The 144,179-nt window shown below is 36.0% G+C and overlaps 2 protein-coding genes, 1 long non-coding RNA gene and 1 other non-coding gene across 8 annotated transcripts; 2 read left to right on the top strand and 2 right to left on the bottom strand.

Annotated features, from left to right (window-relative positions):
* Positions 1 to 26,826: 26,826 nt before the first annotated feature.
* Positions 26,827 to 42,173, bottom strand: LOC103563652 (TLR adapter interacting with SLC15A4 on the lysosome-like). Of its 3 annotated transcripts, none has more exons than XM_070604787.1 (3): positions 42,108 to 42,173; positions 30,322 to 30,497; positions 26,827 to 29,287 (listed from the first exon to the last, which is right to left on the bottom strand). In XM_070604787.1, exon 3 carries the CDS (start codon positions 29,243 to 29,245, stop codon positions 28,322 to 28,324), a length of 924 nt encoding a protein of 307 aa, XP_070460888.1. In that variant the 5' UTR covers positions 29,246 to 29,287; positions 30,322 to 30,497; positions 42,108 to 42,173; the 3' UTR covers positions 26,827 to 28,321. The 3 variants fall into 3 exon arrangements, with proteins under 3 accessions (XP_070460888.1, XP_070460887.1, XP_070460886.1); XM_070604786.1 differs by lacking the exon at positions 42,108 to 42,173 and adding an exon at positions 33,772 to 34,018; XM_070604785.1 differs by lacking the exon at positions 42,108 to 42,173 and adding an exon at positions 31,811 to 32,548.
* On the top strand, positions 33,543 to 37,523 carry LOC103563653 (uncharacterized). Of its 2 annotated transcripts, none has more exons than XR_547918.2 (3): positions 33,543 to 33,691; positions 36,775 to 36,942; positions 37,340 to 37,523. It is a non-coding gene; the product is annotated as an uncharacterized lncRNA (long non-coding RNA). The 2 variants fall into 2 exon arrangements; XR_011535994.1 differs by lacking the exon at positions 33,543 to 33,691 and adding an exon at positions 33,800 to 34,289.
* Positions 42,174 to 44,239: 2,066 nt separating the features above from the next.
* On the top strand, positions 44,240 to 44,343 carry LOC139081223 (U6 spliceosomal RNA). Its single transcript, XR_011536346.1, has one exon. It is a non-coding gene; the product is annotated as a U6 spliceosomal RNA (small nuclear RNA).
* Positions 44,344 to 54,567: 10,224 nt separating this feature from the next.
* On the bottom strand, positions 54,568 to 117,542 carry SH3BGRL (SH3 domain binding glutamate rich protein like). 2 transcript variants are annotated; one of them, XM_070604794.1, is made up of 4 exons: positions 117,065 to 117,542; positions 65,935 to 66,120; positions 62,148 to 62,228; positions 54,568 to 55,909 (listed from the first exon to the last, which is right to left on the bottom strand). In XM_070604794.1, exons 1-4 carry the CDS (start codon positions 117,107 to 117,109, stop codon positions 55,877 to 55,879), a joined length of 345 nt encoding a protein of 114 aa, XP_070460895.1. In that variant the 5' UTR covers positions 117,110 to 117,542; the 3' UTR covers positions 54,568 to 55,876. The 2 variants fall into 2 exon arrangements, with proteins under 2 accessions (XP_070460895.1, XP_070460896.1); XM_070604795.1 differs by lacking the exon at positions 117,065 to 117,542 and adding an exon at positions 75,238 to 75,382.
* Between the last annotated feature and the right edge of the window lie 26,637 nt (positions 117,543 to 144,179).

Here is a 144,179-nt window from a genome sequence, read left to right as displayed (position 1 = left end):
ACCAGACAAGCCATCTATCCCAACTAAAGTACTGGTTGAAAGTTAGGGGAAGATAGATTGCAGGTAAAGGAGTGAGACAATGAACGTCAATATGAACTTGAGATCAGTTGCAACAGCAGGGGCAGACTACTATTCTATTAATCTCCCCCATGTTTTGTCTTTTGTAGAGAATGCCATTTGTCACTGCATTAAAAACTTAATGGAAGGAATGAGAGACAGTGAGTGGTGCAAAGTGTGGACTCTACAGAACACATCTTGAGTGCTACCTCGCAGTGTCTCACCCTCAGGTCTGGCTCCACCCTTACAATAACAAAAAGTGGCACGTAAGCTTCAATCCCACTTCATGCTGACAGTATCTCATCTCCATCTGGTCCTGCATATTGCTCACTTCCTGCTCCACAGCTTCTCTGACACCACAACATGGAATGACTCTGGGACCTCACTCTGCATTCACACATACTTGATCTGAAAATTACTAAGATTTAACACCCAATAGCACAATCCTCAACTAAATGGGCACCAGGAGTCAGTGGGTCAAATATCCCTTAGGCAGGTCATTCCGAGGTGCATTCTATACATCTCCTCAGAATGGTCCAGCTAGATTGAATATCAGTTATTCACAGCTGTAGTCAACTTGATTCCAAATAACTGGATTTTTCTTTTTCCATTTCACTCTCCCTGATTCTTCATTCCCACTGTCTGTGATCACTCCTCAAATAAACTGTCTACACATAAACGTTTTGAATTAGGCTCAGTTTTCAAGGTAACCAAGGATAAGACATACATATTTCATTCTTGTATTTTTCCCTTTGTTTTTCCTTTTTGTCTCAGAGGAGGGTTGAAATTCAGTGCTAAAAGCAGAAGTTGCTTTCAGACAATATAACCTTCCTAGTTTTCATTTTACAGAAGCCTAAGAAATCAAAGGTGAGTAGGCTTGGAAACAAAAATTGAATATATGAATTTGAGGAGAGGGAAGTATGAGCAGTGAAAGAAAATGGAATTTCCCAAGACCAGAAAAGGATTATGATTTGGAGTTCCACAAGTAGCAGAGGACCCATGCCCTGAATCCGAGTGCCTAAAGAGATGCCATGATCTCCCGGGAGTGGAGGTGTGATACAGCAATCTAGGGCAGCTGGACCCTAGATAGGACAACTTCCAAACTTGGATGAGAATGTCATGCCAATGCTTGACACAAATGCAGCAAGTCTTTAAGATACCATATAGATTCAGATAATGAATGTCTCAGTAGCATACATGTTGTAGTAAAAACAATATTTCCAGGAACCATATACAACCTCCAAATTTTTGTGAGATTCTAAAGAAGGGAAAAGGTCCTCAAACATACACATACATGCACACACACAGACACAAACATGCATGCATGCATGCAACACACAGGGACAGAGATTGAAACACCAGTTGGTTAGCATGGGGCCTAAGAATCAACTTTAGTTTGATTTTTTAAAATAATTAGTGTGCTATTTATGGCATACCCAAGACTGTGTTTACAAATTCACATAACCATACACTTCTCCTAGCTCAATGCAGCACCTAGGCCCTCTTTATGTTCACTCTTTCTGTAGACATGTGAACATGCACACACACACACACACACACATATCATCTGTCCCAAGCTTTCTCATGGACCAAAAAGAAGTCTAAATGCACTCAAATATTTCCTAAAATAATATCAATACTGAAATGAAAATATTTATGGTCAGAGAGCTATATTATAAAAATAGATATAATTTATTTCTTAAAACATAAGACAATGTTTATAAACCCCACCCTCAAACTCAACCTGCCCAGAATTGGATACATTACTTCATATTTTATCACTCTAAGCCTGATTTTCTTCCTGTATTCCCTATATCAGCTAACAATACCACCATGTCACTCATGCTGGAAACCTGAGAGTTGTTCTTGACACTTCTCCTTTACTTTGTACATCTAATCTATCACCAAATCCTGGTAATTTCATTTCCTATACCTTTCTCATATCTATCTTCTCTATTTTCACTGCATCAGTTCATGTCCTCAACATTTCTCCCTGGGACCAGTTTAATAGCCTCCTAACAGCTCTTCCTGTATCTAGTCTTATCATAGTCCAAACCATTCAATATATTGTTTGCCAGAGTTATCTTTCCAAAATATCAAATTGATAATGTCAATACCTGCTTAAAACATTTCATTGACTCTCAAGAGTGAAGAGAATAAGACTCAAACGTGAAAAATGTTGGTGACTACTTCACCCATACCCACCTCTCCACCCTCATTTCCTATCACTTCCTTCCTCTAATTTTGTGTCTTTCTGACACAAAAATACTTGTGGTTGCTTTCATGCAATATGCTATTCCTCACCTCTGTACCGTGATCATATTGTTTTTTGTTTCCAGATAGCCATTCCTACCTTTCCTCTCCTGGATAATTTTTGCTCATCCTTCAAGATTTTATCCAGGAAATTAAATTGTATTAAGTCCTCTCCCTCAGTGTCACATATTGCACCATGCATTCCTCTATCACTGTATTTCATTTGCTATATTGAAATTATTTGTATTATTTATTCTCCCCTATACTATACTGTGAGCACCTTCAGGACAGTAACTTATTAATTTATAGATCCTTAGTTCCTAGCATATTGCCTGGCACATAGCAGTTTTTCTAAATATTTATTGAACTAAATAATTAAGTGACCTACCTCTCCTGACTTGTGTTCTACCACTGCTTTCAATATACACTGTACTCTAGTCTTGATAAGCTACTTGCCGTTTTCTAGACTTAGAATACAGAGTATCACAAGCTACTGCAGCAGAAATCCATAATCATAAACCTCCAGTGGGACAAGTACTAGAGTAGGAAAACTTAAACTGTAGTTCAAATATTAGTAGAGGGTCAGTGTAGACAAGTCTAAGAGTTAAAAACTCAATGGGGAACAGTTATAGAGGGGTTCTCATGCTTTTGTGAGTTTTAGCTTCGGGAGCTCTACCAGGTTCTCACAGTGACTATAAGAGAAGAGAAAAATCCCCTTGTGCTTCCTTCAGGGAGAGAAGAAAAGTCACCATTTTGAAATACATCACAGCATTCTGTTCTTCCTAACAAAACTTGTCCTCAAGAGAAATCATTTTACAAAAGCCTAAGATATTAGGAGGCTAACCTAACTGTGGGAACTCCAGGTCTCTGTAGCCTTCCACAAGGGGAAAGAAAAATACCCAAGTCTTCCCCATGCTGAACACCTTGTCCCATATAAAAGGGAGAAGAAACTGATAAGTACTTGTGAGCTGCACAGCCCAGAGACACACACTCACTAAAAGACTGAGACTTAATCATACAAGTATAAACTGCTTCCCTCCCCACGTACTTTACCATTATACCACCAAAGGCCTATTTATCACCATTTCTTTTATCTAGTATATCATGTCTGGCTTTCAAAAAAATTAAAAGGCATAGTAAAAGGCAAAAAACACAGTTTGAAGAGAGAGTAAACATCATAACCAGACTCAAATGTCACAGGGATGTTGGAATTACATTGAGAATTGAAAGCAATTATGCTTATTATACTAAGGAGTCTAAAGAAGAAAGTAGACAATGTGCAAGAACAGTTAGATACTGTAAGCGGAGAAATCAAAATTCTAAGACCCAATCAGAAAGAAATGCTAAGGATTAAAAACACTAACAGAAATGAAGAATGCCATTGATGAGCTAATTACTAGAAAGGGCACAGCTGAGGAAAGAATCGCTGAGATTGAAGATATGATAATAGAGACTTCCAAAACTCAAAAACAAGAGAAAAAAGACTGAAAAAAAAACCCCAGAACAGAATATCCAAGAACTGTGTGACAGCCACAAAAATGTAACATATGCATAATAGAATATGAGAAGGAGAATAGAGAACAGAACAGAAGAAGTTTTTGAAACAATAATGAAGAATAATGAAGGAGAGTTAATGTCACACATTAATTCAATAGATCCATGAAGTTCAGAGAACACCAAAAAGGATACATGACATAAAACTTACGTTTAGGCATAGAATATTCAAACTGCAGAAAATCAAAGATAAAGAAAAAAATGTTGAAAAAAAGCCAGAGGAATAAAGCATCTTACCTATAGAGGAGCAAAGAAAAGAGTTACATCTGACTTCTCCTCAGAAATCATGCAAGCAAGAAAAGGGTGAAGTGAAATATGTAAAGTGTTGAGAGAAAAAAACCACCAACCTAGAATTCTGTACTCTAAAACATCATCTCAAAAAGTGAAGTAGAAATAAAGACTTTCTCAGGCAATCAAAAATTGAGAGACTCTGTTGTCAGTGGACCTATCTTGCAAGAAATATTAAAAGATGTTCTTCAAAGAGAAGGAAAATGATATATGTTAGAAACTCAGATCTATGTAAAGAGAGGAAGAGCATTGGAGAAGGAATAAAATAAAACCTTTTATTTTTCTTGTTCCTAATTAATCTATTGGGTAACAGTATAGCAACAATATATTTAATTATGTATGTTTCTGTATATTTACATGTTTATGTATGTCTACATATATGTGAAATGAATGATAGCGATGATACAAAGAATGAAAGACAGCAATTAAGGAAATTTTTTTCAAGTAAAAATGGAAGTATAATTGATACGTTAGAAAAGTAAACAAAATCATAAAATTTTCAATTAAAACCACAAAAGGCAGATAAAAAGTGAATAATGAAAGACAAAAATAAGAACAAAGAACAAGGGCAATGAATAAAAAAGAATATTAAATATGGTAAATATTAATACAAGTATATCAATAATCACTTTAAATGTTAATGGTCTAAATACACCAGTTAGAAGATAGAGATTGTCAGATTGGATCAAAAAGCAGACCCAAATATATGCACCTAGCAACAGGACATCAAAATGCACAAGAAAAAAACCTGATAGAACTTCAAAGAGAAAAAAAATACACTATTATAGTTGGAGATTCTGACATCCCTCTATCAGAAATGGACTGATCCAGAAGGCTGAAAACCAGTAAGGGCATTGTTGAACTCCACAGCACCATCAATCAACTGAATATAATTGACATTTATAGACTACTTCATCCAATAACAGCAGAATACACATTCATCTCAAGCTCATATGAAACATTCACAAAGACAGACCTCATTCTGGGCCATAAAACACACCTTAAATAGTATAAAATAATAGAAATCATATAATGTCTGCTTTCAATCACAATGAAATTAAACTAGAAATTAATAACAGAAAGACAAGAGGAAAATCCCAAAATATCTGGAGTTTCAACAATACACTTTTAAATAATACGTGAGCCAAAGAAGAAATATCAAGAGAAATTTTTTTAAAAAATTGAAATAAGTGTATATGAAAATACAACTTACCAAAATTTGTGGGATGCAGTGAAAGCAGTGCTTAGAGGGAAATTTATAGCATCAAATGAATATATTAGAAAAGTAGAAAGATCTAAAATCAATAATCTGAGCTTCCACCTTAGGAAACTAGAAAAGGACAGGAAATTAAATCCAAAGTAAATACAAGAAAATTAATTATAGAAAATTAGAGTAGAAACCAAGGAAACTGAAAAAAGGAAATCGATAGAGTAAATGAACAGAACCAGAAGCTGGTTCTTTGAAACGATCTTTAAAATCAATAAGCCTCTAGCCAGGCTAACTAAGAAAAAAAGAAAGAAGACACAAATTACTAATATTAGAAATGAAACATGGGACATAACTACAGATCCTATGAACGTTAATAGGATAATAATAGAATATTATGAAAAACTGTATGCCCACAAATTTGATAACCGAGTTGAAATGGACAAATTCGTTGAAAGACACAATCTGCCAAAATTCACACAAGAAGAGGAAGACAATCTGAATAGGTCTATATTTATTAAAGACATTCAATCAATAATTAATAAGCTTCCAAAACAGAAAGCACCAGGCTTTCTGGTGGTAAATTGCTAGATGGGTTCTTTGGTAAATTTTGCCAAACTTTTAAGGTAGGAATTATATCAATTCTCTATAATCTCTTCCAGAGGATAGAAACAGAGGAACTACTTCCTAACTCACTCTATGAAGCCAGCGTTGCCCTGATACCAAAACCAGAAAAAGACATTACAACAGAAGAAAACTACTGATCAACATCTCTCATAAATATAGACGAAAAAATCTCCCACAAAATATTAACAAATTGAATCTACAATGTATGAAAAGAATTATGCACCACAACCAACTAGGATTTTTTCCAGGTATGCAAGGCTGGTTCAATATTGGCAAAACAATTAATGTAACCATCACATACTCTGAGTAAATATTGCTAACATTTTCCCTCCAAGGTTGCATAGTCTGAGAAGTTAAGCATTTCATGTGGTATAGTGGATAAGAGGAAAATCCTTTGAGGCAGATAGATCTAGATTGAAATATTAATTCTATCCTTTACTAGTTTTATGATTTTGGAGAAGTTAGCTAACCTCCAGAAGCCTCAGTTATCCCATCTACAAAATAAAGATAATAGTAATACCTACCCACCTAACGGGATTGTTGTAAAGAAAATGCATGGAAACAACTATATCAAGGAAATAGTAGGCATCGATAAATGATAGCTTAAATAATAGATTATTATTACTTACATAAAGTCAGATATCCTTTTATCATGGATAAAGTTGCCATCCAATAAAAACTCTAGTTTTAGAAAAACCTTGTACTAATAAGTAGCTTACTAATGGCTACAGTTATGAAGAATTCCAGTTTTGAGTTTTGTTCATGGTGAATATAGGAAATATAATCTTTACCATTTTTATTCTTGAAATACACTTTCCAGCATAAGACTAAAGACCATTTCAAAGATCTATTTTCCCTATGTAGATTAGCAAAAGTTCCAGTTGTGTCCTCACTGTATTTCTTGATAGGAATGAAGAAATATTTTGAAGTTACAAAAAGAATAGGTATAATAGAAAGAAAATGTTTTCTAATCTTTGAAAAATCATGTCTTCTTTTGCCAAACATAACAATCTCATACTATTTTATTATTACTCAACATTTCAAAATAAATTAACTGTCACTATTAAGACTAAATTAAATCAGTGAGTGGTATGCAAGGATGCTTAGACGATCTGACAGAAGCACAATGGGGACTTCATTGTCATTTTCCTTATGATAATGCTTCTTTTATCTATGAATATAAAGATTTGGAAAATTGACATTAGGGAGGCAAGATAAAGCAATTCTTAAGCATTTCTATTGTTATGACACAATTCAGATAAGCTATAACAAAGGAATAGATTGGAACATGGGTTCTCTTTATCTTTACATTTTACATTATGAGAATTCTTGCATGCTTGCCAAATATCTGGTAAAGAATAGAGAAAGCCCACCTTTCTGTTGCTCAATTTAAATAGAAAGAGCCATAATTAGATGTTATTAAATATTCTTGTGTATAACAAATGAAAGTGGATTAACAGATTGTGTCCAAGATCCTTGACTGTGGACCAACTTCTAATTGTCCATCACTCATAAGACAGAGTGGAGTCCACAGACCAATTCAGTAGTCAAGAGAAGAGACCTCAACATTCGAGAGCTAAGAAACCAGAGTGAAAAAAATATGATTACTTCAGGTTATCTTGAGCAGGAAATTAAGGAATTTTGCTAAAAATTCGATGACGTATGTCTGTCTGTTAGTGATGTGAATGTTTTACTTGCTATCCTGCAAAAAGAACACATTGATTAATTAGGTGCCTGGAAATGAGATTGAAAGTCTGTCTTGATTTTTGGCCAAATATTCCATGAAACAAATAACAATTTTGAATATAATTTTTTCAATCTACATTTCCACCCTCATAAAGATTGGTATTGCTTCCTATTCCGTCTCCCTAACCTCACACCATACCTAGAGGAATGAGCATAGCCCAGTGGTTAAGAGTATCTGCTTTGGAGCCAGGAAGATTGAGATTCAAAGGTTTGATCTGCAACTTCCTACTTTAGAGATGTTGGGAAATTCATTTAGGATCTATGAACTTTGGTTTCATGTATACAATAGAGATTAAAATAATATTACCTTATAGGATTAAATGAGATGATGCATTGTAAATACTCAATAAATTGTAGCTATTATTGCATAATTTAAAGTGTATAACCCTTCTCTACTCATAGAGACAAACAGAAAATTTCATTATGAAAAGCAGAAAACACTATAAATCACATGAAATACAGTTTTAACATGATGGGTGATGGAAACAAAACTATAGATGATATATTAATCTTCATAAAAATTCTTCAGTTTGTTTATTTCTCTCCATTTAAAAAGTAATAGATATTCATCATAGGTATTTTGGAAAGAAGACAAAAAGATTACTCAATAGCTTCTAAATGTTTTTGAGTATAAACCGACAATTTCTACTTTTTTCCACTAGGTGACACTAGTGGGTAAAATAGAATGGTGATTTTACCAATATTTCCTAAACTGCTGCATGCATCCAGATTATTTTTTGATATTGGGTCAAATCTCAGAAGCACATAGAGAGAGAGCATGCAAAGCTTTAAGGTACAATCAAATGAGTGAATCTACAAAACTTGAAGCAGCAATAAAGAAAATGCTTAATATAGATTAGGAAGGGAATACAAATATTTTGAGTAGCATGTTTGTGGATTTTCAATGAGCATACAGCAACAAAAATCATAACTTCAAAATTTCTTGAATATGTGTTTCAAATATATGTTTGAAAATAGATTACCAGATAACAAAAATTTAATAATCCAAGATGTTTCTCTTTATAATTTGCTTGCCAGAATGCTCAGAGCAAAATTTAATAGCAGTAACTATCCCCACTCCATTTTTCTATATTTTTTTTCATTTTAAGCCATTTACAATTATTGGAAGTGCTTAAAGTAGAAATTGCAGGTTTAATATAATATATTGCAATTATTCATAAAAATAAGAAAAAAAGATTACTATGTAAAATAAATCAAATTCAACATACCAGGAAGATACTCTTCTCAGATGTTGTGTTGCTTTGCATTTAAAAATATGCCTTGATATTTTATACTTATTAAACTGATTTAAGTTTTGCAATTCAGTAACACCCAGTACCTTTTATGAGTCTGAGGTAAAATGGTACATTACTGGTGGCACTATAAATATGTGCAGTTTTTATTTAAGCCAATATGATAATATGTATCAGGAGCCATTATTCATTACTGATGTACCTGGAGCAGATAAAGACTTGAGGAAGTTTGGAGCCAGATATACAATGTAGAGACAAAAACTGTAGTAGAGAAAGTGGAAATTGTGTGTAGCAAAAAACTTAGAAATTAATTTAGTTGCAAAGGCTGGTCCTATCAAGAGCAACTGAATAGTGTTGTATCAGAGGATCCAATCTGCTAAACAGGGTCCAGCCATGAGACATGGCAAGCGGCAGGCAATAACACAGTGGGGTAAGGATGTATCCTGGGTATGGAAGGATTCCCACAGTCCCTATAGGAAATCCTATCAACTAATAAATTACATGGGAGAAGAGGAATAGGATTCACTCCCTCAGTCAAGGAAAGCACTAGTACAGGCTAGACAGTGTGTCAAGAAACCCCAAAGAGATGGGATCCTAAGAAAGTTTCATGTCTTAGAAGGAAACTAGAATGCTCAACAAGGCAAACTACACAGCTAGGTTCACAACAAACCCCAATCACATGGACTGAAGAAACATTGGAGACAGGTTATGCTGTGATTTGGTTGCTGGTACAGTGCCTTGGACTCAGGCCTTACCAACTTAAGGCATGCACAGCATCATGACCACATTGAGCCCTACTAAATATTGGAGCTCAGGCTATTTAGATACTTTCGAACACTGTTATAATAAACTTAGATATTGTGATAAATCTGTCAGGCAAATGAGGTATTTCAGGAAAGCAAGACTTTGGAGTATTAGGTTACAGGAAGGGGAAATACTTCAAAGAAAGGCAATAATACTCTTTGATCATTTGATCTCACTTCTGTGAATATCCCCCAAGGAAATAATCCAAAGGTAGGAAAACAAGGAAAAGAACGAAGAGGAAGAGAAAGAATGGCAAAATGAGAAAGAGTCAAAACATAGATCAAAGGAGAACAGTTTGTACAAAGGAAATTGTTAGAGAATTGACTACAGTAGTGAAAATCAGAAACAAACTTAAATGACCAAGAAGAGAGAAATTGCTGCTAAGGGAACTATTTCACATCAACTCAACACACTATCATGGAACCATAAAAAATAAGTTTAAAAATAGTATAAATATAGAGAAATGTAGAATATGGTAAGTGGGAAAAATAGATCGTTAAATCATATCTTCACTAGGCCTACAGGAACATTAAAATGAATGGATATGGCCAAAGATTAAAAGAAAATGTACACTAAAGGTGTGTCCGAGTGAACCTTTGATAAGGAGATCAGTATGGATCAATCATCTCAAAAGAAGCCAGAAGCTATTTTTGAAGGCAATGGAGAAATGACCCTGAAGGAAATTCAGAAGTCATCAGGACTTCCACTCCCATTGCAGTCCCAGAATGGAAGAGAATTATTTCTGAATCTCAAAATTCTAGGTATTTGGAACATTCCAGAATGATAGAGTAAAGATCTCCTAAAACCCAATCCTCCAAATAAAGAAACAGGAACACTGGGGAAAATTGTCAAAATGAATTTTGTCAGAACTCTGGAAATTATTAAAGACTTACAATAATCTGGAGGATTATTTATTCAAGAAATTCAGCTGAATCTTGGTAAGAACAATGAGCTTCATGGCATTTTTATCTTGCTCTATTTTCATACCACTTTTCCCAGTTCCACAGTAGCGTTGAAATTTAACAACCTTGTAATTATGATAACTGCGAAAATAAGCAAACTTACAGCTACTAGAGAAGTCAAAGAGGGTTTAAAACCCCAAATGGCCTATTACAAGAGAATTGTCATTATTTGACCCAAATAAACAGCTCCTCTCACAGGGCTTTTCTTTATTTCATCTGACACAGAGCTCACGCAGTGGTAAAGGACCTATCCCCAGCATTTATAAAAACACAAAATTTATTGCTGGAAATTGTAGAAGATGACAGCTTTCTGAGGCAGCAGGAGTAGTTGGGGCAAAAAAAGTGACTGACCAAAAAGCTTAAAAGAAAAAGCTTGGAAATGAGATTTCCATAATGGTCTTTGAATAGCTCCAACATATCCTGGGACTCCAGAATGCCATGTACATGCCCCCAACTGTGTGCATGCTCATGATTGACATGAGAAGGCCTTAAGCTCTCACCACTGGATGATTAATAACTTTGAGGGTCTACAAAAGAAGGTAATAAGGCCTGAGGAAGAGTTGTCAACTTCCTGGCTAATTATTCAGGCATGCACTGATACAGACAAAGTGTTTTTGCAAAGACTGGGCTACCTATTATTTCCAGAAATTTAAGGAAATCTCTATCCAATCATTAGCCAAGCACTAAGAAGGCCTTGAAGAAACCTGAGTGTCTGTGCATGACAAAGAATAAAGACTTTACAGAACTAGTACAGGAAAGTCACTAAATAAACGAACAGCAACATCAACAGCAACCGCCACTAACAACAACAAATCATGGGGAAAAGAGGAAATTGGATTATCAGAGTTGCCACAATATATTATTTAAAATGTCCATTTTTCAATTAAAAATGAAATATACAAAGAACCAGGAAAGTAGGACCCATTCATGGGTGAAAAAAGCAATTAATAGAAATTATCTGCAAGGAAGCACAGACACTGGAATTATTAGACAAAGACTTTAAATCAGCTATTATATGTCCAAAGAACTAAAGGAAATTGTGTCTAAAAAACTATAAGAAAGTATAAGAATGATATCTCACCAAATAAAGAATATCAATAAGGAGACAGAAATTGTAAAAAAGAACCAAATAGAAATTGTAGAATAGAAAAGTACAATAACTGAAATGAAAAATTTACTAGAGGATCTCAACATCAGATTTGAGCAGATGGAATAAAGAATCAGTGAACTTGAAGATAGGTTAATCAATATTATCCAATTGAGGAACAGAAAGGAAAAAGAATGAAGAAAAATAAACAGAGCCTAAGAAACTTGTGAGATAGCATCAAGTATACTAACATATGCATAGTAGGAGTATCAAAAGGAGAAGACAGAGAAAGAAAAAGGTAAAAAGAATATTTGGGCTGGCCCAGTGGCTCAGCAGCTAACTTCGGACATTCTGCTTAAGCAGCCCAGGGTTCATTAGTTCAGATCCCAGGTGCATACCTATGCAGCACTTAGGAAGCTGTGCTGTGACAAGCGTTCCACACATAAAATAGGAGAAGATGGATATGAATGTTAGCTCAGGGCCAGTCTTCCTCAGCAAAAAGAGGAGGATTGTTGGCAGATGTTAGCTCAGGGCTAGTCTTCCTCAAAAAAAAATTATATTTGAAGTAATAATGACCAAAAACTATCCAAATTTGATGAAAACACTAATCTACCCATCCTATAAACTCAAAAAACTCTGAGAAGGATAAAATCAGAGACCCACACTGACACATATTATCATTAAACTGTCAGAAAACAAAAACAGAGAATCTTGAAAGCAGCAAGAGAACTGTGACTCCTCAAATACAAGGGATCTTAAAATAGGATTAACATCTGATTTCTTATAAGAAACCAAGGATGGAAGAAGGCAAATGAATGAAACATTTAAAGTACTAAAACTAAAATCTCTCAACCAAGAATACTATATCCAACAAAATTATTCTTCAAAAATAAAGAAGACCTTAAGATCTATCCAGAAAAAGAAACAGACCGAATTTGTCACTAGCAGAACTGCGCCTGCAATAAGTACTAAAAAAAGTCCTCTGGCTAAAATAAAAAGATACTAGACAGTAATTCAAATTCACTCAAAGATATAAAGAGCACTGATACAGGAAAATACACAGGTAAATAAAAATAACAGTACAAATTTGCTTTTTGTTTATGTCTTTTGTACTTCTATCTGATTAAAAAGAAAATTGCATAAGGCAAAAATTATAAATCTGTGCTGACCACCTTATAATTTTAAATGATGTAATTTGTATGAAATAATAGTATAAATAAGGAGAGTGAATAGAGCTATGTTAAAGCAAAATTTTTGTATACTATCAAAATTAACTTCATATTAACCTGCATCAGATTGTGATAAGTTAATATGTTAATTGTAATCTCCAGGATAACCACTAAGAAAATACCTTTAAAAATATAGTATGAAGAAATGGCAAAAGAATTACAATATTACATCAGAAAATATCTAATTAGCAGAAAAGAGGACAGTAATGTAGCCTTAGAGGAATAATTTAAGAAATAAGATGTAGAAAACAAAAAGAAAATGGTATATATAAATGCTGCCTTATAAGTAATTACATGAAATGTACATAAATTAACGTACAGTCAAAATGCACAGATTGGTCCAATGGATTAAAAATTATGACCCAACTATACTGTCTATAAGAGATACACCTTCAACTCAGAGAAGAAAATAGTTTGAAAATAAAAGGATAAAATAATATATACCATGAAAACAGTAACCAAAAAGGAACTGTAGTAACTATACTAATATCTGACAAAATAGTCTTTAAGACAAAAGTTGTTAGTAAAGAAATGAAGGACATTTTATAATGATAAAATGGTCAATCTACCAGGAAGATATAACAGTAAGTATACCTATACATAACAACAAAGTCTCAAAATACATGAAAGAAAAATAAATAAAAACACAAATAGACAATTCAACAATAATAGTTGGATACATCCATACTGTACTTTTAATAAAGATAAAACAAGTAGGCAGAATATCAACAAGTAAATAGAAGATGTGAACAAAACTATAAGCCAACTAAGTCTAACAGACTATTTGCTACTGCATCAAAAAGAATAAAATAGCTAGAAATAAATTTAACCAAGGAGGTGAAAGACCTCTACACCAAAAGCTATAAGATGTTACTGAAAGAAACTGAACAAGACACATATAAATGGAAAGATATTCCATGCTCATGGATTGAAAGAATTAATATTATTAAAAATTCCATATAATCCAAAGCAATCTACAGATTCAGTGCAATCCCTATCAAAATTTCAATGGCACTTTTGACAGAAATAGAAAAGACTAATCCTAAAATTTGTATGGAACCACAAAAGAAAAACAGAACATCCAAAGCAAAATTGAGAAAGAACAAAGCTGGAGGCATCCTGCTCTCTGATTTCAAACTATGTTAAAAAGCTATAGTAATCGGGGTCAGCCCTGTAGCGTAGTGACTGAGTTTGGTGCACTCTGCTTCAGCGACCTGGGTTCACATGTTCAGATCCCAGGCACCAACCTGTGCCACTCATCAGCCATGCTGTGGCAGCAACTCACATATAAAATAGAGGAAGATTGGCAGAGATGTTAGCTCAGGGCTAATCTTCCTCAGGAAAAAAAAAAAGCTATAGTAATCAAAGCTGTATGAAATTGGCATAAAAACCGATATATAGATCAATGGAACAAAACAGAGAGCCCAGAAATAAACTCACACACATATGGTCAATTATCTATGACAAAGTAGCCAAGAATATATAATGAAGAGAGGACAGTCTCTTCAACAAATGGTGCTGGGAAAACTGATAGCCACATGCAAAAGAATGAAATTGGATTGCTATCTTATCCCATATACAAAAATTAACTCAAAGCGGATTAAAGATGTCAATGTGATGTGAAACCATAAAACCCCTATCAGAAGACATAGAGGGTAAGCTCCTTGAAACTGGTCTTAGAGATGATTTTTTGGATTTGACACCCAAAGCAGAAGTAACAAAAGCAAAAATAAACAAGTGGGACGTCAAACTAAATAGCTTCTGCACAGCAAAGGAAACCATCAGCCAAAATGAAAAGGCAACCTATTGAATGAGAGAAAAAACTTGCAAATCATATATCTGATAAAAGGTTCATATCCAAAACATATAAAGAATGCAGTCAACTAAATAGCAAAACAAATTAAAAAACAAAAGAAACACAAAATCAAAACAAAAAGTGGGCATAAGATCTGAATAAACGTTTTTTCTAAAGAAGACATACAGGTGACCAACAGAGACGTGAAAAGATGCTCAACAACACTAATCATCAGGGAAATGCAAATCAAAACCACAATGAGATATCACCTCACACCTGTTACAATGGCTATTATCAAGAAGACAAGAAATAACATATGCTGGGGAGTATATAGAGAGAACAAAACCTTTCTGTACTGTTGGTGAGGTTGTAAATTGGTAAAGCCACTATGGGAAACAGTATAGAGTTTCCTCAAAAACTTAAAAATAGAACCACAATGTGAGCCAGCAATTCCACTTCTAGGTATTTGTCTGAAGGAAATGAAAACACTAACTCAAAAAGATATCTGCACCTCCACATTCATTGTAGCATTACTTACAATAGCCAAGACATGGAAACAACATAAGTGTCCATCTTTGGATGAATGGATAAAGAAGTTGTGGTGTGTGTGTGCATATATATATAATGGAATATTATTCTGCCATAAAAAAAGGGAAAATTGCTATTTGCAGCAACATGGACGTACCTTTAGAGCATTATGCCGAATGAAATAAGTCAGGCAGAGAAAGACACATACCCAAATACCATACAATCTTACTTATATGTGGAATCTAAAAAAAAAAAAACAAAAAAAAACCAAGCTCATGGAATAGATACAGAAAACAGATTGGTGGTTGCCAGAGGCAGGTGGGAGTGAGTGAAATGGGTGAAGGTAATCAAAAGGTATAAATTTCCAGTTATAAAATAAATATACCCTTGAGATATAATGTACAGCATCATGGCTATAGTAATACTGTACTATATATTTGAAAGTTGCTAAGAGAGTAAATCTTAAAAGTTCTCATCACAAGAAAAAAATTTTGTAACTGTGTGGTGATGAACCTTAACTAGACTTACTGTGATGTTCATTTTACAATATATGCATGTATGAAATTAATATATTGTACACTTGAAACTGATATAATGTTATATGTCAGTCGTATCTCAATCTAAAAAAAAGGCTCAGCATTTCCACACCTAGATATATAGCCAAGAGAGATAAAAACATGTCCACACAAAAACTTGCACAACGTTCATAGTGGCATTATTCATAATAGCAAAAAACTGTTAACAATCCAAATGTCCATCAGTTGACGAATGGGTAAACAAAATGTTGTATGTACATACAATGAAGTATTATTCAGCCATAAAAGGAATGAAGTACTGATACATGCTACAACACAGTTAAACCTTGAAAACATTATACTAAGTGAAAGAAGCCAGTCACAAAAGACCACATATTGTATGATTCTATTGATGTGAAATGTCCAGCATAGGGAAATCTATGGAAACAGAAAGTAGATTCGTGGTTACTAGGGACTTGAGGGAGAAAATAATGAGAAATGACTGCTAATGGGCATGGAGTTTATTTGGTGGTGAAAATGTTCTGAAATCAGATAGTGGCAATGGTTGCAAAACTCTGAATACACTAAAAGCAAATAAATTGTACATTTTAAAGAAGCGTAATTTATAGTTTGTGATTTATATCTCAATAAATCTGTTATTAAAAATAATCTAGGCATCAATATCAAAATTATGCTATAAGTAATAGCTTTTGGAATAATGGAAAATGGTATAAGAGGCATATTTCTACCCCGCACTTAATAAGAAGTATATGTGAGAGAGGAGATAAGAATAGAGTCTGATTCTAGGTGTGGTTTCTTACAAGGGGTCTTGAGAGCAGAACCTCTGAGAAATTAGAGGAATTGTATCCTTCTTTACACTTAGTATCCTAGGAGACAGTATCTTCCCAGAGGTTCCCTGCACCAATATATTATCAGGGATGGAGGGAACCTTACATGGCCCAGAGTGACACAGAGGCAATTCCATTTTCTCATACTACTAAGAAAAATGATGGAGTGTGCTGAGAGAGAGAAAATCTTGAACAATTGTGATTTTGATTCATTTTGAGAAGTAAATATCGCAGGGGTTGGGGGGTGGGAAGAAGTGCAAATAAAAGACAGATGTAACTGAAGCCATCTCAGCAGGTGCAAGCATAGAGGGGAAACATTAACCAAGGAGAGATGGATTTCTATGCTTTAGTGGATGCTACTATGGGAAGACACTAAGGACTAAGTGCCTCTCCCAGATGCCGTGATACTATCTGAGCAGCTGGAAATGTATACGCCACTCCAGGAGAAGGAGGGGGAGGTGACGAAAAATTCTGCATAGACTCAGTTGAACCCTGAAATAACTGAGAAATCCTGAAAATGACAAATTTACTCAGAATTAACTAATAGCAAGCTTCTGCCAGTAGATGGAATCAAGGCTCAAAGTTGAAAGGAAGTTTGATTATAGAAAAATAATGACTTTTTCGAACACTTGAATAAATGGTGTATGAAAGTCACGCTTGCTGCATAAAGTGTACGAATATATGATAGAAAAAATAAACAGGAGAAACTTTATTAAATTTAAATGTATTATCAAAAACATATTTCTTCCTTCCTTGAATGATCTTCCTGCCCCTTATGTAATTTTTATTTCTGGATAACATAATCCAGAATTGGTTAAGACTTCAGAAAACAGCTAATCCCATGCACTCTCCTTAACTATCCCTCATCCCTTCTTGAAATGTCCAGTAACATAGAAATTCACAATTTACAGTAAAGCCTATTCTATTTTGGATGTTATAATTGTTAGAACAATGTTTCTAATGATCCAAAATCTCTCTCTAATGTATGCAAACTAGTCTTAATTATGATCTCATTAATTTACTTACTCATTTGTCATATGTGATGGACACCGTGTTAGGCACTGGTGTTGTAACAATAAACAAGACAGGCACAGTATAGTGGGTAAGGCAGACATTAAACATAGATTAAGCACTCTGCTCTTTCCCTGGCTTCTATGAAGCCACTGGTTTAGAAAGGAAAGTAGGAGAAAGCAGATACAACAAATCACCTTTCCATAGGTGATACCTATTTGACAAATTAGCTATTGAAATAATGGTTCATGGAATTTAAGATGGATGGGGAGGAAAGTGAAAGTAGGGGAAGTCTACTTAGATAGGAGCAAGTTAGAACTATCAATGGACAGAAAGTTAAAGAACAATTATAACAGGTGTGCTTGAACAAGCGATCCGAGAATATAGGTAGGAGATTGTGGCAAGCAAATAGGATGCTAGGTGCAGATTAGAGGATTTTGGGGTAAAGACCATGACTGAGGTAGAATAGCCACAGAAGAAAAAAAGTGACAGTATTTTGGGTCGAAAGACTTTGAACCACATGAAAGAGGGAATTAGCCAAGGCATAGGAAAAAGAGGTATAGAAGATTAGCATGTGGCTCAAAGGAGCAGAGGATTTCTACAAGACAATGGGAAATTGTTGGGCTGGAAGGAGTAATGAGGAACAAATGAGCACAAAACCCACCTCCCGACCCTGGGGAAGTGACATTCTCAAGGGAGAACCCAGATTCGGTTAAGATAAGGAGATGACTTGTACATTCCCAGAAGAAGCTGAATATATGAGTAAATTTGCCAATTATGGAGCAGAAGTTCCTGAGGGTGTAGTGATAGGAAGTTGGATGAAGAGAAGCACCTTGATTGAAAACAAGGAAATACAGGGGCCATACCGGTGGCATAGTGATTAAGCTCCACTTTGCCAGCCCAGAGTTCGTTGGTTCAGATCCTGGGCATGGACCTACACACTGCTCATCAAGCCATGCTGTGGCGGCATCCCACATACAAAATAGAGGAAGATTGGCACAGATGTTAGCTTAGTGCCAATATTCCTCAAGCAAAAAGAGGAAGATCAGCAACAGATGTTAGCTCATGGCCAATCTTCCTCACCAAGAAAAAGGCAAGGAAATACAGCATAATGTAAGTTTGATGGTGGCTTAGAATTCTGGGCATCAAAGTAGAGTCAGGACAGCCAGCGGATAGGAGGTTGGGGGAAAGGTGAGCACAATTACACAATACAATCCATTAAGTGTTGAAAGAAAATATTAGAGCTTCTATTTATATTGTTGGTTCATATTCACATTTTTTTTATTTCTTTGAAAACTACTGCTATAGGGAATGTCTGGCCAGGACTTCTGCTTTATGTTCTGAATGATAAACAGGGATCAGAGGCATGGAAAATTACTCCCAAAAGCCTCCATGAGGAGTGTGGGCACTGAGCTTAATGACTTCCAAGCTTGAGGTAATTGTGGGTTCAGCAATGACAGTTGCAGCATCCATGACTTATAACCATGTATGTCTGCACACCTCTTATGCAACAGAGCCCAGTTTAAAAAGAGAGAGAGAGAGAGAGAAAGACACATCTTCAGTGTAAGACAGTATTCATTTGTCAATATATATTTTGTTCATTTTAGTGAAGCTGATATAGATAATGGACATCTGAAATCCATATTCTGGGACAAAAATAAATTAAAACATATAGTAGTGGTCTGCTATATATTTTCAACAAGAATACCTTCACCAATTTATAATAGAAAATTATCACTCTTCTGTGATCTGCTGACAAGCTTTCTTTGGGTATGTATGTCTCTTCAGTAATACTGTCTCTGGAGTCAGTCATTATTGCAACTTGATCTAACATATCCATTCCCAACCTAGAATCTGTCTTCTGACCTACAGGGAAAATCATAGCTTCAAATACGATTTTTCTACCTTTTAGAAAGTTGTGAGGAATAAATGAGTTATTTCAAGTAAATCACTTAGAAACATTGCCTAGCACACAATAAGCACTCAATAGAACTTCAGTCTCTGAAATGAGTCATAAGAACCACAAAAATGTTAGAGCTTTGGAGGGGAAGGATCACTGCACTCTAGGAAAAACTGCATGAATTATTTATTTATTTATTTATTTATTTATTTATTTATTTATTTATTGAGGAAGATTAGCCCTGAGCTAACTACTGCCAATACTCCTCTTTTTGCTTAGGAAGACTGGCCCTGAGCCAACATCCATGCCCATCTTCCTCTATTTTATACGTGGGACACTTACCACTGCACAGCGTTTGCCAAGCGGTGCCATGTCGGCACTGGGATCTGAACGGGCGAACCCCCCCCAACCCCCACCGCCTGAGAAGTGGAACGTGGGAACTTAACCGCTGCACCAGGCCACCAGGCTGGCCACCTTATTAACATTTCTATAGGCCTTACAGTTAGTTTGCAAAGCACTCCCAAACACATTATATATACATATATATATGTATATGTATATTTTTTAATTTGCACAATATTCCTATGAGGTACAGGTAGCATGGGTAAAAGTCTGATTTTACAAATGAAGAAGTAAGTAACTTCCAAAAGCTCTGATAAGAGGCAAGCTATGATGTGACCCTGAGTCATCTCACCTCAAGTGTGGTGTTCTTTATTCTTTACTGTCTCCCTTGATAATAGAACTACACAAGAAACTTTAAAAAGTGAATGTGTCCAATACAATCTAAGTTAAAATGAAAAGCAGGAAGTCTAAAATCATTATTCAGAACCTTATTGTTATTTTTTTGATGGCTTTGTAAAATCACTCAAGGAAGGCTTCTCCCTAGCTTACCTACTGTTTTCCATACCTGTTCCTCAGAACTGTGTTCTTACTATCCCTTTCAGCTGAGGAGCTATTACTGTGATTAGTTCTTCTTTCCACACATGAGACCCCAACATTCGTTTCTTCCTTTTTTGCAACAGACATGTCTCCTTATGAGAAGGAAATTCTGTGCTCTCAGAAAAATAGCACATACTATCTTCAATCTTATATTGTGCTTCTTTAATACCAAGTCTTATGCCATTGGGTATCAAATCCATTAAAATTGGGTACATTCTTTGTCTTATGTGTTCTAAGGGTATTAAGCATGAGGTATTCCCTAGATCATCTGAAATTTTATATTATTTGCATTATATCTATTAACGCTAAATATAAAGTTAGAAAATGGCTTGTCTGCTGTGGTTAAGCCTATAACAGACTTTTCAAAGGGCACTCTCTTAATTTATTCTCAAAATATTTTCCAGCCCTTCTTGAGATCTTTTTGAGTCTAGGCTCTTCACACAGGCTAGCTCAGCCACTGCTCTACATCAGCCAGCTATTGGTTTTCACAGTCTGGTCCATTCAGATCCCTAAATGTAAAACGTAATGAGATTCATCTTGTACTCTTTTGTCGGGACGTTAGCACCACTAAAGCAGATGTTCCATATTTATTTATACATGAGAGCAGTTTTAATGGTCTGCAGTGGCAGGCGAAAAGAAAGTGTATATATTTACCTGCTTCTTCAAACAAATAATGGAGGTTTGACTCATTTTTAATGGATTGCTTCCCTCTTAGGGAAACGCACTCACTGCACTTCAACATCTTTTACATTTTATGAACACTATTGCTCACTTTGATCATTTCCTCACCACTGTCCAATCAGCAAAACTAAACCAATGGGAAAATTGTCACTCTGAATGCTGTTATTTCTCTTTGAGAAGAAGTTCCAAAACACAGAATAAGTTTACAAAATACACAGTGTATCAACCTTAAATTTTAGTGGATCTGGGGGATAGAGGATGAGAAATGATGAGTGACTGCCAGTGGTTGTGTGACAGCTGGCCACTGTGGTTGTTGGAGGCCAGAAGCAGTCTTTTATGCCATCATTTGAGAGGAGGATTTGGAAGCATCAATAAGACTTCATGCCACTATATGGGAGCCCATGCCACTTGTGGCATGCATGCCACAGGGTGACATTTCTTATGGCTGTTTTTGATGATAGCAATGATGACGATGATGATGATGAGGTTCCAGTCTCAGCATATAAAAGCTTGGTACTCTGATTTATTTAAGAAAAGGAAAGGAGGGGCTGGCCCCGTGGCCAAGTGGTTAAGTTCGCACGCTCCGCTGCAGGCGGCCCAGTGTTTCGTTGGTTCGAGTCCTGGGCGTGGACATGGCACTGCTCATCGGACCACGCTGAGGCGGTGTCCCACATGCCACAACTAGAAGGATCCACAAGGAAGAATATACAACTATGTACTGGGGGGTTTTGGGGAGAAAAAGGAAAAAAATAAAATCTAAAAAAAAAAAAAAAGAAAAGGAAAGCAAACTTGACTGGGAATCAGAAGACCTGTGTACCAGTGCCAGTTTGCTTATTTACTGACTGCTGGGCAATTTCTTTCCCTCTCTTCAGGCACCATTTTTTAATCTATAAAATAATAGTGCTGGATTAGGTCAATTATATTCAAACTGTTATAAGGGACCCTCTGAAGGGCTGCCTTAATGTGAGAAGAGGGTCAGAATTTTTATTAGCCCTCTTTCAATCAGAGCAACTCTTCAAATATCTGTTTTGCATACTGGGCTACTGTGTGTTTGTGTGTGTGTGTGTGTGTGTGTGTGTGTAGGACAGAGAGAGAGGTATTTAGTTTCCCAGATTTTTTAAAAGTGAAAATCCATCTGGATTATTTCTATGGAACTTTACACCTATGATGTCCTAGAACTATACAATATCTATGCTTAGAAAGCAAAGACCTTCCAAGAGGTCACAATAAATCCCTCCCTTATTTTTCCTGTTTCAGATCTTTTGCTATCGTTGTTGTATACTTCTGAAAGCCCTCCATTCCCATCGTCCTGAGCCTCAAGGCACAAGACATCGCCTAAGGAAAAAGCACAGCTCTTATTCTATAAAAAGTGGTCCTGTTGCCCCCACAGGACTGACTTTAGACCTAAGCAGATTCAGGGCTGCCTAACTAGTCAAATTTTGAGGAACTAGGATAGAAAACTCAAATTCTCATCCCATAGGCAGCTGGATGAAGCTTGAATGTCATTTTACAGGCATAGAGCCTGCTGTTCCATGCTGGGAATTTAGGCTTATAATGCAGACCCCAAGGGAAGAAGGAAAGCTTGATTATAGAAAAAAGAACTGAGTGCCTGAAACCACAAAACAGAACAAATCTCAGTTTCCTCATGTATAAAATGGGAATAATGATAAATATAATAAAAATAACAACAACACTGACCCTTTATTATTTAATAGGTACCAAACATCATACTGGATACTTGACTTACACTACCTCATTTCATCCTCACAACAATCTCATAAGGTAGATAAATTAATTATTGCAATAAGGTGTCTATTACTTATAACCTATTATTATTATCATTACTATTATTATTATTTAAAGGGTGTGGAATAGGGAGGCTAGGAAAATAAATTTCATCAACTGCACAGTCCTGCTGTCACACTTCTTTGACAGCATAGAGTTACCTCTTTCTTTCAGGTAGTATCTTAATCTCTGCCAACATCACACAGAAAAACAAACTAATGTAGCTATAGCATTTGCTGCTGAAACCTACGACTCCTTCAGTGACTCTTCCACAGAGGTTCCAATCATCATCATTACACTTCAGTGTAATAGGAAATAAGTTTCATTAAGCTTAAAAAGTTTATATTTCTCTCATCCAGTGTTTATATGATTTCTCTTTAAGAAGTACGTACCTGAGGCCCTCCTGGTGGTGCAGGGGTTAAGTGCACACCTTCCGCTTTGGCGGCCCGGGGTTCACTGGTTCAGATCCTGGGTACAGACATGGCACCACTTGGCAAGCCATGCTGTGGTAGGCGTCCCACATATAAGGTAGAGGAAGATGGGCATGGATGTTAGCTCAGGGCCAGTCTTCCTCAGCAAAAAGAGGATTGGTAGTAGTTAGCTCAGGGCTAATCTTCCTCAAAAAAGAAAAAATAAAGAAAGAAGCATGTACTTTAAATTTCCTTCGTCAGAAATAAAAATTTAAATCATAATGCTATAAAGTTTCTCAAGCACTTGGAAAAAGCAAGGCAAATATTTTTCTTCCTGTAATATATCCCTGTAGAACACAAAAGTGATCCCTCCCAGCAGTAAATAAGGCTATTGAAAGAATTAAATAAGATAATGTGAGTAAAGCTCTTAGTAGAGTGCGTATCATATAATAAATACTCAAAATGGTAGCTATTAATATTACTGAATGAAAATGACTATTAATATCATTCTCCCTGTTAGGTAGACAGGCATTTAACAGGTAATAAAATTTTCAGTTACATGGATAAAATTCCATACTAGAAATTTTGTTTGTCTTTTTAGTTGCTATATCATAAGAAGCAAGGGTCCAGTGGGAGAAAACAGAGTGGCCAAGGTAGTCATGGTAGGAGGACTCCAAAGGTTGGGGATAGCAGCTTCATACCAGTTGGCACAGAAATATTTCAACATGTTTAATAATCAATAGAGACACACTGGTTGAATGGCAACCAAATAGCAGTCCTAGATACAAGGTGCAGACTAGATTACGAACAGGCTAAGCAGGCAGAACTACAAACATAGGTTATCTACATACTTATAACTTTCATGGCCCTAAAGTTGGATTGTGATGACTTACTTTTATCCTTTGAGTCTACATCAACTGGACTTTTAAACTCACTGAGAAGCAGCAATTGTATCAATTTTGTTCACTATTTATTCCTATCACCTATCACAGTGCTCAGTAAAGAGTTAGTCAGTTTCTGTTAGTACCTGAAGTGTCCTGAGGATATGTCTATCTAGAGGGTGGAAAGCTGTGAGCATTCATTCTGATTTTGAACTGACCTTGGAGACCTGCTTCAGGTGCAAGCTGGTCCCATATCATTTGAATCCTTAAATATCAATTCCTAAGCCTCACCTAAGGAGAAGAATACAACGATGCTCTACCGTTACATGGCTCCCCTAAAGCGGGACTGAACCCTTAAAGGAGAGAGGCAGAACCATACAAGTCACTGGGATCTTGAGCTGTTTTTCAATTCTACTCAAAGTTTATTTGGCAGATATGGATCCAGTTTATAATTGTAGACAGAGATCAATTTCAGGAAATAGCTTACCTATGAACTTCACTCGCTCTCGGACAAAACCAAGGTCTTATGACAATTTACGTTTCTCATAATAAACTGCCTCTATTCATTTGGGGAAGTAAAAACCAGAACTGCATTGCAATTCTGTAAGCTACAAATTTCTCAGCTTCAAATAGAAATAGCAGAACAAGTCAAAGAATTAGCTGCCCATAGCAGTGATTTAGTATTTTTAATTGATGTGAATATAACTTAATTTGGTTCTCATCATTTTTATAGATATGTTCTTAAATATAATTATTTAAAAGCTATTTCATAAAATCGGAACAAATCATGTTGTGCATTTACACTATAATAAGCATGACACCAACACATAAGACCATTTTTACAAATTTCTACTAGAACTTGAAGAAAAGAACACAGTGTTAAATGTCACTGGGCAACATTTTGATCCCCATATAATTGGGGATCAAAAGTCCCAAATTTCTGATAAGAATTTTTCAAAAGGGCAGTTATCTTTATTTTAACAATATGAGAACACTTTTTGCCATCATTTCTTTTTTTTGATTTCAAATATTATTCTGTTTTTCATGGATTTTTCACATATATATAGTTGATTGGCTAATTTTCTGTACAAATGACTAATCATGAAAAAATTAAATCACTTTCAATTTGATTTAATGGGTATTTGTTGTTATTGATTTATTGATTTCTTTGTTTCCTGTAGTGAATGAAAACCACTGTCCACTTAACCACACATTATTCCAGTTTACTGAACATACTAATCCTCATCAAGCCACCCCTCCACCCTTCAATCAAACACACATTATGTATTAATCCTTTATTAGTCAGATTACCTGAAGATTCATTTTATTTGAAGATAAACACACACACACACACACACACACACACACACACACATATATATATATATATATATATATATATATATATAAAGATCTACTTTACTCATGCCCCCAAAGAAGCCCTACAAAAAGGGAAATAGTATGTGGAAAGATGTGCCTAGAGAACTGCCTATTTTGTTACTCCACTTCCAAAAGACAGTTTTAATAAGACCCAAATATTAAGGGTAAGATTGGAAAGAGCTAGAAAGCCTGCTTACAATCTTGAAAGGATCAGCTCAGTGTTATCTCCAGTCTTAAGCACATCAGGGAAACTGACTTGTTTTGGAGACTAACCCATGAGACTAACAGATAAAGCCTAAAAATTCCTGGAGTCCAGTATAGACTCTATCCCTTGAATTGGTTTCAATGATTCAAAGACGCTCCTCACAGAAAATTACCTGAGACTGGGTCAAACCCATTCTGGGCCCTACAATAGTGACTCGAAATCCAAAGATGAGATATAAATTAAACTGACATACAGCTATGGAGCAGCACTGTATTGGGCATCATTCTTAACCTTCTCAACTTCTTCCCTGCCCAGAAATGTGATGATCCTCCCCAACTGCTGAAGTATTAACATTCTCCATTTTCGTAGAAGCACAAAACTAATATTTTCAACTTCTGAAAAAGTGAGACAGAAAGAAATTCATCGTTCCATGCATTTCAAATAACATCTTAAAAGAGAACAATATGATCATGTAAGTGAAACCTGTGATGAAACACAGAATGAAGAATGACTACTTAAGGCCAAAATATAAACCACAACATCATATGCATGTTTCATTCAAGCATTAAAAGTAGCAGGTATGAGATGAAGATAAAAAATAACACCAAATTTATCACCTTTCCTTATTTAAATATTACATTGAATTCTTAGGCCATTTTAACAATAAGTGAGTATCTTTAGATAATAAGCATTTTGATCACATAAACAAGAGGGAAAAAATTGAAATCTGAGAATATAATTAAATGCATTTCTGAAGTTGATACTAGTTAAATACTGTGTCTTTTTATATAATACTATGTAGTCAACACTATTGATGACTATATCTGCTTCATTAACAAAGTATTAATAATACCACTATATCTAAAAAAACTTCTCACCAATAATGTTGCCCAGTGACATTTAATTCACTTCAGAAAATATAAAATTTAGCATCAATATTTTATCATTTTGGTAATTCACAGTAAAATGTACAAATTCAGCAATATATAAGACAATGTACACACAACTATTTTTCAGTATCTATAAGACACTAAGTCAGTGTTTCCAAAACCTTTAGCCATCGTCTCTTCAGAATTAAATGTCTGAATGACGCATGTGGACTGGGAGGGTTATGGGAGAATGTGTTGGGGAAAGGAATGATGAAGATAAAAACAAATGATAAACTAGGGGTACTTATTATTAGACTACAGAAATTTGAAGAGGATGAAAATAAACTAAGAATTGTGTGATCACAAAGAACAAGCTTTGAGGGCATTGGGGTAACTCATTGTACAAAACTTAATCAAAGACCAAAAAGATAATTGGAAAGGAATATGTGATTACTAATGCACAAATCTTATTAATGAATAATGCAATTATAACAGTTTCATAACAGAAATTCATACTATTTTATTTTACAAGCAAAAGTGCATGCCAATCATTTTACTATATCTAGGAGAAGTGTGAACTGTTAAGTGTGGGTCTTGTTTCCAAGTCTGCAATAAATCGTACCATTCCTTTAGGTATGTTTTGTTAATTAATTTATTTAATTTAGATTCCAAAATTATCATAACATCCTGCTAACTTTTATCCTAAACCAGGATCATGATTGAAGATAATCTGAGAAGTGTAAAAAGTTGCAAAGAGAGCCTCCTCATTTCTAGATGGTGGTTCTCTACACTTTGTTCACTTTACCTATATGCTTTCCTTCCTGCCATTCCTGAAAACCACCATGCACAACATACTGATATAAAAACGTTGTTGCTTGTCCCAGGAAAATTCAAAAGAATCAAATTTCAATGGCTAATTCTCCATTTTTTCTTAAGGCTTCCTTCCATATTTCTTTCAAATATCATTTAAATCCAACTTTTGTTTGAAGAATTCTCACTAGTTTATTCTGATTGTCAGTGTAAAAGATCCTGTATGTTGAAAACAAAAGGAAGGATGTTAAGCACTACTCATACGTCTTTAACCATTTTTGTGAAGAAACAAAAGCTCCTGTTTCATATAGTTTTTAGTGTTCCTTTCAGTAACTGACAGCAATAATCCTGTCTTTGTCTCACTTTTTTTACCACTTTTGTGATAAAGGAAGCTGATGTGTGAGAGTTATGTAATTGATTTGGGATATCTGTGGCAATTCAATAGATAAGCACATGCGGAATATACAAACTTGAATGTGGCAACCATTAAAGACATCAAAACAATTAGAAAATATGGTTATAAAACTTAAGTATTAAAATTATTTCCTACAAGAATCCAGATGTACCATTGGTCAAATAATTTCTCGAAAAATGTAATAACCACACCCCAAAGGAGGCCTGATGTGACATAAGTCAAAGAAAACTATTGTTTGTCCAGTCTCTTAATTCAGTCCAACCAACCCACAACTGGTTCCTATTATAGATGTGATAAAAGTTCTCTACTTCTCTGGTTTGATATTTGTAAGTTAGGAGTGCTCAACTCAGAATTGTTTCCATGGGAAACGTTACGAAGATTACATCTTGCTAAAGATTGTAGGAGAGCTTCCCGAGCTTTCGATTCCTCTATGTTCTGCTCTTGAGAGATTTGAAGGCTAATTTGATTTACATTATTCATTAACAAATTGGAAGCCATAAGATTGGTTATGGAGTGGCACCTAGTGAGATTTTCTTCCAAAAATTGTTTGTAGAGTTCGTCCACCTTTTTTTCCATATAACTATTAAGCATAGAATTAGAGAGGGGCTGCTTATGAAACAGCATACTTTTGTCTCGAATTTCATCCCCATTCAAAAGCTTTGAGGCAGGTAGATTCTCTAGAGGCTCAATGACAGGAGAATGACCCCATGGTATATCTACTGAAAGTAAAAGTGGACCATTAAAAGCATCATCACGTATGTGTTCCACAAAGCAGCCCGAGTCATACATGTTTCCCACATGGTCTCCTCCAATCTGTAGGTCAGGATAATGCTGGCAAATACTTGTACATGACCAAGATCGGTATAAATCCAGTCGTCTTTCATCATGTTGTTCTCTCTTTGGAATGGGCAATGCAACAGACACATTTCCTGGAAGGGATGCACTTTTGCATTTTGCTACAGTTATCTCATCCACAGATTTTATTTTATTTTTACTATTACTTTGCTCTGTTAAGCATTCTTTCACAACCTTATCTTGATTTTCCATTTTATCAGAGGAAAGTGAATTGTATTCTACATCTAAAAGCTGCTTTTTCCAAGTTTCCTTTTCATCATTTGAGGTCTTCTTATATGTAAGTGGTCTGCAATATTTTGTATATTTCTGTTCTTTGTATAGGAATTCAATTAGGAAAGCTTCTCCAAGCATTTTGTTAGACAATGTTTCTAAACAGAAGAGTGCAGTATATTCCTGTAATATAAAAGAACTCATTAAGGCAACATACATTAAAATGTCAAATGAAGACTCATCTCCTACATGAAACACATGTGATTTAGAGAGGCAGTATTGCTCAAAGGATAGAGAATAGGACCAGAAGTAAGGTGACTTGGGTTTCGATTCTGCCATTAACTTTTTAATATCAGGTAATTTATTTACCAATCCTGGGCCTCGATTTTCCTATCAGTTAAATGGTGATAATAATACTCCCTGATTTCTTTACAGGCTTATTATCAGGATAATATTATATGGGGTACATGCAAGTGTTTTAAAAAGTACACTTATACAAATTATATAATTATTTTAATACATATATTTAGGTGTTATAAATGATTTACTTAAAAGTTATTAAACTGCCTAACCCTTCCTCTATCTTCAAATAGCCTACTTAAAATCAAGCCTACTTTCAAAGAATTGGTCTTAACTGTGCTTTTATTAATGTCATTTGAGTCAAACATTAGAAAAATTACTATATTTTTTAAATGTATACAAGAGATGGATATTTATATATAGTTTGAATTCACGAAAACTTTCTGATTTAAACTATGGGTGTAGCCACTTACTTTATCAATAATCTCAATGCAAATAGGTTTGTCAAATTCGTTACCATGCTTTTTTCTTTTTCTTTTGTCTTTCTCTCCCTCCCTTTACCCCGCTTTCTTTCTCTCTCTTTCTGCTTTCTTTTCTCTTTCTCCTTTCCTCCCTGCCTCTCCCTCCCTCTCACCCTTCCTTCATTTCTTTTCTTTTAGACAAATCTTACTTCCAAAAGTACTTATTTCAGTCTTTTTAATGGTTCTTTTGTGCAATTTTAAGACTTCTAATTTTCCCTATAAATTCTACAAGGGTACAAAAGGAAAAAGCAGACTTGATTTAAGACACAATTTTCTTTTTATAGATCTATAGCGTCTACTATAAATGTTTTCAGAAAACCTACTTACTGATATATAAAGGCTTTTTGGAAGAAAACAAAATTATATGAACCAAAATATGTAAGAATTTAGACTTACTTTTCTCGAATGTCAGGATATCTAAAGATTCAGTCTTCTGAGATTCCAACAGTACAAACACAGGAAAGTCCCTTTTGACTTGTTTCTCAGCTTTTGCTTACATCTCAGAAAGATAACTTTAACCACACAAAATGAATTGGTTCTGCTTTCCATTCAAACCCTAGGACTGAACGAAACTAATAGGAAAATACAGTGGGTTGGTCACATATATGATATGGTAATGCTCACATACCAAAAGAGGATCTTGAAAGTGTTTATTCAAGATGCAAAATACAATGACGGTGGGAAATGTTAACAGCAATAGCTTTCCTCATTCATGTGAAGATGAGACAAGACTATTTTATTTTTTTTAAGTAAACAAAAGCAGTATGGTAACCAGCATATTTTGTAACAATTAATAATTAAAAATAACTTAAATGGCCATCAGAAAGGCAATGGTTAGATAAATTAAGATACATCTATTACATGAAATACTAAACTCAGGATTTTTTATGATGGAATGATAATAAGCATCTATTAAGTAATTACTACATAATAGTCATTCTAAATGTTCTACATATGCTACATAATTTAAAACAAGAGCTCTTATCTCCATTATACAGAGTAAACAAAGACAGAGAAAGGTTATTTACTTGTTGAAGGTCAGAAAGCTGGTAAATGGTGGAACTACAATTTTCACCAGGCAATTGAATTCAGAACCTATGCTCTTATCACTACACTGTATTACCTCTGTGTGTACTGATGGACTGCAAGTTGTAGAACAATATATACAGTATGATTCCATCATGTATTGAGTGTGTACTATGTGCCAGTCACCATTCTAAATACTTTACATATACTGACTAAGTTAATCCTCATACCATCTCTATGAAACAGATATTATAATCTCCATTTTACCTATGAGGAAACTGAGGTGCATAGAAGTTAGATAAGATGCCCAATATCACACAGTTGTAAGTGACAGTCTGGGTTTGAACCCAGGCAGCCTGGCTTCAAAGCCTGTGTGTTTAACTTCCCTGCTATAACTGACCTTTTCTTACTTTTACTTGACTTAATGTATGTAATTATGCTTGTGGAAAAGGATACAAATCAAATTGTTAATAGTGGTTTCATCTGGGAAGAGGGTGACATGGAGAAGGTGAAGGGGTAATTTTACTTTTTACTCCCTATATTTCTATATTGTTTGAATTCTTCTACAACGAGCACGTATTCTTGCATTATTTGCATGTTTGAAAAACAATTCACATACTTAAAAGGATAAGAAAAAAAGCTATACTACCGTCTTTAGAATGTATTTTCCCAATCTCACAGGTGTCTGGTGCATTCTTTAGAATGATTTTAAACTCAGACCAAACTGCCAAAGTAGATTGTGAAGCATAAGCAAAATTTCTACACAATTGATACTTTTGGCTACAATTATCAATACAGGTTTTGTTTGACAAATAATTATTTCTCGGGCCCGGCCCTGTGGCACAGCGGTTAAGTTCACCTGTTCTGCTTCTCAGCGGCCCAGGGTTCGCCAGTTTGGATCCCGGGTGCAGACATGGCACCGCTTGGCATGCCATGCTGTGGTAGGTGTCCCACACATAAAGTAGAGGAAGATGGGCACGGATGTTAGCTCAGGGCCAGGCTTCCTCAGCAAAAAGAGGAGGACTGGCAGTAGTTAGCTCAGGGCTAATCTTCCTCAAAAAAACCCCAAAGAACAAATAATTATTTCAAAGTAAATTATCACAAACATCCTATAGTATAAGTTAATTCTAATTTTGTATGCCATACCACCCAATTTCTTTTGGGTTGTGAAAGGTATTCTCTTGTAAGAAATAGTGTATTAATCTAGCTTGGCACCAAGGGAATGGCTCACAGCGAAGTGAGGAAATATGTCACAATACCACACCAGAAAGATTATGAAAACAATTGTAAAAAATGTATTTTATACATCTACTACCACAAAAGAATACTAAAAGAAAATGGAGATCTCAAGTTGTTCCTAACCTATACGCCTTCATTGATTATATCCCATCTCCTTTGCCTCCTTCACCCCTATATGCAGCTGATCCAAATTCTAGCGTCCCCTGTCCTAAAGATCTCTGCCTTTCACTACCATCTTTTCATTCTTGAATTGCTGCAGTCACTTCCAATCTTGCACCCTTTCAAATCCACTTGACATGTTAGACTGATCCACCTTTCACACAAACCTGCTAAATCCTTCAATGGCTTCTAAGAATCCACAGATCAATAATAAGAATAGATAAAATTTATTGAGTGCCTTATAAGGGAAAGACACTCTTAGGCAACATCTTCACTTATTTAACCTTCACAGCAAATCTGCAAGTTAAGATTTTTCACATTTTTACAAAACCAGGAAACAGCCTCAAAAAGACCAAAAATCAACATCTAACATGAAACCTGAAGGTCTATGTGCTTTTCCCTGTTTACTTTCTCAGCTTTTATTCCTTTACTTGCTCCCCAAACTCCAATTATTGTGTTGCTTTATGACTGCTCCTTCTACCTAAAATTCCTTTATTCTTATAATTTTCTGGCAGACTATGCATCCTCAAGGTTTCATTTTAGCTCTCATTTCTTCAGGGATACCTCCTTGATCCCACCCAAGCTGGTTTAGATATCTCTACATTGCATTTACCTCATATTATCAGTTATCACTCTCTGGGTTCCTTGAAGGTAAATGCTTTGTCTTATTCAAATTGATGTGGTTGTTCCCAAGCAACATGCAAATAATCTGGCATTTATTATCATCAATAATAATTATCAATTTCTGAACTACCTAAATGTCAGACCGTGTGCCAAACACTTTTACATACTCAATTCACTTAATCTTCACGATGATGCTGTCAGGTAGGCATCACCATTCTCACTTTAACAATAGAGAAACCGACATTCATAAAGAACTAATTTGCCCAAGTTCCATAGTTATTGAGTGGTAGAATCATGGAATCCAAATTTGCCTAACACAAAAGCTGGCGCTGAGGTTCTTTGGCATTTCACTCTCATTTTCCATTGCCCATTTCTAGCAAACTCAAAACATCCTGTAAATATCGCTGTCTTCAACTACTGGAAAATGTTAAAATTTGAAAATAAAAGCTGGAATAATGAGCTGCGAATGCAGTGAAGAGAAAGCGGACATTAAACCTCTGAGGTCATCAAATTACACAAGAGGAAAAGGAAGTGCTAGGAGAGTCATCGACTATTGCACTCACTATTACACAAACCAAAAGGTCAACTCCCAGAAGGAAAGGGTGCCCAGCAAATCACGTCCTCAAGAAAGGAGGGGGTTTGGAGAGGGAAAGGAGGCACCTCCCTGGGCTAGGAGAAAAGGTAACAAAAGTTGCTATGGTGGTCCCGTTCCACCCAGGTAAGCATTGGGACCATTTGTTCTATCCCTTAAACCTAGGCAACAGAAGTTTTAATTTGTCTCTTTTCTTCACTTATTACATTGTATTTTGGCCATTTTCTCCCTCAGATGTCTCGGGCCTTCATTCGCTGCTGCGGCTGCCGAGCACCAAAGCTCGTGCTCGCCACTATTCTCAAGCAGGGAGATGGGAGAAGGAGCAGCAGGAATGCAGAGTCCATTTGCTCTTAACCCCTCCTCCCCTGGGCCTGGCACGTGAGGAGAGAAAAGAGGCCTTAACTGGAGTTTATCACCCCTGAGTTCAGCCTGTCCCCGGGCCAGTGGGGGTCTACTGCCTCCTCGTCACAAAGCTCCTGGCGTTCAGGAACGATCGCTCCCTGCGCCACAAGGGCACTTGTTTCTCAGCCAATCCGGAGCACAGGGGCCGTTGCCAAGGGCCCTGGAGGAGGGCAGGGCCTAGCGCTGGGATTTTGAGTCTTGTAGCTGAGCCAAAAGCAGGAGTGAGGTGGCTGACTCCGGGATACTTGTGCAAAGTAGCCTTGGAATGGAATCAGTGAGCTCCATTAAAGTCTATTATACCAGCGTTTTAGGGTCTAGGGAGGTGAGTGAAAAGAAAAGGGCCTCAGCAGGCAAAAAAGATTAGAGTGAAGACATTCTAGTTGGAGACTTCAGGATTGTGCTAAGACATCCCCTTCTTGCCTTTCATCTTTCAACTCCCTCCTGTCTAAATTTTTAGGGGTAGGAGGTGCAGGGGAGAACAGAGAATGTAGTTAATGCCCTCAGCCAGGTTGTCCTCTGGAAACTGATTGATCTGGAACGTTTCTGTGTCCTGAGCTCAACCATCTTAAGGGCTTGAATAATTTTGCATATGTTTCAAATGGAAGAGATAAAGAACGCTGTTTAGGATGAGAGAGGAAAAATGCCAATGAGTGAACAGCCAAAATCCTCAGAGAAGACTAGGTAACTTCCAAAAGACAACCTGATAGTTAATTTCTAAGAACAAGGTGTATTTGCATAGATCAGACATTTCTTAGATTAGAATTTAGATGAATTATATTGACCAGGATGTAAGAAGTTTTATAGAATAGTGCTTTCCAACAGCAATATATTGTAAGCCACATATGTAATTTTGAATTTTATACTAGCCATTTAAAAAAAAGAGATGAGATTTTTAATATATTTTATTGAACATGAAATATATAAATGTTATATCATTGCAACATATCAGTACAAAAATAGAGATGTTATGTATTCATTTTTCACATTAAGTCCTCAAAATCCAGTATGTATTTTGCATCTTATAGCACATCTCATTTTGGACTCGCCACATTTCAAGTGCTTGATAGTCACACGTGGCTAGTGGTTATCCCATTAAATAGTTTAGTTAAAGAAACCATTGTATGGCTAATAAACTCATTCTGCAAAGTTATGGAGAAACATGAAAACTGAAGGATTTGGAATTGATTATGAATGGTTGACAGACATTCATCACACTCCTGCGTGTGTCAGACACCATGATAGGCTCAGGGAGGAGTGAGATTTGATCTCAGCCCAGAAAGAGGGCACTGCTTTTGCATAAAAGCTTGTCAGGGAGATTAAGGATTTCATCTGGGTACAAAGAAACAACAAGAACAAGAAACAGTTTAAAAAAGAAAAATACGGGCCATGTGACTAGTTTTTTTTTTAAACGTTATGATTTATGTTATTGGATATGGTACTAAGAGTCTCTAAGAGGGAATGATTAGGAATTAATAAAGACCACAACGAATGCAGCAGAGGACTCACCCAACTGTTGGTCTGTGTCTCTCAAACTGTAACATAAAAATTATCTGGAGGGCTTATTAAAACATCCCTGGGACCCACTCCCAGAGAATCCGATTCTGTCATTTTGAGGTGGGGTAAGGCTTATGCTGCTGGTATTGTGAAGCCCTCTCAGACTAGCACTTGTTTAAGCAACTGTTCTTCTCTTAATGGGTTCCTCTGAAAAGGTTTTGAAAGGTCACTATAAAAATGTGACTTAAGTCACATGCACCATGCTTTTGTAATTTTAAAAACGAATGAACCTCATAAAGTGGAAATGTTGCATTTTGGAATTTCAGAAATTTCTCAGCTATTGGTTGGAAATATGCAGTTTTCTAAGCATGACTGGATTACATTTTCAAGTTATCAAACAAAAACCCTACTGACATGCACTTTCACAGAAATCCCACTTGAATAAGCTGGGGTTTGTACTTGTTAAGTTGCTTTCACATGTTTTCTCATTCTAGCATCAGAAGTTTTATGCAACAAAATTGCTCAAGATCGTCATGTTAAAATATAGAAACCTCAAACTTTAAAATTTATGTTATAGTTATTATCAAAAAAATTATAATTATAAAATATGTTTAAAAGATAGCCAACTATTACAATTTTACTTTAGTAGTAGTGTGTGTTTCAGGAGAAAAGACAATGGAGGAAATAGTCTATTAACACATGATGCAAATCTAACAGTTCATATGAGAGGACATAGCATGAACTGGCCACTTTTATCCACTCACATATTTGTAAATCTTAATCCCCTGGTGTGTTTATTTTATTTTACTTTTTTGCCCCATGAATTTTATCTGTATACTTAGGCATAGTCTCCAATTATGGTTTAGAACATATACTGTGTTTCCCTCAAATTTAAAAACTTGGTATTATGTCCATTTCCTACAGAGAGCTACCATAGATATTAGTATAAATTAATGCAGAGATGAGTTCAAAAGCCTGCTTCAACTGTTAGCAGAATGTTCATACCACTTCATGTGCAGTATGACATCAATCTGATAAATATTCATAACTCATTAGACATATTTAGTCCTGACTGACCTTATTATAATTCTTCATATATATATATAAAACATATTTATGTATTACATATATACTCTATATGTGTATGTGGTGTGTATATATCACAAAAAAATTACCTTTTACTCCTCAAATATCACACAATTAAAAGCTGTTCCTTTTCCATAGCATAATGGATGGAGAAAGTAAAAATAAAACAAAATTTGGGGATCAGTTGATTAACATATTTCTATCTCTCTATATCTTTGTCTATCTAGGTGAAACAGAGACAGGAAGAAGTTATCAGAATTTTAGATACTTACAAAATAAAGTATGAATTAATAGATATTTCTCTCAGTTTGGAAGTACTCGAAGAAATGAAGACGAAGGTTTCCACTCCGCACTCTCTACCACCTCAGATATTCAATGGCAATGAATATTGTGGAGTAAGAATAAATGTTCATTTTTGTTTTACTTTCACTTCATATCTTAAGGTCATATACATGGGGAAATAATACATTTATAGGGTGTGAGGGGCTGCTTTCTCCATTTATAAAATAACTTAATTATGTTCCCAAAGTCAAGGCAATTTATACTTTATTATGAAAATGAAACTATATCATGCTGCTTATTTTGGGATACTTATGTAGTATTTTTCATCAGATATTATAGTATGAAATGACTGATGCTCTGGGAAAAATTTATTATCTAACTTAGTTGGCAGAGGTTTGCAAAGGCCCAGGAAAGATAATTAGCAAACTTACCTAGACACTTAAGTTTAATGACTTCATAATTGGGAATTTATCAGCATTGATATTAAAAGTTAATTTTAATTCCATTTAGGATTTTGAAATGTTTCATCAGGCAAAGGAGAACAAAGAGATTCTGAAATTCCTGAAGATGGAATGAATGAGCAGTTCATGATACAAAAGATGTTTACTGACATTGATCTGCGTATACATCTATATTCACCAGTTACTTTTAATTATAACAATAAAACTTTCATTAAAGATAATTGCTACCTAGATTAAGTTGTAATCACTAACATGTTTGTCTTTACTATTTCAATCATGCATTAAAATCATTTTTCTATTACACTGTGAACATTTTATACAGCTGTGTAAAAAAAATTGTTAAATACTTAGCATCAAACTTTTCTTCTCACTAATAGTTGTCAATTTATAGGCATGAAATATACTTTTAGTGCAATTTTATATTTACTTTCAGCTTTATTTTTTAAATGTTTCTCAGTATATTTAACAAAGGCTTAGATACTGTAATGGAGCTGTTTAAAAAAGAGAGAGAAAAAAGCAGATCCCTGGGCCCCGTTTTAAGTCCTCCTAAATGGAAATTGGAGAGGGAATAGGCATTTGTATTGTTAACAAACTCCACAGGTGATTTTTTTTTTCCTTTGTACACTAAAGTCTGGAAACCAATACTAAAGAATAACAACAATTTTAGGTCACCCCTCCCTTGACCTCCACTTCTTTTTTTTTTTCCTTAAAGATTGGCACCTGGGCTAACAACTGTTGCCAATCTTCCTTTTTTTTTTTTAAGGATTGGCACCCGGGCTGACAACTGTTGCCAATCTTTTTTTTTTTTCTGCTTTATCTTCCCAACCACTCCCCCTCCCCCCCCCCCCCCCCCCCGTCCCGTACGCAGTTGTATATCTTAGTTGCAGGTCCTTCTAGTTGTGGGATGTGGGACGCCGCCTCAACGTGGCCTGACGAGTGGTGCCATGTCCCCGCCCAGGATACGAACCCTGGGCCACCGCAGCGGGGCACGCAAACTTAACCACTCGGCCACGGAGCCGGCCCTGACCTCCACTTCTGATAAAAAAACGGTAGTCTTCTTTCAAACCTGTTTCTCCTCCTGTGGTTTCCATCTTGTTGAATGGTAAATCCATCCACTCAAACTCCAACTCAGAAACTTGGGAGTCATCATTAATATCGCCCACTCCCTAACCCCCATATAAGCAATCAATCACCAAACCCTAGATGAGCTAGTCTTAGTATCTCAGTTACCCCACACTTCTTCAGCTCTCTAGCTATTGCGTTTGTTTGTATCTTCATCACTCTTGTCTGCACTACTGCAATAATATCTTAGCTCACTAATTCCGGTTTTACTATTCTAATACCTCCCCTCCACATTGCTGCTAAATCAGTGCTTTTCAACCTTGACTGAACTTTGGAATCACCTGAGGAACTTTAAAAACCATAATGTCTGGATACCTCTTTAAGGATCCTAAAATGCAGCTAAAGAAGTTTAGAACAATAGCATTAGAGAGATCTTTCTAAAACATAAGTTTAATCAAGTCTACATAGCCTGCAGCAGAAAGTTCTCACAGTGTGGTGTAGGAAAACCGCATTCCTCAGAATCATTGGGCCAAATATGCAGATTCCTAAACCCTCTCCCAGGTCTCTAAAGTGGAGGCAAAGATATTTGAATTTTAAATGAGTAGCTCCAGATGACAATTAATTTTTGAGACGTGTTGATCCATGGGTTAAAATCTAAACTCCATACTCATTCTCTGAAACCTGCTTCTGTAGATCATTCTTTTCCCACCTTTTAGTTGCATCCGCCTCTCTCCCCCATTAATCTTACTTACCCATTTGTAGTTTCCTAAATGTATCAGCTTTTCCCACACTTGCAGGCCTACATAGTCCCGCCATCTGCTTGACAAGTAATTACTGATAGTTGAAGTAAAACTCCACTAGGATGCTTTCTGTGACGTTTTCCCCTAATAGAATGAAATACCGATTTTCTTTATGATCCAGAAGGTACCCAGTACCTACTTCTATCTGAGCACTAGTTAATAGTTTAGAACTATTGCCTCCCTTGAAAGTCATAGTTGCCAACATTTCTTTAGTGCTCACTGTTTAAGGCATTGTTCTAAAGTGCTTTACATGAATTTATCTCATTTAATCCTCATAATCCTATGAGGTAGGTGCTATTATCATCCTCATTCTACGGACAAGGAAAATAAGTTGCCAAGTAATAATTTTCACAAGGCTATACAGCTAATAAGTAATAAACCCAGATTTTGGCCCCATTGCATAGGAAAAGTAAAAGGCCCTTTTTGGACAGAAGGGAGAAGGATCTGAAAGGAGAGAAGGCCCAACAAGTTGAGTCAGTGGTGTGGTTCCCTATAAAATGAGTCCCATAGATTGGCCCTTCTTATGGTCAAAATCTTCAGAGCATTGGGAGAATAGAGTCCTTAAAAATCCCAGCTGGTTGGGGCTGGCCCCGGGGCCCAGTGGTTAAGTTCGCGCGCTCCGCTGCAGGCGGCTCAGTGTTTCATTAGTTCGAATCCTGGGCGTGGACATAGCACTGCTCATCAAACCACGCTGAGGCAGCGTCCCACATGCCACAACTAGAAGAACCCACAACGAATTAATACACAACTATGTACCCAGGGGGCTTTGGGGAGAAAAAGGAAAAAATAAAATCTTTAAAAAAAAAAAAAATCCCAGCTGGTTTTAGGGGGATCAGAAAACAGAAAAAACTGGTGCTTCTTATTTCCAAACTCTAGCCAGAGAAATCTTGCAGCCTCTCATTGCACCACAACTGCAGAGTTGCAGTTCTTAAGAGAGGGTCAAGGATAATGGGAATTGAGGGCAGCCTCATAAAGCCCAAATCTCCATTACATGTAGTGAATGAGAGGGCATCCCAAACTTTCCCATGGCTCCTGTGGAAATGAACAAAGACCAACCAGATGAGAACAATTAAAGGCTATTTTTTCACAAATTGCTATAACAAGGAGTCAGCCACCATCACTTGCATTTTTCAGAGATTCAAAGGTAGGCAAAGGAGTGAGATAGCTTTATAATAGGAAAAAAAGTCTTCAGGTATGCCTTGATTGGAAGCTGCTGGCATGGGGAAGTTGGAAGCAGTCTAACTTACAGGGTATCCTATGTTGCGCTGTTAGAGAGACATATTTGGTTTTCTCCAGTTAGTCCTAAATTTGAAGCAGGGCCAAAAATTAGAGAAGCTGGCAGTTATTGATCAAGTCCTGGTGGTTTTAGATTGATTGCTGCAGAGGTTATTTGATTTCCTGATAGCTTGCGGCAGAGGTTGTGGTTTGGCTTCCTGGGCTGGCTGTTGCAGGTTATGGGTTAGAATTACATTTTTATATAAGGACTGGCCTTTGTGTTTGTATATTTAGTCTCACACTCTACTCCAAGAGAGGATCAAAGGTGGCTGAGTGTGAGCCAGCAGATATAGAAGGCTTCAAGTTCAGGAAATGGATGAGAGACTTTTGTGAACCTGGTGACCAGAGTAGAAGGATATAGCCATATCAACCACAGTTAAAAAATAATTTATCCTTTAAAATAGAGAAAATGCCTACCATGTACAAATGGTTTTTTTCCCCTTTAACACCAGAATTGTCTCTCTAATATGATCAGATTGAAAAGCATCAATGACTCTATTTCCAGCGGTAAAGATGGCATTGATAGTCCAAGGCATTGTGTGTCAATAGAGAAATATAAAATATCACCATTGGATACTCCTAATCAAATACGTGTAAAAGACAAGGTTTGGGTGAGCATGTATTTGATGCCTTAGAACATTTTTGTCAAAATCATGAATATAATGAGACTGGCAAGCTCCTCCTGACTGCATTAGAGAAAGTGGGGAAGGGAAAAAAATACTGTTTTGTGATGTTTCTTTTCCAATTATAAATATATATTGAGAAATAGATTACATGTATATAAATGTAGAGAGAGATAAATGTAGATAGAGATATATATATACCTATAGATATATATTTATTTATTATCATGATTTAAGAGGCATTTTTCACTAGAGATCATAACCAAAAAAGTTTGAAAGCCATTATTCTAATGAGTTGAAACAGATGACCCAAACCTAAAGTTAAGGCTCTTTTACATTCTTTTTTTTATATATTCGTTCTTTCAGACTGTGTGTGTGTGGGTGTTGGTATGTTTGGGTGGATGTGTGACTGGCTAAAGAACATTTGAATTGTTCTGATTCCCTTCCTTTGATGACAGGGGCGTAATATTGAAATTAGAAACTGATTTGTTAGTTTTGAAAAATAGAGGCACTGTATATAACATATCCAACACAGAATAAGGGTCAATAAAGGTAACAGTCCAAAGTATGAATAACCAAGATATATTTCAATAATCTTACCATACTTATACAGAGACAGTCTTCTTAGTAGCATTTGCCTGATTTAATTATTCAATATGAAGTCAGCTTATTAAATCAAGTACATTATAAAGATGAGTCACTAATAATTTGTTTTACACTTAATCTTAGCCGAAAGATCAAGAAGCAATAATAATTTGTTCTATATATCCAGTTTATAGGCATAATTTTGAGGGATAACTGACATATCAGTCTATTAGCCTTTGTGTTCAGAAAAGATATATGGTATCTAAGATGTGAAAATATATTTTAAAGAAGTATGAATATATAAAATTAATAGTTCCTTAAGCAGAAACATTTGTTCCTCAAGTTCAATGGCTTTCAAATTATTCTTGGTAGAGCCTTAGGGGATCCCCAGAGTTATTTGATGTTCAGTAGGGAGTGGGAGAGAGAATAGAGCCAAACTTACACTCCCCCAGATACACATAAGTACACATACCTATTTCAGACAGAAAAACTCCACTTACGCGTCTTCCATACTGGGTCCCTGCATCATATTTTCTTTGAAGAAAAAGTTGCACCAATCACATTTTAAAAAGACTAACTAGTGATTGCTTCATAACCAGAAGTGGTTAGTATTGAAAACAGAAATGTATGTTTTTGAAAAAAATCTTCAAGTGAGCACTTTATAATGATTTTTGTCACTTCATAAACTTCTCTTTCAAGGTGACCTTAAAAGAGGCAGAGTAGAAACATCACTAGATTGAATAAGAAGTCCAAGACTCAACTTATTCTTGCTTTTCAAGTTATCAGCTTTGTGTTCTAGGGTAAACATTTAATTTTTTTGGCTTTCGGTTTCCTGTTTGGTGAAATGAGGTTGGTTTAGACTAGATTAAAGTAGCAAATAAGTTTTAACTCTTGTGCCAAATCTGATGATTGTTAGTGCCTTTCTAAAGCAACGTAACATGCTTTAAAACAAACAAACAAACAAAAAAACAAGAGCACGTCAAGTAATATGTAAAGCACATGACTAAATGACAAAATGCAATACATTGCTGAGCAGAGACTGACAATCAAGGGATGTGAATGGGGCAGGGAGGGAGGGATGAATAGGTGGAACACACGGGATTTTTAGGGCAGTGAAACTATTATGTATAATATTGTAATGGTGGATACATAACATTATGCATTTGTCAAACCCATAGAACTGTAAAACACAAAGAGTGAAGCCTAATGTAAACTATGGACTTTAATAATTTATCAATATCATTTCATTAATCATAACAAATGTACTACTACACTAATGCAAGATGTTAATAATAGGGAAAGTAGTATATGGGAACTGTACTTTCTGCCTAATTTTTCTTTAACCTTAAACTGATCTAAAAAGTAGTCTATTAATTAATTTAAATTTAAAAAGTGGAAAAAAATGACGTGGACCGCTCACCACAAAAGCAAACTGCAAAATAATGGTAGTAGGGAAAGTTTTAAAGAAGAATAAAAATATATTAAAGACTTGTCTACTTCAGCTTCTTATCTGATCACAGGCACTCCCACATTAGTAATATATGTGCTGACCACACACACTCTGTACTTTACCCATGCTGAAGTACTGGTAGTTTCTTCAATGTTCCATGATATCTCTTGCATCCAAGACCAGGAACATGCTGCTTCACTCCCTTTCTTTACCCGGCTAACTCTTCCTTAGCATTTTTGTCTTAGTTTATACAGCAATCCCCCTTACCTGCAGAGGATATGTTCCAAGACCCCCAGTGGATGCGTGAAACCACAGATAGTACCAAACTCTATATATACTACATTTTTTTCTATACACACATACCTACGATAAAGTTTAATTTATAAATTAGACACAGTAAGAGATTAACAAGAATAACCAATAATAAAATAGAACAATTATAACAATATACTCTAGTAAAAGTTACCATAGATCTCAGCCACCTTAGCATATGATTTTTTTCTTTCCTTAAATCAATAACTTTCACGTTTTCGCTTAAAAGAAGAACTTTCCAGCTTGTCTTTGGCATATCTGAATTTCCAGCATCGCTACACTTGTGCTTTGGGGCTAGTATTAAGTAAAATAAGGGTTACTTGAACACAAGCACTGTGATACCACGACAGTCGACAATCTGATAACCGAGAAAGCTGCTAAGTGACTAACGTGTGGGTAGGGTATGTGGCATGGATACGCTGGACAAAGGGATGATTCATGTCCCTGCTGGGATGGAATGTGACGGCATGAGATGTCATCATGCTACTCAGAACAGTGGGTAATTTAAAACTTATGAATAGTTTATTTCTGGAATTTTCCATTTAATATTTTCGGTCTGTGGTTGACTGCAGGTAACTGAAACCACGGAAAGTGAAACCACGGATAAGGGGGAACTACTGTATATCACTTCCTCTAGGAAATTATGCCTGATCACCTCCTATATCCACTAACACATAATGAGGTATCTATCCTAAATCCTCTCTTAGCACCATTTACTTACCTTTCTCTAATAGAAATGCCTAGTAATTTGTCCACCATCCACACTAAATTATTACTTTCTTGAAAGTAGAGACAATGTCTTGTTCATGGTAGTATTCTCACCCCTAAAAAAGTACCTGCTAGTGCTCACTTTGGCAGCACATATATTAAAATTGAAACAATACAAAGATTGGCATGGTCCTTGCACAAGGAAGACACGCAAATTCGTGAAGTGTTCCATATTTTTAAATTAAATAATTATGTGACCTGATAGAAGTGTTGGCTAATGCTATGGTGGTAATCATATTGCAGTGTATAGGTGTATCAAATCAACATGTGTACACCTTAAACGTATACAACATTACATGTCAATTATATCTCAATAAAAAAATTAAAAGAAAAATTAGAAAAGAGGGAATAAAATAAAAACATCCTTTTAAAAAAAAGTGCCAGCTATATAGTATGTGATTAAAAATATGGGTAAAATGAATGATTAATTATAATTACTACTCACAGTACCACTTTAAAATTTAGACATTACAAAAATGTAGAGAATAAGATTTTTAAGACAGAGTTCCTTGATGACCTAGAACACGTTTTCCTTTTTTGATCTCCTCAGAGCATATCAAATAAATTGTAGGGAACAAAAAGTGTAAAATGAAGATGGAAGGGCTATTCGTTAGTCATTAGCTATATAGACAATGTACCACTTGCTGAGGTGTCAGTCACTGTACCAGGTGCTTAATTGTGTTTTTTTCTGATCTCCACTCCAAGCTAGTTATTATTAATTTAATATACAGTCTTCCCCAATGTTTTCACTTAATATTTTACTCCTTAGAAGTAGTTAAAATCATATTTGGTCTGCATATACTTCCTCTATATATCATGAAGCAAAGTGAAAAGAAATGGAATTATCCATAATTTCTCCCAAACTCCATCTACATGAACAAACCATTTTGATTGTTTTGACTGATAACCAATTCAAGCCAGGCCAGAAGCTGTCAATCCAAAACTTCATTTGATTTCTTCCCCTGACTAGGTTGATAAAGTCAGCACAAGAATAAAAATGTTTGCGAGCAAAAAGCCAGATTAAAATTAAACAAGCTAAATAATTGAGGTAAAATCTGTACTTTTCCTTCTCTGTTTTTCTAAATCGCTTGCATATATTTTTCTCAAAATTCCATTTCAGTGCAGACTTTCTGTGGCCATAGCAACAGCAACATTCAATAAGACCAGGATCTAAATTCTAAGTAAATAAGTGTCTGAGCCTCATTTGACTTTATAGTCAATTTTTCAGAAATGTATTTATTTTATATATGGGGCCTAGGAGTAGAAAGGGGAAGAAAAGGGTGGTTTCTTTCATGCCAACATTTAGAGTTGATGAAATGAGAGGGAAAACCACAGATTTTGAAGTTACTGGGACTTAGGTAACTGCCATTTCCCAACTATGTGACCTTGGGCAAGTTACATAACTTCAGTTTCTCCACCAAAAATATGGCGAGAATAATACTTATTGCATTTAGTTAGGGTTCTCCAGAGAAACAGTACCGACAGGGGCTATATGTATGTGTGTGTGTGTGTACACATACACACACAAACACACATATACATTTTAAGGAATTGCTTCACATGATTGTGGGGGCGAGCAAGTCTGAAATTTGAAGGCCTGTAAGCTGAAAATTCCATCAAGAGTTGATGTTGCAGTCTTGAGTCCAAAGGCAGTCTGGAAGCAGAAATCGTTCTTCCTCAGGGGGCCTAGATCTTTTTATATTAAAGCCTTCAACTGATTGGATGAGGTCTGCCCACATTGTGGAGAGTGATCTGCTTTACTCAAAGTCCAATGACTTAAATCTTAAACACATCTAAAGAATACCTTCACAGCAATATCAAGACTGGGGTTTGACCAAATATCTGGGCATTATAGCCTAGCCAAGTTGACACATAAATTTAACCATTATACCTACTTTTCATGGCTGTTGTAAAGATTAAGTGAAATTATGTAGGCAGAGGACCTAGTAGAGAACTCAGTGTAGGCGCATAGCCTTCACCATGCCCAGTCACAATCTAATACTTGGGATTTGAGTGAAGAAAAAGGTAAAGTAAAAAAGGTGGTCTATATTTTCTGGAGCCATTTTTGCTTTACTTAAATGTGGGGGAATGGAAATAAAATTGCTGAAACAGGTGCCCATTACTGCCTCTCTGCCTCTTCCCCTACATTAATCCATTAGTAATGCTAAGTAATTACTCCAGTAGTAATGAAAATTAACAACTCAATGTCTTCAAGAATCTCAGTCTGTTAAATGATTTGACCAATTTCTGAAATTGAAGGCTTTTCTTTGTCCTTTCATTTTTAATGTGGGTCATTAGGTTAACCACCCCATAGTATGGATGTTTTAATAATAAACCTAGGAAGATCACCTACTTTTAAGGCTGTGTGATTTTGATGAAACTTCAGGGAAATCTATTTTTCCAATAAATCCCATGGCATGATAGGTTAGAGGACTTGAAGGCATACTGTATTTCCATGTACATTCCAAGCAGGTTAGGGCCAAAAAAAATAATATGTTAAAACTTTTGAATTTGTTGAAGAAATCAGATATATTTTATTATGAAAGACAATCATGCTGTGCTTTTGCAATGGTAGACTGAGGAGCATGGCAGAGCTCGCCCCAACAAAACTGCAATTTAACTGAAAAAAATTATTTTAAAAGTAATTGAAAGTTTCTGTAAGTTGTCCTAAGGGCATACAGCTAAATTGGATTAAGACATGACATTAGATGGTAAACTAATTCCACAGAAAGAAAACCAAAATGGTAAATATGGTTAATATGCATATAAAAACACCTCTATATTGGTGTTATCCTCTTTTCTCATAGCTTCTTTAAAAGACATAAGATTATATAAAGTAATGATTAAAACAATGTATTGTTGGATCTATAATATATATAGATGTTATATGTATAACAATACTAGCACAAAAGGGAGAGAAGAGAATAGAGCTATATAGGAGTAAAGTTTCTATATCTTACTGGAATTAAGTCAGTATGAATCTGAGGGTGATTTTGATCATTAAAATGCATGTTGTGTGCTGTAGACAAAGATTAAGAAAATAGTTAAAAATGTAATTTAAAACTACATAAAGAACACATACAACTCAAGAACAAAAAAACAAACAACTCTAGTAAAAAAATGGGCAGAAAATCTGAATAGACATTTTTCCAAAGAAGACATATGGATGGCCAACATGCACATGAAAAGATGTTGAACATTACTAATTAATAGGGAAATGCAAACCAAAAACCACAATGAGGTACCACATCACACCCATCACGATGGCTATTATTAAAAAGACAAGAAATAACAAATGTTGAGAGATCTTGCCAAGATGGCGGCATAGGCAGACTCTCAACTCATCTCCCCGATTTCAAAATATACTACAAAGCCATAGTAACCAAAATAGCATGTTACTGGCACAAAAACAGACACACAGATCAATGAAGAGAATCAAGAGTCCAGAAACAAACCTACACATTTATGGACAGCTAATATTCGACAAGGGAGCCAAGAGCATACAATGGAGAAAGGAGAGTCTTTTCAATAAATGGTGTTTGGAAAACTGCACAGCCACATGCTAAAGAATGAAAGTAGACCATTCCCTTACACCATGCACAAAAATCAACTCAAAATGGATTCAAGACTTGAATGTAAGACCAGAAACCATGAAACTTCTAGAAGAAAACATAGGCAGTATGCTCTTTGACATTGGTCTTACCAGCATATTTTCAAATACCCTGTTTGACCGGGCAAGGGAACCAATAGAGAAAATGAACAAATGGGACTAGATCAAACTAAAAAGTTTCTGCACAGCAAAGGAAATCATCAACAAAACAAAAAGACACCCTAACAATTGGGAGAAGATATTTGCAAAGCATAGATCAGATAAGGGGTTAATAACCAAAATATACAAAGAACTCATACATCTCAACAACAAAAAAAACGACAACCCAATTAAAATATGGACAAAAGATTTGAACAGAGATTTCTCCAAAGAAGATATACAGATGGCCAACAGGCATATGAAAAGATGCTCAACATCATTAGCTATCAGGGAAATGCAAATCAAAACTACAATGAAGTATCACCTCACTCCGGTCAGAATGGCTATAATTAACAAGACAGGAAACAACAAATGTTAGAGAGGGTGTGGAGAGAAGGGAACCCTTGTTCACTGCTGGTGGCAGTGCAACCTGGTGCAGCCACTATGGAAAGCAGTATGGAGTATCCTCAGAAAATTAAGAATAGATCTACCATGCGATCCAGCTATTCCACTGCTGGGGATTTATCCAAAGAACTTGAAAACACAAAAACCTAAAGATACATGCACCCCTATGTTCGTTGCAGCATTATTCACAATAGCCAAGACTGGAAGCAACCTAGGTGCCCATGAAAGGACGAATGGATAGAGAAGATGTGGTATATATACATAACGGAATACTACTCAGCCATAAGAAATGATGAAATCCAACCATTTTTCACAACATGTATGGACCTTGAGGCTATTATGCTAAGTGAAATAAGTCAGAGGGAGAAAGTCAAATACCATATGATCTCACTCAGAAGATAAAAACAACCACAAACAGACACATAGCAACAGAGATTGGATTGGTGGTTACCATAGGGGAAGAGGGGAGGGGGGAGGGCAAAAGGGAGGATTAGGCTCACACGTGTGGAAATGAACTATAATTAGTTTTTGGGTGGTGAACATGATGTAATCTACACAGAATTAGAAATATATTACGATGTACACCTGAAAGCTATATAATGTTATAATCCAATGTTACTGAAATAAAAAAAAAAGAAATAACAAACGTTGAAGAGGATATGGAGCAAAGGGAACCTTCATACTCTGCTGGTTGGAATGTAAATTGGTGCAGCCACTATGGAATACAGTATGGAGATTTCTCAAAAAAATTAAAAATAAATCTACCATATGATCCAGTGATTCTACTTCTCGGTATTTATCCAAAGAACACAAAAACACTAATTCAAAAAGATATATGAGCTCTTATGTTTATTTCAGCATTATTCGCAATAACCAAGGCTTGGAAACAAGCTAACTGCCCATTTTTGAATGAATGCATAAAGAATTTGTGCTATATAAATATACAATGGAATACTACTCAGCCATAAAAAGATGAAATCTTGGCATTTGAAACAACATGGATGGACCTTGAGGGTGTTAGGCTAAGTGTAATAAGTCAGATGGAGAAAGCCAAATATCGTATGATTTCACTTATATGTAGAAGATAAACAAACAAACAAGTAGATGCACAGAACAGATTGGTGGTTATCAGGCGGGAAGGGAGTGGAGGGAGGGTGACAGTGGTAAGGGAGCACATTTGCACAATGACATATGGGAACTGGACTTTTGATGGTGATCACAGTGTGGTCTATACAAAAGTCAAAATACAATGATGTACACCTGAAATTTATATAATGTCATAAACCAATGTTACCTCAAAAAATATATATATAATCTAAAAATGATCAAAGAAATTAAAAAATTACACTATGAAATATCCAATTGACTTAAAAGAAGGCAATAAAAGGGGAAGACAGGAACAAAAAAGGAGACAGAAAACAAAAAGCAAAATGACAGATGTCAATCAAATTATATCAATGATAACATTAAATGTGAACAGATTAAACAAACCAAACTAAAGACACACAATATCAGATTGGATAAAAAAGCAAGATCTAATGTTATACTGCCTAAGGGAGACACACTTTAGATTCAAAGATAATAACTGGTTGAAAAGGAAAGGATGGAAAAGATACAGTATGAAAAAAACAACCATCAGAGAGGCAAGTGACAATACTAATATCACACAAAATAGACTTAAAACAACAGAAATGTGATTAGACAAAAGGAGGGACATTTTATAACGATTAAATAGTCATTTCATGAAGAAGATAAAACAATTATAAAACAATATACACCTAACAAAAGATCCCCACAATAAATGAAGCAAAATCTAACAGAATTGAAGTGAGAAGTAGCCAACTGAACAGTAACAGTTGGAGATGTAAATACCCTACTTCCAATAATGGATAGAATAATTAGGCAGAAAAGCCACAAAGAAATAGAAGACTTGAATGAACTATAAACCAATGAGTCCATGTAGTCATCTTTAGAACACCTCAGAGAAAAATGCTAGAATATGCATTCAAGTGCACATAAAACATTCTCCAGGATAGATCATATGTTAGGCAGCAAAACAAGGCTCAATAAATTTAAAAGGATTGGAATCATATAAAGTATGTTATCCAAACACAAAGCCATGCTGTGGTAGGCGTCCCACATATAAAGTAGAGGAAGATGGGCATGGATGTTAGCTCAGGGCCAGTCTTCCTCAACAAAAAGAGGAGGACTGGAAGTAGTTAGCTCAGGGCTAATCTTCCTCAAAAAATAAATAAATGAATAAAAGAGATTAGGCACCATGATCAAGTGGAACTTATTTAATGAATGCAAGGTTGGTTTGACATATGAAAATCAATTAATGTACTATAGCATACTAATAGAATAAAGGGAAAACATATGATGATCTCAATAAATGCAGAAAAAGCATTTGACAAAATTTAAAATTCAACACTGTTTCATAATAAAGACCCTACAAACTATAAATAGAAGGGAACTTCCTGAACCTGATAAAGGAGTTCTTTGATGAACCCAAAATTAATATCATATTTAATGGCAAAAGACTGAATGCTCCTCCTAAATCAGGATCTAGACAAAGATTTCTGCTCTCAACAATCCTATTCAACATTGTACTGGAGGTCCTATCCAGGACAATTAGTCAAGAAAAAGAAACAAAATACATCCAGATCAGAAAGGAAGAAGTAAAATTTTTTTCTCTTTGGAGTTGGCAGGATTTTGTATGTAAAGAAATTTTAAGGAATCCACTAAGAAAACCTATGAGAAGTAATAAACAAACTCAGCAATGTTGCAGAATACAAAATCAAAATATAAAAATCAATCAGGATCAATTGTGTTTCTATATACTAGAAATGAACAATCTGAAAATAAAATTTAGAAAACATTTCTATTTACAATAGCATCAAAAGTAACAAAATAGGAATAAATTTAGCAAAAGAAGTATAAAATGTATACTCTGAAAACTAAAAACCATTGCTGAGAGCAATTAAAGAAGACCTAAATAAATGGAAAAGCACTCCACGTTTATCAATCAGAAGACTTAATATTGTTAAGATAGCAATGCTCCCCAAATTGAACTAAAGTTTCAATAGAATCCCAATCAAAATCCCAGCTGACTTTGACAAGCTGATCCCAAGATTCATATGGAAATACAAGGGACCTCGAAGAGTCAAAAAATCTTGAAAAGGAAGAACAAAGTTGGAAGACTCACACTTCCTGATTTCAAAACATACTACAAAGCTACAGTAATCAAAACTGTGTGGTACTGGCATAAGCATAGAAATATAGATTGATGGAATATACTTGAATGTCCAAGAATACACCCTCACATTCTTGGTTATTTGGTTTTTGACAAGGATGCCAGGACAATTCAATGCAGAAAGAATGATCTTTTAAGCAAATGTTGCTTGGACAAGTAGATACCCACATGCAAAAAAAAAACAAAACACGAAGTTGAATCCCTACTCCATATCATATAAAAAACCTAACTCAAAATAGATCATAGGCCTAAGCGTATGAAGTAAAAATGCCCTCGAGAAAATAAAAAGACAATATATGGAATTGGAGAACATATTTAGAAATCACATATCTGATAAGACGTGTATTCGAAATATATAAAGAACTTTTACAATTCAACAATAAAATGACAAAAAACCCAATTAAAAAATGGACAAAGGGGCCGGCCCTGTGGCTGAGTGGTTAAGTTCACGCGTTCTGCTCTAGTGGCCCAGGGTTCACTGTTTCAGATCCTGGGCACAGACCTATGCACTGCTCATCAAGCCATGCTCTGGGGGCATCCTACATAGAAGAACTAGAGTGACTTACAACCAGGACATACAACTATGTACTGGGGCTTTGGGGAGAAAAGAAAAAAAAAAGGAAGATTGGCAACAGATGTTAGCTCAGGGCCAATTTTCCTCACCAAAAAAAAGCATACAAAAAAAATGGACAAAATATTTGAAAGGACATATTTATAAAGAAGATATACAAACGATCGTAATCACATAAAAAGATGTTCAACATATTTAGTCAGAGAAATGCAAATCACAACTACAGTGAGATACCACTTTACAGCCACTAGCATGACTATAATCAAAAAGACAGATAATAACAAGTGTTTCCAGGAAATGGAGAAATCGGAACCCTCATATATTGCTGGTGGGAATGTAAAATAGTGCAGCCACTTTGGAAAAGTTTGGCAGATCCTCAAATTTTTAAATGTAGAACTACCATATAACCCACTCCTATATATATACCCCAAAGAACTGAAAACAAGTGTTCAAACAAAAAAATTTGTACACAAATATTCATAGCAGCATTACACATTATAGCCAAAAAGTGGAAATAATCCAACTCTCTATCAACGGATTAATGGTTAACAAAATGTTGTTATACCTGTACAACGGAATGTTATTCAGCAATAAACAAAATGAAGTACTGATGCATACTACAACATGGATTAATTTAAAAAACATGCTACCTAGAAGAAGCTCGTCACAAAAGACCACATATTGTACGATAGCATTTATATGAAATGTTCAGAAAAAGTAAATCCATAGACACAGAAAGTAGATTAGTGGATGCACAGGGCTGAGGGAGGGGAAAATGGGCAGTTACTGCTAATGGATACTGGGTTTATTTGTTGGGTGATAAAATGTTCTACACTTAAATTGTGGTGATGGTTGCACAACTCTGAGAATATACTAAAAAAAACTATTGAGTTGTACACTTTGAATGGATTAATTTTGTGGTATATGAATTACATACAATGAATATGTTAAAAATGCAATCATGTTAAAATAATCATGTTAACAGTATGTTTACTATTTAGATAGAAATTCAAAATTTTGTTTGCCTAATAAAAAAAGAGATAACCGATAACATTCAGGGACAGGGTTGGGGAGGTGGGGAGCAGAAAACCAGAAGGTTCAAATTAATCAAATGTGAATGTCTCTTAATCACTTTTATTGGAATTCTTCAAAAGAAAAGGAATATCTTTTATTTTACATAGAATAAAATGCTATCAATGTAAATGTTTGGATCTCAAACATCCATAACTGGGTAATAAAAATCATGTGAATCTTCTTTTTCCCTTTTGCTGAATGAATGGAATATGTGCAATGAAACCTGACTCCACAAAAATTCTCTCTATTTAGACTCTCCCAAGCAATCTCTGTTTCAAAAATCTGTTTCCCCCTACACTCAGATTTCCAGAGAACTGTTGACATTTAACAATACAATCAACAACCAATTTGCATTGTTTGGTGAAAATGGAAATCTTCCTGAAGGTCACATATTCTTAAGGGAAAATTAGCTCCAAAATGTAAAATAACAAATTAGCAGGTCTGATTTACAAACAGAAAGACGTCAAAGAAATATAACAAGTAGCAAGGATTATATTTTCCAGGCAATTTTGTGAAAATTCTTTGTAAAGCTTACCTTAATATTCAGAATTTCACTTGCTTTTCTTGTATCTACCAGACATATAGTGCTCAGCTGACAGAAGGACAGACCTCAATTAAGGAAGGCTCAATCCAATGTTTTACTTTAAATATACATATTTTAATTGTAAGATATACTGTAGCAGATATAAACATCTCAAAAATGTCACCTATTTTTGGAGAATGTCTGTTTTTGAGTGTTAACTTATTTGATATTAAGATAAAAGTAAAAATGGTCACATAGAATACTGCAAATAGCATCACCCACATTTAATAAAGCTTAGGAGAAAATATAGACCAAATTTTTTCTAGCATTTTCCAGCTACAACAAAGCACCCTGTTTTCTCTAGTCTTCTCCATAGCATTTTTTTTTTCTTTTGGTGAGGTACTTTCACCCTGAGCTAACGTCCGTTGCCAATCCTCCTCTTTTTGCTTAGGGAAGATTGTCCCTGAGCTAACATCTGTAGCAATCTTCCTCTATTTTGCATGTGGGATGCCGCCACAGCATGGCTGGAAGAGTGGTGCACAGGTCTGCACCGGGATCTGAACCCACGAACCCTGGACAGCCAAAGTGGAGTGCACGAACTTAACCACTATGCCACTGGGCCAGACCCTCTCCATAGCATGCTTTTAAACAACAGACTAGTTCTTTGGTTGACTCCTGTGTGCACTGCAAAATTCAGAACCCTAAAAAGGAAATTTAAAAATCGCATTCAAAAGTTTTCTGTTATTTTCTCTTTTGCCACCCTCTAAAAAATACATTACTCATCTAAAATTACTATTATATTATTTAGAAATTCCAGGAACACATAAATTATGTTTCTAAAAGTACTGAGTTTATTTTAAAGCATCACATCAAGTTTGAATCTCAGTAAACAAAGCCATATCTTCATTATACGTTGACTTTGGCAAAGAGCACAGACTTGCATATGTCAAATGATATGATAAAGTAATTTAAAGTAAAAGGTGTTTGCTTTTAGTAATAAAGTGGTGTGAAACTAAAGTACAATATGTACATCTTCTGGGTAAGTGATTTAGGCCATAATGTTTCCTGTCTTCTTAGGAGTTTTCAGAATTTAACATTTTAAAAATTGACCCTTTTATCTGATACTTGTGCTATTCACTGGAATAGAGGCATAGAGAAGATTCTCTCTTCTTAGATTAATGTATTCACACAATATGTGCCTAAGCTAACACAAAAAGTTCAAATATCTGAGAGATAGTGGCATTCATGATCACAGTTGTTTTAAAAGGGGGAAACTACTAAGATTTTTTCAGCAAAGACCCAAGGAAAACCAGCCTTGGACAATGAATGCTGATCTATTTTATAAGAGTTAATTAAAAGTCTGAGCTCTTTGCAAAAGGATGCCATTTTAAACTTACTTGCCATCCCGGTTCCATAACATACATGTGCATATTTCACTGGGGCAAGCGACTTAGAAACATGATTGCATCATAGCTGTGTAGTTAAGCAAGGAACTTATCAACTGAATGCATCTATTTTTTTTTGTGGGAGGTCATCTGTTCTGATTGCTGAAATATGCAATAAAAGGCTACATTTAGAAGCCTTGAAAACCTGTGGTTCAGTTCATAGAAGTTTCAACTACAAAAGAATGGGAATGTTATAATTACCATAGGAAATTATAATGTCTGACATATAACCACTACTTGAAACTACTTTTTACTCACAATAACGTCACATCAAATGGTACATATTTCACTAAAATTAATGAGGCAATTTGGGAATAAGAGACAGACTCTTTCTTTCTCTCTCTTATTTTAACTTCCTCAATGTAGAGCTACAGACATACTTAAGCTGCAATAATAATACCAAAAAAGGGGAGAGGTGTTTGCTTTTTAAAATCATTGAAGTATATAAAATGCCTTGGCAGATACTACTATTCTATGACATCTACTTAAAATGTTATGTTCATCTCCCATTCTCCTCATCATAAAGTTCACATTTTAATTATGTTTTCATTTTGATTGCTTGCATGCAAAAACAGCAACTAATCTATTATTTCAACATGAAGCCTATTTCTTTTGAAGCCAAGATAATTTTGTTATTTTATAAAAGCAAGGAGACTCCTTTTTCAGGATGCTTAAGGTGGAATGTTTAAGATTCATGCTTGCTGCTTTGCCTGAGCTTCTGCTTCCTGAAATGAAAAAACAAACAAAACAGATTTAAATATCACAAAGCAGACATCCACGTGTATTTTTGTTAGACTATATGACCTCAAATTACTAAGAATATTCACAAGCAGAAAAATGGCCTTCAACAAGAACTGCTCAAAAATTCTTAATAGAAAAACTATAAAATAGAAACTTCTTTCTAGAAACAGATGTAACAGAGGGCTGCATAATAATCACTAATGGAAATAATTCTATAGAAGCAAGTGCTTTATAATTATATTTGATTCTTTATTTAAAAGTAGCTGATTTACTTTTTGCGTGATTTTTTTTAAAAACTGAGTGTTCAAAAACATTGTCACCTCAAGTTTACAGTTAGTTGAGTTTTGTTTAACTAAGGTTTAAATTACTTAGAAAACGTGCTACTTGTTAAAATGTTGTTGCTTTCAAGTTCCACGATAGTCGGCACAAAAAGAGGACAGGTTATCTTTCTTCTCTTCTCTACAGTGAGTACCTCTAGCATAGGAACTCCGACCTATACGTATGCTCTGGCACCTAACATAGTACATGACAAAAAATACATTTCAAGGAGAGTTTATGGAACTAAAGATGGGTGGCAAGAGTGACTGTGGTGAAAGAAACTTCAGACTTAAGTTGTAGAAATCATGTACGCTAGACAATATCACTCTAAACACCTGTCACTAATTGAACACTTAAATAATTAATAGTCTCAGGAAGAGTGGGAGCAGCTGAATATTCCAAAACGAGTCTTTGATACTAGCCCCCTAAAAAGAGGAAAAAGCCAAAAATGATGCCAGGTTTTTACAAAAAAAAAGGTAAAAATTAAAGAAAGAAGGAAACCAGAGAAAACATTGTAATTTATTCTTAATAAATCCTTAACAAAACAGATGTAATACGCTATTGACTCACCTTCCAAAACCCTTAGTCAAAAAAAAAAAAAGAGTTCCAAAGCTCTTTTGAAACTTCTAAGGTAGAGTTTGGCTGTCAAAATGAATATATCTTAGACCTACATTATCCCTTTGGTTTCATTTTATAGAACAAGCTTCCAAGAATTTCCTCACACAACACAATGAATTTTATACTAAGATCTTTCAAAGGCCTAGCATATATAGTTGGGGAAGCAGTTGTATAAAAATGTGAATATGTCCCAAAGTGAAGTCCTTTTTCTTATGAGCATATAATGCCTCTGAGTAACTAGTATTTTGGAAACATCCTAGTTCCCTAAAGTCACATCCTATCAATCTTTGCTGTAATTCACAAATTCCTTAGCTCTCACGTATCCTTTTTAATGGAAGAAATTACTAACACAGACATCCAAAACAAAAGGCAATTTAAAATTCTTTGTAATTTGTTTTTAGAATACATCATATTTAAAGTAAATTATTACTTATATAATTACATTTTATTCATCAAATATGTAAATTGTGCTAAAAGCCTTCTCGTTACCTAAAAGTAAGTAGTTAGTATTTATAGACTCATTAGCTATCTAATCAACCAGAGAGCTCTAGAAGCAGGCATACGAGATGTTCTCCCCTCTACTCCCAATATAAACATCATTCCATAAATGCATTGGTTTTCAGTCAGATAATCCTGGGTTCAAATTCTAGCTATGCTACTCAGTTATTATGTAGTCTTGGACAAATTATTTAAATTATATGAGCACCAGTTTCCTCCTCTGTAAAATGGCACTGAGGACACCTAGCTCATAAGGATGGTGTAACGATAAAATGAGATGTATGCGAAGTGTCTAGTTCAGTGTTTGGCCCATTGCAGGCATCATGCTTTTCTCCTCCCAACTTTTTGACTAGTAAATAAGACCAAGACCACAGCTAAGTGATATTAACACAGAGTTTCTCTTGGAGATGCAGTAAAATAAGATGGGCTTAGTAGAAATAGGAATACTTCAAATCTCACAGCAGAGACAGATTCCATGGCCCCTCCCTAGAGCAGGGCATTCAATCAGAGCTAATGACAACCTTTCTCTAACCAGCATCATCTATTCCCTCGACATATTAGGGAACATGGCTTTTCTGGGGGAATGGTTTTCCTCTCAACACAAAGATCACCAAGTTTTTATTTTTTAGTAAAATTATATCAGTTATTTTACTTCATATCTCAAAACCATCACTTCTACTGCAAAGCAAGAAATGCTAGTGCTAAGAAATGACCTTTTGTATTGATAAAATAGAGTAAGTAGTAAGTATTAATATACTTTGTTTTAAACACATCCAATACACAAAAGAAAGTAAAAATTATTTGTCTTCTACAGAAAGATTCCTTGCTTTATGGAAATATTTGCCATAAGGCACTGTTAAATATCAGGCTCCTTAGTTCATTGGTTTTCAGTAAGTTTTAAATTTAAAGACAATGTATGGTAATTATTTGGAAAATAAAGAAAGGGAGAAAAAACCCCACATATATTAGCTATGGTTCCTTTTAGTCTCTTTTTGTCCTAAGCATAGATTTTAAATGTAATTAGAATATTGATTATAGGGTAAAAACAATTCTGTAGCTCATTATAATGCATCTTTTCAGAAACTGTCATTTTTTAATGAGAGCACAAGTTCATTCAGTGGATAAACTATTTTTGTTGATCCAATTTTTGGACGTTTAACTTGTTTTCGAAGTTTCAGGATTATATATAACACTTTGACACATACTTACATACATAAAATTCATTCAGTGTTGAATTAATTTGGATGACCCTACTGTTAGACATTTAACTTGCTTCCAAAGTATTAGGATTATAAATAACATTTTGGTTTATGTTTTTATCCATAAAGCTTTTTCCATGTATAGAATTATTTCATTGGGCTATAATACCCAATGTGAAATTACTGGGTGAAGAACTAAAAGGTCTTTTTTTTTTTTTTTTGGAGGAAGATTAGCCCTCAGCTAACTACTGCCAGTCATCCTCTTTTTGCTGAGGAAGCCTGGCTCTGAGCTAACATCCGTGCCCATCTTCCTCTAGTTTATACGTGGGACGCCTACCACAGCATGGCTGCCAAGCAGTGCCATGTCCGCACCCGGGATCCGAACCAGCGAACCCCGGGCCGCCGAGAAGCTGAACGTGTGAACTTAACCGCTGCGCCACCGGGCCGGCCCCAAGAACTAAAAGGTCTTTGAGGTCTTTGATACATATTTGCCATTCTGGTTTTCAAAAGGGAGTACCAAGTTATACTATCACCAGTAATATATGAGAGCATCTGTTTCAATGCACCCTTTTAAGTATTCAGTATTATCACTTTGTTTTATCATTGCTAATTTCAGAGTTGAAATTGTATCTCAGTTTATCACATTTCTTTTATTAAGAGTGCATTTTTCCAATGTGAGAAAACTAGCTGTATTTCTTAATTTGTATACTTTCTGTTCAGCCTTCTGTTTTGTATCTTTCTTTTTGGAAAGCTTATTGTCCTGTTAAATTAAAGGTGAAAAACTCTGAAACCTGAGCTGAGGGATAGAGAAATCACCACTCTTATATCAAATTTATCACTTTTAGTCATGGAAAAAACCTATTAAATACCAACATTCATAATCTCCCTCTCACCAATCCACCCTTCAACTCCATTGTCAATTCCAGACTTCTTGTTATCCCATCTATCACAGCTTCCTCTTGTTCCACCTTTGATAACATCCACTGTTCTTTTCTCTATCCCTACTCTTAGGCTTAAACAAGGATGGAAAAAAACACTATAACCAAGCTGACTGGCTCCACGATGGGTTCATCAATGGTAACATCAGCTGCACTCTCCATATCGCTCAGTTCTTCCATTCATGATCTTAGCCTACTCCTTAGCCTATTTTCAATGAGTGAATCCTTTCAATTCTCCTCAAAGCTCTAATGTTCCAAATTTTCCATCACTCCCAGAAGATGACTTTTCTTCCTGCCTCACACTAAAGATAAGACACTTTTGGGGCCGGCCAGGTGGTGCAGCGGTTAAGTTCGCACGTTCCACTTCGGCAGCCTGGGGTTCCCCAGTTTGGATCCCAGGTGCAGACATGGCACCACACGGCACGCCATGCTGTGGTAGGTGTCCCACATATAAAGTACAGGAAGATGGGCATGGATGTTAGCTCAGGCCAGCCTTCCTCAGAAAAAAGAGGAGGATTGGCAGTAGTTAGCTCAGGGCTAATCTTCCTCATAAAAAAAAAGAAAGACACTTTCAAAGAAGGATACAATTTTTATCCCTCTCTCCTCATTCTCTCCAATCTCATAAAAAAACTGCATGTCCTCTCCTTTCCAAGACCAACTCCTCCCATGGATCACTCACTTTTCTCTTTCCTCCATGACCTTTGCTTCATTTCACAATCACCCAGGTTAGAGACCCCAGAGATAGCTTCAATTCCTCCGAGTTCTTTACTTACACAAGCACCTCGTAACTTGCTAAATCCTGTCACATGTAATTTTTCTGTATCTCCTAAATCCATCTCCTCCTTTCCATGGCTGCTGTCCCACTTTAGGCCCTCTCCATCACTTTTTTGGACTTTTAAAGTACCCTCTAATGGGTCAGCCTATCTCTGATATCTCATTTCTCCAATGTTTCACAATCCATACAGCTTCCAAATTTATTTTCTTAAGATTTAGATGAAATCATATCTTAAAATACAGAGATAATCATATCATTGCCTTTCCCCATTTGCCATCATGGCTTTAGATGCTTAAAGGATAAAACTGAGAGTACCTAGCACAGCATTCATAATCTGGCCCCAGCCTACCTAGTCATTCTCGCCTCCTAATGCATCCTCCTCTATTTAATATGTCTTATTCTGTAGCCATGCTGCACTGCACTCTTCTCTCTGAACACACCATCATGTGCAGCTACAGTGGTTCCTGTTGTTGCCTTTGTGAAAGACATCATAGTGTCACTTCAGTATTTTGGAATCCCTAACAGCTCAAATGCCACTTCCTCTGTGAAGCTTCCTAAACTCCTTAGTAGTAATTTATGATTATTTCCTCTGGACGCCTACAGCACTTTATTCACACCAATCTAATAGAAGTTACCATAGTATGTCTTGAATCGTAATTATTTGTAGACATATTTGTGGTATAATTATTTGTATACATGTCCATCTCTAAGTTAAAAACACTTTAAATGCAGGGATTATTCGGTATTCTCTGTATTTGCCTCACCATCAATGTCAAGCCAGTGCTTGACACTCAATAAAGACTTGTTGAATGAATAAATGAAGGAACGACTCCTACTTTTAACTGAAGGAGAAGGAGTCATCAGTAACAGAAAAAAAGACTATCCTTCTTTTCATACTTTCTCTAATCTACATTGAAATCAATGACTTAACTTGGGTTTTACCAACTTGTTTACACAAAAATGCCTTGCCTAACATTTCTTTCAACTTAAATTACACAAAGCCTAAAGTAAGACATTTTATTCATGGAAAAAGAAAGTTTGGCAAGGAAACAGAATTTCACAGTGACTCAGACACAATGCTAGTAAATGGTTTCTAGTGAAAAATCAGACAATGACACAGACTCTCAAAATTGGAGAAGGAGCTGGAGTTAGAAGAATCTGTTTAACATAAAATCAGTTGCTAAGAGACAAATGTAAAATGATAGAGCAAGGGACATACATTCTGATTAAGTCAGCCCGTATGGAGATCAATGGTAAAAGGCAAAGGTATATTTAAAGTCCATAGCTTTGAGACATTTCATTAAACAGGCAATTTAATTTTTGATTCTTTTCTTTCTATGGTCTCCCCTGGGAATACTGCCACTTCAAAAATTAATTTGTTATTGGCAGGGTAAAAGCCCCAAATTTAGCCAGCAATTTAGTGACTAGTTTTGAACTCAAATGCTCTTAGTTAATTTGAATGGATGATTCTAGCATTTGCTCTCACACAAAGACAATAGATGCTGCCAAGAAGATTACTATGAACTAAGATGCTTTCTGTCGATAGAAAACCATGCATGATGGCTGGAATAATACGAGTCTTTAAAATTGCTAACCACTTATTTGTGAACAGGTCAATGAGAAATTTGCTGCCTTGGGCAGCTTGATGGGGAAGTCATTCAACCTACCTCCTACTCACCTACTTCATGTTTATTTGCTTATGCACATCTGTCTCCCCTACTAGAGATTAAGTGCATGCAGAGTAGGGACATTTCCTTTCAGCTATGTTGCACTCCCTCTGGCTTAATTTAAGCACTTAATAAAGGTAGAAATCTTGCTGATTAAAAAACCCAGCAGCAATGAAATGGCCTATAAAGCAGGAAAAAAGGAATCATACCTTTGAACCAGGTGGGGCTGTCAAGCCTAAAAAGGCATACACTGCATTATTTTCTCTGGCTTCAAAGAAGGCATCATAGTCCTTGGTGAAAAGAAGGCAAGAATTAGCAATATGCAACCAAGAAAGCAAAGAAAAGAGGAAATTTATTCAAAATGACCTGACTGATCAACCTCATTGGAGGCAGGCAGGCTAACTAACTTCCATAATGCTAGAATTCTGGAAAGAGTAGTAAAGAGTCAAGGCTTACTGGATTCCATTTAATGTGGGTTAAAAGATATGCTGCTCTAAGGGGCAGAAATCGTAAAATGCCTTATCCCACATCACATAGAATTTAGATCTGCCTCAGGGCAAGCAGCTTTCTCCACAGCCCAAAGCAGCCAACAATTTGCCAGTAAGAGGTTACTTATTTCTGGTATGAGGCTGTTGCTCCAACTCCCCATTATTTCTCTTCCGTTATTTATTAAGGTAGAGATGTCCTCCGAATCTACAGTAAACCAAATATTAGCTAGTTATGCCCAAGGCCATAAGAAAAGTAAATTTGCGCTCTGTTTGGAGGAAGGGAATGAGATTTTCATGAAACATGACCGAAAGAACAAACAAACCACTAAAAGGTTTCAATCCGGGGATCCAAGAAAAGCATCACATGACTGAATATGGCTGGGTTTCCTACTGTCATCCTCTAACCCACCAAGCATGCTCCAAAAGTAACAAATAGAATTGCCTAAATTCGACTATGACATATAATCAATAGCAAACCTACTTAGAAAACACTTGGCCTTAGTTTGTTTGATTTAAAACACACAGCGATATGCTTGGCATTTTGGCTGATTTATTAGAGGTGAAAAGCACTCAGTATTTACTGGCTTCTGTAGAGATTGCCTCACTAAAAGATTGCTAATTACAGGGTTCTTTTCTAGCATGTATAATTCCTGGCACTTGGAGGATCTGGAGGTATAAAATTTAGAGCCTCTCAAGCCATTGATGACCCTAAATTTGAACCCCACGCTAAGAAACATCAGAATTTCTCTCTTACGTAGGGGTTCTTTTAACACAGTTAGAATTGTTTATTGCCACTGGGATATCCCCAAGGATTGACTCAAAGCATCTTTTTGTGTACCCTAGAGGTTGACAAAGGAATAAATCCCAAATAACAGGCACATATGAGCAGCCTCACAGACTTTGAGTTCAATATTCAAAAGTGAAACTAACTGGATCTTGATACCAATTCCATACTGAGATACACAACCTATAGGCTACTCAAGGTAAACAAACAATATACATCATATCTATACTCAACCACTTGGAAGTAACCTCAAAATGCTAGTGAAAAGAATTAACAGTCATACAAAAGGTATTTTTACTGACTATCATCAAAGCAGCAAAACCAACTCGTGTCAGTCTTTAAATTCATGTGAAAGAAAATAGTTCTTCAACTATATTAAAATCTGACCATAAAATGCTATGTAGGGGACTCTAGTTATCTCTGTTTCAAGTGTTTTGGGATCAAAATATATTATCATTTGTTGGCCTTGGTCCTAGCAATCATAAACAGGTTTGTAACTGAGAGAAAAGAGCATCAGTTTCTCAGTGAAACCAGATTAATTAATTTGTTCCACAAATATGTACTGAGCACCCACTATGTTCCAATCACTGTTCTTGGTGCTAAGAATATAAGAGTAAAGAAAACAGACTGTGACATATATAGGAATTCTCTTGTGGAAAAATAAAGATACTTTATTAAATCTCTGGGATTCTAATAACATTAATCTAGAATGTATTCTACCATATATTGGTATCATATTAATTATCATTGCATGGAAATGTGTTTTAGTTCTTCATATACACAGCATAAGCTCTTTCAGAACAAAGATTATCCTTATAAATTTTGTATCTTCTATAGCACAGCCTCATCTGTGTAGGTGGGGTACTTGTTTCAGTCACATTCCAGTCTGGAAATGAGAACTCAAGCCATAGTTAAGCGGTTCTCAACAGGAGGTAATTTTGCCCCCATGGACATCTGGCAAAGTCTAGAGACATTTTTGGTTTTTCACAACTGGAAGGACGCTACTGGCACTCATGGACAGAAGCCAGGGATGCTGTTCAACATCCTACAATGCACAAGCCAGCCTCTCACAACAAAGAATTATCCAACCCAAATGTCAGTAGTGCCAAGGCTGAGAAACCTTGAGACAGTTTAAACAAGGAAATTTAATATGAAGAACTACTTAGAAAGGATTAAAGAGCTGAAAGACAAACAGGAGATGGTGAGGCAACCCAGAGATTAGCAACAGCAGGAAGCTGTTAACACAGCTAGGGCTGAAGGGAAAAGTGGAGAAGGTGGTATTACAGAATCCAGGAGCAGGACACCCTGGGAGAGCTGGTACTACAAAGGAGATGCAGTCACTGTCATGGACACCTCCAGAGACAGGAAGGAGAGGGATACCTTGGCTTTTCCTCTCCTCCTGTCCACTACTTTTCCAACTGGTGCCTCCTGTTATTGGCCAAACCCAACAGGTAACCAGTTGGCAATGGAGACTGGAAAATGTAATTTGCTAAGGTCAGCCCCTGACAATACAGAATGGAGCAAGAAAAGAATGACGATGGGATCTTTGAGTAAACAGGAAAATGAATGACCCAGTGGTTTAATAGAAAGAGTAAGAGCTTCAGAGTAAAACAGATCTAGGTTTAAATCCTAGCTGCCTCACTTACTAGGCAAGTGATTTAAGAAGTCAGTTAACCTCTTCTAGGCCTCACTTTCTTCATCTAAAAAATAGGAATAACAATACTTACTTCATGGAATTAGTATGAAAACTGACTAATATAATACACAAAAAGCATGTAGCACAATAGCTGACATATGTTTTCTATGAATGATTGCTATGTACTCTTCTCCCTAAGAGTCTGTATAGAGTCGCATCTTAATTCTTATCATTATTAAACTCCTAATTCAGTGCTTGGCACATAACAGGCACTCAGTAGAAGTTGGATTCCTTTTCCATTAACAAATATTTGTTTGTTGAGTCTCACTTCCTGCCCCTTCCTTTCCACCTTCCCATTTCTCAGTGATATGTGCCTTATTTCCATAACATATTCCATTCCTTTGCAGTGTGGATTCTGAGTGAGAAATAAAACATATAAATGTGCTTTCTCAAACATTATCCTTATAATCCAAAATGTATTTGTTTTCAAAAGTCAAATAAATTGAAATTTCTGCTTCAAAAAGGAGCAGTCAAGACAATATATGCTGGTTTAGATTAGACTGCATTACCTCTCAGGCCTCTTCAGGGCCCTGAGATTCAACAGTTTGCAGAAATTTCATATATAGAGGCATTGAGTTTCACTATCTAAATGAATAGCCTAATTGCCTTTTCTTTATCTGTAGAGTATGTCTTTACACGTTGGCCCTGTTTGCAGCAACAGGTGAAATCTTCAGGCCTACTTCAGAACTGACAAATTCAATTAACAGAGAAAATATTTTGTGCTGATAAACTTTTCAGTTTTGCCATACCTCTCCCCTACTTGCTCTGAATTGGCACATGAAAAGATTCCCACCAAAAAGTGACCTTCTCACTCCCAACTATATGTCTAAGGTCTATATTTATACATTTACAGGTAATTTTTTGGTGGATGACTCCTAGTAGAAGGCAAAATACCCCACTGCCTCAGATGGAATGAGAGTATGAATGAGAGAAATGACTGTATGCAGATGTGGGGATGGGGGTGAAAAGGATGGGAAGGATTTGAAGCAATCTATTTGAAAAAACAAGAATTTAAATTTGTTCCTTACCCCACGGTACTGGCTTTCATTGAAAATCTGAGGTGGCAGGGGATATCCTGTGGCTGGCCGACTGTTTTCAGGCACATTTTCTCTCATCCACTTCCGATTTTCTTCATTGGCTGCAATATCTTTTTCTTCAAATCCTATTTTGTTAGCTTCTAAGAAACCCAGTACATCTTGCTGTTTCTTCTTAATCTAGGGCCCAAAAGGATAAAAAACTATATTGCTGAACAAACAGTTTTTATCGTTTTTATTTTTCAAATTCAAAAGAAGTCACTGTTTCTGAACTAGCAGAAATGAATTTAGACATGGATCAAGAATTTGTGGTTTCACAGAAGATATATGGTTTTGTCTCTTTATTATTTTGTTTTTAACAATGTCTCACAAGTGTATTGATGAGTTTTCAGCCACAGATCCTTTTATCAATCTGAATTTTTCTTTTTTCCATTGAAAATTCCCACATCGAATGATGCAGAAGCAAGGCTGGTTGATGCATACCAATAACCTAAAGTGCAGTTAACTCAAAAGTATGAGTAGTGAGAAGCTGTGTTTTCTGATTACCTACAAGCCTCTCTAGTTTCAGCCCTTGTTGAAAGTCTTTCCAAACGACCAGAGTCTACTTCTCGTCTTAACAAGCATCATATAGTGAACAGAAATTAATCCTTCCTTGAGAATGTTACAAGCCTCTGAGTCACTCTACAGCTCAGTTTTCACTGTTTAGAATAGAAACCAAATAAGAAGATATAAGAGCTAAGCCTGCCTGTATATTAAGTTTGGAGTATACCTGTACTACTCCTTAGCTGTTAACACATGCTGCTAAAGGATCTTTCATGTATCTGTGCTACTTTTTCAGCTAGACTAACAGGTAGAGAAAATACACTTATTTTGTCTCCTAATCATACCTAGGAGAGAGCTTTAATATATAAAATTCATACTTTTTAGTCAGGCTTCTCCTCTGATATGTATTTCTTTTAGAACCCTAATTCACACATCTATGGTAATTTACCCAAATTTAAAACTATTACTTAACATTTCTGAGCTGCAGAGCACAATCAATAAAAGTCTCTCCATGGAGTCACACTAAAAAGACACAGATGGAGCAGAAGCATCAGAAATATAAAATCAAAAGAAGCAGTCCTCCTAATGGAAATTAAAATTCAAAATAAGAAACTTCCACACAGTCAAGTCCCCTATGGATTTACACACACACCCCCACCACACACATATGCATACATATACAGAGACTACATTTTTGTCCTTCTAACTTGCTTATGATTGTGGGTAAGTAATTTTCTTTCTTATCACATAACACCAGGAAAAAAATTCTGAATTTCTCCCAACAGGAACTGAAATTTCTATAGGCTATTTAGTTCAGAGTAGAATGCCCTTCTTTAAAGATCAGCTACAATACAGCAAAATTTGCAACAAGATAATCTTTCTAATGGGAATTCTATTTCCATATTAGCTTATAAAATCAAACTTTCACTCTTAAATATAGCATATATCTTCCTCAGGCAAAAAAAAGAGGAAGATTGGCAACAGATGTTAGCTCAGGGCTAATCTTCCTCACCAAAAAAAAAAAAAAAAAAAAAAAAACCTTTGGAGTTAAAAAGTTATTAATATCTTTTTCAGTACACAAATGCATTTGCAAGTGGACAATGGCACTGTCCAGGAATTTAAATCAATCTTTTTCAAAGAGCAAACCACGCTCTTCACCTCCACCCAAACAATGCCAAGTTATTTCTGCCCACATGTCAAGGTCTGAGATTCAAGGTATCTTTCCCTCCAAAGTCACAGAGCAGGGCTCCTGAACAACTGCTGCCTGGAGGAAACAACTGCTCTCCAGCTAGCCTCAGTCAGCTTCTTGTCTGTCATGCCAAGGGTCAAGTTTCTTTTAAAGGAAGTAAACTGACAGTTTCTGCTTTAGAAGGTGCCAGTGTGAATGTTCAAACCCAAAGGAAGAACAAAACTTCAGTAATCATGCTTCAAACGGGAAAAATTGAGTCTTTTTCATGAAAGTGCCAACCTACCATAAAACATTTAATCAGGGTAGGGTTTCTGTCTTGTTTTATAATCAATCTCTGTCACATTTTCTCAGCTGATGCTTTGATGAATATTGACAGAGGTTCCAACTATGATGCACTAAAATGTAAAATGATCGTCTGAAACTCTATTTAGTAGTATTCAACAATATTTCTTGGGTGCCTTTTCAGTGCATAAGAACTTTATAAGGTTCTCTAAAATGTCTAAAGAAAAATAGCAGAGATTCCCTCCCAAGATTACAATCTAGTGGGAGGGATCAGGGATAGATATATTAAAAAATTCAGGGGCCGGCCCTGTGGTGCAGTAGTTGGGTTCACACGCTCTGCTTCAGTGGCCTGGGGTTCACCAGTTTGGATCCTGGGCACGGACCTACACACTGCTTACCAAGCCATGCAGTGGCAGGCGTCCCACATATAAAGTAGAGGAAGATGGGCACAGATGTTAGCTCAGGGCCAGTCTTCCTCAGCAAAAAGAGGAGGATTGGCGGTGGAAGTTAGCTCAAGGCTAATCTTTCTCAGCAAAAAGAGGAGGATTGGCGGTGGAAGTTAGCTCAAGGCTAATCTTTCTCAAGAAAAAAATTCAATTACAACATGATACTTAAATATGAAGCTAAGACAATTATACAAGGTGGTGAGGTGAGAGGTGCCAAGTGAATGACAAAGCCAATGAGTACAAGGAACTTAAAGGAGAGAGCAAGTGCTTATTGCTATTATCAATGCCACTTAGGCTAAGCTTAACAATGATAGCATGAATACTAAATACTACATCCATCTATGTTACAGGCAATCTATAGTTTTATTGAAAGGATAATGTACTTAGTAAAGTTCTATATAACTGGCCAGCTGTGAACACTGAGCTCACAAATGTTGTAACATATTACACTAAAACAATGAAAGTAGAATATTACAAAATGAACATGGAAACTTTCAAAAATGGATGCTCACAACTTCTATGACTAAACTCTTACACATAATTGAAGTCTATAAATGAATAAACAACTGTGTATTTTGTCCTTTTTAAACAGGTTATAATTTGTGGTCCACTAAACTTCTGCAAAGAGAAATTCAGATATATAGATTCCCTCCAATTAGTTCTGTTTATTTCAAATGCTGCCCTAGGAAGGGTCATTCTACTTTGTAGGAATATAATAAGCCTGTCTTTGCCTAGCCTGGGCCTAAGGATTTAACAATGAGGTGTAGGAAGAGTGAAAAATAGCATTTAAAGCTGCCTTTTCAGCCTTTTACTAATCTACTTACAAAATAAACCTAAAGGGAAAATCAAATCTGAATCCCCAGTTAGTCTTCTGGCACTGGATCACTACAGTGTTGCCACTGTGTAGTCGTTTGGTAACCAGAGAGATCTGTATGCATTTTTAAATGAATACTGTCATGAGTCCTTAAGCCACTGGCTTCCTATTTCTTAATCTAAGGGTACAACCACAGCAAGAGACACTTGTTTTCAGCTTGTTGTTTTGCAATGTCTTCAAAAATGCTTCGTTCACAATCAGCCATGTAAAACTTATAATTCAGGGGCCGGCCCCATGGCCGAGCAGTTAAGTTCGTGCACTCCACTTCGGTGGCCCAGGGTTTCGCCAGTTCAGATCCTGGGTGCAGACATAGAACCCCTCATCAGGCCATGCTGAGGCGGCGTCCCACGTAGCACAACCAGAGGCACTCACAACTAGAATATACAACTACGTACTGGGGGGGGGGGGTGGCTATGGGGAGAAGAAGAGGAAGAAGAAAAAGAAATAAAGAAGAAGATTGGCAACAGATGTTAGCTCAGGTGCCAATCTTAAAAAAAATAACAAACATAATTCATATCTCTTTACCAACAAGTCTGCAACAAATCTGGGTTAAGATGACTATTAAGAATTTTCTTGTTGATCTCCCACCTCCACTCCTAGTTCCCTGGAGTTCTCCTGACAGATATTCCAGGATGTGGCAGCATAAGAGCACAAGCTAAGGTTTGCGATTTTACTGCTGCCAAAAGAAAAAGAAAGCTGTTATTATTTTCTTTTTTAGTTGCACTTCTATCACATCATGTCTAACGAGATGCTGAGGCCCAAGTAATTTCAAAGATAGAGCCTAGTGTGAAAAGAGGAGAAAGGAGATATTTAAAGGTAGTTTCTCAAAAATAGCCATGTCTCAAGGTGATCATAGTAAAAAAAGTATAGTCTTGTCCTTTTTCTGGGTTAAAAAGACTTTTCTTGACCAAATAAAATATCAGTTCTGAATAATCTCATCTATCGAGCCCTTTCTTATCTGACACTTTTATCTGTCTATGTTTTTTTCCAGTCAGAAGGAGCTTTAGTCTCTCTCCCATTCCTTCAGAGAAGGCTTTATGTGTGGACCCAGGAGGCTGTGAAACAAGGAGCACTGGGAGTACCAACCTACCCTAAAATTCTATTCTTCTGATGCCTGAAACCCTACCGTGACTGATTCTACTTTGGTTTTCACAGAAAGAGCAGGTCGTGTGCATGTTTGGAATACAGGGAGGGACTGCCTGGGGAGACACAGATAAGGAAGACAGTGAAGCTTCTTTGTCTGTTTTAGAATTTTGCCCAGTGTTGTCCCTACATAAACTCTAACAGAGGATCACAGGAAACAGCAGCAGAAATCACTTTCCCAGATAATCCCAAGAGGAAATTTCCAAGCCTTACTATCCCTGTCTTTCTTCCTTTTTTTTAAATAAGCAACATACCCATCAGTTAAGAAAACAAAGTCCAACAACATTTGCAAAGAGCAAAATGATCTGAATACAACACACTGCTCACTTGAAAGTAAAAACAAGCTTTAACTGAGCGGGTAGCAGACAGAGGGATTAAAGTTCCTTATGACGCTGAAAAAGAGTATAGACAGAGGAAACTTCCAGATACGAAAGGGTTTATAGGCGAGATTATTCAGAACTGATATTTAATTTAGTCAAGAAAAGCCTTTTTAATCCAGAAAATGGGCATGACTGTACTTTCACCTCTTCAGGTGAACTTCATTCCCCCATAGTCTTATCAAATGTACATGCCAAGAGAGGTGTTAGCAGATTAATAAATGATAGGTATAGATTTGGCCGAAGGCTAAAAAGCCACAGAACTGAACCATATACTGTAATTCTGCCACTACACTGGCTCCTACTGGCCAATTCCAAACCCACCTCCTACTGATTAACTTTCAAGGTTCTGCATAATGAGGCCCTGGTCTATTGACCTCTCTAAAAATATGCATTCCCCTCCCCACCCCAGATCAGATCAGGCTGCCTTTATTTTCCCTGAGCTTGTTGTGCCCAAGATCTTAGTGCTTTTAGTTCCCTTCAGCTGCAAGTCCTCCCTCTCTCCACTGATGCAATTCTAATCTATTCATGCAGGTTCACTCCCTCTGTGAAGCCCTTGATGGCCACTCCAGTCCTCTGCCTCTGGCCTCCAACTGTCTGCGTCACGCAGTCTGGAGGTTAATCAAATAGTACCAATGTTTGCTAATCTTTCTACATGTCAAAGTCTCATCTCTCGATTAGTTGACCAGCCAACTGAAGGGAGAGGCCATGCTTTTTGCTTATGTTTCCCCACAGAGTGCTCACCTCTAGGCTAGACACAAAGTAGATACTCCATACTGATTGATATCACAATTTTGTTTTAAATTCAACACCACCAAAATGCTTTTTTAAAATATTTTACTTTAATAAACTTTAATTTTGGAATAATTTTAGATTTACAAAAAAATTGCAGATATCATACAGAGAGTTCCCATATAGCTCTCACTCTGATTCCCCTATTGTTAACATCTTACCTCACAGTGGTTCATTTGTCACAACTAAGAAATCAACATTGGGGCAGTACTATTAACCAAACTCCAGACTACTTAGATTTCACGGGTTTTTCCACTAATGTCCTTTTTTTGTCTCGAGATCTCTTCCAGGATACTGCATTACATTTAGTTATGTCTCCTTAGTCTCCTCTCATCTGTAACAATTTCTCAGACTTTTCTTGTTTCCCATGATAATGAAAATTTGGAGGAGTACTGTCCAGGTATTTTGTAGAATGTCCCTCAATTCAGGCTTGTCTGAAGTTTTTCGTTTTTTTTTTTTTTTTAAAGATTGGGCTTGAGCTAACATCTCTTGCCAATCTTTCTTCTTCTTCTTCTTCTTCTTCTTCTTCTCCCCTAAGCCCCTCAGTACTTAGTTGTATACTCTAGTTGTAGGTCCCTCTAGTTCTGCTATGTGAGACGCCACCTCAGCATGGCTTGATGAGCAGTGTTAGGTCCGCACCCAGGATCTGAACTGGTAAAACCCTGGGCCCCCAAAGTGGAGTGTGAGAACTTCACCACTCGGCCATGGGCCAGCCCCTGATGTTTTTCTGATGATTAGATTTCCACACTCTATGTTTTGGAAGCAAGTCAATAAGTCAATTAAACTTGAATAAAGCTGGAAAAAAAATAAGTCCAGTGCTATAAAGCAAGCTAAGTGCTCTTTTTAAAATTCTTAAGGCACGCTGGGAATCTACAATACGTCCCAGAAAAGTTTGAAAAAACTTAAGGAAGTTTGAGAAAAGTAAGATGGCTATAATCAGTAACCTCTAAGAGCTTATTCAAAAGTAATATATATCAGTCTTAGTCAAAGTCTTTGTAACTCATAGTCTTTGAGGCTGACTGGGCTGAATTTCTCATAGATTAACTATTATCTGTAAATATGCCTTCAAAAGAAATTTCCTGAATTAAATATCTCATCCATCAAATTATACTGATGGGTGCCCCAAAATGAATTGGAGAAAACTCCATCTATTAGTGTGTTTTATTTATGTTTTAGCCACCTTTTTCAATATCCGATATTTCTGCCACCCTTCAAGTACTGATGAGTGCAGAACATACAATATGGCTATATACATTCCATTTACCTAGGATTTGAGTGCAGAAAGATACTGTTGATGATTAGTGTTTGCACACAGTTTCTTGCCGTCCCCAACTAGCAAAGTAAGTCTTTATTCTCCAAAATACTCCTTGGAAATCCTAGAACAAAGTTGATTAGAAGGTACAGCCTCAGAAATCTCCAGAGCCAAACAGAGCACCTCACTGCTAGCACATTCCATGGTAGGGAGATAGCAGCTGCTCTAAGCAAAGCAGAGAAGGATTGAAGCTCAAAGGTTTCACAAGATTTAAAGCTTCTGGGCTTACAGGAGCTATGGGTTCATCCAACAGACAGAGACACTTTGCGGTATCAGAAGGTGCTCAGTATTATTCCCAAATTCATAGGAATTTCAAGTTGTGGCAGTGTTCAGACAAGACTGGGAGACAGATATTGTCTTCTTATTATTCATACCAATTACAATTAACATTTATAGAAAACCAATTAAGTGATAGCAGCTAAAGTAGGCGTTTTACAAATGTTATTTAATTTAATATTCATAATAGCCCTGTAAGGTGGATACTATTACCTCTGTTTTACAGATTAGAATACTAAGGCTCAAAGAAGTTAAGTAAATTTACCCCAAGTCACAAAGTAGTGGATGACAGGGCCGGCATTCAAACTTGGATGTCCCTAACTCCAAAGCTTAAGTTTGTTCCACTACATTTCTCTGTCCAGCTTCATGATATTTTTTATGGATTTTTTCTTAAGAGATTTTTATATAACATCAACAACCTATTACAAATTGTGATACCACTTTTCATGTGTTCTTACTATTTAATTTAATTATAAATTCTACTTACCAGATTATGATTTTGCTTCCATTATCATCCAAATGTGTCTGTACACAATTTAATCAAACTCTACATCATTATAAACAAAAAGTGACTGGAATACCCAATTCCAACCCTAGGATCCTGGGCTTCAAGGCCAACATTTTTACTCTGATAAAAGTAAAAATAAAATAGAGATATTTTTATGGTCTCAAGAAATTTATAAATTATAATTATAGAATTATAAATTCCATACTAAAAGATGAAATAAGTGATGGAATGTAACCCGCTCTTAATTAAAGTCTGGCCTCTTTCTGCTACTGGAAAGTGAGTGGATTAGGGCTGGGCTAAGACGGGGAAACAAAGGGACACAGACCCCACTTTAAGGTGTGCTAACAAAGAGCTGCAGAATTTTATATGTATCAGGTTCCTCTCTGCATTGCACCAAATGTAATCTCACTCTAAAGTATAATATAATAATTATTATTTATTATGTGCTTCCTATGGGCCAGGAACTATACTAAGCCCTTTACATGTTTATCTTATTTAATTCTCACAATAATCTTACACAGCAACTGCTATTATTTTCATTCCAGATTTACAGATGAAGAAACTAATACTCAAATAGATTAGAAACTTTCTCCAAAGCACACACTTGCTCAAGACCTGTCAGTGTAAAAAGCACCACTTAAACAATAAGTATAATGAATAACAAATAATGCGCCACCAGCTTGTTATCTCATGCTAATTAGGCTGTCTGTCAACTTAATGACGGCTCGTTGAGTGCAGATATGGCTCATAATTCTTTCATATAATTCTTAATTTCAAAGCTTGCCCTAAAGTAAGAGCAAGAAAACCTGTTGATTATGTTAAGGGTTTATACGAGGGCAAATTTTCCTAGATGAGCCCTTCTACCCTTTCCCACGTTGAAGTTCTGTGATAACGAAACAGAAAAACATGTCACAAGCAATAAAAGCCTCCTGGAACTTTAACACCTGGTAAGAAAAAGTTACAGTGAAGAAGCAATGATTCATACAAACTCTATTGCCTTTGCAAAAAAAAAAGAGGTGCATCTCCATTTAAAACCGTCATGTATTTGGACAATTAAAGCGTGAGGTTAAGAACATTCTAAAGTGCTTCCACAAAAGCGTCAGTGACTTGACATAGGTGTTTCCAGGAAATGAGTGCTAAGGGGCAAACAGGGTAACAGGTGCTTTATGCTGTTCTGGCAGCTTTGGGAGTGCCATTAAAGCAAACGCCTTCCTTGAGACAAATCATACTGTTATAATCAAATATCAAAGCTGAAAACTTGTGACAAGTGCTAGTCTAACATATATGGATTTTATGTTCCAAAACATTTCAGACTAAAGTTTGCATCAAGAATTTAAAAGTAAACAAACCACTTCATTCCAGCCTCCAGGTCCCTGCCCTAATCACTATCATTATCAACTCAGTACAGTGAGTTTCTATACAGATTTCAATCCTCTTTAGGAGAAATCTTTCATAATAGAATGAAGGAAATTTGATTGGTATATGAAGAGGTACAAAATTAAGAGGTATAAAATGCTGGTGATTTTAGAATCAGCAAAGATGTTCTCCAACTCACCATCTCTACGAACCAAATTCTGGCAGTAAGGAAACTTAATTACACAAACCACGGGTTTCTCCTAAAGCCACACTTCCTGCAAAATGCTACAGGGCTTCTAATTCCGGTTAGACAGATTCTCCAGGCAGCCTTCCCATATAAGGATAAGCAAAAACACACAAATCCTCCAACAGGCTGACGTAAGATCACAGGGCAGGCATATGAGAACCAAATATGGTAGCTAAATTCTCCAGCTCACAACAGATTTTTTTTTCAAAAAAGGCTGTAACCAACAACTCCAAGCTATCAGTTCTTGAATCACAAGAAAAGTAATAAGCAATTAATTGGTTCTTATTAGTGTTAACTGGATGACAAATATGAGCCAATCTACTGTGTATTACATTAGCTCTGCCTTTTTCTTCTTTTCCTTTTCTACTGCAGGAAAGGTCACTGTGAAATGTGCTGCTAAAGTGGACACATTGAACAACAGAGTGGTGGATTGGAATAAATAAATTAGTCAAAGGTGCCCCTGTACAGAAGGAAATACATATTTCTCAAGTGCCTCATGTGAATAGCTTCTGCCCCAAGGTAAGGAAGGTACTATCCTACACTATTACCAAGGAAAATATCCATGTAAGTGACACCATTTGTTACTAAGGATAAGTCCTGAGGGCATCCTTGTCCTCACTTGAACTCTAGAATAGAACAACACCCTGGGATCTGGTTCATGGCCATAAAGAGAAGATAATTTCCCCTACTTCTCACTACCAAAACCCCATGATTACGAACAGGTAAAATACTGTCTTTCTTTCTTTCCAGTGATCAGAGTTCCAATTAGCATTATCACATGCCTTGTTTTTTTAATTTATTTTTATTTTTATTTTTTGCTAAGGAAGATTAGCCCTGAGCTAACAACTGTTACCAAACTTCCTCTTTTGTTTTGTTTGAGGAAGATTAACCCTGAGCTAATATCTGTGCCAGTCTTCCTCCACTTTATATGTGAGTCGCTGCCATGGCATGACTTAGGAGTGGTGTAGGTCCACGCCCAGGATCTGAATCAGCAAACTTGGGCTGCTGAAGTGGAGCAAGCTGAACTTAACCATTATGCACGGGGCCAGCCCCATGCCTTGGTAATTTTGAAAGCTATTAATTCAGTCAAAGTCAAATAAAATCAGAAGCATTCTGAGAGTGTGCATCAAGAGCCAAGGAAATATTCACTTCTGGATTCCCAGTTTAAGTAAATAATACAAAAGAGAGTATAAATCATGTTCCTTGAAGAGATTATGCAATATTTTGGTGTGGTTTTTTTTTATTGTTGTTATCTTTAATTTATTCGTTTTTTAGTGGTGGGGGATTGAAAATTGCCTGCATGTCCAACCCTTCGGACTTGGTTAGGTAACAGTGGTGTGATCATTCAAAAGACTGCTATGAGCACACAAGACTAGACAGAAATTCAAACACAATTATTACGACTGCTTAGAGATAGATAGCAGGAGTCAGTACTTAGCACCTTGCTTGGGAAACTAAGTTGTGTTGGGATCACGAGATTATGTGAATCAACCCTGCTAAATTTTTCCAGTTGTGTTATATGGCCTTACATAATTTTTAAAAATATTTCAGTCAATTCACATATATTGAGCTCTTAGTAGACGCAGCATAGTATAGTGGAAAGATCATAGACTATGGAAACTGTGGCTGACACACACTCTCATGTGGCCCCCTATGCCTTGTATAATCCCCACCCCTGGAGTGTGGACAGGACCTGTTACTTGCTTCCAATCAACAGAATATTAAAAAGATGATGGGATGTCACTGTAGTGATGATTTTATGTTATCTAAGCCTTTATCATTCTAGCTGACTCATGCTTGAGTTTCTCTCTCTCCTTTGTTGGCTATGAAGAAGCAAGCTGCCATAAGTACTACATGAGTTGGTAAATGAATTCCATCAACAACCACATGAGCTTGAAATGGATTCTTCCACAGTGGAGCCAGTCCTGACTGACACCTTGATTACAGCCTTGTAGAGGACTCAGCTAAGCTATGCCAGGACTCCTGCCCCACAGACACTGTGATATAATAAATGTGTATTGTTTTAAGCCACTAAATTTATAGTAATTTATTAACACAGCATAGAAAACTAATACAGAACCTAAATGACTCGAACTTGAATCTCAGATCCTCCACTTACTATCTGTGTGGCTAACCAGGTTGATTAACCTCTCTGAGCTTCATATTCCTCATTTGTTACTTGAGAGTAATAACATTCACCTCCAAGAATTGTTGCACAGAAAATTATAGCTAACAGAAGCAATGTGCCTCTCACACTGCCTGCCACAAAGTAAGCTAGACTGTAAAGTATAAGATCTCTCATAGCTGGACCCTTGTCTATCTTGTTCATCATTTTATCCAGTGCTTATTATCATATTTGACCCATAGCAGGTGTTCTATAAATAGCTAACAAATGAACAAAAAACGAAAATAAGGAATAGTAGCTACTATTTTAAATATACAGAAGGAACTGTAGTTATACATAATTGAGAGGGAACTTTTGCACTCAAGGTATTAAAAACAATGAATTACTCCATAGTGCATCAATTACAATACAGGACAGTTTTTCTGGAGCGTATGATAGTGAGGGTATGCAGATTAGCCAGACTCTGTAATCAAACATAAGAAAATTGTATCAAAATCGCACAATTCAATGTAACCTTTTGAAAAGCTGCTATCAGTATCAACAGAAGCTATACATGAGGATGATAAAGAGATCTTTAAAAAGCAGTGTAGTCGCTAGGTAGTCAATGTAAGGCAAGTGGTTTGTTAAATGCTGGGCTGATGCCTGAGCATTCATAAAGTCTAGTGACTTTCTTCACTCACTTCATGGGGCTCTGGGAAACAAGATAGGCTGTTTAGCACACCCAGCAAATGTTTGACGGACCAGTCAGAGACTGTAAATTTCTCTCTGAGAAACCTTAGAAAGATGCAATTATTTATTGCATTGCAGCAAAATTCCAGAAGTGTGCTCAGAAAAAGTGTCGAGCAAAGTAAGAAATTTTATTCTGATAACAGCCCATAAAAAGGTGCTTTTGATGTAAGAGAGTCCAATAGAAAGTTGACTGGCAGTTAAATATTGTTAAGCAATATATTTCTTAAGCCCTAGAGTCAATTTCCTGCCATATTGTAAAATTGCTCTTTTTCCTAGATTGGCTACTTTATCTACTAAACTGCTCCAAATGCAAAAGAATTACCAACACCAACTGATACATAAATCAGAAGCAGTAGAAATAATTCCAAAGTTAAGTCAATTTGAACCACAATCACTATACTCACAACAACCAGCTAGTTTTCACTGAAAAAAATCCACCAACATTTGTTTCTGTGAAAAAGGGGAACCCAAAAGTGGCGTGAAACAATGATTAAATAAGTCACTGACTTAACCTCTGAAAGTTCCCCAAATCATTCTATGAGGAAGATCAATAATGCTCACACATACAAAGACACATCCACATTCTCAGAAGTGTAGTTCCTAATGACTCTAGGTTGAAAGAAAATTATTTCTCCACTTCCTTTTATTTTTCAAAGGGAAAAGAAGCTACTTTGCAAATGTCCTACTGCATTTTCAACCCAATAAAATATCTCTTTGCTAGGACGAAATTCTCTCTCAGTACAACAAAAATATTTTAAGGCAATGGTTTTTCAAATTCAAGAGTGGTATGGTGGCAAAAGAAAGAAGGGGAACAAAACATAAAGAATGATTCAGGGAGGTTTGACCTATTGCTAACGGCATCACTCAAGCAGGGAGAGAATCACAACCTAACACCCACCATGAGGCAAACCATCAAATGCAGGAAAGAAACATTATTCTTTTGCTTTTTGATCAAATTCATAGAAATGGCACAAAATGCCCCAATTCAACTCACTTAAATTCAATTTGTTTTCTCTTTAAAATTACTATTCTATCAAATGCATAGTAACAGGAGATATCAAATCTTTGTACACATTATCTAACTAGGTAATTTTCACAAATAATTCTGTCAGATTTTTAGATCATGGGTCATCTTTCCACACAATGAAACTTTGTCTAACTAAATAGCATGCTTTATTAATGTCATATAATGAGACAAATAGGCATGGCTTTATTTTTTTTAAAACACTGAAAACAAACACAGTCACCCAATTTAAAGTTAATCCTTAGTACAGCCTATTCAAGGTAAAAGATTTTAAGTGGTCTTACACATGTGATGATTGCAATTTTTTGCTTTTTTAAGGATTTGCAAGAATCTCCACAAGGAAATGTATATTACTAAAAGTTGTTTACATGAATGCTTCTTCAATCTTGTATAGGCTTAGACGGTAGATAATTCTTGGTCCAATTACCTTCACACACACAAAAAACTGCATGTCCCTAGTCACTCTCTCTAGACACTTCTGGGAAAATAACTGCTAATCACATCCAGCTGATGGCAGGTCCATAAGCATAATCTTTACACCTAAAGGGCTGCCCATGACTTCAGAAAATAAAAATAAAAACAAAAAAACAAATACTACTTTTTCAGACTACCTTAGCTGTGGAACTGATATTTTTCCTCTATAGTTGGTGAGGTGATAATATTTCATTGCAAAGGAAATTAAACACTTTCAAGGGAGCATGGCAACTTAGAGAATTCTGTATCCTGGCCAAAACAAATTCACCTGCCAGAGGAAAAAGAACTAGTTTGAAGCCTTAGCTGAGCAGTGGGCCCCAGATGAACATTCCAGAGAACAATATGAATGTACTCCCAGACTCAAGCCAATAAAGCATGTTCCAAACTGTCCAGATGAGAACTGCCATGTATTAGCTAATTAGTTAAATAAAACCAGGATCAAATGGTCCAAGAAGTTAACCAACTAGTAAACTAAGGTTGCTAAAACAAAAGAGGCCTGGGTCATGTAGTTCTGTGGGCTCATCAGTGAGTTTCTGTGTAATTTAATTACCACCAATGCTAATTTGGACTACGACCATCAAGAACAACATGTCCAGCAATAAGAACTACTCTCAAGAATGGTGAAAGATCTGATATTTCTACCCTACTTGCAAGCTAACAAGTAAACCTGCCACAGTTCTAAGGATGGTGGCAGAAAACATGAGACTTCTGGGTCACAGGAACAGCAGCAGCCAGAGTATCAACATTTTCTTGTACCTGTTGCCTGATCCTCAATTCCTATAGGGTGACAGAGGGGGCCAGGTTAGGGAACTTGGATCTTTTATACTAAGCAATAAGCAAATCTTCCCTTTCCTTCAGAGAGAGACACTATCTCCTCTTTTAAGGTTGGCTGTATCTTTGAAAAATAACACAAAACAAAGGTAGTCAGTGCCTCTGCTCACAAGGCGTGCACAAACGCAAGAGACCAACAGAGAATTGTCTGCCAATATCGACCATTTACAACTTATTTGGCTCTTATAGAGTTCTCAGCTCTTGTCTTACAGGTGTCTGAAGGGGAAGCAAATCTGAAAATCAATTGTAGTTTTAGGCGATGAAAGCCTGTAACTTCACCACCTGGTAGAACAAAAATTTGTGGGAGTTAACTTACACAGCAATTCAACTGAAAACAGAAATCATAGATTCTTCAAGAATCCATCAAGCCAGACTGAACTGTTCTAGCTCCAGAGAGAACACATTCATTCAGCAGTCCCTCATGAGGTGGGTTGCTTATTTGTAAAATCAATTGTTGTGATCAACCTTACATCTTTAACTTCTTTCACTCTAAAACTAAATATCCATATGTGTGCCAAAAGACAAAAAGTCAATCATGACCTCATTTTAAAGTCTATACAGGCTGCAAAGCATTTATTCTCTCTATAAATATGCTTTTGCCTTAAGGATTATGATCCTGATTCAGGAAATGATTTGTTAAAAATAAATCTAATACTAGTTAAATTTAAAAAATAAACCTGGCAGTTATCACTACAGAATCCTTATTGAAAGTAAAGTATATGAAAGGACTTTAATGTCTGGTGTTACTACCAAAATGTTATGTAAGCAAAATTGCTTTTTAATTTTGTTTTGACTTTAATCAATATTAGAAGTAAGCATGTCATATCGAATAAAATTGCAGAAATTAAAATACTCATTTTACCTTATGATTTTTAAAAGTGTTGCACTGCTTATTGCAAATGTGGCCAATACCTGTGTAGGATCCAAGGAAAGTTCATATACTGAAAGCTGAGGCTCAATTATAAGCCAGTTTCCATGGTGAGCCAATAAAATATAGTCTCTTTGTTAAGATTCATATGCTCAAGGGGAATGAATTGTTTTAAGGCATCACCTAGTGATCTGACAGTAGATAATTTATTGAAATATATCTGATTGCCCTGAGCATCAGATTCACTCAGACTATAGCAAATAATCATAGGTATAATTAACAGCAAACAGGTGCTGAATCCATGCCTAACATGGCCTTTTTAAAATTTGAATGTTACTGATTAACTCTGTGCAATCTATCAAAGCAATAATATTTCATAAAGTCTGTTTCTTGATTGGTAGATATGCAGTTTCTTTATACATTTATGAATCTTTTAAAAGCTCTACATGATAAATATTTCTTTTTTTTTTCTTTTGAGGAAGATTAGCACTGAGCTAACATCCTCTGCCAATCCTCCTCTTTTTGCTGAGGAAAATTGTCCCTGAGCTAACATCTGTGCCCACCTTCCTCTACTTTATATGTGGGACACCTGTCACAGCATCGCTTGATAAGCTGTGCATAAGTCCATGCCCAGGATCTGAACTGGCAACCCCAGGCTGCCAAAGTGGAGTGGGTGAACTTAACCACTGTGCCACTGGGCTGGCCCCAGTATTTCTTAATGATTCTTCTTCATAGAATCCTGCAACTTTTTAACATTAGGTCTGAGACACACAAACACTTCAGTGACTAGTTTTGCAGGGGAACAGGGAAAAATCACTAAATAATCCCAGCCTTCCAGAATGTGTGGAATTCCATTTTTCTTGGTGTAAAGACAAGTAGAACTGTTGAAAAATAGTTTAAAGAGATTTGCTGCTATACTCTACTTAATTAAAAAAAAATCTTTTAAAAAAATTAACATCTTTTTCTTCAGTTCATGTTTATATAAAATATCCTGGCAATGAAATCTTCCCCCGCGCCCGTCCTCAAATCCTGTAGATTAGTTCTTGTTCCACAGCCTAGCTCTTCTGGGAGCATAAAGGGAGAAAACACTGTTTTAAAAATGTTTAAAATTTAGTAGGATACTAAATTCAATTTGTCACACTTTAGAAGAATACTTGTGATAGTTATACATTTTTAAATACTTATGTTACGTGCTAAATATTACACCAAGCACTTTACACGCATTATTTCACTTTAATAGATGAGAAAACAGTTCTTACAACAGTTAACCTTGCCCAAGAAGACACAGCTAGAAAATCGTAGAACAGAGATTCAAAGTAAGCAGCTTGACTCCAGCTGCTTGAGTTCATGATCTTCACCACATTATACAAATGGAAGTTAAGTAATTAAGTAAACTATAAATAAGGAAATAATACTAGTAATTTTTTAAATAACTAGGAAATTTTTCATTCTAAGGATTTAAAAGGGGGAAGCCAACTAGTCAAGCCAATGGAAACATCAATGGCTTTAAACTAATCAAAGGAAAACTATAGAATTAAAATATAAAATTACTTTAAGACAAAAAAAACATACTTTAAGCAGTTATTTACATTTTAATACATGGTTTTACCTAATACATTTTCCTAGCATTCATTTCTTTTCAAGTCTAGAACTGAAATTAAAAATGGATTCAAAATGCTATTTCATAGTATCCATTAAAAAGCAAGCAATAATCATACAGTTTATTAGGTTGCCCAACTTAGCTTATAATACTTAGGAGAGAGCTAGCTGTTCTTTGCTTTGAGAAAGTCTTAGGAAATTTCTTTAATTATACAGTATTCATTTAAAACCAGTAGGCTTTTTTTTTTTTAAATACCAGATATTTAGATTAGCATCTATGGTATAACTTAAAACTGTATTTTTTTTCCTACTCTCTACCAGATGGCATGTTATCGAATATATTCTCCTTGAGGCTGTGCTGAACACATTCATTTCCTAAATAAACACACAGCTGCTGAACAGCTCAGAGAACAATTCTCATCACAACTTCTGGTCAGTATGATCTGTGGGCTTCATGTACATGAAGGTATGATTAGTGAAGATCTGGAAATTCTGGTCTTTCTTATCCCACCGCTATATAGCCAGTTTAAACAAAAGTTAAGGCTGGAATATTTCTTGTAACTACTACATGTGCAGACACAGATGGAATTTATTTGTAATGTTAAAATTTTCCACTGAAAAGGCAGCTGCAATTATTTTGCCCTTTTCTATCAAGATGTCTGGTATACTGGAGTAATTTTTTGTTCTAGCTTAGCACAGAGTAGGGACCTCACCAAACTCTCCCTCATGGCTGAAAATTTGTTTCCATAGAATGGTCTGGTCTGAAAAGAAAATGTGCATGGTTTCTGTTTATTCAATGGGGCAGCAAGACAGAATGAACTATCAAGCTCCTCCATCAAGCATAGGGAAGGGACACATTTCGATACATTCAATACATGCCTAATTCCAATAAATTTATCAGAATACAATTGGAAAAAAGCATGCCTCATGCTTGTTTGTGAACACCATTTAGTGAGGAAATAAAAGCTTATACTAAGGTCTAAATTATGCATTTTTAATGTACATATGGTTCTCCTTATGAAGAGCTACAATTTGGCCCTAAAAATTTGTTCTTTAAAGGAGAAAAAAGTATTTGAAGTTGGTAGACTTTATATAAATTAGGCTACTGCATACCAATGCATGCATACATTCACCAACCATACTAAATAATTTATTTTAAAGAAGGAGGAGAAAGAAAGAGAGGAGGAGGAGGAAGTACAACACTAAACGAGTTATAGAAGGTATTATGCCTTAGATTAAGAAGGGAAATAATCACAAATCTGTAATTCTAAAATATGGAGGCCTGAATGCCACTCAGAAGATTGAGTTAAAAAAAAGTTAAAACCTCCACTATATTAAAAATATTTTAAATTTATTTTTAATTATACACCGTGAAATTCACTCTTTTGGTGTACATTTCTATAAGTTTTGACAAATGCACAGAGTCATGTAACTACCAACACAATCAGAACAGTTCCCTTACTCTTGAGCTATCCTTTTGTAGCATTAATTTTTATAATTAAAATTTCAGTTCACAAATATTCTTCTTAACAACTATTGCATAGCTACTTGCTGGTTTCTTTCAACCCTTTTGCTGAATATAAGAATTCAGCTTTTTCACACAAATGGATAAGGGTATGTATGACAGGTCAGCAAGCATTTATAAAGTGCATGTTCTGCACCCAACATTGCACTAAATGCTGTGGGGACTACAAAAGAATATAAAAATACTACATAGGAAAGGAAGATCATAGGCATATGAAACTTAGTAATATGAGACATTATATAATGGAATGTTTAACGGTGAGCTTCACATTATGAAAGGGATTCTTACCTTAGGATTTATGAGTCCCCTAAAATGTGTATTTGCATGTCTTTGGGAAAAAGCTCAAGAGCTTTCATCAGATTATCAGGCTGACTAGAGTGAAAGGTTTATAGGTGTTTTAGAAAGGAAATTAAGAATGGAGAGGTAGGGTGGAAATAATTGCTGGTAAATCTTGTAATACAATAAACAACAGAAACACTTAACCTTCACATAGGACTTTAAGTTTTCGCATCCACTTCTTTCATTTGAACCAAGAAGCATTTGGAGAAGGTGCTCAGGTAATGAAATGAGACGAGGGAAACAAAGTTTAAGGAAAATCAGTAGAGCAGTAAGTAGTACATAGGATGGGTTGAAAACAGACTATAGGTAAGAATACTGTTTAGGTCTAAAGGGACAAGGGTCAATTAGAAGGTGTAAGCTATAAAAGCACAGAGGAAACAGAGAATCTAAAAGACATTACTAAAAGAGAAATTGATAGGATTCGCTGATGGGTTGGTTGGGAAAGATTAAGGATTAGGATTTATTTAATCAATCATTCATTTAACAAGTATTTATCGAGCTGAGTCTATTAGGTTCCTGGCACTTGTTCCAGATGTCAGAGAAAGAGTGATAAACAAGACAGACAAGGAAGGTCCCTGTCCTTACAGAGTTTATAATCTAATGAAGGGAAGCAGACAATAAATAGGAAAACAAATTAATAGACAAAATAATTTCAGATAGTGATTAACTGATAAGTGTTATTAGTTATCAAAGTATCAGTATATATGAAAGATGACTTCCAAGACACAAAGTGGACAAGTGCAAGGGAATTAAATATGTGCTAATTAATGGACTAGACTTTTAAAATAACTCATCTCATTTAATGAAAAGATGATACTGCCAACGACACGGGACCACTGGCAAAAACAGGACACTGTGAAGGTAGATCTTCTATATGTATGTGTGTTGTCCATGTGTGGGGGGGTATATCTAAGAAGGGAAGGATGGTTAGAGAAAGGGCGAGGAGTAAAGATAATAACTTAAGTTTTAAATAAATTGAGCTAGAAGTCCTCTATTTTAGGGAGAAATCAACCTACGGGTATGATAGGAGAAGGTACTATCTGAACAAAAAAAACTACCTTGTCACAGCAAAACAAGATGGTATATTCAGTAAATGCTATCTTTACAAATAAAGAGGTTTTAGTTTAAAATAAACATATAATGGCTATTTACAGTTAAGTAATGAACAATTGGGAAATTAGCGCACTGTGCTTCTCTTTTGCTTTCTACTTCCACAATTAATATAGTTGATATAAGTGTTTCTCCTTTATAGAGCTCTTATCACATAAAAGCAAGCTTGCTAATCCTACTAGCCCCTGTGTGGAAAAAAAACTCTGAAAAAATATATACACACATTTACATACAAGTCTTGTTATCCCTACTAGATTACAATCTCCTCAAAGGCAGATCTCACACCTGATTTATGTTTGTGTCTCCAGAATACCAAATGGATTGCCTTATACATTGTAGATACTCAACAAATATTTTTAAGCAAAGATCCTTTCAAGAGAGAAGAGCTTATTTAAACCACAATGCATCACTTGAATGCTTCTCCTCTCATGAGAATACTAGTTGGATTTATTCTATTGGCACTGTAACCACTGTAAAATGAGTTAGTAGCAGTATTTTCATCTTTCATTCAAAGCCTGTTTCAGTCCAATTCTAAATAAGAGAAGTACTTCAAGAAAAGCAGAGTATATGGGGGCCTAAGAACTAAGCCAGAAAAGAGGCAGGCAAAGGGGTGAAGTAGGTGAAAACGCTTTGCTGGCAACTCTGACTCCTCTCAGGTTTTTATCCTCCTCTCTCCAAGTCCTAAGATGTCTTCTGTTTGTGAACAGTAAAGAATCTTTCTTAAAGCTGTTAAGCAAATTTTGATGCATAAGCCACTAGAAGATCTATTTAGAATTGGTTAAAGTTCAAAGATGACTATATATATATAGTGTGTGTACATATATATATATAGAGAGTGTGTGTGTATCACACACATACACAATTGTTTTTTGCTCTCTGCCTGCCTAGTTTGAGAAGGTAATTCAAAGATGAAAAATACACCTTGCGGCAACAAGCATGAAATTATATGCTGCATATGGGCATAAGATCCCAAGGTTCATAAAAGATGAGGCTCAGTTAACGTTTTCATGGAAATGTGCACTCTTGATCAATATTTTAAAATTAGGTAGTGTCACACTATTTAACTACCACCTTACAACTGATAGGCAGAGATGACTACATGAACATAGTCCCAAATAAACATGACTTGTCCAGTCCTATAATTTACAAGTATTCTTCCACCACTCCTTTTTCTTGGCTTCTTTTCCCACTTTTTTTTGATTTGTGTTTCATAAAGAGTTGTGAGGATCTGCATAGAAAAGCCATGTTAGAAAATAGAAAAGGCATGTTAGATACAAGGATTTTAGAAGTCAGGATGGGAAACCAATCTTTGACAGACAAAAAGGACTCAATAAAAACGGGACCAAATGGGGGCTGGCCCCGTGGCCGAGTGGTTAAGCTCGCGTGCTCCGCTGCAGGCGGCCCAGGGTTTCGTTGGTTCGAATCCTGGGTGCGGACATGGCACTGCTCATCAGACCACGCTGAGGCAGCGTCCCACATGCCACAACTAGAAGGACCCACAACAAAGAATATACAACTATGTACTGGGGGGCTTTGGGGAGATAAAGGGAAAAATAAAAAAATCTTAAAAAAAAAAACGGGACCAAATGAATTAATACATATAAAGTGCTTAAAACAATGTCTGGCACATAGTACGCATTCAGTTAATGTTAGTTGCTGTTATTACTGATGTTATTATTACTTCCATAGGTGAAGGAGGCAGTATTGGTGTATTGGCAATAACACTGGACTTTGAGTCAGAAAACTTGCTTCAAAATTTGTCAATTCTACCTAATGAGTATGTGATGGTAAGCAAGTCACTTAAATTTTCTGGGCCTCAGTTTCCTAATGTCCAAAACAGGGACATGAGTACTTATGCTCACAGGTTATTACGAGTATTAATGTGAATATATGAGAACATATGTGAAAGAACTTTGGAAATGTAAAGAAATAACAATTTATTTATTTTTTTAAAGATTGGCACCTGAGATAACATCTGTTGCCAATCTTCTTTTTTTCTTCTTCTTCTTCTTTTCCCCAAAGCCCCCCAGCACATAGTTGTATATCCTAGTTGTAAGTCATTCTAGTTCTTCTATGTGGGATGCTGCCACAGCAATGGCTTGATGAGTGGTGCTATGTCTGTGCCCAGGATCCCAACTGGCAAAACCCTGGGCCGCCGAAGCAGGGTGCATGAACATAACCACTCAGCTCCTGGGCGGCCCCACAAATAAGAATTAAATTCACTGAAATCACTTGACTTTTCTCTCATTACCATACTCCTCACTTGATTCTTTCTAATCCCCATAGTCCCAAGCCTCCAAGCTGTGTCTGCATTCTTACTTGGGGTTCCCTTATACTTCAAAGTCATATCAGGACTTCTTTGCACTATTATTGTATTTTCTCTGTCTCTCTTACACACACACATACACACATACACCACAAAACAAACTAGGCTTCAGGTCAGTTTCTTTCCCTTTCCCCTAGAATCCTATGTATTCTATCTCATTTGAGCCCCTGGACTAATACTAATTCCAAACATTGCCACTTCTTCTAGAAAGTCAATATTCATTCTCCAAATTATGTAGTTTTCAGCCCTTTTAGAAAGATCTGGTTTGGTCATCCCAGGTCCTCAGCTCCATAGCCCTAGTTACATATATCTATTCGATGCTTTTTGATGCTGCAGCTATTATTCAAAATGCAGATTCTTGAGTCACATTCCCATAGATCCTAATTCAATAAGTTTACAGCATCCATGAATGAAATTCTGAGCAAGCATCCTGTGAGATTTCTGAAGCAAGTGGTTCCCATACCACACCGTGAGAAACAATGAAATGTTTATAGAAGACTTAACATTGAGTTGACTGGCAGCCATGTCAGGACGAATGGTTGAGAATGAGAAGCAAACAAGTAAAAAGTAGTTGTCAGCTAGAAAACTGTAGAAATTCAGTGAGGAGCAGTCAAGTGATAACACCCCAATGGTCTCAGGGAAAGAGATGGCTGGTTACACAACTACTTAAGTGAGTTTGTGCAGTTGGTGGTTATATAATAACAAGGAGAAAAGAAGGGAGAGAGGAAGCTAAGAGAAGAGTTGGCAGTGACACCTGAGGATAGAAGCCATGGGTACAGTTAATAAGTGGCAAAATAGGGATTTGAACCCAGATCAACCTGGTTTTGCTATACTAGTGGATTTTCAAACCTTAGTGTGACTTGGAATATAATTCAGGAGGTCTAAACCTGGGCCCAGGAATCTGCATTAAAAAGCACCCTCTAGGTGCAGGTGGGCAGTCTGTAAATCATAGGTGAGAAACAATGAACTATTGCTTTTCACTGCTTGCGTAAGGCACTATTTCTCTCCCTCTTCCTATTTCCATGTCAGCCTTTCAGAGATACCCAACTACCTAGCAAGCCCCAAACTCCCTGACCACTTTCCTCTTTTCCCCATCCTTCCAAGCTCTGGGATCTTACAATAAGAGACTCCTTTAAACTTCCCAAAAGATAAGGGCAACTACCTTTCTGAGATAGCTTGGTAGTGGTCTCTGCCAAGCATACTTGATCCTAAACCATTAAACTCATAAACACATTTTCTTTGCTAAAGTTAAACATCATCATCATCATAATGATAGCCTTATATTTTATCAAGTGTGCACTATGTGCTAGGCAGTGTGACGCATTCTTTCTTGATCACATTCTTTCTTAATCTTTAGAAGAAATCTGTAAGGTTGATATTATCTTTATTCGACAGATAAAGAAACAGAGTCTCTGAGAGGGAAAATTTAAGTAATCTACTCAAGACAACTACCAGTAAATGGTGGTTTAAACCACTACATGGGATTTGAACTCACGCAACCTAAATCCAAAGTCTGTACTCTTAATTGCTCAGTTCTACATCCTGTGGAAACCCAGATGTTTCATGACTACTTATCAGCTCATAAATATCTGCAACAACTACCAGCATGAGTCAAAGACAATGCCACAAAAATTTTAAAGGCAGGGGAAAAGGACATAGTCTAGAGTCCAGAATTATAAACCATTATGATATTAGAATATGTCTGGTAACCCTCTATTACCAAGCTTATAAAGTCATGATCAAGTATTTATGTGACTCAAGATCCAGAGAGGTTTAATGATTTTAGAAGGAGACAGAGTTGGAAAAAAAATAATAATTCCAGTTGAGTCTCATCTAAGAACTTTGGAATTTTTGTAAGATCTATTGCTATGTTAAATATCATATATCCTGTCACAACAGAAGAAAGTTTTTCCATGTTATAAGATAAAAATTCAATGGAGAACATTTTGCTGTAACATAAATCATAAAACAACATAATCAACAATCACATCTACTGGCTATATTTAGATGCAAAATAATCAGAACAACATCGGAAGAAAAGAATCATTAAAATTTTAAAAAGGAAAAGTTGCACTGAACTATTCATAAATGCCACTTTGTAAAATTCATCAAAGATGACTAAAAAGAAAGTGAGGAAAATCATTTCCTCATGCACAATGCACAACTGATTTTATAATGTTTGCTTTGTTATTTTTAGCAAGTGAGTAAGTTAAGGTATTTCTGCTTTAGTGCAACCTACTTGAAGTGGGAACCTACTTCTTTACATGTAATTCGAGGAATTTAGAAAGGGCTAACCAAGGGACCACGTATGTTTTCGTGACTTGCTTCAGATGACCTGTGAAAAATAAATTATTCTGGACCATGGAAAGAGCCTAGGCAGTAGAGTTAAATATTAATAGTAAAGTCAACCAAAGACAGAATAATCTGTTGAACCATGGTCTAGAAACAACACAAGCTTTCTCAAAAGGATCTTCAAAAACATTGAGGTAATTAAGATGGGCCTGCCAAATGAGGAAGTACAAAAGCAAACAACTGCTAGAATTTCCGTGTACTCCAGCCTTACCAATTCAAATTCACACTTATTTTACCAGCATTAACATTAGCTAACTTCTGCCTTTCTTATAAGAATAAGGATAATGTAAAATCCTGGGTATAGATCCTGGCTGTGCAAATTTACTGGCTATAAGACCTCAGTTGAGTTATTCAAATACTTTGAGACTCAGTTTTCTTATATATAAAATGGGCATAATATACGTACTTCATAGAGATGTAAGGACTAAATGAGAGGAGGAATGTAAAGTGCCTGGCTTTGAACCTGGCATTCCAAAAGCACTCAATAATAGAAAGTCTTTCCACACCCATTTCCTCCTTTTTTCCTACTCATTCTTCAAACTTAAGTCAAAGTCCTGCCTTCCCCAGAATATGTTCTAGGCACACTGATTTTCCTCATAGCCGCATTCCTATAGCAGTAGCTTCTGATCTGTGGTCCAGACATCACTGTGGAGAGGGGTAGTGAGGAGGAAGAAACAGAGTTACTGTAAAGGGCCTACAAAGCTCTAAGTACACAAAGCATTTGCTAGAGACTGAAAGAGTAAGTCCTGCACTAAAACATACAACTCGGTTTTCCAACATGTATAAATAATGTTGTGTAAATTAAAATACAAATTCATTTCAAAGTGTTATCAAATTCATGGTAGCTCTTTGTTATTTTCTTAATCATTAGATAGTAAAACTTCAACTACTATTATGGTAGATTTCCATATGTATACTTTGAAAAGCTAGATCCCACTAGCACAAGTGGTTCTATAGTTGTACGATGTTCTCCAGTTGTTTCAAGCAGGCCTGGACTGGGGGGATGGAAGTGAGGCACTGACCTCAAGTGAAAATTTAAGGGGCACCGAAAAGCTCAGTAATCAAGATAAATAATACTAATTTTTTTAATAAAAATCTTAATAAAAAAATATATGCTGAACAAAATATCAAAATTTTAAATGAAGACGATTCAACAGGGCCACGATTATGGTGAGGTGAGTGAAGTGAGTCAGACAAATGCAGGGCAGATCCTGGTTCACAAACATATTGAGGTTTTGACCCTGTTTGTCTAAAGAAGAAGGAAAGACTTGGTCACTATTTCATAATATGAGAAGTGTTCATTAAAATGTTCAGCTGGATCTCTGAAAGAGTAAACTAATCCATGCCATGAGTGCTTTCATAAAGAAAAAGTTGCCTTTGGCATGCAAAAACTAGAGCAAGCCCAAGAAAGAAAGAGAAGGCTTAAGAAGAGAGAGAGATGGGTATGCACAACTAAAGTCTGAATTAAGTAATAAGAAGGACAGTTCTGGGAGAGTATCAATTAAGCAGTAAAAGTCTAGCTGTTCAAAATGGCTGACAGCAAGCGTACATTTATTTTCCAGAGGGCAGGAGACATCATCTTCTTTATCGTCATTATCATCATCACTACTATCTATTGAATACTTACTGTGTGCCAAGCACTACAATGAGAGCTTCATCTTGTTTAGTCATCACAATGACTCTGTGATGTATATGGACTCCTATTACCCCAATTGCATTAACTGAGTTTTGGAGGGAATTAAATGACTTGTATACAGTGCTGTACCTAGTAAAGGATTTTAGGTACACTATGAAGTAATCTAGGTATACCTGTAATAATAACAAAAACAACAATAATATCAAATAACATTGAAAAGTTACTGTTTTAAGCACTGTGCTAAGCATATTATCTCATTTATACTTTATAACAGCCAAGTAAAGTAGGTATTATCATCTCTGTTTTTTTACTGAGGCTTAGAGAGGTATGTGTGTGTGTCTAGATAATACTATATATATATAAATACATTTCTAGGCCCAAGATACACAGTATATCCAGTCAGCCATTCAAAAAACATCAAGCCAACTTGGGGCCTTCTCACCCCAAACAAGGCTGACTATGTGGCCCAAACTGATTAGGTATTTTCTATTTTTCTCTACCTTGTTCTTTAGCCCATAAAAACTTCTTTCCTTCAGCCCCATTTTGCAGTTCTCCAAATGGAGACTCTCTGCTTCATGAAGTGTTAAATAAGGTTTGTTTGTATCACCTCAATTGTTTTCTTTAAACATTTTTAATTATTTATATATATATATATATATATATATATATACACACACACACATATAATATGTGAACATACATAGATATTTAGCATCTACTACATGCCAGGTATTATGCAAAGTACCACACACATTATCTCATTTAATTTCATTTGCTAGTGCACAGAGAATATTGCTACTGCAGCCCTGTACCCAAAGCTGCCGCTTTTACAACTTGGGTCTTCCAACAGCTTGGCATTAGTCTTTATCTGAGTTCCATAAACTATAAGGCTCTGAAAGACTCTCCTAGGGACATTATTGCTATAACCTATGGAAGCTTCTAAAGGTTACAAAACCAGAGCCAAAGATTCTTGGAATTTAATTGGAAAATATTCACATTTTAATTCCAAAATAAACTGACCAGCACGGTTGTGTGGTTTTTCTGAAAACACTTATGTGTTATTTTTCTACACCAATAACCAATTCTCCAGATCTCTGACACCAACTGGTGTCTGACAACACAATACAATTCTGACACTACCTGGAGTTAGATGGGATCCCATAAATTAGAGGGCTCAGTCCTACAAGACTGCCCTCAATTCAGATGCCAGACACAAGTGGGGTTCCCAGGTGACCCACACTTCTACATGGCCAACTACTAGTTTAAGGGTTCCCACAATCCTCCCTCAGGATCAATCATTCACTTACTATTACAGTTTATTATAAAAGATACAAATGAGCAGCCAGATGAATAGACACATAGGGCAAGGTTTGGAAGGGTCCCAAGCACAGGAGCCTCTGTCCTTGTACAGTCAGGGTGCACCACTCTCTTGGAACATGGATATATTCGTCAACTTGGAAGCTCCCTAACCCTGTCATTTAGGGGTTTTTATGGAGGTTTCATTATGTAAGCATGACTGATTAAATCATTGATCATTGATGACAGAACTCAATCTCCAGCCCTTCTCCTCTTCCCCAGAGGTTGGAGGGTGGGGCTGAAAGTTCCAACCCTCTAATCATTTGGTTGGTTCTTCTGGAGAGCAACTTTCATCCTGAAGCTATCTAGAGGTCCCACTCTGCCAAGAGCCACTTCATTAGCATGAACTCAGGTGTGGTTGAAAGGGGTTCAGTATGAACAACAAAAGGGACTCCTATCACTCAGGAAACTCCAATGGTGTTAGGAATTCTGTGCCAGGAACCAGAGACAAAGACCAAATATGTATTTTTTTTAATATTCCATAATGGTATTTTAAAATTTAAATAAGTCATTTTGAAAACTATTAGCACACATTAATTTCGCACAAATTGGATATTCTGTTTTGAACTTAACTATATTTAAATTTTCAGCAAATTTTGACTACTTCATCACAAAATTGATGACACAATCACCATTTAACAGATATCAATTCAGTTAAATTAACAACTGCTAGCAGTTGGTAAGAGTTAGGAATGCCCCCTTCAAGCCATCTGCAGCAACAAGTCAACTGCCTTCCAGCAGAGGACAAAGTCCTAAAATACAGTTCACCACTTTGTTTAGACCTCAGTTTCAGATGGAAATGATTAAAAAAAAAAAGTGTCCAAAGCTATAACCTAAATTCCTCTCTTCTAAAAATGACAAACGACAGACACTGATACCTTCAAAGGCTTACAATATATACAAAATAAATTGAACTCTGTTCATTTAAAAAAAAGCCTAATGACAATGTGCTTCACAGCTGCTTTAAATAATAAAAAGAGGAGTGATGAGTATTGCTTGACTTCAAATTCACAAATGGAACTTCATCTGCAAGTGCATCTTTTTGGATACATGTCTGGTAAAATGTTTCATTCTTGTTGGCAGAAAACTATTTTCCTGAAAGAGTGAGTGAACAATGTTTGTGTTCACAATCCTTTACTAAAATAATATTTAAACCTACTTCTGCGTGGACATTTTTCAAGGGCAATCCAACATGTTTTTTCTGGCTTCTCTCCCTGAAGAGCCACAGACCACCAACTAGTGAAAATATTTGCCTTACTTCAACGTATCAACACACTGTTCTAAAGAACACTGACCTGGGAGTCAGGTGACCTGGAATCTAGTCCCTGAGCTACAGCTCTTTATATATATCATGAGGGATTTGAAATAGCTCATTTCTAAGGACACTTCTTACTCTGGCATGCTGTTTTCCATGAAGTCTTCCACTTTAACAGCCAGATAAACCAGACAGGACAACCGGTGTGCAATTCTCCCTGAATCTCTAGCTCCTCTAGAAACTAGTTGGAAAAGTAAGCCCTTGCTTTACCTGAAGAGTGTTCTGTAAAGAAGTACACCTTCTAGTGACGACTTTCTCAGTAAAAAGAGTTCTCTACTTAGTTTACACTAATGAAATTTTTGATGTTACAAGTACAAACAACTAAAACTCTTCAACCTACTGTGACCTAATTAGGAACTCCAAGGGACCAATAATCTCATTTTGGGGAAAGTAACTACAGAAGACCCCTAGAATACTTTTAATGTTAAGGCAAGTGAGGGAAACCCAGTTTTCATTCCATTTGGTTCAAAGTACAAATACAGATATACAGAAGCTTATCTTCGTGTGTCAAGAGTCAAGGCCACACATTACAGAGATGAAGGAAGTCAGGGATATTATGTTCATAATAGTAGTGCAAATAATACACACTTTAAACTTGTAGAGGATTTTAGGGTTTATAAAGTTTGCCATTGTGCTCTCAAGGCTCTATTTGATCTGTCTTCTGACTTCTACTCCAATTTTATCTCAAGTTATTCATTTTGCTCCAGCCACATCAGGGATCGCCTGTATTCCTCAAATATGTCGAGCTCATTTCTTCCTCTAGATCTTTGCAGCTGCTGTTCCTCTGCCTGAAATATTCTTTTTCTTGCATGTCATCTACCTGGTTTTCTTTCTTTCCTTCAGGACTAAGCTTAATTATCACCACCACAGTGGGACATTTCTTGACCACACTATCTAAACTAAGTCTCTTATGCTCTCACACTAAACCCTATCCTCTTCTTTCACAGCACTTATCACAAGTTGTAATTATATATTTATTTATGTGTTTACTTCTTTAATATTTGCATTTTCAATCAGAATGTAAGCTTAATGAAAGTAGGGGCTATGTTCACTGCTGAATTCCCAGGGTCTAGCATGGAACCAAGCACAGAGAAAATGCTCAAAATATACTTGACGAATGAATATATAGGTACCTATTCATTACAACAACCTCGGAATAGGTAGAACAAGTACCAGTATACTCATTTTCTAGTTGAGGTCACTGATGTTCACAGAAATGAGGGGACCTATAACATAGCTATGAATGGTGGAACTAAAACTCAACCTCTGAACTTCCTACTCCAAATCCAGTGTACTTTCCACTACACCACATGTGTAGAAACTCCCTAATTACTAGTAACTCCATGTCATTTAATCATTGACACTTCCTCCATAGCCTCTGGAAATGAATTCTAGGCAGCAGAGATGAATATGCATCACAGACTTCCCTAAAAAAGAGTTACCCAATTATCTGTGTTCTTTTCAAAAGAGAACTGACATTGCATCCAGGACACTCAGGATTCCCAAACTTAAGTAATAGTTAGTCTTAAAACCTCTAAGTGTTATATGTAACTATATGTATATATATGTAACTTATAAGCTCACAATTAATGTCATTCAGTTGAACAAAAGAATTTAGAGTTATATACTCAAAACATATGAATAAAGTTAAGTGGATTGACTATACACTATGGTTTAAAATGGACTGTTATTGTAAACACATTATTATTAACTACCACTAGGAAAGGTCTATACATACTTATGTGCAATCTCTGTAATCATTATTTTCTAAAGCCCTAGTATCTAAAACTCTCTGCTTAGTGAAATATATGAGAGAACATGAAGCTACATTATCACAGTTTATTTTGTAATAACTTCTGTAAATTGCTAGAGTGCAGAAATCCAAGAAATGAGTGAAGTATGTTATCATGTGGGTTAATACTCCAGGCATTAGTTCGCCATTCATTTTACTCAGCCCCTTCTTGCCTTAGGCTATTTGACAACATATTGAGCTTATAAGAACTAAAAAAACAAACAAACAAATTTTTTTTAAATTCCATGATTTAAAGACTAATTACAGGTAAAAGGCTATTATTACTTAAAGCTTAAAAAGCAAATGAAATCATTGTGCCTTTTAGATACTTATCAAGACAGCAAGTAAAAAATAATTCACTTCTAAAGCAAAAGTAAAAACACAAGACAACTAGTTTTCTATAGGCTAGGGAGCTGTCAACAGTCCCATCTGATAGTTTGTTCAAGAATTTTTGTGCATTCTTCACATAGACTCAAGCCCCAAGGGTTTCGCAAGCAATGAGACAGGCTCTCTGTTCTGAAATAGACCCACCAGAGTAAGTGCATATGGTGGTGAGAAATGTACAGAAGAGAAAATTTCGGTTATTTTTAAGTAGAAAAATAAAATGGAATTCACAAACGAGACATTATTTGATTGCTGGTGATCTTCTGATCAAAATAAAATGCAGCAGTTTTAAATTCATGAAGTAACTGAAAAATTTGTACCATGTTTCTCAGTGGTGTGGGATCTAACAACCAATTAACCAACATTTGGCCTCTGGTATTCTATTTTTCACAATGATACCATTGTTGTGAGAAGCCCAAAGCATTTATTTTGGGTACAACTTCACAAATCTCTTCAGGACAGGCTTAAAAGGTCTGTAATACAGGCAAGGTTAAGCCCAGGTTTACCTAAGAGGAACAAAAGCAGGACAGAGTTAAATGAATTGGCCAAGAATACAAAACATATAAATAGAAGAGTGGGGAATTTCATTAATTTCCTATTGTCATAATAACAAATTACCAGAAATGTACTAGCTTAAAACAACAGAGATTTATTCACTGACAGGTCTGGGGGTCAGAGTTTGAAATTAGTCTCATGGGCTAAAATCAACATGGTAGCCGGACTGGTTTCTTCTGAGGGCTCTAGGGGGGATTCCGTTTTCCTTGCCTCTTCTAGTTTCTAGAGACCACTTGCAGTTCTTGGTTTGTGAGCCCTTCCTTGCATCACTCCAACCTCTTATTTCCACCATCATATCTCTTACTTCCCCTTCTGTCATGAAATTTTCCTCTGCCTCCCTCTTATATGACCTTTGTAATTACATTTAAGGCCCACCTAAATAATCCAGGATAACCTCTCCTTCTCAAGATCCTTAAGTTAATCATACCGGCAAAGTCTCTTTTGCCAATAAGGTAACATTGACAGGTTCTACAGATTAGGACCTAGATATCTTTGGGAGCTATTATTCAGCCTACCTCAGGAATAAAACCAAATGTAAACACATTCATGATTCAGCCACTAAGCCAAGGGTGACTGACCCATAGCCATATGGCTGCTGTGGGTTGTTATTGGTTTTCTGTGTGAATCTGGGATTTACTCAAAAGAAATAACTCATTGTCTGTCTGTCTCTCTGTCTGTCTCACTCACACATTGTTAAGACAGATTATTGATGTTGTGACTTAAAATAAAAGTGTTCTTTCAAAAAACATACAATAATAATGAAAATATAAAGAAGTACTCGTGTCAATTTGCAAGAAGGCAAAACATTTCATACTAAAAAAATTGAATTTTGTTAAGTCCTAGCTTGAAGATGGCCATTTATCAGTAGACCAAGATGTAGAGTAAAAGCCAGACCTTTATACCAAAAAGTGAAAAGGATGGTTGGCAATTATCTAGTAAGTTCAAGTATTGCAAATTAAAAAAATCTAGGTAAATCAGATAATTCCTTATCCCTACCTCACCCCATCCCACACTAAAAATATCTTTACTTGCATAAATTAATTCTGGAAATTCCATATGAATTACAAAGATTAGTTTTGACACCAGCAATTTATGTAAAACTGTGTCTGTTCTCCCAGCGAGCGATGTTACTAGTGAGCTGTGTGATCCTGATCAAGTCCCTTCGGCCTTCTGAAACTCAGTTTTATGTGTGAAATGAGTTTAGAAATAACTAAATTTAAAGTTCCTTTCAGATTAAAGGTTATTACTATGAATGACATAAATCGCTACCTAGATCTTATTATAGTGAAATACAGCACAATCTAAAAATACTCATTTAAACCAGCAAAATTCTAATCATCACTCTGCTACTACTTCTTTAAGAATGCCAGAACTAGTCATTTAATATCATCACATCCTTGTTTTCTGCCATTAACTGACGCTTAACAACTTTCATATAAATTAAATATCTCATTGCTTATTATCTTCATGAAGTTTTGAGAATAAGCCAATTATTATATAGCATGTTAATTGCCTTTAATATGAGAGATGGCTTATTTGCTTATTCATAAAGATCTTAGGCATAGAAAAGCAGGGAGACTTGCTTAAAATCTCTCTTGAGGAAGAAAAACTTTGGGATTAGACCTCAAGATAGCCCTGTGTTTGGTTCCTTCTGCCAAACTGTCTCTATAACTATCTATATTATATAGTCAGAAAGTGTTCATATGGAGATTGAGTTATACTGACAATTCATAACATACTGACTCTGTCCAAAGTGATGTGTCTCTCTCAACAAAACAAGCAGACAGATACAATCCCTGTGATGCCAGATTAGATATTGCAGGGTTCTGATCACAGTCCCAAATAGACAACTGCAAAATGAACGAATCATTGGAAAAATGCTCAATTGATACCTACAGGAATCTTATTCTGCCTCTTCAATACTGGCAACATTCTAGAACCTCCTATTTTCAATTTTCTATACATGTCAAGGGAAACCAACACTATTTAATTGGAATACTAGTATATTAGCTTCTCTAACAAATTACCATAAATTTAGTGGCTTAAAATAACACAAATTTATTATCTTAAATGTCTGGAGGTCAGAAGTCCAACACGTCTCGGTGGGCCAAAAGCAAGATGTTGGCAGGGCTGTATTCTATTCTGGAGTCTATAGGGAGGAGAGAATCTGTTTTGTTGCTTTTTCCACCTTCTACAGGCTGTCCGCATTCCTTGGCTCATGGCCCTTTCTTCCATTTTCAAGCCAGAAATGACTGTCAAATTGTTCTCATACGGCATCCATCCGACACTGACTCTCTTCTCCATCTTCCACTTATAATGAGCCTTGTGATGACATCAGTACCTACTGGATAATCCAAGATAGCCTCTCCTCTCAAGATCTTTTGTTTAATCACATTTGCACAAGTCCCTTTTGCCATGTAAGGTAACACAGGCACAGGTTCCAGGGGTTAGAATATGGACATCTTTGGGAGGCCATTACTCTGCCTACCATAACCAGCTCTAATACTAATAATTAACCCACTGTGATGGTACATACGTATTCACCTGTGTAAATTCACCTAGCGAATTCATTCAGTGAATGTAGCCGTAGTAGTCCAATGATCATAAAAATGCCCCTCTTCAATTTGTCCTAATAGAAAATTAGGGATTTGAAAATCACTTTTCCACTTAATTACGAAACAAAAGTACAGCTTTTATCTCTATCACAACATTTATTCCAGGTGACATTGTTATCAGAGTCTTACCAGTCACAAGGAGTCCAAACACACCATTCATCCTAATACACTTTTATTAAAATTTATTGAATTTCTCAGAAATGTAACTATATATATATCTCCAAGATTTCATTGAAGACTTACACTAAAGGCTTCAGGATTAAAAAATTTTTTCAATCATTAGTCAGGCTCAAATTAGAAGGTGGTAGACAGGATGGTAAATGACATAAAATATATGCATCATATGGAATATTTGAAAGAACTAGCAATACTCAGTCTGGAGACAGACATCCAAAAATTATCTTCAGAAAACTGCGAGGAGGCATGACAGAGGTCTTACCTTAGGTGAAGGGTTCTGATAACAAGGAGAAGATTTACTTCCAAATACAAAAATCCAAACCACTGGGTAGAGGTTACAACAAACCACATTTTGGCTTAATTTAAAATTCTTTTTAATAACTAAATTTACCTAACAATGAAGCGACCTATTCAAAGAATTACTAGAAGTTGTATTTACTAACTTAGTAGTTAACAGTAGTAGTTAGTAGTAGTTAGTAGTTAGTAGTAGAAGTTAACCAGAGTTGTCTAACAATGGAACAGTCTATTTGAAGAATTACTATAAGTATCAATGGAGAAAGTCAGTATTTAAAAGGCTGTGAAAAAGAGAAGTTTGCATTGAATAAAACGTTAGACATATTAGTCTATAGGTCCAGTTCACCTAGAAGATTCTATGGGTCTGTAAATAGACTTCACCAATAGATACAATTCCTTCCATTAAAAATCTTACACTAATGCAGCAACACTTTATTAACGCAGCAACATTATTAAGAAAAGTAAAGCGATCAACAAGCAATTACTGAACATCTCTTATGGGCTAGGGATTGAAGACATATATGATATAATCCCTATCCTCAAAGAGTTTAATGGAGTGATCAGAACATGGTCACAGAAAGACAACTGACAATATGATGAACATCCCTCATGAATCATAAACAATAAGTGCTAAAGGAATAGAGGTAGAGAGAACTGCCTTACTTTAAGTAGCCAGGAAAGACTTCACTAGTGAGGAGGAAGAAGGAGTAAGACCAGGGCCTGTGGAATGGGAGAAGAAGAATAACTTCGGTGGAGGAAACACTGGGAACAAAGGAACCGAGGCGAGGAAATAATTCGCACATGCAGGAAGTAGTAAGCCCAGATGTTTTGACCAAAGAGTGCCTCTAGTGCAGTACTTACCACTGATGGCACAGAAGAAGATTTTTAGTACATGAATGAAGATGTTTATTTAATTTTACATGTTTATATTAATGAGCAATAGAAAAAAACAGAATTAGCACATCAAATCCACGATTTCATAGATACTATTTTTTGGGATAAATCAAGTGCTTTATTCGTGCATGCATTTATTCATTCATCCACTAATTCCATAAGCATGTGTTCATTACATACTTTCTGGGGACTAGGCACTGTGCTACAGTTGGAGAACACAACAGAGATGAACAAAACAAGGTCCCTAACCCGAAGGAGTTCACAGTCTAGTGGGGAAGACAGCTATAAACAATACAATATGCAGTGATACTAAAATATGCACAAAATGTTACTGGATTATAAAAAGACACTTAACCTACATTGAGGGTATTTTCCAGAGAAAATTAAAGTATATTTAGGAAGGTTAATATGGCGATTCTAGGTGGAATGGATTGCAGAGGGAGAGACAATTGAGAGGATGGTTGAATTTTCTCCAAATAAAAGATAAAGTATGAATTTAACTCAGCTTAGATTTAGACTGTAGTTCTCAGAAATATATACATTATCAAATGGGTGCTGAGATTCCTAAGTCATGCCCTCCTATTACTCAAGTTTAACATTATCAGTGTAACCCCATTCACTATGGAATAAAACCTTTCATAGGAGCAAAAGTTCAGCTAATGTTTACAAATCCGTAAGTTTCACTAAAGAATATCCAAAAGAACACCGGGCTGAACATAGGTGTCCAAAAATCTGACAAAGGCCTAATTTTAAAAAGAAACTTCATTTTTTCAGAAGAAAAATTAATTTACTACCCACTGATAGGTTAAGATACAGCATTCCTCTTTCTGAGGCCTGACTTTATTTACAGCATAATTGGTAGTGACCTATAATTTTGCTTAACAGCCCAACTAGGATCATTGTGTTTCCTTAGTCTTAATTATATAAAATTAATAGAATTGGTATTGAGAGTGGCAAAGCTTACCTCAGGCTTGAAGGGCTTTAAAAAAAAGCCTGGGTATTGAGTGAAATATAGTCTCTACCTGTACAAGGCTTTTATGAGGAAGTCAGCTTTACTTAGCTCTGCATATCATTCATCAGGTTATTATCAGATCCATTATCTTCTTTAGAAAAGACTGAAGCTGAGTCAGCTTCAAATCAGCAATCTCCAAAAAGAAACTACAATAACAACCCCCTCATAGTTTCTCTAATAACTTTTTAAAAGTCTGTATTCTCATTCCCAGAGGTGAGGAAAAAGAAGGAAATAGACTGTTGTCAAAAAAAAAAAAGACTAAATAAAGGATGATTTTGGTCCTTTTATTATACTGTGTCAAAACACGAGGTTTAAAGAAAATATAATCAAATTATAAGGAAGGTTCAAAATAAGCTTCTTGTAAAAACATGAAGTTAGTAAATACAAACCACCTTAATCTCACAGATTAATTGTGACCTGAAATAATGTCTTCTAATATCTATTAATGATTCACTCTTAGTCTTGCCTCTAACTATGTGGTTTTGGGTTAAACACATAACCTGTATCTCAGCTTGTGTTCCTGATTATTCATAAACTGTACTTTGAAGAAGTCATATTTGAGGGATATACAGTAGGGTTTCACAAAATTTGTTTATAATATAGGATGGTCTCGAGACCGGAACCTACTGCAAATTTGCTTGAAATAGTTGAAAAATAGCCAAAGAGAGTAGATTTTTAATATTTTACAAATAAGTATAAGAGCTACTAACTAATAGTTTCAGAAGAAATGGAGGGTGAGGAGGAAATCATCCAAAAAGAGAAAGATCATTAATGAAAAGAATGTGATCATTTTCAGTAGCATAGGATTCTCTTTCTAGAACACAGTATTAAATATACAAAAGTCTTTATATGCTACAATTTCTAATTTGGAAATGTGAATGTCACAAGCAATATTATTAGCCTGTTTTCTCGAGTTGAAAGTCCTGTATGACCTTTCTTCGTACCTTTTTCCTTGCTTAAAATATAACTTTTTTGGGACACAGCTTTTTACTAAACCTCACGCTCAACTAACTGCACATTACTGTGCATTATTACAACAGCATCAAAAAGAACCAGAGAGAGAGGAATGGGGGAAGGGTGAGGGGTAGAGAGAGAGAAACAACATAAGAATCTACAATATTTTTCCTTAAGAGAAGAGTTCATTTTCAATGGAAAAGGAATAACAGGTAGGACTCTATTCTGTGCCATATTAGGATTTCAAAACAAAACAATGTGCTAAGGTTCTTGAAACCTAATCTTGGAGTACTAAAAACAAACGCAAAATTCAAATTTATAATGGAAAATAGAAAGGGTATTCTTCCTTAACAGTTTTAACAAATTATTTTGGGCTGCTAATGGAAAAGAATTTTCATTCAAAGGAACTCAAAGTACTTGCTATTAATCACATTTTTAAAAATCTAACATTCCTGGGAAGTAGGGATAAGGTCATTTCTTCTATTTTATAGAGGGGGAAAAAGCACAGAGATTAACCCATTATCCTAAGGCGTTTACTCCCAGATCCAGAGCTCCCTTGTTGATTAGTATACTAATGATGGAAAGGATTGCAAACAAATTACTATTAAACATTAAAGAGTCACAGTCTTCAGTTCAGAGTTCTAAAATAGCTGTGTTTTCTCTACTACAGCAAGCAGTATAATTCATAATTTTACAAGACAATATTTTTCTGGAAATTGAATTTTTTAAAGGCATTGCGTTAGGTCTTACATTAAACATGCCATACAATTTTCTTCACTAATAACAAGATCAACTATCATAAATAAAAAATGCCCAAAACTTGGGCTTGAGGGATTTATTGATTTAAAAATGTTTAAAATGCTTATTTTGAGATTATACTTTAAATTCAATAAATCAAGAGTCTTACAGAATAACTAATATATGGGAATATTCCATTACGGCATCATCTGAAGTGTATTGATCTACAGCCATGAACAATACCCAGAACGCTTCCTAAAAAAGTAGAGGAACAGAAGAGAAGAAAATAAAATCATCAGACCTATTTTAAGCTTTCCAAAACAAGCTAGGTTGTAAGCTCTTTTAAGACAAAGACCTGGTGCCCTACAGAGGTGAATATTTTATCAGCAGGTATTTAGAAAATATATGTTGAATTGATAACTGGTGGATCTCTATGTACTGCATAGTGCTTTACTTTCTTTGCTTCCATGGTTTCAAGAATCTGATCTCCCTCTTCGCTACACAAAAAGAGGTAAAAAAAAATATTCTTCATTGGTCACCCAGATTTCCACAATCTTAGTCCCAGAGTCTAGAACAACAAGGAATAGAAATTAGCACTGCAGCATACTACCAAGGGAGGTTGTATATTTCCTTCTTTGGAGAGTTTACTAAGAGAAAGTTGATTACAATCTTTCTGGGACAGTTCACAGGCAGTCCTTATGTGGATGGACTGGATGACCTCCTATGATCTCTTCTATCCAGATGCTTCTAATATTTTATTTTCAGTAAGTTTGATACTGATTAAAAAAATGGAAGAAACCAAAAGCTATTATGTTTTTTAACAATGGAAAAGAAACTTCCAGTGTTATACTCTAGGTTTCTTAATAACAAGTGACATTAATCACAAAAAGATTAATTTTTCCCATGCCCTTTTTATCTAGATATGGTTGTTTTAGTCTCCCACTAAAGCACCATCATAAAAATCTGAAAGACATAATGCTATTTTAAGAACAATCTGGTACTAGGAGAAAATTTATCCACCAGAACAACAGGTCCCAAATGGATTTTGACGCTTATTAACTCTCAGTAATGAGGCAATCTTCTTCTTTTTTGTTGTTGTTGTTTTGAGGAAGATTAGCCCTGAGCTAACATCTGCCACCAATCCTCCTCTCTTTGCTGAGGAAAGCTGGCCCTGAGCTAACATGCATGCCCATCTTCCCCTACTTTATATGTGAGACACCTGCCACAGCATGGCTCGTCAAGTGGTGCCATGTCCACACCCAGGATCCAAACCGGCGAACCTCAGGCTGCCGAAGCAGAATGTGCGAACTTAACTGCTGCACCACCAGGCTGGCCCCAGAGGCAACTATTTTTGACAGAGTTCAAATGTTGGGGGGGAGGAGAGTTAGAAATATGTTGGAAGCAGGAAGGAGAAGCTAAAATGATCTTTACTTATCTAATTATTTGGTGGAAACATAAAGAGAAATAATATTTCAGCACTTAAGCTCTTTGTCATATGCTTGACCAAAGTCAAACATATTGAATAGCCCCCATACTGGAAAGTCTGGCTCAAGAGACGATCCTTATCAAATTTAATTACAGCAGTGGCATGAACTAAACCCAAAGTAAATAAAGCACATTGATATGCAGAACCCTGAACAAAACATTAAACCATACTTTTGGGACTCCTTTAATCTTTGGAAAAGAAGGAAAGAGCTAAGGAGAGTAGGAAAGGTTGAGACAAACATAAGACCTTTGCAGTGTTATAAATAAAGGAGTTAATGAACACACCTCAGATTTTTGTAAAGAATAAGTGTTTACACAAAAAATCAAGGCCAGGGTGATCCCAAGGTGAAGGGATTATAGAGAATTGTAAAAGGCATTCTTCAGATAATGAAAAAGGGGCCTCGCATCCTTTGTTCCAGAATCCCAAGGTAAGTGATAGAAATAGGCAATGAACTTGTCATCACTGCTACATTTGCCTTTAATCAGAGCTATATAATAATCACGCTTGTGCAAAATGTTCAAACGTAAGAAGAAGTGCAAATTGTGCTTAGGATCTACTTCCCACACGCTTCTCTAGTGAAATAGCAGGAAAACTGAGGGAAGTTTGAATTTAACTAATAAACTATCACTGTTTTCAGAATAGTTATTCAAGGAAATCACTGTCAGGGTGACTGGAAGGGGTGGACAAAATACTTGGAGGCATTTGTTAGTGGGCAGGAGAATGCTGATTCCTGTGAGACAGGGTACCAACTTTCACACAAGAAGTCCGTAAAGTACTTCTGCGTTGGAGCCTCTCATATATGCCTCTTTATTTGCAGACCATGTAAGTTAGTCCCCAAAATTGACACCCCCATACTCCCTCCCTTATTCTGGCTCAGGGAAGAGGCTGAGGAATCTTTATTCCTGGTCCTTTTTTGCCCTTGAGGACCTGAGTCCAGAGTCTAGCCCGGTGGGTGGCAATAAATATTTTCTGAATGAATGAATGAATGAATGAATGAATGAATTTTGGGGTGAAAAGAAGAGAATCCCCAGCACCCCCTATAGATTCAGAATTGGCAGGGCCTATCCACATAATTTAGTAAAATTGTCCACTCCATGTAAGGCTCTACAGTTGAGCATCTCTGCCAAGTGTTTATATGGCATGTGTGTGGACATACACTATTAAGTTTGGTCAATGTAGAAGTATTAAACCGGAGCTCCATAAACTCTCTGATCTAGAATTTAATAATTTCATTTATATGGAGTCCCAAATTTCTAATTCCTTTCCATTTATCTTTCTTTGTCTTTTTTTCTTGAATTGCCTTCACCCGATCCCAAATCAGCCCAGAAATCGTTAAGATATCGATATCGGCCTACACTGACCTTCCAACTTTATATTCTTTCTAGTTTCCTGGAAGCTAGATTAAAATTGGGGAGCAGGGGACTAAATGTAAAAGACTAAATTGAAAAATAACAGCCAAATTGTACTTTCTTATGACTGAAATAATCCACCTCATAGTAAGAAGTTAGAGTGTAGAGAGTAATATTTTCTAAAGAGTCAAACTTGTCTTTACTGAAGTTTGGCAAGTGGGGTAATGTAAATTTCCAGCTGTTCTTTATAATTTCTATAAGAACTTCAACTTTTCTGCATATCCTCTTACAAGGGTAATTTAAATTTACCACTAAAAATAAATATATTTTGCTACATTGTCAACGTAGATTTTATATGGTAACTCAAATTAGCAAAGGCTTTTATAACTTAAAGACAATGCTTTCTGAAGTAATTTGGATTTTTCTTGATAAAAAGTGCTCATTGGACATTTTCAAGTAGAAATAATATAAAGATGTTTATTTGGTTTCATTGTTCTCTAATCACAAATATTCATCTTCTCTCTCTGTCATAATTTCCAAAATATTAACTCTATAATATTTCAACCACAAGTCATTGAGTTACTTTAAACTTGATTCTACAGTGAAACAAAAAATCAACAGTGTTCTAATAAATCTAGGCTGGGGAAACTGACAAATAGGATTTTTCAAGGCAAAATCCCAGCTCACTTAGTTTTGTGCTTTTGAAATAACTCTAGAATAATGTCATTTTAATTCTTTTCAGCTATCTTCCTTCTTTCCTTTCACCAAACTGCTCAAATATTAGTCTACGTACTCACCTCTTCCTCATATGCACCACATTTCTCAAAGCTTCGCAATCAGGCTGCTGTCCTCACCATTCCACTGAAACTGCTATTTCCAAGGTCACCAATAATTTCCTTATTTTGAATTGAACAGCCTTTTAAAATCACTTTTTATGATTTCTGTATGGCACCAGCAACAATGCTCACCCTCCTTGAAAACTCTTTCCCTGCCCTTGCTTCCATGAAAGGAAACTACTCTGATCTCTCTTAATGAATCTTCCTGTTTCCTTCTGCAGCTGCTTCCTTTCACATCATCCTAAACATGAACATTCACCAAGGTCCTGTCTTTGTTCACAGCCCTCTTCTCATCTGACTCTATAATTCCTCCCTCCATGTGAGCTCATACTTTCCTATGGTTTCAAGCACCTCTTTGTCAATGACTCCCAAATCTACTCTCCAGGCACCATCTTTCCCAAGTTCTAGTCATGCATTTCCCACTAGTAACTGCACATCTCCATTCGGATGACCTGTTTACACTTGAATTTAAACAAGTCATGCATTCATCCATCAACAAATATTTATTTAGAAACTCATCACAAATAAGTATATTCTGGGCAGTAAGAAGCTCATGGTCTGGTGGAAAGTAAATAAGTTGTCGATATCACTGTTGAATTTTGAAATAGTACTAGTCTAAAGTAGAGCTCTACAAAGTACTTTAATTATGACAGGTCCATCAGTATGAGAGGAGGAAAGCTAGGACATAAACCGTAAAAACATTGGCTTAGCCTGAAAATCTGTTTTTTTATGTACAGAAATCTGCCTTACATGACATAAAGCAATTACTGTGGTAGAGACAATCTCTATACCTTGAGAAAATGTCAAAAAAGAAGTTTTAACGCTATTATACACAACATGCCACCTGTATTTTTATCATATGCTTTTACATAGAATAAGGATTCATCATTAATCATATGAAATGAAAATTCCTCCACATTTTTATTGAAACAAAATAGACACATATATTAATGTCTGCCATTTCAAGATCAAAGATTTCAAGAAATCTTATGACATCAAATGGTGGTCCTTTTTGCAAGTGTGGGTATAGAAGTAGGTCATCTCACTAACTGGGAGATAATCTAACTGCTTTTCCTTATAATTGTTTGTTGGAGCAATCCATGTTTTGATAGCCCTAGGATTCAGATTTTGCTTTTTTCTCCCCCCAAAATCTTTTAACGTGAACTGTTGCACAATACGGTATCTAATTGTTGTACCAACAGCCCCTTTTTAGCTGTTCTCTATAGATTCCAAGCAATAAGATATTTATGCAATGTTTCCCTAGTTTTACACATTAACCTAGAAGTACAGTTCTAATACTTCTCTATCCAACCACATTATGCAGTAAAAAAAATCAAATTCATCTCTGGAAATGAGTGACTTTCAAAAAGTAATTAGATGTTAATTTACAGTAAATCCATTTGGGCATCTAGACATAAATTATTTAGATAAGACTGTGTTAGATACTTTGTGTTCTAAAGCATCATATGGTACATAACTTTTCATGAAATCTAGAGTCACTGACTTTTGAAAGCACATACATGCCGTGTGGCTGGTGGGACCTCTCCCAAGCAGTCCTTGACATTTGGGCAGGGTAAGGTTCCCCTGGAATGTGTAGTTTTAGTTTCCAAAGTCAACCTTTTGGTAGAGTCAGACTAAATTCCAAGTAAGATATATACTCCTCTCTTAAGTACCCTATGCAGAGCCTGATCATAACCATATAATTTCTAAGGGGACACAAACACATGCCAAACAAAAATCATTCTTCAATGTCAACTTCAAAATGTAATCATAAGCCCTAATGCAACTGGACAATAAGTAAATGTTTAGTCACATTTTCCTTATAATATTTTTGTACTTGCCTTTCAACAACCTCTTTTTTAAAAAATCACATAAATTCCAAGTCTGGCATGGAACTGGCACTATTCTGGACCTTGTCACACTTCCTTCTTATTCCCTTTAAAACTCACCAGGTGTTTGTCTTGTCACCTGGCTAACTCTCTATATCACCACTACTACCCGATTGTCCTGTCAACATTGCTCAGAAAATTTAAATTTAATACATTTATTCCTAAAATTTTACATAGAAATTCTCTGAAAAAGGTTCATCCCAACCTCTGCCTCTTTCAAGCTCAAAATATTTAGTTGACGCATAAGACCAATTATGTTTAAGTTTCTGAAAGTGTGAGATCAGATTTGATAATTTTCAGTAACGGATTTCCAATAATAACACTTGTATATGCTTTCTTTCATGATACTTTTCACTTTATGTCATTTATATTCTACTTGTGAGGGTGATAAAAAACAAAGAAAGGTTTAGTGACCTACTCAAATCACATAGGCAACAGCCAATAACACATACCTCATCCTAAAGCTATGTGCTCTAATTAAAAGCTTAAAATCCCTTCCAAAAACAGTCTTACCTTTTAGTTATACTGCCTTACGCAAGGTAATTTTCTTAATACTGGGATAAAGGTACATGTTCTGCATTCTAACTAATAGTATATACTGAGCTATTATGACTTTACTTTCTGCTCTGAAGAATTCTAAGTTATCTACATGATGTAACAGGCCACCAGAATTATTATTGGTACTGCTACAGAACAATTAATTAAGAAGTACTTTTCATGATTTTCCAAGTTCATCAGAAAAGCAATTTTGCAATGACTTTTAAATTAGTTTCAGAGCCACATTCATAGTGGGTAATTAATAAATATCAATCAGAAGCAGAATAGTATAGGGACTAACATCATGCGTTCTGGAATCAGACAAACCTACAGAATACTTTGCTAGCTCTCTGACTCTGTTTCCCCTTCATAAAAATGTGCATATAAGAGTACTGATTTCATTGAGTTGCCACAAAATTTTAAAAATATAATATATGTAAAGTCCTTACCGCTATACCTGGCATATTTTAAGTGCTTAACAAATGATAGCTCTTATTATTATCAACTAAAGCTGACAAACAACTTGCATAAGAAACTAAAGTGAGATGAATTATCATATTTTTAACATAATTACTAATTGTCTATGCTCGTCTTCCTTCTGAATCAAGTTTTAAATATCACACTGGATAGAATGGTTTCTGATATCATACAGTTAAAATATGTTACACTTATGATAAAACAAAGGGCTGAGTTGTGGTGGTGAAACAGACAAATTTTTCATGTTGTAACTGTTAACTGAGATGAATATTCTGTGGTATTTAAAAGGTGAAGTTCTATTTGTCTTGACTCACTGTTGGAAATCCCCTAGGCAATAATGTTTGGCTCCACTCCAACTCTGTGGTAGGGTCTCATTTCCAGAAAGGACTAAGCGAAAGGGACAGAATTCAAAGACCAGAGTGCAGAACCAGAATTTACAAGTTATAGCAGCACTGCCTTCCTGATGAATTTAGAAGATTTACAGAATCATAAAAAGCTATCTTTTAATTACGTTTGTCTATAGCCACACGGAAAACCTTTTCAGGGAAGAGAATCAACGTCATAAAAAATCAATATGTGGCACAAATGCTATTTAAAACCATGCCCTTGGTTAGGCAATTTTACAAAAAAAGAAATAAATTGTATATGGAAATGGTACTTCTAACCTCCCTATCTCCCCCACTCCTAGTTTACTCTCACATGCAGATTATGAAGGAAGGCACATTTGCCTGGTAGGCCTCATCCAGTCTTTTCCTTTCTTTTCAGGCATCATCCAGCCTTAAATGGCAATCTTACTCACATGATAAGATTTTAATGTACTATCGACATAATTTCTGTTCAATACCTATAGTCTAAAAGGATGTGTAAATAAAACAGTGCTTAGGAGTGGGTTCCAGAGTCAGAACAACATGAGTTTTAATCTCAGTTCTGCTATTTGTAGCTCTTTGATCTTGAGCTACCTACCTAATGTTTCTGGATCTTAGAGATATTCCCTCCAATTACATGAAATGGATATAACAATAGTACTTACCTCACAGCATTTTTATAAGGATTAAACTAATTGTGATAACATACATAAAGCACTGGGCACAGTGCCTTACATATACGATGCATAAATAAATGTTAGCCTTTATTATTAATTACTAGAGTCAAATCTTAATTAGTCATGGTAATGAAACAAAAATTCTAGTAACACCGACATTGAATACTTTTAAATATACCATCTTTGAATTTGTCATGATATTTTTAAATTTACTTTTTCACTGATGTTCTGACAGTCTGCAACACTTAAAACAAATTAATAAAGCCAAAATGTGAGGGAGTGGGTTAGAAAATAATCCCTTTGCTTAGAATTCTTCTCTACTGGCCAAGTGTAAAAAGTCAGCTTTGTCTCTCATATTAATAATAACAATCACCATAAATGAGCTACGCCTTCTCTCTAAATGTGTGTTTGTTTAATCTTGGTCTGGGTTAGAGGAAATAATTAAGTACTGGGTTTAAAAGGCCTCCTGGTGGGCTACAAAGTAGAAGTGAAAGCAAACAGATGGTCAGATAGTCACCAACATATTCTCAATCTGTTTGATTTTATCAGTAAGAAATGAAATTCAACATTCACCCTTGATAATTCAATTCAAGCAGAAAAAATTCCTGTACAAGATATATGTTTGACTGCACAATATATATTTTAGAAAACAACTTAGAGATTAACTACAGAGAATTAGAACATTCAACCTGATTGTGTCTGGGGCTTCAATTTATTTTTTTTTCCACGCCAACCCAGGGGGAGGATTGACTTTAAGGTCTATTGATCAAAACCTTTCCTCAATAGAGTAACTAGTCTTCGAGCTAGAGATGAATCCATTTTATGCTTCTCTCCCACCAGATTATGAATCTTTCACTAAACTTCCACAATACATTCTTCCCTACAACCATTTGACTTCTAAGTATCTGTTTAAATGCTCAAGAATCATCATTATTGACAACTGTGTTTCCCAAGCCTCTTTAAGTTGGGCCAAATTATTCCAAAGACTTTGCCACTGTTGCTGTGAAATTCAGGAAGTCAGTCATCAAATACAAGGCACCAAGTTGAAGGAACTGATCTTGAGTTCCTGCATTTGCCATGTGAAAGCTGCCATTTCCCACTGTTGGGGGCATCCAAAAAGCACGTCCAGTCATCTGATGAACAGTTTCCGATTTTGCTCTTCTAAGTAATTTATAAATACCTCTAAGCAGCAGTCAAACAAATCTTGGTAGCTATGACAAAGACTACAGCATACATCAAATCAATGTTTAGTTCATAAATACAGAGACAGAGCAGCAAAATACTCTGTCACTTAAGATGCAATTACTTGAGAACCCTATAGTTGAAGAACCGTGGCTGGTTGTTCTATATCCATATTACAAAATGAAGAAAATACTGTAACTAGTGACTCATATTTTGGCAAAGTGTCCATTTTATTCACTTGTTTTTACAACTTGTGCACTGAATACTGCTACATAGGAAAATTATGTTTATTTCATTTAGTATATGGACAATTAAAGCTACAACTAGTTTATATTTTAGCAATCATTAAAGAGACCATTTTACCAAAGTTATTCCATAAATAAAACCCTCAGAAACCATCTACCACAATCTAAAATTTCTACACCAAGCACACCTAGAATGCAAAGAAGCCATGAAAAGGAGATTATTATGGATCTGAGGGAAAGAAGTATGGGAAGAAAACTCCCAAACCAGTTACAATTCTCCAAGCTATCATCACTCTAGCAATTCTGATCAAAGGCCAATGTTTCTTTTTGTTAAAAGTCATTGAAATTTATTGTTATATAGGCTCTGTGCTTACTATCCCTTTTTCATTAAATGTAAATTCACAGGGCACTACAATCTCGAGAAGAAAAAAACATGGTGTATGCTACTGTGCTACAGCCAGTCAAGACATGCACGAACAGGCAGAAATCACATCCTACAGACAGATAACTTGGGAGTTGCATTCCTGCTAAATGGTTTCCATAAAAAGAAACAATATTAAGACCTGAATTTTCACACCTTGACCTATAAAAGACCAGTTCCAAATATGCATGTCTTCTCTATCTCCCTGGCCTTGTGTGAATAATCATTTACCCTACTTACTGACATTCTCCTTTAGACATCCTATTCCTCCTCCACACTAGCTCCTCATTTTTCTATTCCCCTATATGTATATGCCCAGGCAATTCTTCCCCTTACAGGACTTACTCGTTTCCGTACCTCTCATATCTCATGTTCACATTTATCTCCTTATGCCTCCTAGCTGTCATGCATCACTGGCAGGATGTATTCCTTGGTAGTTAAACACATGTTATTTGGATTCAAACAGTTTGTGTTGGATTCTGTGGCTTACTAGTTGTATGACCCTGAGAAAGCCGTTTAACCTTGCTGACCCTGTAATTCCTTATCCTAAAAATAAAGATAATCACAGTACCTAATTCATAGGACTAGAAATTGTCAAGAAAAAATGAGATAGTACCTGACACACTTAAGTGTTTCTACTAGCTATCATTATTATGGCTACTATCAAGAAATCCCTTGCAAAAACCAACATACTTGCTTTCATTTCTAAACTTTTGAGAAGCAAGTGCTACTCCTCTGAATTGGGGCAGAGTTGAGCACAAAGTTTGAAAACTTTTTTTTGCTTTTTAATCGGCCTATGGAGGAAAGGGAGACTTGCGGCAGAATAAATTAAAATCATCTTGCAATTATCACAGATCCTCCTCTACCCAATAAAACATCTAACATTGGTTATTTTTATGACAATCATTAGAGTGAATGAAAACAGTCAGGGATTACCAGTCCAAAACCAAAACCTTCTTAAAATATTCTTCAGACACTCAGTCACTTATAGGAGTATCTCATTTTGTACAACTGTTGGGTTCACATCAGGATGTTTGCTCCAAAATTTCTAAATCGTGTGTTAAAAACAGTATGGCAGTAAGCTTAAAGGAAAAGTCTTAGTATTGCAAACTGAAGAGTCTCCATTTGTGTTCTACAGGAGCTCTTCCTGAATTAAACTCACTTTATACTGTTTTAGTATTATCTAAAATACTTTAAACTTATAATAAAACAAGAATTTATTTTGGCAATATGCAGTAGAATTTCTTTTTCTTTTTTTTTTTTTTTGAGGAAGATTAGCCCTGAGCTAACATCTGCTGCCAATCCTCCTCTTTTTGCTGAGGAAGACTGGCCCTGAGCTAACATTTGTGCCCATCTTCCTCTACTTTATATGTGGGACGCCTACCATAGCATGGCTTGCCAAGCGGTGCCACGTCCCCACCCAGGATCCGAACCGGCAAACCCCGGGCCACTGAAGCGGAATGTGCGAACTTAACCACTGGGCCACTGGGCCGGCCCCTGCAGTAGAATTTTGATAACAGACTCATAAGAACTATAATTACTACAACAATAGACAAATCTCTAGTTAAGATTTAAGAAACTTAAATAAGAAAAAAACTGAAACAAATCACAAATACTATAAATATTTCCTATTTTCATAGTCTTCAACAATGGAGTCTAATAATGGGCATAAAAGGAGACAGTAGTCATTTTTAATGTTCTTAGGAACTCAAGTTTTAACAAAGAGAGAGTTGCAGTTGTTCTTACTTGAATAAAAATTCTGAAAGGAGTTTCCTGTTTAATCTGCTTTCGGGGGAGGAGTAGAAGAGGGAAAAAGCAAAGAATAAACAGCAGTATTGAAATGTGTATCACTCAAAGTGAAACTAACTTCCTGATCTGTTTAATCTAATTAGGGGTCTAACTAAGGTATTAAACTGGTCTTAAAAATTTTCCAATTTCTGTTTTGGACTTGAGACTAACCAAATATTACTTTGAAATATCAAAATGAATATATATGTAAACTAATAAGGCAAGAAACTCATAAAGTGAGGTTCAAAAGCAATATAAAAAGTCTTTTTTTCAACCTAAACTTGCTAAAAAAAATGAAAGGTTAAGTATTCTATTTCAAAACTATCTAAACACATCCACATATGGTGGGTGGTGAGAAGAAACAAGATTCAAGGTTCTTGTAATTTCACATAAGCTTCAGTTCTATCCCAAATCCTCTTCGGGGTAAAAAAACAAAAGAAAAACAAAAATACACAACAACAACAACAAAAGCATGGAATAGCTGCTGTTCTAAAGCTCAGAAGAAGGAGGGAGTTCCTACACACTACATCCTGAACCCACACATCTGCTCTTGCCACTGCTGGCTTTTCTCTTGAGTTTTAAAAAACAGAGACACTTTCATTTATCATGGATATACACTCGGCTTTCATTCCAGTTTATCCTATTGCTCCCCACAGCTGCTGAAAAATTGTTATTCTAAATCAACCAGCACACGAATGGGGGGAATGTCCTATAATTTGAAGAAGCAGCAATTCCAGTTGGCCACTACATAAGAAGCCACTTGCTGGTTCCCTTTCCAGGTCTCAATACTATATTTGAAGCAGTTTGGAACTGTTAGAAGCAAAATCTCTTGAAAAAGAAAAAAAGTCAAAATAAGGGACAATATGGAAGAAAAAAACAGGTCCCTTGTCACATTAAGTTTTTAAAAAAACCACAACTTTGTATCATTGTTCCCAACTTCCGCTCCCACTTTGCCAAGTTCTAACAGAATCTTTAGGCTGAAGTTAAACACCCTCTCCTACACACTCGAAAAATAACTGACTACAGGGGTCTCACTCTCTGAAAATAATCACAATGCCTTAGTAGGCCTCCACTCAATCGTCGTCAGTTAGAGCGTGTTTTACATTCTTTACAGATGTGCACTCCTGCCCCTTGTTTCAGTACCTAGAGCACATGTCAAATGTTCCATTCTTGAAACTCACCATTGTGTGCTTTTACTTGATTTCTTTACTTAACCCTAAAGACCCTATACCGCCATCTCCCATCTACCAAAACTCGGTAGCTTTCTTTTTCCTTCAAAGGAGAAATGTGGCCCTAACGTCATAAAGCAAACAAAGCTCAACTCCATTGAAAACGAAATCGATGCAACAAAGGGAAGAAAGGGAAGAAGGGGGGTGGGGTGGGAGATACGTGTTTCTTCCAAAGGAGAAGCTGCCAGACGAACTTCTGCAATTTAACGGTTCTGGGGCAGCAGCAGACTGAGGTGTAGGAAAACAAGAAAGGTGAGCTCCCCACCCTCCTTACCGCCGTGGAGCCAGAGGAAGATGCAATATACACACGGATCACCATCCTGGGAACAGCAACTGCGGTTGTTTGGGTCCTGAAACGGCTGGAGAGCAGCTGCAGCAAAGGCTGGAATCAAGCTAGGGGGCCGAACAGAGGTTGGAAGAGAAGGGTGGGGGAAGGTAGAAGGGGAACTCGCTGGAGCCCCGCCTCCTCCCGCGGCTGCTTTTACTGGGCTCAGAGCGCTGCAGTCCCAGCCCCAAACCCCGGAAGGCACGGGCTTATTTGCATCATTTCTAATTTTTTTAAATAGGGAATCTCGAATAGCACCGCGAGATCTGTTGAAACATTTAATTTTGACTATTCCCTGCCCGAGGAGAGAGGGAGAGGAGAAAGAAAAAGAGAAAGGGAACATTGAATTGAATTAGATTAGAATGAAAGACCTTTTCCGACGGAGTCTAAAAGTTGTACGCATAACTTCCTTCTCAGAAAGGTATGCAAATAAGGCAGAGCTTCCTTGAAAGAGGAAGCTCTGTTGAGTCCAGACGCTAGTAAGAAAGCCCATGCTCTCAAAGCTTTGTGCATTTTTAGACTCCTATTGTGTAGTGATTGTTCTCATGTTAGCTGGTGGCAGGAATTGGGCACTGAAGGACTGAACGATGCCACAGAGGTTTAAGAAAAGTTTCAGGTTTCCCTAAGCCCAGAAACGGCAGGATTAGTTTTCTTTTTGAGTTTTGCTTTTTGTTGAGATAGGGAATCCTGCTTCTGTGAGAATTCACAGGAGGCCTGATTGACTGGCTGATTCCACAATGGAGGAAGAAATTGCAAACCAAAAAAATTGAAAATACAGTGTAAGAAAATGAATGATTTTTGTTTTGTTTGCTTTTTAACTGACTGAGGAAAGGGAGATTGGATCATATGTTGCAGGAGATGTTGAAATGGGGAAAGGAAACAGCAAATAGTTATTTGTAGTTCTAGGGAAATGAGCAAACAATTGACCAGAGACAAATGTCCAGAGAGGGAGCATATACTTCAGAGTGTCTTTTCAAGTTCTCAGATTATGTGAAAATAACAGAAATAAGGAACTTGCCAGATGATAAGTGCAGAGAGGGAGTCAGTCACCTGTCCTACTTCTTTGCTTTTCTTTTGCATTTTGTCCTCCCTCTCCATTCTAGTGGTTTATCACCTTTGTATAGGTTCAATAACTGTAATAGCTTCCTAACTGCTCCCTGTTCACAGTTTGTCCCGTCTCCAATTTATGTGCTCCATACAACAACCTTGAGAGGTGGATATTATTACATTAGTTTTATAGAAGAAGAAACTGAGACTCAGGAAAAAAAGTAATTTTCCCAAAGTCATATAGCTAATAAATTCCAGAGTCAGGACTAGACCTCAAGTGCAACCAACTCCAAAAGCCACCTTCTTAACCGTCATTGTAACACACTGCCTGGAACAGAGAAAGTACTCAATAATCGTTAGCTGTTCTTCTTCCTAGAACATCGCTTTTGTATGTCACTAAAGACAACATAGCCTGAAATACTTAAGATAGCTCTCCACCGACTATCAAGCAGAACCTAAATTATGTTTATAAGGAGCTCCGATCATAATCTGACCTTACACTATCTATACAGTCTTACCGTTGCTCCCCCAAACTGACTTCCCTGCATAATCATTGTTGATTCCCCACTGCAATCACCATACTTTTCCCCATTTTTATGCTCTTGCTCTTCCTGTCTGTTTCTTCACCTTTTCCTCACATCCTCATACCCTTTTCTGCCCTCTACATCTGTCCAAATCTCAAAATCTTTATACAAATGATCAGGCAGAACTAAGTCAGGGTGATCTAGCCACCTTCATCATTGTCGACATCAGGGTGACTTGTGCTTCCCAGCCCATAGGACAGGAAAATCTTCCTTCAGGTTTCGATTTGGCAAGGTGGGTATAATTTGCCATATACTAACATAGTCCAACATAATCAACATTTATTCTATGTGGACTTATAGTCTCTTTTGAATTGATGAAAAAAACAAAGAGAAAGAAAGAAAAATTCTTCTATTTATTCTTCATACTCACATGACAAAATTAATATCTCCATAGAACTGAACGGCAAGATTAGCAATGAGTTCAGTGGCTCTTATCTGGAACTTTCAGGAATGGGAAGATGATTCCTGATGTTTAATTTCTTTTAAATACAGATGTATTAATCTAAGTGAAAATTTCCCCAATAAATTGATATATCAACAAAGTCTGTTGGTTCTTATTAAAAGCACTTCAGATACATGGGGGACAGGCTTTACCAGTATTTTTATCCTAGAAATTAACATTATAGGTTATATTAGACTTGCTCCTTACTATATTCAACCATCCCTGGAATGTATATTCTAGAATAGTCATTTTTACTTCACTTATTCCTTCACAGAGCAGTCCTCAAAACCATCTGTTCATATAATTTGACTGGAAATGTTAAGACCTAATTAAAAGATGAATTAGAAGGTTTTCAAACAGTGTTTGTGACCTATTGCCATAGGAAATCTATTTATCAATCAAATGTTATTTTTCAAAAATTATAAAATAAGTGCATGCTGTGTGCAGAAAACTTAGCAAATACTGAAAAGAAAAAAATCACCCATACCCCCATATCTGAAGATAAGGACTTTGAATATATTGGTGTAAGCCCTTCCAGGCCTAGAAAAAGATAGATAGGTGAGGGTGGGTGTGAGTGGTTGAGATAAGTGGCAGGAAGGAAAAGAGAGTGAATGTATTTTAAAAATGTATTTATCTAAGACATATACTGTTTTATAAATGGCTCCTTTTCACTTAGGAAATATGTTTTAAAATTTTCCCGTGTCAGAAAATATTATTCTACATGATATTTAATAGTTTTACATGATTCTATTTTAAAGATGTATCAAAAGTTATTTTAACAATTCTGTTATTGAATATATTGCTTGTGTTCAATTATTCTATATTATAGTTAATGCTGCAACATATATTTATCAGTAAATCTTTGTCCATATCTCTAATAACTTCTTCAGGATAAATTCTCAGATGTGAAGTTGCTGGCAAACTGTATAGGCATTCCAGCCTATTGTTACAATGTTATAATTTGAGCCCATGTTATAATTTGCCATGATTTAGAGCAGAAATGAATGTTGATTTCATTGAAGAACTAGCTGATGTTATCCCAATCACAAGAATTGGGTTCTGGAGGTGTGAGGTGAGGCCTACGGCCATGGTTGTAGAGAACGTAGTCTAAGGGCAGTTCTTAGCAGGTTTTACTACCCTCTCCTCCCTTATTGATTTTCCTAATGTAGGTCCCTAACATTCGACACTTTTCTGAGGTGGTAGGTAAGTTCCTACGAATATTTCCCTGCCCCATGTCCCCTTTGATGGACTAAGTGTTACCCGGGCCCCTGGCCCCATAAGACATTAACCACAACCCTGCTCAGAACAAGCCTAATGCGTTGTCTTTAGTTTACAGGAAACCACAAAGAGTGGAAAGAGGAGATGGCTGAGACATAGGTCAAGTACAATTAAAACTGAAGGGAAAATGGCAGTCTAACTTGACCTGACATAGACCCCGCAGCTCATTATACGCTCATTGTAATACATTACCATGCTACATACACTCACCAGTGCCATGACAGTTTACAACTTCCATGGCAATGACAGGATATAACCAAAAAAGGAAAGAAAATAGGTGGCACCCTTGTTCCTCCAAAAAGCCTGCCCAGTTCCCTGAATAACTATGAATATTCCTCCCCTTTATTACCTTGACCCCTTATAACAGCTGCTTAATTGCCCTAAGAGCTGAGAAGTTAATTTGTGAACTTAGGTTCCCACTTTTCCGTTCTTTGGCTGTTGAATAAAGCTTGTTCTATTGAACAATCAGCTTCGGTCTCCTTTCAAATTCATGACATGGAACAGAGGAAGAACCCCAAGAGGAAGAGCAAGAGATCTTTCCTGGGGTCTCTTCCCAGTTGGGGAGAGTTCAATTGGTAACACAAGTACTCATACTGGTAACAATGTCAGAATGAGTACAGCACTACCCAAAATATACATTTTGGTTCCCTGTTCTGAATTTTGGGGCCAACCGCTGAGCTAGAGAGTATAGGAGAGTTTCATCACCTTTTCTTTCTCTGGTAGTTCCTCACTTTCTTGTCTAGACCTTTGATACTTTTAAGCAGATTTTTGTAAAGTGTCTTCTAACATTTTAAATTGCCTTTAGCAAGAAGGCTGTTCCAGATCACCTAGTCCACCACTGCCAGAAGCAGAAATTTCCTCTATTTTTAAACTTTAGAGAAAGTAAAAATATTATTTGCCCCACAATACAAAAAGAAGACTACAAAATCACAATTAAGAAATATTTAACAAAATATCTACAAAACACTAGTGTCAACTTCTTTAAACATTAAATTTAGTATTCATAAAAATTTCCTTTCATTTGAAAACAATTTAGAACTTAGATTTTTTTCCTACATCAGCAGAACTTCCAAGTGTATGTAGTAGTTGGAGGGAAATCACTGTCAAGCATAATTTAATGATTTGCTTGGTGCTGAATAATTTTAAATTTAAAAGCAAAGTTATAAAATCTTACTAATATTTTCATTTAATATTTATATTTAAATAAGAGCGTAGGTAAATTTGAATTTTCATATTTTGATACACTGTGGAGAGGTGTTTCCAAAGTAAAAGTACCTGGGTTCTTGAGGGTCTTCAAAGAGCCTTGACTGTTGGATGGAACCACCAACGATGTTATTCAATGATATTCTGGTCCCACCTTTCTGCCTGCTCTGGCAGATGGGAGACTAAGAATACAACATTTTTCCTCTATCAACAGACAACATATTAACACATAAATATCTAAATCAAAAATGAAATCCTGCACTTTGGAGCACTTATTGTTGTTCTCTCCAAGCGTCAGCAGCAAGGGCAATATTTGCAGTGGAGATAGGGTTGGTTAAATAACAGAGTACTGTGTTTAGGAGTTTTAAGCCTGTCTTAGTCACTCGCTACATGGCAATGTGCATCAGCAGGAAGCAACTTTAGGATTTGGTGCCAGAAGGTGTCTTGGACGTATTGAGTCCGGAGTTCTGATCTCACCTAAGACGTTATGTCCATAGTTGTAGCAGCTAGAGGGTGCCACATACCTATGAAAAATAAATGTTCTGTGCTTGGAAAAGCAAGACTTAAAGATAAAATCTTTATCAGCTCTGTACAGAATTCCAGCACAGGAGTAGAATGTCATGTCTTCCATTGTCCCTGAGAAGTAACAAGAAAAGTTCTCAGGGAACAATAGGACTCCAGGTAAGAGAAACAGCTATGTCTGAAGCCTTCTGACACTTTCAGTAAAAACTACTGTCGCGTTATTCTTTCATTGGGTATCACTGATTCCAGAAGAGTAGTGAGTCAACCTGTGAAGATAACTCAGTTATCAATAGAAAAAGATGTTAATGGGGCTAGGGTGGAGGGTGATTTCCCAGGTAATATTTCTTCCAAACAGAAGCCTGCTTTGAGATCTCTTTCATATACATACACACACACATACATACATGCATACACACATACATCACAATTTATAGAACTATAAATTTGAAAAAGACCTCAGAGATCAGTCTAACCCCTCAGCTCCCTCCATACCCTAACAACATGAACACCATCAAGTGGTCCTCCAGGCATTGCTTGTGAACACCTCCAGTTATAATGAACTCACAATTCCTGAGGCATTCCCCATTCTGGTTTTGGTCAGCTCATAACTTTAGAGAATTTGTTTCTGAGGTTGAGCTGACAACTATTTCCTTTTATGTTTCTTTACTACTAATAATTCACAGTTATAAACTCATCTCTATTCTTGTGAAAGCCTTCATATTAGGAGGCCTTCTCTCCTCTAGGTTAATATTTCCAGTTTTTCTAACCATTCTTCATATGCTGTGATGTCTAGAGGTCTTTCCTCTAAATATGTTCCAGTTTGTCAGTTGCTCTCTTCTGCAAAGGCTGGTCCCCAGAACTGAATGTCAGGTTCCAAGTATGGTATGACTTGCATCATGTAAAGTAGTGTGGAGTCCTTGTTCCGGACCCTGTGTTTCTATTTTAGCCCTCCTTGTCGGGGGGAATCGTTACCTCACTGATGTTTTAAACTGCATTTCCTTGATTACTGAAAAGTTTTGCACCTTTTTATATATTTACTGCCTTTTGGATATTTTATTTTGTGGAATATCTGTTCAGAACTTTTGCCCATTTTTAATTTGTCTTTCTTCGTTTCTATCCCAAATAGCAGCCTTGTGTCTCTTACGTGTGTTGTAGATAAATTCGTCCAGCCTGAGGCTGGGCTTTTTACTCTTTTAACAGTATCGTTTTATGAACAATAATGCTAATGATTATTTAAATATATCAGTCTTTTTCTTTATAGTTAGTTAGTTTTGTGGTTAGGTTTACATCAGTTGTTTAAGAAATCTTTCCAGACCCCAAGGACATGAAGATGTTCTCTTATATTCATTTATAAAAATTTTATTGTGGTACTTTTTACTTCTAGAGCTACAGTCTGCTCGAAATTGATGTGCATGTAAGATTTGAGATATGGATCAAATTTAATTTTTTTCCAAATAGATATCCAATTATTCCAGCACTTGTAATTAAAAAACACTTTCTTTTTCCACTGCTTTACATTGCCACTTTTGTCAAAGAGCAAATGATCATCCGTGCTTGGGTCTGTTTCTGGTATCTCTATTCTGTTCCATATTTGTCTGTTTGTCTACCCTTGCACCAATGCTACACTATTTTAATTACTATCAATTTTAGTATCTTGAAATCTGGTACAAGAAGTTCTCCTACTCTGGTCTTCTTCGTCAAGTATCCTGACTATTTGTAGTCCTTTAAAAAAGTTAGAATGTTTGTAACTACAATGTAAAAATACAATTGATTTTTGTGTCATAACCTTGTATCCAGAAACATTGCTAAACTCAAAATGTTAATATTAATAATTTATCTATATGTATTTTGGATTTTCTATTTACACAATTTTATCATCCAAGAAAAATAATTCTTTTTTTCTTTCCAATTTTATACTTTTTATTTTTATTTTTTTATTGCACTGACACCTCCAAAACACTCATTCTTCTTAACATTGCTGTGTAATAAAGGACTCCAAAACTTAGTGGCAAGAAACAGCCATTTTATCATGCACAAAGGTTCTATGAGTCAGGAAATCAGTCAGGGCACAGCAGTGAGTACTTGTCTCTTCACTACAGTATTGGAGGCCTCAGCTGGGAAGTCTTGAATGGGAGGAGTCACATAATGGCTGGAGGCAGAAATCATCTGAAGATCCTTTATTCACGTATCTGGTACCTATGTTGACATGATTCAAAAATCAAGCTCAGATGCCAGTGTTACCTAGAGTGTTTGCAAGCGACCTCAACATGTGACTTAGGCTTTCTCATGATATGGCAGCTTCAGATAGTTGATCTTCTCACAATGCATCTCAGAGCTCCAGCAAACAAGGCAGAAACTGTATCAGCTTTTATGACCTTACCTCGGAAGGCACATAGCATTACTTCTCCAAAGAGCTATACTCCAGAAATAAGGAAAACAGAACTTGACCAGACTTCAAAATGACTTTGATTAGATTAAGGTATTCTAAGACTGCTCCAAAAGCAAAAGTAATTCTTCTTTGGAATAGGATAACATCATCCAGAGCCTCATTATTACCAAAATTTTTTCATCTACACTGTCTAGCACTCAACAACAATCCTGCTTAAAAAGAGAAAATATGTAAATGAAAACCAAAGACCAAGAGAAAATCATAAAAGTAGCGACAATAAGAAGACATATTATCTTCAGAGGAGGAACAATAGGACCCACTGCTGACTGCGCCTTGGAAAAAAAATGTGAGACAGAAGACAATGGAAAGATATGTCCAAGGTACTGGAAAGAACACAACTGTCGACTTAGAAGTCTAAAGCCAACATAAATATTCCTTATAAATCAATGTAACGTAAAGACATTTTCAGATAAACAAAACAGAGTTTTTCTCCAGCAGTCCCAAACTAATTGAAATACTAATGGATGTATTTCAGGCAAAATAAAAAAGATTACAGATGGAGGCTGAGAGATGCAAATTGGCATGAAGCGTCGTGAAAGTGGTAATTATTTGAGTAAATTGGAAATGAACAATGACCATGTAAAACAATGATAATAGTGTCTTCAGGAGTTTAAAATATGTTCAATTAAAAGATAGGAGAACATGATAATGTAAATTGGATAAATGTAGTTCAAAGATTGTTATATTATCTAGGAAGTGGTAAAAGTGTATATTTATATGTATGTATCTATTTATATCTATCTATATGTAAACAAGCTAATAGAGGATTAAAATGGAATAACTAAAAATTAATCTAAAAGAAGGAAAGACTGGAGAGGAAAAAGGAACAGAGGTGAGACATCTAGTAGTAATAAGTTAAATATGTCAAAATGTATATATATGAAATACATTGCATGTAAATAGAGTATCCCATCTAATTAAAAGATAAAGACTGTCAGACTGGATAAGCATAAAACCCAACTTTATCCTATCTATAAGAGACATATGTTAAATCAAAATATACAGAATGGCTGAAAACAAACATGAAAAAATATACAATGCAAAAACTAACAAAGAAAGTTGGCATAGCTATATTAACATGAGACAAAGTAGATTTTAAGGCAAAAAATTACTAGAAGTATAAAAAGAATGTCATCATGAAAAAAGACTTAATTTACCAGAGAAGATATAACTTTTCTAAATTTCTATGTACCTAGTCACATAGCATTAAAATATGTAAAACAAAAAGGACATAATTATAAGGAGAAGTAGACAAATCTACAATTACAGTGGGATATTTTAACAGACTTCTTGCAGTAACTGATAGAAAAAGTAGGCTAAAATCAGTACCAAGACATACATGACTTGAAAAACACAATTAAGAACTTTGACCTAATAGATATAAATAAAATATTGCACCCAATGAATATGTTCTTTTCAAGTGCACACGAAATATTACAAAAATTTACATATGTTGCACCATTAAGTCTCAATCAATTTCAAAGGACTGAAGTCATAGAGAATATATTAAACTAGAAATCAATAGCAAAAAGAAAACTAAAAGATTCCATATTTTTGGAGAAATTAAGCAATGTACTTCCAAACAATCCATGGATCAAAGGAAAAAATGATCATTGAAATTAGAAAATTTTAAAGTGAATGATGACGAAAATACCAACACGCTAAAACTTGTAGTGTGCAGCTAAAGCCATGTTTAAAAGGAAATTTGTAGCCAAGAAGAAAGTTGAATGTCTTTGACTAAGCACCCAACTCAAGAAAGCATGTTAAATTAAACCCAAAGAAAATAAAAGGAAAAAGGAAGGATATAATAAAGGTAAGAGCAGAAATTACTGAAGTATAAAATAAAACAGACAATAGAGGCAGCAAAGCCAAAAGCTGGTTCTTTGATAAAAACTAACAAAGTTAATAAACCCTTAGAAAGAGTGAATTAAGAGAGAGGGAGAGTGAAAGAGAACCTGCAATGTCTTGTCTCAGGAATGAAAAGGAAACATCACAACATATCCAATAGATTTTAAATATATGAATAATTTTAAGCCAGTAAATGAGATGAAATGGTCAAATTCCTAGAAAAACACAACTTACTAAAATGTACACTGAGTAAACTAAAAACAATAGTCCTAAAACTACTAAATATATATATATACATACAAACATATACAATACATATAAATTGTATATGTAGTTAAAAACTTTTCCACAAAGTAAACTACAGGTCCAAATGGTTTCACTGGCAAATTCCACCAAAAAAATTAAAGAATAAAGAATGCAATTTTATTCATATTTCTCCAGACAACAGAAGAAAAGGCATATTTCCTAATCATTTCAAAGCTAGCTTCATATTCATTTCAAAGCCTGATAAGTATATTTTAAGAAAAGAAACCCATAGGCCATTCTCACTGTTGAAAAACAGAAGAAAAGTTGCTAAACAAAATGGTATCAAACCAAATCCATAAGAACATAAAAAGGATAATACTTTATAACCAAGTTGGGTTATTCTAAGAATTCAGTATAGGCTCAGTATTTGAAAAGCAATCAATGTAATTCGCCTCATTAGCTGGATAAAGGAGAAAAATCATATGATGATCTAAATAGATGGAGAAAAGTAATTTGATAAATTCAACATCCCTTCATGATTTAAAAGGAATACCAAAGTAGGAATAAAAGGGAGCTTCTTTAATCTGATAAAAGATGTGTACAAAAACCTACAGCGAATACCATACTTACTGGTAAAATACTAGAGTTTGTTTTCCTCTGAGAGTGTGAATCAAACACAGATACCCACTATTTCCTCGTCTAGTCAATCTTGTGCTAAGATTCTAGCCAATACAATAAGACAAGAAATAGAGAGGCAAGATGATTAGAAAGGAAAAAAATTAAATGTCATTATTTATAAATCATATATAAGTATATAGAAAATCCAAAAAATCTATAAACTATTTTAAATCATGAATTTACTTAGCAAGATAGCTGGTTTCAATATCAATATATAAATAAAATGGTATTCCAAGATAATTAGCAACGCCCTTGGGAAATGGGGTTTCAAAAATATATCATTTAAAAGGGGCCAGCCCTGTGGCTGAATGGTTAAAGTTCTGCGCGCTCTGCTTCGGCGGCCCAGGTTTGCTGGTTCAGATCCCAGGCATGGACCTACTATGCTCATCAGCCATGCTGTGGAGGCATGCCACACACAAAATAGAGGAAGATTGTCACGGATGTTAGCTCAGGGCTAATTTTCCTCAAGCAAAAAAGAAAAAAAAAGGAAGATTGCCAATGAATGTTAGCTCAGGGAGAATCTTCCTCATCAACAAAAAAAAATCATTTAAAATAAAGTATCAAATAACTAATAACAATCTATTTCTTGATATAGGATATAGGCACTAGTTACACAGGTGTGTTTATTTCAATTCATCAAGCTGTACCTATGATTTACACACTTTTTTTGGTACATATGCTTTATGTGTAATATACTTCAATAAAATGCTACTTTTTAGGGGCTGGCCCAGTGGCATAGTGGTTATGTTTGTCCACTCTGCTCCCGCAGCCCGAGGTTCACAGGTTTGGCTCCTGGGCACAGACCAGGCATGGACCTACTACGCTCATCAGCCATGCTGTGGCAGGCATCCCACATATAAAATAGAGGAAAATGGCCACAGATGTTAGCTCAGGGCCAATTTTCCTCAGCAAAAAGAGAAGGATTGGTGGCAGATGTTAACTCAGGGCTAATCTTCCTTAAAAAAATGTTACTTTTAAAATATTAAACTACAGAGAAATACAAAAATATGGATGAATCTTAGCAACATAACATTGAGTGAAAATATTAAATTCCAGAAGATTACATATAGCATGAAGCCTTTTTTATAAAGTGAAAACCAGCTGAAAACACCTGAAGTTATATATATATAAGATTACATATATATATATTTCTCTTTGGAATGCATTTAAATGCAATAAAGCTAAACAAAACAGAAAGCCAGGGAACAATGTAAACTGGATTTGGGGTAGGTGACCCAAGGGAATGGAATGGCAGGAAGAAAAATATGGTTGTATGTCAAATTACTGTCAAGGCCTAAGTTTTGTTTTGCGTTTTGGGTTCGAGAATGCTTATTACATTATAGAAGCTAATTCACTAAATAAACAACTAAAAGTAGTCCATGTATGAGACCAATGAAGAGAGTATGTCTTAGAAAATGTCTATAATGAAGCCAATTCTGTGCATCTGAGATGCAAAATTTTAAAAAATAACAAAAATTATGATGAAAAAAGTTTGATTTCAACTTAAAAATATGTGAAGGAATATATATGCTTTCAAAATTCTTTTAGGACTTACACAAGCAAAATGTTTAAAGATGACTGATCTAGGAGAAGTTTTTCTATCTTACACTAATAAAGTGAATTTTTTCAAATGCTTTCTAAAAATTAAAATATAATATGTCTGCTCATTCTCCTTTCTACTACTCTAGTAACTCTATGAAGAAGCAAACGAGAACGATATTTTCAAAACTATATCTTATAAAACATTATTTTGGGGTAATGTTGATAAGTAATGCACACACACACACACACACACACACACACATCCCACAAAATAGTTCTGTGCTCATGTTTGGTTAAGATGCGTACTATGCTACCCTGTTAGAAACACAGAATACACTTCTGAACAGTTGTGCAGTAAATGCATGTGATGACATATGCTTAACTTTGATTAATCTCATGTTTCCTAGATTTATTTGGTCGTAGAAAAGATTTTTTTTTTGCGCCACCATCCTTTTAACATTCAATGTTCTGAGGGATGCCATTTAGGTTAACACTGGTCTATTGGTCTAGCATTCTTAGTGAACCCATACTGACTTTTAGTGATCACTATTTCCTTTTCAAAGTACCTATTAATACTTTTAGAAGCTTAGAATTCCAGAGTTTCATTCAAATAAATAACATGATTTTCTCTCACCATCAGTCTTATGGAACTTCTCGTATTCTTCTTCTTAAGAGTACTAATAATCACCCCTCAATTTAATTCACTAGTACCCTCACTACTCTTCTAAGAAGTTGTTTCCCCATGCCTGGAAAAAAACACTTTTGGAGTGGTTATTATGTGCCAAGCACTGCCTACAGCACTATATGTACGTTATTTCATCTAAATCTTCGTAATAATCCTGTAAATAGCTATTATTGTCCCTATTTGACAGAAGATAAAACTAAGGCACAGTGTGTCAGTAACTTGTTCAAGGTCATGTAACTAGTAAAGAGAGAAGCAATATTTCAGAAATAGGTTTACTTAATTTCATGTGATCTTAACCACTGTGCTATACTGCCTCCCTGAGGACAAAGAACATATTTTATTTATATCTTAATACTTCAGAATGCCTAGCATAGTAGTTGCTCAAAAAATATTTGCTGAATGAATGAATATACAAATAAATACATTTCAGCTGGGTCAAGGACTTTCATGCATACAAAGAATTTATGTGCTATAGGAAAATATCTCGATCAGTCTTGGAACATTGATTCCTATTTATTAATATTGTTCTACCCCTACTAGTCTAGAGGTCTGTCAAAATACCATTAATGTCTTTCAAAATTTGTCCTTGACATTCTGGAAACTAAACCAAAAGAAGATTTTAAAAACAGCTTGATAGATTGTTCATACCTTGAATAAATGACTGACTGTAGAATGTGTGAGGTTTCCATGGGTAAGTGCATCAGTGTAATGAACAAAGATTTTTTTTAAAGTTTGATTCTTGGGGCTGGCCCATGGCCTAGTGGTGAAATTCAGCCTGCTCCGCTTCGGCAGCCCAGTTCCATTCTGGACACCCACCTACACCACTCGTAGGCAGCCATGCTGAGGTGGCAACTCAGATAGAAAATAGAAGAAGATTGGCTCAGATGTTCACTCAGGGTGAGTCTTCTTCAGCAAAAGAAAATTAAAATAAAAAAATTAAAATGTGATTCTTATTTTCCACTAAAGAGACTCTATTACTTTACTAGAAAGTGATCATCCTATATATCACTAAGTATTGTGATAATATTGACATCATATGTTAACTTAGGAATTACAGAAAAAATTATTTCTAATTTTTCAACTTTTCTCAGTTCAACATCCTAATTGAATCCCCACTATACTCCAGGAGTTTACAATCTCACAAAGACAAACAAGTCTAAGTAAATAATTCTAATATGAGATAGTCATAAATACAATAAAAGAGACAAAAGCAAGATCTTATAGGAAGAGATTCGTTAAGACAAGGTGGACCTAAAAAGGTTATATTCATTTGAAAGACAGTTTACTGGGCAACTACCACATGACAGGTATTGTGCACATCATGAAAGAGACAGAGATGCATTAACATAAATCTCTTACACTGGGGCTGGCCCAGTGGCACAGTGATTAAGTTCTCACATCCCGCTTGGGTGGCCCGGGGTTTACTGGTTTGGATCCTGGGTGTGGACACGGCACCGCTTGGCAAGCCATGCTGTGGTAGGCGTCCCACATATAAAGTAGAGGAAGATGGGCATGGATGTTAACTCAGGACCAGTCTTCCTCAGCAAAAAGAGGAGGATTGCCAGCAGTTAGCTCAGGGCAAATCTTCCTCAAAAAAAAAAAAAAAAAAACCAAAAACCTCTTACACTTAAGAAGTTCATAGCTCTGGGCTGAACCTCTGATAGCGTGGTGGTTGAGTTTGTGGGCTCTGTTTCCATGGCCCAGGGTTTGCGGATTTGGATCCTGGCACGGACTTACACACTGCTCATCAAACCATGCTGTGGCAGCATCCCACACACAAAATAGAGGAAGATTGTCACAGACGTTAGCTCAGGGACAATCGTCCTCAAGCAAAAAGAGGAAGATCAGCAACAGATGTTAGCTCAGAGCCAATCTTCCTCACCAAAAGTAAATAAATAAAAGTTCATAGCTCTGACAAGAAACAACAATTATGGTACTGACTGAGGAGTGTTACAGAAAATTTCATATAAAATGATGTGGGAGCAGAGTAAAGGGAAAACTAAATCTTCTCGGATGAAATGAGGAAGGCTTGCTAAGGAGTTACTGTTTTCTTTTAAAATGTTATTTATATTGTTTTGAATATGTAATATACTGAAATGATTCAAAAATAAAGCAATAAATCAAGGTTTATATTGAGAAGTTGCAATCCTATCTAGTCCCGACCTGCACCACCTTCCCCTGCCCCATACAAGTGACTGCTTTTATTAGGTCTTGTGGATACTTCCAGTGTTTCTCTATATAAATACAAGAAAATGAAGATATATGACATAATCATTTCTATACTTTTTTTATTCCAAAATATTATGCTATAGATTCTTTTCCTTTTTTCCCCTTTCTTTTCAGTTAGCTATATATCCTAGAAATCTTCCCATAGCAGTATATATAGAGAGATTGCTTATTTTTCTTTTAATTGAGGTAACATTGATTTATCATATTATACAAGATTCAGGAACACATCATTATATTTTGATTCTGTGTAGACTACATCATGTACACCACCCAAAGACTAATTACCATCCATCACCATACACATGTGCACTATCACCCTTTTCACCCTCCTCCCTCCCAGCTTCCCCTCTGGTAACCAGCAATCTAATCTCTGTATCTAAGTGTTTGTTTTCTGTTCCTGTTGTTTTTATCTTCCACTTATGAGTGAAATCATACAGTATTTGACTTTCCCCATCTGACTTCTTTTGCTTAGCATAATACCCTCTAAGTCCATCCATGTTGTTGCAAATGGCAAGATTTCATATTTTTCATGGCTGAGTAGTATTCCATTGTGCATATATACCACATCTTCTTTATCAGTTCACCCATTGATGGGCATTTAGGTTGTTTCCCAGTTTTGGTTATTGTGAATAATACTGCAGTGAACATAGGATTGCAAATATCTTTTCACATTTGTGTTTTTGTGTTCTTTGGATAAATACCCAGAAGTGGTATAGCCAGATCATATGGTAGTTCTATTCTTAGTTTTTTGAGGAATCTCCATACTGTTTTCCATAGTGGCTGTGCCAATTTTCATTTCTGCCAGCGGTGGATGAGGGCTCCCTTTTCTCCACATTTTCTCCAATACGTGTTATTTCATCTCTTGTTAATTACAGCCATTCTGATGGGTGTGAGATGATAACTCATTGTAATTTTGATTTGCATTTCCCTAATAATTAGCAGTGCTGAACATTTTTTCATGTGCCTGTTGGCCATCTGTATATATTCTTTGGAAAAATGTCTGTTCAGATCTTTTGCTCATTTTTCAGTTGGGTTGTGTGCTTGTGTTGAGTTGTATGAGTTCTTTATATATTTTGGATATTAAACCCTAATGAGATATATGATGTGCAAATATCTTCTGCCAATTATTAGGTTGCCTTTTTGTTCTGTTGATGGTTTCTGTTGCTGTCCAGAAGCTTTTTAGTTTGATGTGGTCCAATTGTTTGTTTTTTCTTTTGTCTCCCTTGCCTTGTGAGATATGGTATTCAAGAAGATACTGCTAAGATTGATGTCAAAGAGCATACTGCCGGTGTTTTCTTCGAGAAGTTTTACAGTTTTGGGTCTTACATTCAAGTCTTTAATCCATTTTGAGTTAATTTTTGTGTATGGTGTAAGATAATTGTCTACTTTCATTCTTTTGCACGTGGCTGTCCAGTTTCCCAAAACCATTTATTGAAGAGACTTTCCTTTCTCCATTGTATAGTCTTGGCTCCTTTGTTGAAGATTAGCTGTCCATAGATGTGTAGTTTTATTTCTGGGCTCTCAGTTCTGTTCCACTAATCTGTGTGCCTGTTTTTCAGCCAGTACCATGCTGTTTTGCTTACTAGAGCTTTGCAGTATATTTTGAAATCAGGGAGTGTGATACCTCCAGCTTTGTTCATTTTACTCAGGATTCCTTTGGCTATTCAGGATCTTTTCCTCTTCCATATAAATTTTAGGATTTCTTGTTCTATTTCCACGAAAAGTGTCACTGGGACTTTGATAGGGACTGCATTGAATCTGTAGATTTCTTTAGGAAGTATAGACATTTTAACTATGTTAATCTTCCAATCTATGAACATGGAATATCTTTCCATTTCTTTGTGTCATCTTCAATTTCTTTCAATAGCGTTTTATAGTTTTCAGTGTACAGATATTTCACCTCTTTGGTTAAATTTATTCCTAGGTATTTTATTCTTTTTTCTTGTGGTTCTAAATGGGATTGTATTCTTAATTTCTCATTTTACTATTCCATTGTTAGTGTATAGAAACACAACTGATTTTTGTATGTTGATTTTGTATAACTTTACTACATTCTTTTATTATTTATAATAGTTTTTCTGTGGATTCTTTAGGGTTTTCTATGTATAAAATCATGTCATTTGTGAATAGTGATGGGTTTAATTCTTCCTTTCCAATTTGGATCCCTTTAAGTCTTTTTTTTGCCTGATTACTCTGGCTAGATCTTCTAATACTATGTTAAATAAGAGTGGCAAAAGCAGACATCCTTGTCTTGTTCCTGTTCTTAAAGGGGTGCCTTTCTGATTTTCACCAATAAATCTGATGTTAAATGTGGGTTTGTCACATCAGGCGTTTACTATGTTCAGGTACTTTACTTCTATACCCATTTTATTCAGAGCTTTTATCATAAATGGATGCTGTATCTTGTCAAATACTTTCTCTGTATCTACTGAGGTGGTCATGTGATTTTTCTTCTTCATGTTATTAATGTGGTGTATCATTTTCATTGATTTATGGAAATTGAACCAGCCCTGCATCCCTGGAATAAATCCCATTTGATGATGATGTATGATCCTTTTAATGTATTGTTGTATTTGATTTGCTAGTATTTTGGTGAGGATTTTTGCATCAGTGTTCATCAGTGATATTGGCCTGTAATATTTTTGTCTGTTGTCCTTGTTTGGTTTTGGTATCAGGGTAATGTTGGCTTCATAGAATGAGCTAGGAAGCTTTCCCTCCTTAATTCAGCTGTGGAAGGTATTATGATTCTAAGATTATCCATTTCTTCTAGATTATCCAATTTGTTGGCATATAGCATATCATAGTGTTCTCTTATAATCCTTTGTATTTCTATGCTGTCCATTGTAATTTCTCCTCTTTGATTTCTGATTTTATTTATTTGAACCTTCTCTCTTTTTTCCCTTGGAGTGTAGCTAAAAGTTTCTCAATTTTGTGTATGTTTTCAAATAATCACCTTTTTAGTTACAGTGAATTTTTAAATTTTTTTTAGTCTCTATTGCATTTATTTCCACTCTGATTTTTATTATTTTCTTCCTTCTCCTGATTTTGGGTTTTGTTTCTTCTTCTTGTCTAATTCCTCTAGGTGTACTATTAGATTGTTTATTTGAGATTTTTCGTGTTTCCTAAGGTAGGCCTGTATTTCTATGAACTTCCCTATTAGTACTGCTTTTGCCATATCCCATAAATTGTGACATGTTAGATTTTCATTTTCATTTGTCTCCAAGTATTTTTTTATTTCTCCTTCAATTTATCATAGACAGAATAGTTTTCAGTAGCATTTGTTTAATCTCCACATATTAATAGCTTTCCCAGTTTTCTTCGAATAATTGATTTCTTGTTTGATAGCATTGTGGTCAGAAAAACTGCTTGGTATTATTTTGATATTCTTAAGTTTATTGAGACTTGTTTTGTGGTCTAATATGTGATCTATCCTGGAGAATGTTCCATGTGCATTTGGAAAGAATGTGTATTCTGATGATTTCTGGATGGAATGTTCTGTACATATCTACTAAGACCATCTGGTCTAATGTGTCATTTAAGGCCAACATTTCCCTATTGATCTTTTATTTGAACAATCTATCCATCAATGTAAGTGGAGTGTTAAAGTCCCTTACTATTATTGTTCTGTTCTTTCACCTTTTATGTCTTTAATAATTGCTTGATATATTTAGGTGCTCCTATGTTGGGGACGTGGATATTAAGAAGTGTTATGTCCTCTTGTTGGATTGATCCCTTTACCATTATGTAGTGCCCTTTTTTGTCTTTTGTTGCAGTTTTTGTTTTAAAGTCTATTTCATCTGATGTAAGTATTGCTACCCCAGCTTTCTTTCCATTGCCATTTGCATGGAGTATCTTTTTCCATCCCTTCACTTTCAGTTTGTGAGTGTTTTTAGGGCCTAAGTGTGTGTGCTGTATGCAGCGTTTATATGGGTCTTGTTTCTTTACCCAATCAGCCACCCTATGTCTTTTGATTGGAGCATTTAGTCCATTCACATTTAAAGTAGCTATTGATAAGTATGTACTTATTGCCACTTTGTTACTTTTTTCTGGGTGTTTTAGTAGTTCTTCTCTGTTCCTTTCTTCTTCTCTTGCTCTCTTCCCTTGTGATATGATAGCTTTCTTTAGTATTGTGTTTGGCTTCCTTTCTCTTAATATTTTGTGTATTTATCATAGGTTTCTGGTTTGTGATTACCATGAAATTCATATATAATAACCTATGTAAATAGCAATCTATATTAAGTTGATGGTCTCTTAAGTTTGGCCTCTTACTAAAAGCCCTACGCTTTTACTTCCCTCCCTCCACATTTTATGTTTTTGTTATCATATTTAACCTATTTTTTTTGGTGTATGTATCCTTTAACCTGTTATCATGGAGACAGACATTTTTAGTACTTTTTTCTTTTGATCTTCATATTAGCTTTATAGGTGGTCGATCTGCTACCTTTACTGTATATTTGTCTTTACCATTGATTTTTTTTCCTTGATAATTTTCTTATTCCTATCTGTGGTCTTTTATTTTCCACTTAAAGAAGCCCCTTTAGCATTTCTTGTAAGGATTGTTTAGTGTTGATAAACTCCTGTAGTTTTTGTTTATCTGGAAAACTCTTTATCTCTCCCTCCATTCTGAATAATAATGTTTCCAGGTAGAGTATTCTCAGTCATAGATTTTTTCCTTTCAGCACTTTGGATATATCATGCCACTACCTTCTAGCCTGTAAGGTTTCTGCTGAGAAGTCAGCTGATAGCCTTATGGGGTTTCCTTTGTATGTAACTTGCTGCCTTTCTCTTACAGCTTTTAGGATTCTCTCTTTGTCTTTAATTCTTGACATTTTAATTATAATGTGTCTTGCTGTGGGCCTCTTTGGGTTTATCTTGTCTGGTGCTCTCTGTGCTTCCTGTACCTGGATGTCTGTTTCCTTCCCTAGGTTAGGGAATTTTTCAGCTATTATTTCTTCAAATAGGTTCTCTGCCCCTTTGTCTCTCTCTTTTCCTTCTGGGACACCTATAATATGGTTGTTAGTATGCTTGATGTTGCCCCAGAGGTCCTCATTCTCTTTAAATTTTTTTTCTTTTTACTACTCAAGTTAGGTGTGTTCCTTTACTCTTTCAACCAGATAACTGAACAATTCTTCTGTGTCACCTACTCTGCTATTAATTCCCTCTAATTAATTTTTCATTTCCATTATTGTAATATTTTGTTCTGATTGGTTCTTTTTTATATTTTCTAATTCTTTGTTCAAGTTCTCACTGTGTTCATCTATTTTTCTCCCAAGATCAGGGAGCATCCCTATGACAATTAGTTTTTCCTTTTTATCAGGTATGGTGTTTATCTCTGTTTCATTTAGTTCTTTTTCTAAAGATGTGACCTGTTCCTTTATTTGGAGCATATTCTTTTGTCTCCTCATTTTGCCTACTTCTCTCTGTTTATATATATATACTAGGTAGATCAGCTACAACTCCCAATCTTGGAAGTGCCTTCTTATGTAAGAGATGCCTTATGGGGCCCAGCAGTGTATTTCCATCTTATCATCTATTCCAAGTATTCCAGGAGTGTCCCCTGTGTGGCTGTATGTGTCCTTCTGTTGTGGTGGCATTGCTCTTGCTGCAGATACATGGGTTGGCTAGGCTGGCCCCCTGGCCAGCTGATTGTAAGGCTCAGTTGCATGTGGCTGCTGTGGTCACTTTAGTCATTTTATCGGGCAGGGCAAGCCCCCACATGGCTGTCTGGGATGTCTAATAGCACACAATTACTGCTGTTTTTTCTGTTAGCAAGTCAGGCCTCCAGTGTGGCTACTTGCTAGGCTTAGAGGTTCACAACTGCTATCGGCCTCTGGCCTGTGAGGCTGTTGTCAACTCTCTCAGGAGTTCAGATGAGTGAGGCTGGCCTCAGGCATGACAGCACAGAATCATTTCAGGTGTTGCAAGGTGGGGCAGATCTCTTGTGTTGCTGTTTGAAATGGCCAGTAGCACAAGTATGCTGTGGCTGACACACCCTACTGCCCATGAGGCCCCACACATCCTACCAATGGAGGCCCATCCTGAGCACATGCCCCATCAAGGTGGACCCACTCACCCTACTACAGAGGTCCCACACACCACACCTACACAGACTTACAAGTTCCCCATGGTCTTGCTGGTGGGCAGGGCCAGTTCCTATGGTGGGCTTCCTGCCCTGTCTGAGCTGCATCAAATCAGTGCTCTAGTGGGCAGAGGAAACTCCTGCGTTAATAGGCCAGAGGAAAACATCCAGTGGCGTCTGCCAGGATCTGTGTTAGCACAACTGCACTAATCACAATAATAGCTGCCACCAGTGTCTCAGTCCTTGGAGGGTAGGCCCAGCCATTGCTTGACTCTCTCAGGTGCTCTGAAAGCTTAGCAAGTGAGTCTCTTTTTTTTTTTTGGTGAGATATATTGTCCCTGAGCTAAGATCTGTGCCAATCTTCCTCTATTTTGTATGTGGGACACCACCACAGCATAGCTTGATGAGTGGTGTGTAGGTCCACACCCGGGATCTGAACCCAGGAAGCCCAGGCACTGAAGTGGAGAACACAAACTTAACCACTATGCTGCCAGGCTGGCCTTGCAAGTGAGTCTTTTTTACCAAAGGACTACGCAACTTTCTTTCTTATATTTTTGTGCTCGTTTCTGGAGTGAGTGACTCTGTGCATGGGCCCTTTAAGAGCAGGCTTTTCTTTTTCTGAAGTTGGATAGTTTTTCTGGGAGTATTTCCCATTGGTTTTTAAAGCCAACAAAGCCGGGTATTATGGGCATTTGTCTCAGTTGTGCTGAATTCAAAGCCTGGGATGTCTGCTGTGGCTTGGATCTCCCACTCAGATCCCCTTCTCTCGGAAAAGCTTCATACCTTTAAAATTTCTCCTGACCATGAAGCACTGTGGCTAAGATGTGGATTTGCCCTCAGCAGAGGTGCATTTATGCTTCTTTCACCCATTGGTTTTGTCCCTTGTTGTGGGAATTCTTTTTATCCAGTTTCCAGATCTCTCTTAGAGGTAATTGTTCCACAGGTACTTGTAGATTTGTTGTATTGGTGGGAGGAGGTGAGTTCAGAGTCCTCCTATGCTTCCATTTTCCCAGAATCCTAGTCCTTGAATTGAGAGGTTCCTCATTGTTTTTTAAACAGATCCACAGTACTCCATTGTATGGGTGTACCATAATTTGTTCAACCAATTCTCTAGTGATGGATAATTGGGTTATTTCCAACATTTTATTATTACAGTTAGTACACCAATAAATGGCATTGTATACATATGCAGATATATTTGCAGAAATTCTCTTTAGGATTACTAAGTCAAAGGATACATTAATTTGCATTTTCAATAAATATTACCAAATCATCCTCTATAGGGATTGTCCTATCAAAATATGTGAGAACACTTATTTCCCAAAGCTGATCAGTGAAAAATCTCTCTCAGTTTAGTTTAATGTATATTTCTCTTATTATGAGTGAGACTGAGCATTTTTTATATGTATCGGGAATTTGCATTCCTTTTCCTCTGAACTGTGCATTCATGTCTTGTTTTCATTTTTTCTATTGGATTTCTTGTCTTTTTCATATCAATTTCTAAGATTTCTTACTAAACTAGGAAGTTTAGCTCTCATCTGTAATGTCAGATGCAAATATTTTTCCAGTTTTTCATTATTCATTTAATTTTTTTATGAAGCTTACTTTTTTTGTCATGTGAAAGTGCTTTTTGTAAGTAGTTGACATTATCTATCTTTTTTTTGGCTTCTGGATCTTGAACATAGTTTAAAATGCCGTCCCTTTCCCTCGATTATAAAAATAATTCACCTGTGTTTTCTGCTCATCCTTTTGTAGCTTTATTTTCTTTCAACACTTGGAGTTTATTCTGGGTGTTCAGTGTACATTACAACAATTTCTTTGCATCTATTCTTTCCTTTGCTTTTTTGGGAATATTTTAAAGCAAATTCCAGATAGCATGTCTGTTCACTCAAATACTTCAGTATGCATATCTAACTGATAGGACTTATTTTTCTATATAACCACCGTGCCATTATCATACCTAAAAAAATTAACAGTAATTTCTTACTACCATCTAACACCCAGGCTATAATAAATTTTTCCTGATTACTTCAAAGATTTTTTTACAACAATTTAATTTTTTCTCTCATCAGTATCCAAATAAGATCCACACGTCACGTTTGATTATGTCTCTTAAGTTTGTTTTATTCTACATCCCCCCTGCTTTTCTCCCTATTATGTGTATACATTTAAGGAGCAGACAGAGGAGAACCGGAAGAGTGCAGTGTTGCTCTTTAAAACTGGCTTTAGAGCCTTCTCAAATTCTTTGGAGAAAGAGATAGGATTTAAATAAACAAATAACATTTAGCTTTGCCCAACATATTTAATTTTATCAGGACATGTGATTCATAAAAAGTAATTTGCTTTTGATAAATCTAAATTTTATTGCATTATCTAGAATTCTTCAAATAGTTCCTTGTGAGCGTACTTATCAGTTCTCATTTTATATACTTATTGTCATATTTGAAATATTTTCTAATGAGAGGACAAAATAATTTCAGTAATGTATCATAATTTGAGTACAGTATGTACAATGACCCTGAAGCATTGTGGCCGGAGTGTAGTGAGCAAGGGTTCCAGTGACTTGAGATGAAGTGCAAAGAGACAGGCAGATGTCAAACCATGCAGGCCTTCTAGGGCCATTGACAATTTTGTCTTTTATCCTGAGAATAACAGGAAGTCATTGAAAAGTTTTAATATTTCAAGTGTACACCTTGAGCTCAAGAAAATTCTGAATATTTCTATGTCGATTAACTAGGTCACGTAAAAAATATACAAGGAAATGTAACCTGTTTGGCTCTCATCCACTAACAAGTAAGTCAAAACTGAGTAACTTATGTTGTCAAGCCTGGAAACCATGCCATTACATTTCTGTTCACATTTCCACCAACTCCTGAAGTTTATACAGAACTAGAACTGACCTGCTACCTGACATATAAGAATTTAAGGTTCAAAAGTTTCTATTTAAAATGAAAATAAATTATCTTTGTGAAAAAAGAAAATTTGTATCAATGTTACCTTTTGGGTGTTAGTTCAGTGCCATTCATTACACCTCTCACCTAAGGTGAATATTTTTTCTGTGATGAAAGCTGCAATTTCATTGCCATTGGTTGGTCCATTTATAAAATCCCATCTTCTCATAAGCAGATCTCCAAAATGCATTTTATCAATAACTTAATGTTCACCACATGAGACTTAAGTTCTGTGCAATACACAAATTAGATTTTAAATAAAAGCAGATTCCCCTGAGTCATAATACCAATGTGCTGTTCTTATGATAGTGCTGTATATTTTTACATGCTCATTTCAATCTCTTAAAATCAACCTTCTTGGAAGGCAGCATATTGTAGCAGAAGAAACTTCAGGATTGAAGTCAATCAGAACAAGATCCCAATTCCGCCACTTATTTGTACTATATCTTGGCCAAGTTACAGTCTCTCTGAGTCTCAGTTTTTTCATCTACATAATAGTACCTAACATGCAGAGTCTTTGTGAGGATTGAATAAGATAAAGCTAGTTTATATAAAACATCTGGCACATAGTGGATGCTCAATATAATTATGATGTTTTATTGTGATATTTAATAAAATTAAGATAGATTTGAGATATATTAGCATTTTTCAGTATATATGTTACCCGTTGGCTGATAATCTCTCATTGATAATTAATACAACTCTTCATTGATATATCTCATTGATAATCACTCATCGATAGTGTTTGAGGAATCATTGATTTTACTCTTTATGCTCCCAGTGTGTCCACTTATAGTCCTGTAAATTAGGCCATTAACATTACTAGACAAAGTGATTTTGCTTCATTTTCTTAATATATTCAGTTCTTTTTCTGTTATGCATTTATTTTCTTATTAGAAAAGTAATATAACCGTAAGCGACTTTCATTTCCCAGGCCACATCATCATGGATGTAAAATTAGAGTTATTCTGACAATCATCAGATAGTATGTCTATGATTATCAACTCACATGCTTCAAAAAACCTAGTGCCTGCTCTACCTCACCTTACTTATGGCCCCAGTGCATCACAAACAGGTTTGAAAATCCTTGGGGAACATCTCTCAGATGCCATGTGAACCAGTCCTCTTGGCTGCTACTTGGTGCCTCCCATTTTCTTCCTCTTCTTGCTGTAGTAATGCCTCCTGTCCTTGCCTATGCAAAAAGAAGCTCTGGAATCCATTGTCTGTTAAAGCACTGCTCATTACTGATGGCTGTTGAAGGTTCTTACTGCTGCTGGCACTCTCGAACATCTTTATACTAAGATTGCTGATATCTACTGCCCTTGGCTGGGAGGGATATCTGGACCAAGGATGTCATCTCCTATCTCAGGTTGCTAACGTTAACGCTCTTGATACTTAAATATAAGGATTAAACACTTAATGTGTCATTAAAATGACACAACTGAGGTGAAATAGCTGTGTAATGAGGTGAAATAACTCGTTACATTTTCTACTCTTTTTCTTGTTTGGTATTCCTCTAAGACTGAAATGTGATTCCTTGTCAGCAAGCTGGGTCAGTGACTAATCCAACTGAGTGATATATACCTGTGCTGTGATTGGAATCTCTCTCTCTAATGGGGCTGACCCGTTGTCTTTGAACTCATCTTGAGTTCTATGACTTTTTCTTCCTTGAGGATGAGTTACTTTCCAAGAGGTTCTTTGGCCTTTCAGGTAACTAGGGTCCTGGCACTGCTTTTCTACCATTCTCCAAGTATGCACAGACATGTGGAAAACATAAGTGGAACAAAACTTGGGTGCATACTGAAACCCCCTAAAACTTTCTCTTTCTGGTAAAAACTTTGTAGTACATGCTACAATCTGTATCTTCGTTCAGGATCAATTATTGCAAGAATGGGAAAATAAGCAATCTTTTATCTAGGCACTCTAAGCTTTGTTCACAGCCTCATATTCTCACATACCAAACAACCCTGGACTTTTTGACATGCTCCCCTGGCACAACCAGGGTGATAGAATAAAGCTAGGTTATAATCCAGATTTCAAATCACCTCTGCTTTTTCAAGATGAGTATTTTCCTTTCTGTCTCTGATCTCTTTTACCCTAGAGAAGTAGGCATCCAGGTTCTTTATGCCTTCTGGAACTTTCTGAGGCCTCTCTGGAGGAAGCTACATTAGAAAGCCTATGGGTATGGGTATACAGACTCCCTTGCTTATGATGACAACCACTTCTGACTCACTTTTTGCCCTAGCTTCTCTGTTTCCCATGAATATCAGACACAGTCAACTACAAACTTTTCGTAGGCAAAGGACAAATGCTTCATCCTCCTGTCTTAGTTCTCAAGCACTGGGCTCACAGATGTAGAAAAAGTATCTTTCCCTAATTCATCTGTAGGCAGTAAATCATATTCGTAGACCCCCCCCATATTAGATCCACACTATTTTCAGCCAGCTGTTTTTACACAGGTAGTGACCTCAAACTTTAGTCCCACTAGATGGGGTGTAAGTGTTCATCTGTCATTCATTTTATACTGGACAGGGAGGCCCAAAGTCTATAACAGTACTCATCAGCCATCTTGGAGTCCCTGGCACCACACTTAAGCACTGACACTACTGCTGTGGGCTCCAGTGATGTTTCATCAAAGAATTTCCTATTGTTTCTCACTTTATGTAGCCACACGATAGTCAGGCTTACTGAATTTCCATTCTCAACACTCTCTCCAAGTTACAGGGTCTGTGGACAGTCAGGATTCCCGCTAAATATCCAAAAATGAAAGGAAAAAAAAAGTGGTGTTTTTCTTAGAGTCTTCATAGCCAAGTGCTAAGAATGTCATGTGCTGGCTCCAACCGTTTGCTCTGCCCCCACTCCCCATTTCCGGGTGTTTTCAGCAAAGTCCAATCAAATCTCTTAGGTTGTGAATCTCCTGAGAGTCATGATGGGGTGGTTCTGGACTTTTGTGTGCCCACAACCTGCACTACTTTGCATTATAGCTTATGTATAGAGAACCATTTCTTCCATAAAATCTAAGCAATTATGATTAAAATCCTTCAATTTTGGGCATGATGGGTGAAAGAATTTGGCTTCCAAGAATCTGCTATCTGGTTTTAAAAACAAGACGTCTTTCTTCATTAACACTACGGGCTTGCCATTATGAATTGTTTCCAGAAAGGCTGACAAATTTGGACATCTTTTGCAGTATGCAGAAATTTCACAATAGATTAAATGTCTTCAATCACCCTTGGTAAAGAAAACAAAAGAAAATCCAGGTCTAAATTAGTTCCAGGGTC

The sequence above is a fragment of the Equus przewalskii genome, chromosome X, assembly GCF_037783145.1.
Source record: "Equus przewalskii isolate Varuska chromosome X, EquPr2, whole genome shotgun sequence".
In the NCBI taxonomy this organism is placed as follows: domain Eukaryota; kingdom Metazoa; phylum Chordata; class Mammalia; order Perissodactyla; family Equidae; genus Equus; species Equus przewalskii.
Note: the sequence above shows the minus strand (reverse complement) of the source record. Positions and strands in the feature narration are given on the sequence as shown.

Excerpts from the sequence above, each read along its gene's own strand:
- LOC103563652 (XM_070604787.1), bottom strand. The coding sequence starts at position 29,245 with ATGCTTGGAGAAGCTTTCCTAATTGAATTCCTATACAAAGAACAGAAA.
- SH3BGRL (XM_070604794.1), bottom strand. The coding sequence starts at position 117,109 with ATGGTGATCCGTGTGTATATTGCATCTTCCTCTGGCTCCACGGCG. Across the intron at positions 62,229-65,934 it reads ATGAAAGCCAGTACCGTGGG|GACTATGATGCCTTCTTTGA; the intron begins GTAAGGAACAAA and ends CTTTTCACCAAG. Across the intron at positions 55,910-62,147 it reads CAGCCCCACCTGGTTCAAAG|GAAGCAGAAGCTCAGGCAAA; the intron begins GTATGATTCCTT and ends TTTTCATTTCAG.